Source organism: Sturnira hondurensis, unplaced genomic scaffold, assembly GCF_014824575.4.
Source record: "Sturnira hondurensis isolate 20B ecotype Veracruz unplaced genomic scaffold, ASM1482457v3 Scaffold0020903, whole genome shotgun sequence".
Classification (NCBI taxonomy): Eukaryota; Metazoa; Chordata; class Mammalia; order Chiroptera; family Phyllostomidae; genus Sturnira; species Sturnira hondurensis.
This window is the reverse complement of record NW_028093534.1, coordinates 796,745-907,366: the sequence shown is the minus strand read 5'-3', so window position 1 is coordinate 907,366 and position 110,622 is coordinate 796,745. Positions and strand designations below refer to the sequence as shown.

Here is a 110,622-nt window from a genome sequence, read left to right as displayed (position 1 = left end):
CAGGCACATGTATTTCACCAATTCTAAGATGCATATTTTTTTTCACTTTTTAACATTTCTGAAATCAGGGTGTATCTTTTTTTTAAATATTTTATTTATCTTTAGAGGGGAAGGGAAGGAGAGAAGGAGAGAAACACCAATGCATGGTTGCTTCCCGTGAGTCCCCTGCTGGGAACGGGCCCGCAACCCAGGCATGTGCCCCGACCGGGAATCGAACCGCGATCGTGTGGTTCGCAGGCCCGCACTCAATCCACTGAGCTACACCAGCCAGGGCAGGGTGTATCTTAAAATTGTTAGTATCATAGTTTAATTAGCAGTGTTTTTCCTGTACTGGTATATAAAATAATGATTTATCTTATAATTTATGTTAAATGACTATATATAATCATGAAGTTATATGCATACATATATATGAAATTCCTTCACTCTCTTCCTCCCTTCCCCATATGTTTGTAATTACTATATCTATGTGACAAAAGTGGACTCATATTGAATATACTGTTTTATGACCCAATTTTGTGTTTTGCTTACTATATTATATATTTTTCAGGATGATGAAATAATCTCACATAAGGTCATGAATCACTGCATAGTGGTTTGTTATGTAGATGAACTATATATATATATATATATATATATATATGTATAATCAACTACTCTTCATAGGACATTTAGGTTGTTTGCCTATTCTGTTGTTCTGTGTAGCTTGGCTGTGCCACTAGAGGTTAAGTCCACGTACAGTTTTTCTTTCCCCCTCGGTCCCACCTCAAGTGAGAGATGAGAAAGTCACTTTGATTGGCATTTGTAAGATAAATCATCTTGAGTTCTTGAAGTAACCACACCCCCCCACCCCAAGAAGTAGGGTGTGTGTGTGTGTGTGTGTGTGTGTTAATTACTCTGGGAAGCACTGAGGGGACCACTGGTGGTCGTCAAACAGTCTACAGGAAAGTGAGGTATGTATCAGTCTTTCTGTGTTAGGAGGATAGAAAGGGAGAGATGCTAACTAACTCCTTGGAGGTGAACAAGGAAAGGAAATACAGTTTGGTGGGCTAGGAGGCCCCTGGTCACTGGGAGGTGGCTGTGCTGGTTAATTTTATATGTCAGCTTAACCAGGCTGTGGTGCCCCATGGTTTGGTCAAACACGAGTCTAGAGGCTGCTGCAAAGGTATTTGTCAAAGTCATTAACATGTACAGTCAGTTGACTTTAAAGCAGATTACCCTCCACAGTGTGAGTGGGCTTCATCCAATCAGCAGCAGGCCTTAAGGACAAAGCCTGAGATTGAAGGATGGGGGGATGTGGGGCAGGGATAGGAGAGAGAATCAATTTTGCCTCAAGACTGAAACCTAGAAACTCTCTGAGATTCCAGGCTCCTGGCCTGCCCCACAAATTTCAGACTTGCCAGTGCCCAAAGCCATGTGAGTCAATTCTTTAAACTTCTGTTTGCATATACTTTGTTTTGTTTCTCTAGAGAACCATGACTAAGTCGATGACCATGCATGACACAGAACTGTGGACATTGGGTGAGGATTCTTAGCGGAGATTCCACTTGAAAATACAGCTTGTGGCAAGTTGCAGAGAATGCTGGCATCTTCGTCCTTGGTGAAACCTGGTATGACACAGCCCACAGGGAACGACATCCCTTGTCCAGGAAGCACTAGAAAGGGAGACTATGAGTTTCCCTATTTTTCTTCTCTGATGCTCTTTTTTTTGTCCTCACTGAAGACATGCTTACTGATTTAGAGGGAAGAGAGTGAAGGGGAGAAGCATCAATGTGAGAAACATCCATCTGTTGCCTCCCGTACGAGCCCCAGCTGGAGACTGACCCCACCACCCAGGTCTGTGCCCTGACCGGGAGACAAACCCGTGATCTTTCTGGTTTATGAAATGACGTTTGAACCAACTGAGCCACACCGGACTGGACAAGTGTCCCTATTTTTCACAAGTGAGAAGTATGAGCACAACAGGTCCCTGTGACCTCGGGGTCTAAACTCTTCGTCACTACTTTCTGCAAGTCCCTCCATTTACTAAAGCTTTTATCCTATCATCTTTGGGAAAGTCCCCTGGTGCTCTCCCTTCCAAATCTGCTGTTCTTGTTGAAATTATGCCTTGGTATTTTATATTTTGGTTGCCATTATAAATATTATCTCTTCCAGAAGACTCTTGGTCCATTTTAAAAAATATAACTGAAGTCTCTCCTTGTATCATACATGACTAATTTTTCCTCTCTGGGGAAATGTGTAGGACTGGCATGTTGTGACAATGGATTCTTTTGTTTAAATAATACAAGATCTTCTCCTTAAAAGCACTCAAGTTGTCTGGGATCTGTGTGTACCTTTCGCAAAGAGAACTTTAATAGTTATGAAGAGTGAAAATATAAATGTTGCAAGGTTTTGTTCTGAGAACTCCTTCTGCCCAAAATTATGATATCTTATTGCTTAATAGCTCTCTTAAAAAAGTAAAAGGGGTATGCACATTGAACCTTCTGAAACAGATGTAACTGGATCTCAACCTAACAATTATTTTGCTCAAAGGGCAGTAATAAAAGGAGTAATAAACTATCCTCCAGAACAAACTACTTACTACCCAGCTAACAGTAAAACTGAGACAGGATCGTAAGAAGCCTGGAAAATTCCTTGGTAAGTGGAACAGAGAAACTGAGGCAGATAACTGAGCACAGCAGCTGAGCAATTTACAGTCAGGAGCAGATGGTCACTAGGGTGGAAGGACCCCAGTGCCCGGCAGGGGGCAAAACTGGGAAAACAAGGACCTCACCCCCAGGGTAACCTCTTTCCCTGGCCTTTCCTCCCTGGAGATGACATCTAGGTCTCAGTTGTATTTCAGCTCCAGGCCCAGAAAAGTAGCAAAACCAGGTGGGACACACCAGAACCAATGGAAATAACTAAAGGCCCCCTCTCACTGACCAATCAGAGGAGGCCATGACCCTGAAAGGGCACATCTGGAGAACTGATGAATATTTCACTGAAACCCTCCCCTGAGATTCTGGCCTTCTAGAAAGAGAAAAAAGCCTCAAGATAAAGGACCTGGTGTGTGCTCTCCCTCTGGACCATTCCCTTCTTTCCTTCTCCTGCCTCCCCACCCCCCCAGGACACTTGTCTGTCCTTCCTTCTCCCCCTCCCACCACAGGCACAGGGTCCTAAACTCTAAGGAAATGGGCAGCTGGCAGCTTGGTCCAGGCTGATGCCCTGAACCTGTCCCAAAGCCCCCTTTTCTCTGACTTCCCGGTGAGCTAAGGCAGCCCCGCCTAGGCTCTCACGTTGCTTCTTCTATGCTAAGCCCCTCCTTGTTCCACTGCCCCAGCTTTAATGAATGCATCCTCATAGTCACCTGGACTCGTGTTATGAAAGTTCTTGACTTTCCCGCACGAAGTCAAGAACCCACACACTACAGCTGGCCCTAGGCAGACCTGCTCGGGGCGAGGCCCCTGCCTAGTAAATTATCTCTTATTTATCCCTAGAAAATAGGAAAGGAAATATCAATCTTCTTAGACATTTGAAAAAAAACAATGAATGCCATTTAAAAGGGTTGAAATCTATCTGATAGCATCTGAATGTTGTTTAACATTGTTTTGGAGAGGCACACGCCTATACGGTCGATTAATATTTGACAAAGAAAGCGAGAACATACAGGGGGATAAATACAAACTAACAAACAAAACAGAAGCAGACTCACAGATACACAGAACAAACTGGTGGTTGCCAGAGAAGAGGGGTTGACAGGCTGGGTGGGAAAGGTGAAGGAATGAGAAGCACAGATTGGTAGTTCCAGACGGTCATGGGATGTGAAGTGCAGCACAGGACGTAGAGTCAGTAATGTTGTGATAACTTCCCACGGTGCCAGGTGGGTCCTGGAACTATCAGGGGAACACTTTGTGAAGTACATGATTGTCTAAACCACTATGCTGTACACTTGAAACCAATACAAAATAACATTGAACGTAAACTGTAATTGAAAAAATAAATAAAATAAAGTAAAAGAGAGGTGATAGAAGAACTCAAAGGCTGTTCTTATGGCCTGATGTCTAATGTCCTCATAACGTCCTGAAATTTTTGCCTTATGACTTACTATTTCCCACGGAATCTTGGTTATTTATTTCCAATAGGTTATGTGTGCATGTAGTGCAAAAACTAAAAGTTCAAAAGTCTAGGAAATGGTAAGTCTTTCTACTCCTGTCCCTGGTCGTCTGGTTTTCCTCCCCAGAGGCAGCCATTGCTGCTGCCCAGAGGCATCATGCTGATTTTAGTAAGAACCTTGAATAGTAACTTTTTCAATGATATTGTCTGAAATGGTTACAGTTATTTTAAAAGCAGTCAACTTAGCTCTCTTTGTGGCTCTGATAGCTTTCCAGTGGATTCTCTTGGGTTTTCTGGGTAGATACGCACCATCAACAGCGTATGGTCTGGGCAAAACGAAGACAGTTTTGGAGTGAGAACTAAGTTGAATCCTGGCTCTTCCAGTTACCTGCTGTCTAACTTGAAATCCGGCCTTCAGGAAATGTTGGCATTCTCCGAAGGCAGCGTGTGGGGACGAAGCAGTCCTTCTCTCCGGTCCTTTCCGCTAGAGTGGGCAGGGGCCACGCAGGGCCCGGTTCTGCCCCTCTGTACTCTTTTAGATTTGTTCCACCTGGAGCGGTGGGTTAACCCAGAGGACTTTGATCTCAGGGATTTCTAACCCAGAGGTTGGGAGGAGAGACCAAAAAGGAAGTCCTAAACGGAAATAACTCTATCTTTCCTAATGAATGGAATGTGGGTAATGTTTGTTCAGAACAGATTTTATTGTTTGAAATTAGGGATTTACAGAAACTCTTTGGAAAGCTACTGATTATCAGTGAGGCCCTGTGACCCCCACCCCCACCATGATGGGAGGGGCTCAGCAGCCAGACACTGTGGATGGGTGCAGGTTTTCTCAGAGCTGGGACCCGCTGCCAGGGCCAGTCGGGGGAGTTTGGTGAGGAGTGGAACTAAGAAAGACCTACTTTTAGTGAGGTAGGACATCACATTTTCACTTGTCCATAGAATTTTATGAATTTGAAGGGATGCCCCAGAACACTTGATCTCTTTAACCATTCCATGAAAAGGTGATTGGGGATGTGGAGCATCTAGTTTGTTTGTGTGGCATTTTTCTCCAGCAGGACCTTAGGAGGAGCGTGAAAGTACTCCTTCAGATCTCATGCTGCCAGGAGAGGACAGACTGACTGGTGCTTTAATGCCCGCCCGTCCCACCAGACCACGGTCCCATGTGACAGGCATGCGTCATCGCAACACAGAATGAGCTCAAACTCTAAAAAGACATTGGCTCTGCTTATTAATTATCAGGAAAAAATATCCTGGGGGTTCAGCTGTTATAAGAGATTTACGGGAAACTATTGCAGGCTCGCCAGACCACCAAGTGACTGAACAGGCACAGAACGAGCATGCCTCAAGAATAGAAGAAGCAGCTCTCCTGTAGAAAGCTGGCGACGGACTTGCAGGACCCTGGTGGGCTATGCAGTGTATTGTCCTGTGCTGGCATTCAATAACCTGGTGAACCCACAGGTGCTAAATTTGAAGGTTATAGTGGTCAGGGTATTTGACCTCCTGGCATTTACTGGCCCCTTGGCCATCAGCCCAAGCTCAACCTGGTGATTATCCTCCTGGCCACGAATGGGCAAAGCAGGATGTCTGTTGGAGGCCTCTGGGAAAGCTTTCATGCTTTGGGGGGAAAAACCCCCAAACCAGACACAAGAATAAGACAGGCCCTCGGGAAGCCAGCCTACTTGAGGACAAAGCCCACACAGTGTTGGAGTGAAGCAGAGAGATGGCAGAACCAGGGCTCCTGTTGACACTTTGAAGCTGGAGCTTGGGCTGCTATTGGGATCCACCTCCACACCCCCCATGTCTGTTATGTGAGATAACTCAGCGGGCTGTTCTGGAGCCAAGGGAGGGACCAAAGGGGAAATAAAGGTACTAGCCCAAAAGGACCCAGACTTCCTCCAAGGGCATTCAGATTTTGCTATGAATGTACCAAAACTAGGATCTTCTACAGATCCTGGAACTGACAGTGGAAACAGTCCTACCTAGGGAGCCAGAGAACCGCATAGCCAGTATGAACCTAATCTTTTAACTCAGAAATCCGAGAAAGCCCTGTCTGCCAGGGAACATAGCTGCTGCCTCGTGAGCGGCCCCTCTGAGACCCTGCAGAGGAGAGAAGTCCTGGTGCCGAGACTTGTGCACGTTTTGCCTTTTGAACTGGAAAGTGGAGCGCAGGGAAGAGTCACTTGTTCTTCACAGGGTTGTCCCATGGCCAGACTCCATGGGGGGGCACGTCTCTGTGTACGGGGCCGGGAAGCCCTGATAGAGCTCCCAAGCAAAGGAGAGACTCGCAGAGTAAAGGCGTGAAGTCCCCTAGTTAGCTGGAAGTTCCGTAATCGTTGGCAAGTTTAACCTCAGTTTTCTCTTTTTAAGCAATGGATATTGATAAGAGTCTATTGTGAAATTTAGATGAGATAATATATGTAAACCACTCAGAACACAATGTTCCTAGTTCAATGGCAACAGCAACACAGGGACCCAAGGCCACTCCTCTCTGCTGATGAGAAGAGCCATTAAACCCTATAACAGGTGCTGGGAACACTTGAGCCTGAAGAGGAGCGTCAGTGGGGCCAGCATGTGCCCACTGGCTTTCTTAGTGTGTGCCTGTAACTCCACCAGAAAGCTTTACTTGTTTTCAGAGCCGGGGCAGGGGCCTCATAGCTCATTGGTGAGCTTGGCTAATCCATTAAAGTTTGGTGTGGGTTTGAAGGTAGGCAAGAATGACCACTGGGATCCTGCTCAAGGTTCTTTCATTTTGGTTTACTCCCAAAGCAACCGAAAGCCGTGCACAGAATGGAACCAGGGTCGGTCAGTGATGGTTGCCGCTCCCCGTGGCTCCTTGTGTCAATGCACAAAGCGGCGGCCCCCAGAGTGTGGTGGTGTTGGCAGCCAGCGGGGAGGAGCGCAGGCCCGGCAGGGAAGAAGCAGAGAGAAACACCCAAGAAAAACTAGGAAACGATGCTTCTGACTCTCTCAACTGCAGAGAAGGAGAGGTGAGTGGTGACTCACAGTGGGGAGGTGGTGCCTTATCGCAGTGTGGATTGGGAAGGCTGGACTATCAGGAAGTGTCAGGTCTACGTCTGAACCCCCGTTAGTGCTGGCTGAGCCTGGGAGATCGCCACTTCTCCATTTCACTACAACCTTAGACTTAGGCCTGTTGCTGTTCCTCGGCCAACCATGTCCCTTGTGTTTGCCTTGAAGGGATTACACCAAACTCCCCAGGGAAGTCTCCTCTGTTACACCTAAATAGTGCTGCTGTAAAGCCCCCTTTTCCTAGGGCGAACTTCTAGAAGTGGGACTTGCGGGGTCAAAGGCTGTGAACATTATTGAGGTTTCTGATTCTTATTCCAGGAGGAAATGTTATCCGCTGCTAAAACAGAGATATAAAAAGTTCCTGCCCTTGTCAACTAGGAGAGGGCTGGTGGCCAAATAACTAATGTAAGAGGTGGCCTGTTTTTCTGAAAAACAGGCATGTCACAATGTCTATAATAAATTAAGTTAAGAGCATAAAATGTGGTCTGGGTGCGGCAGATCACATGGCACTAAACTAATTGGACTGCCTGGAAATTCACGGGACAGAAAGCACCAGAGAGACACAACGAGGTTATCAGATGCTTCCCGAAAAGTAGGAAAGTGTGGTGGTGGCAGCAGCCGAAGTTGCATTTACTGAGGGCAACTTCTGTGTAAACGGGGTTAGGACCAGGGGAGCACAAATAACTGGGCATTTCTCTTTCAGGGAACTCTATGTTGAATAAGGGAGATCACCAGCTACAGATAAAATTATCCCAGGAGAGAGGTTTTGTGCTGTTGCCCGCAGTTGGAAAGGTTAACGGGTGGGAGAGCGCTGTGGGGTGCAGCGCTGGGTGCCGGGGAGTGGAGGTGAAGGACACGGTCTCCACCCGGAAGGAGTTCCCAGTCCCCAGGACCGTTCCTTGGGAGTGTGGTGAGAGCTGTCACGGAGAAACAGGCGTAGGAGGCCCAGGGGTGACACAAAGGAGGGCGTGATCAACTTACTGGGTGGAGGAAGAGGTGACGTGACCTGGTTTGTGAGGAACGAGTAGAAGTTTGCCAGGTGGGTAAGTGCGAGAGACACAAGTATAAGTGAGGGGCACATACTTGTGTGTGACCCCCCAGTTTGGACTTCAAATAACACACCTCCCCTTGTCCCCACAATGCAGTGCTTCAGGCCCCACATGCAGTGACATCAGATCCAGAAGTCCCGTCTGGGGCCCTCTGGGGCTCCACTCACTCCCCAGGACCCTTGGGGTTGCTAGTGTTACAGAACAACAGAGCCAGCTGGGGCCTGGCTGGGTGGGCTCCTTGCAGCAGGGGACTGCAGTTAAGGAGAAGGAGCCAGCCAGGCCAGTGAGTCCTCAGGGTGGAAGCTGGGCAAAGTTAGGAGGCATGTGAAAGCAATGTCTTGCCCCGAGGCTGCGTCTCTCAAGCGTGGGACCCTCCCACTCCTGGCTGGCCTGGTCAGAATTTCCTGTTTCAAACTCTTGGCCAGGTGCTCAGCGGCTGCCCTAGTGGTGTGGACAGCACGGATCCTGCATAGATCCTGACTACAGACATCTGAGTCGGTTTCCTAGGGCTGCAGTGGCAAAGTACCACTAATGGGGGGGCTTGCAACAGAAACTTAGCTGCCTCCTGTTCTGGAGAAATCCGCAGGGCCACACTCCATGGAAAACCTCTGGAGGAACCCTTCCTTGCCTATTCCTGGCAATACCTGTCGTTCTTTGGACTGTGGATGCACCACTCCGATCTTCCACCTTCTCGTGGTCTTCGCCTGTGTCTCCACGTGGCTGTCACTTTACAAGGACATCGGTCATATTGGATTGGGGGCCTACTCTACTTATGACCTCATCTTAATTACACCTTCAATGACCCTATTTCCAAATCAAGTCACATTCTGAGGTAGTGGGGGTTAGGACTTCAACATATCTTTTCTTTTTTTCTGGCCAGCGGGGGGCGGGGGAGCCGGGGACGCAATTCTGCCCCAAACAGCACCCCTCAGGTATGTGGCAGAGCTTTGAGATAGCAAGAACTGATGAGGCGGCGCTCTGAAGTGCTGCTCAGGTGTGGCAGGTCCGGAACACGGTGTTCATATCTTGGCTCGGAGGGCCAAGGCTGACAGGATTGCGGCTGCGGCAGGGCTGGGCTACGGGGGAGCGGGAGCTCTGCCACAGGCAGTGAGGTCGGGTGCGAGGGAAGGGGGCGCAGTTGGGTTCCCGTCGGGGGAGCCACTTTGCTGGCCCCTGATCCCCATTCTTCAAGGAAAGGGGCTCCCAGTGTAATTCTTACTCCAAAGCGTTTTCCTTCCAGAGCAGGTGAGAAGGGAGGAAGGGATCTAACTACCCAGCTTTCTTTGTTTCATAGTTTTCTTGGATATTTTTGCTCACCCATTAAAAAAATAAACCCTCTTGGTAATTTTATGGTGATATCCTGAAATTTATAGAAGAATAAAAGGAGAATTAACAGCTTTAATAAAACTGAGTTTTTCCCACCAGACACAGGGTTTGCCATTCCATTTCCTGAGGACTTCCTTTGTACCACTGGGTAGTGTTTCTTGTCTCCTGTACATAGTCATGTTTGAAATGCTAACAGTGAGTTCCAAGTGCGGTTCTTCCGAGAACCGTCGGTGCACAGGGGGCGACTTACTGATTTACCTTCCCGAACGGTTCTATGGAAGCTGTCAGATGTGGCTGGATGGCAGGCGAATCCGGCGTCCAGTGTGCCAGTGGCCTTCTCCACGGACTTCCACAAACTGGAATGTCTTCACCTGGCCGAGCGTGTCTTCCACACTTTGGCCAACAGGGAGATCATTGACGCTCAAACTCTTGATGACTCCACGGGGGTCAATTACGAAGTGACCTCTTAGTGTGAGAACAGGACCTTCTAACAGCACACTGCAGCCTCAGGAAATCTGTTTACTCAGATCTGACAAGAATGCAATGTTCCCATGATCTGGACCACCGTTCTTCCTTCTCGTCTTTATCCAGACAAGACAGCTCACATCATGACATTCATAGGCTTTCTCTCTAAAAGCAATAATATCTGCAGGACACACAAAGGTGAAATTCAAATGATGGAAGAAAAGCACCAAATACTTCCGTTTGAAGTCGTTAAGGCCTCGTTCTTAGAACCCCCTGTCGACGATGGCTGCACTGTTAAAATTGGGCTGGCTCTTGGAGGTGGCAGGAGCGCGGTATGAGGAATCTGTGCTGCAGGCAAATTTCTCTTGACTGGAAGCAAACCACAATGTGTTTGTCAAGCAGGTCTTCAAGAAGCAGCAGGCCCAAGGGCCGCAGAGACAGAGATGCCCCCAGGAATGATGCTCGCAGTGGGCGACCACAGCGGAAGCAACCATTCTGCTGTGGCTGCGGTTGGTCTTCAGAGCAGGTGGGAGCCAGGGTGCGTGCAGGCATTCTCTGCTAGGTTTTGGCTTCACCGGGAATACCTGCACTGCTTTCCTACGAAGAACGATGCTGGTTTTCATCGTCCTGGTTGGAGTCACCTGTAAATACATCTGGGCTTGAATGTATTAATCTTTTTTAGTGGATGTTATTTCTTTGAAACTGTCTTGTCCCTCCTCTCCTATCTATGGTTTGGATTTCCTGCCTTTTCTAACAGTTTTTTGTTTCCCAGAGCATTTGACATTTAGTTGAGTTGTTCAGTTACTTACACAGAAATGAGCAGATTTTCTTTGCATTAATGACGTTATTTATCCTCGTTTCTCATATTTTTGCATTTATAGTTTTTCCCCTTGCCTGCCCTTTCCCCACGCTGTAATTTGGTTACCTGATGGTTTACTTTCCCCCCAAAGAATTTGTTTTGAATATATTTTCCCCAAATTGACTGAGATATAATTGACAGGTAACATCGTGTAAGTTAAGGTGATGACTTGGTACATGTATATTTGCAAAGTGATTGCCACAATAAAGTTAGCTAACACAGCCATCACCTTAGGTAACTTTCAAGTGTGTGTTACAGTATTGTTAACTGTAGTCACACGCTGTGCAGTAGATGCTCAGGTCTTACTGACCTCATGTCTACCTGGAGGCCTGCACCTTCGGCCAACCTCTCCTGGTTTCCCCCACACCTCAGCTCTCGGCAGCAACCGTTCTACACTGTTTCTGTATGTTCTGTTTTTTTAGACTCAATTCATTGGTGCTACTATGCACTATTTGTCTTTCTCTGACTTATTTCACCTAACATAATGCCCTCAAGTTCTAGCCATATTGTTGCCGACGGCAGGATTTTTTCTGTTTTATGGCTAAATAATATTTCTTTGAGTGTGCGTGCACACACACAATATTTGGACATTCATCTGTCCAGGGACCCTTATGTTGTTTCTATATCGTGACTATTGTAAATAATGCTGCAATAAACATGGGAACGCAGATATTACTTCAAGAGAGTGATTTCATTTCCTTTACATAGATTTCCAGAAATGGGGTTGCTAGATCATATGGTGGTTCTATTTTTAGTTTTTTGAGGAATTTCCATACTATCTTCCATATTGGCTGTACCAGTTTACCCATTCCCACCAACAGTGCACAAGGGGTCCTTTTTCTCCCCATCCTCACCAACACTTATCTCTTGTCATTTTGATATTAGCTATTCTAACAGGTGTGAGGGGATACCTCATCATAGTTTTCCTTTGCATTTTCCTGATGATTAGTGATGTTGAACATCTTTTCATATACCTTTTGGCTATTTGTATGTCTTCTTTGGAAAAATACCTATTCATGCCCTGGCTGGTGTACCTCAGTGGATTGAGCGCGGGACTGTGACTCAGACAATCGTGGTTCGATTCTCAGTCAGGGCACATGCCTGGGTTGCAGGCCAGTTCCCTGCAGGCCAACTCCCAGCAGGGGACCCACGAAAGGCAACCATACACTGATGTTTCTCTCCCTCTCTCCTTCCCTTCCCCTCTAAAGATAAATAAATAAAATACTTAAAAAATTAAAAAAAAGAAAAATACCTATTCATGCCCTTTACTCATTTTTAAATTGGATTATAGCCATACCTTGGTACTTGTCGGCATCAGAACTTGTCAAACCCTGCACTCACTGCATTTTGACAGAAAAAAGTGTTTCAGCCTTCCGCATTGGCTAGAACTTGTGAGTCACGATGCTGCCCCACAAAAGAAAAGCTCCACCGTCCAGCATTCATCAGTTTCGGCGTTTGTCATGAGTTCTGGAATGAATTAATGATGAGTACCAAGGTACCACTATATTTTCGTTTTTGATGTTGAGTTGTGTGAATGCCTTATATATTTTGGATATTAACCCTTAGCAGATATATGGTTTGCAAATATTTTTCCCATTCCCATAGGTTCTATTTGTAATATGGGGGGAAAGTTTTCTCCGATAGGTTGCCTTTTCTTTTTATCAATAGTTTCTTTTGCTTTGCAGAGTTTTTAAATTTGATGTAGTCCCATTTGTCTAGTTTTGCTTTGTACCATGTGCTTTTGGTATGCTACCCCCAAATCATTGCCAAGACCCATGTCAGGGAGCTTGTTCCCTCTGCCTCCTTCTAGGAGTTCTATGGTTTCAGGCCTTACATTTAAGTCTTTAACACATTTTGAGCTAATTTTTGTGAGTGGTGTAAGATAAAAGTCCAATTTCATTCTTTTGCGTGTGAATATCTGGTTGTCCAAATCAAATTTATTGAAGACTCTATTTTTTCCCCATTGAGTATCCTTAGCTCCTTTGTTAAATTTTAGTTGACCAAATATACATGGGTTTATTTCTGGACTCTAGGTTCCGTTGTGTTGGTCCAGGTCTATTTTTATGCCAGTATTTTATGCTACTTTTATTACTATAGCTTTGCAATTTAATTTAAAATATTTTTAAAGATTTTATTTATTTATTTATCTTTAGAGGGGAAGGAGAGGGAGAGAAACATCAATGTATGGTTGTCTTTCATGGGTCCCCTGCTGGGAGTTGGCCTGCAGGGAACCTGCCTGTAACCCAGGCATGTGCCCTGACTGGGAATCGAACTGCAAATCGAACCACGATCCTCTGATTCGCAGGCCTGCGCTCATTCCACTGAGCTATGCCAGCCAGGGCCCTAAAATATTTTTTAAAATAAAATTTTTTGATTATGCTACTACGGTTGCCCCATTTTTTCTCCTCACTATACCCCTCCACTCTTTACCCTCCACCCCACATCCCTCCAGTATTCCTCCACTTAAGTTCATGTCCATGGGTCGTACATATAAGTACTTTGGCTTCTCCATTTCCTATACTATTCTTAACCTCCCCCTGTCTGTTTTGTACCAACCAATTGTGCTTCTTATTCCCTGTACCTTTTCCCCCATTCTTGCCCCTTCCCCTCCCCACTGATAGCCCTCCATATGATCTCTATTTCTGTGATTCTGTTCCTGTTCTAGTTGTTTGCTTAGTTTGTTTTCATTTTTTAGGTTCAGTTCTTGATAGCTATGAGTTTGTTGCCATTTTACTGTTCATAGTTTTGATCTTCCTTTTCTTAGATAAGTCCCTTTAACATTTCATATAATACTGGCTTGGTGATGACGAACTCCTCTAGCTTTACCTTGTCTGGGAAGCACTTTATCCACCCGTCCATTCTAAATAATAGCTTTGCTGGATAGAGCAATCTGTGATGTAGGTCCTTGCCTTTCATGACTTTGAGTACTTCTTGTCAGCCCCTTGTTGCCTGTAAGATTTCTTTTGAGAAATCAGCTGTTAGTCTTATGGGAACTCCTTTATAGGCAACTGTCTCCTTTTCTCTTGCTGCTTTTAAGATTCTCCTTCTCTTTAATCTTGGGTAATGTAATTATGATATGTCTTGGTGTGTGTTTCCTTGGGTCCATCTTCTTTGGGACTCTCTGAGCTTCCTGGACTTCCTGGAAGTCTATTTCTTTTGTCAGATTGGGGAAGTTCATTATTTTTTCAAATAAGTTTTCAATTTCTTAGTCTTCATCTTCTCCTTCTGGCACCCCTATGATTTGGATGTTGGAACTTTTTTTAAAAATATATTTTATTGATTATACCATTACAGTTGTTCTATTTCCTCCCCCTTCATTCCCCTCCATCCACACACTCCCTCCCCCACCATTCTCCCCCCCTTAATTTATAACCACGTGTCTCAAGTTCTTTAGATTCTATATTTCCCCTACTATTCTTGCCCTCCCCCTATCTATTTCCTACCTACCCTCTATGCTATTTTCTGTGCCTTCTCCACCCTTCTCCTCCTCCCACTCCCCTGTTGCTAACCCTCCATGTGATCTCCATTTCTATGGTTCCACTCCCGATCTAGCTGTCCTCTTGGTTTGCTTTTGTTTAAGGTGTGGTTGTTAATAAATGTGAATTTGCTGTCCTTTCACTGTTAATATTTTTCATCTTCTTTTTCTTATATAAGTCCCTTTAGCATTTCATATAATAAGGGCCTGGTGATGATGAACTCCTTGAACTTGACCTTATCTGAGAAGCACTTTATCTGTCCTTCCATTCTAAATGAAAGCTTTGCTGGATAAAGCAATCTTGGCTGTAGGTCTTTGAATTTCATGACTTGGAATACTTCTTTCCAGCCCCTTCTTGCCTGTAAGGTCTCTTTTGAGAAATCCGCTGACAGTCTGATGGGTACTCCTTTGTAGGTGACTGTCCCCTTATCCCTTGCTGCTTCTAGGATTCTCTCCTTCATTTTAGTCTTGGCTAATGTAATTATGATGTGCCTTGGTGTGTTCCTTCTTGGGTCCAACTTCTTTGGGACTCTCTGAGCTTCCTGGATTTCCTGGAATTCTATTTCTTTTGCCAGACTGGGGAGGTTCTCCTTTATTATTTGTTCAAATAAGTTTTCCACTCATGGCTGTTTCTTTCCCCCTTCTGGTACCCCTATAATCCGGATGTTGGAACGTTTCAAGATGTCCTGGAGGTTCCTAAGCCTCTCCTCATTTTTTTGAATTCTCATTTCTTCATTCCTTTCTGGTTGGTTGTTTCATTCTTCCTTCTGGTCCATTCCATTGATTTGAGTCCCAGTTTCCTTTTCCATCACTATTGGTTTCCTGGACATCTCCCTTCATTTCAATTAGTTTAGCCTTGATATGTTCCTCTAATTTGTGACTATAATCAACCAGTTCTGTGAGCATCCTGATGACCAGTGTTTTGAATTGTGCTTCTGAGAGGCTGGCAATTTCTCGGTCGCTGAGAGTTATGGGCTCTGGGGCTTTGAGTTCTTCTTGCGCCATCTTTTGGGCTGTTCATGCCTGTTCTGTAGCAGGATCAGAGCCCTAAGGTGTTCACTAGAGCAGGGCAACTCAGTCGCTGAGTTGTGACACTTACTTGGGGGCGGGGTCAAACAGGAGCACTGGTGGTCTCATCTGCGCCTCCGGCCGCTGCCACCGCAGGTGCCACAGCTGCCACCGTCACCGGGGCCTGCGCATTTGGTCCCACTGCACTCAAGTGTGCCACCGCCGTCAGCCCTTGCCCCCTGGGGCCTGTGTGGTCTGTCTCACTGTGCGGGTATGTGCGACCTCGGTCAGTCTGCCCCACACCCCAACTGGTTCCGGGCTGCCTGCGTGTCTAGGTCGGGGGACCTGTCCTGCCCGACCCTGCTTGCTGCTGACTCCGCCCCTCTTACCGTCCCTGTTGAACAGTTAGATGTAGTCGGACTTCCGTATAATTCAATTTTCTGTTTTTTGGCTGTGTCTTTGTCCTCCAAACCTTGTTGTATTCAAACTTGGTTGTGGGAGAAGGCACAGTGTTTCCACCTATGCCTCCATCTTGGCGGAAGTCCTGGATGTTGGAACTTTTTTTTTTTTTAAAGATTTTATTTATTTATATATATTTAGAGGGGAAGGAGAGAGGGAGAGAAACATCAATGTATGGTTGCCTTTTGTGCGTCCCCTGCTGGTAGTTAGCCTGCAAAGAACCGGCCTGCAACCTAGGCATCTGCCCTGGCTGGGAATCGAACCGCGATCGTCTGGTTCGCAGGCCCCCGCTCAATCCACTGAGCTACACCAGCCAGGGCTTGGATGTTGGAACTTTTAAAGCTGTCCTGGAGGTTCCTAAGCGTCTCATTTTTTTTTTTTTTGAATTCTTGTTTCTTCATTCTGTTACGGTTGAATATTTGTTTTTTCTTTCTGTTCCAAATCATTGATCTGAGTCCCAGTTTCCTTTCCATCACTGTTGGTTCTCTGTATATTTTTCTTTATTTTACTCTGGATAGCTTTCACTTTTTCCTTTATTTTGCATCTGTACTCGTGTGAGCATCCTGATTACCAGCGTTTTAACTCTGCATTTGATAGGTTGGCTATCTCCTTATCACTTAATTATTTTTCTAGAGTTTTGATCTGTTCTTTCATTTGGGCCATGTTTCTTTGACTTGGTACACCTGTTACATTGTAAGGGGCGGAGGCTTCGGTCCTTTTAGGGAACAGCAATTTTTAGGGGACAGGGATGAGAAGTTCTAGAGAGACCCAAACTGATCTATAGTTTACAATCAAATCGTGATGGAAACTTCTTCATTTTGTCTACCCCAGCCAAGCTTATCATGTCTATTTCTGCCTTAAGGCTAATCTCTTTTCTCTCTGGTGTTCACTGGCTAATCATTTCCTAGCCCTGGTTGTTCTTAGTAAATCTAGCAAATACTCTTTCTTTTATAAGAAAGGACCATAGACACTCTGCCTTTTTATTTTTTTTTTAAGATTCTATTTATTTATTTATCTTTAGAGTGGAAGGAGAGAGGGAGAGAAACATCAATGTATGGTTGCCTTTTGTGTGTCCCCTCCTGGGAGTTGGCCTGCAGGGAACTGGCCTGCAACCCAGGCATGTGCCCTGAAGGAAAATCGAACTGCGATCCTCTGGTTCGCAGGCCCGCGCTCAATCCACTGAGCTACACCAGCCAGGGCCACTCTGCCTTTTTAAAGAGGAAGCTGGCCTTTTCAGTTTGACAGTAGATATAAAAAAAGATAAATTCGTGAAATATCTTCAAATTCTGTGTTTATTCTTTTTCCCTCCAGCTCAAATATCTGAGTGGGTCTCTTTTCTTTTTTCTTTTAAATTTTATGTAATTATTTTTTAGAGAGAGGGCAAGGGAGGGAGAAAGACAGGGAGAGAACCGCCGTTTGGTTGCTACTCACATACCCCTCACCAGAGAGCTGGCTCGAAACCCAGGCATGCGCCTTGACCGGGAATCAAACGGGCGACACTTGGGTTTGCAGGCCGGTGCCCAATCCACTGAGCCACACCAGCCAGGGCTCTTTTCTTTTCAATTAACTGCAAAGTAAAAGGCCTCAAGGGATGTTCCATAGGGAATAAGAGTAGCTTGGACTGAATTTATATCTTTGTCAGATAATGTACTTCCAGTGATAAGAAGCAGTAATAATTATTTTCAGAGCTTCATGTAAGTTTGTTAGGTAAACTAATGAATGGGTATCACTGACAAGCTTTCCAAAGTGGAAATTATATGAAACTGTCATGTGATAGATAGGAAAGGGTAACAGAAGAGAAACCCTGGTTTTTTGCTTTGGGGAGTTCATGTCAATTCTAAACAAAATTCACATTTTCACTGCTTCATTGAAACCAATTCAATTTTATGCAGGAGGTGGCTGAATGAAATTATATTTCTAGGAAGCTGCTCTACGGAGTGGGAAGCATCAGTAGTTCCTGACCTGGCTCTGCTATTAACTGATCTGGGCAAGTCCCTATTCTAACCACATTTCAGCTTCCTAGTCCGTGAAATGTTCTGTGTGCATTTACAGACCCATTGAAGGGAAATGAGATAAGGTGATAAAGAAATTAAGGGTATATAGAATTATACAAATGTGAGGTATTGAATTTGCTGCTACTTTAAGGACATCCCAGGTCTATTGGCTTAAAGAAAGAACTTCCCTACTCAGTATAACAAGCTCAAAAGGTCTTATCCCCAGAGAAGAGGTGGAGTGAAACCACTGTACACAGACCTGATTTCTGGGCAGGGCTAGGTTGGGTTAGAAACAGATAAGATAACTGTATTTAATGAATATAAATGTGTTCAGATCTGACATCGGGGACCTGGCAAGCAGTCTTCTTTATCTCAAGTTCTTGAACTACTTCTCTGGATCTGGAAGTCCCATGACATCTCACATCCAAGGCCTGCTTTCTGTTTTGTTCTGCTCCTTCTATAGGTCCTTCCTGCCCCCCTGCCCCGTCCCTCTGCAAGAATCTTACTGGTGATCCCAGAGAAGGCAGAAAGTTTGCTATTTTACTTGTATTCAGTCTATCAGAGCCTCAGTGTGGAGCAAGATGCAAATGACTACAGTATAAGGAATTTCTAGGGACAATGGTGATCACGAATGGAGGGGGACTGATTTTCCTTGTCAAGAGCCAGTTTTTGTGGTGCTTCATTGTTCTCTCTGTGATGTGTAGTGTTCCGGGCTGGCAGCATGCTGTGAACAAAGACAGTTGTACTCTGTGGTCTCTTTTCAATGCGCTGTGACTTGGCAAGGGCTGAAGGCAAATCATGCACCTGCGTAACCTTTTTAGCTTGACAAAGAATGGCGTCTCTCTCCCACTCTCCCTCCCTTCACAGGAAATGCTCCCAGACGACAGCGCAAACAAGCCCTAATTAAGTCTTTCCACCAACCTTTTCTTGGGTTTAGCTGTGTGATTAAGTGGGAGAAACTGAAGCAGGTATGAGATGCAGCTGGAAACTGGGAGTACCTAATGGCAAGAAAAGACTAGAACCTCTGCCCTGGTGGTTCTTCGGACAGCGGAAGCAGGGCAAGAGACCTGGTAAACTGTGGGGGAATTCAGATGCTTGTGAGGGAAAAGTTGGTTGCTATTATATGAGTACATTTTCTCAAATCTTTTGAGTTCCTTGTGTTTTTGCCTTTTTGTCTCTAAGAGAATTTCAATGTTTTTCAGCCAATATTTAAAGATAATACATGTAAGGTGCCTGCTGGTTCCCTGGGAAGGCTGTGAATACATCCTTATATGCAAAATTTGGGGCTCTGTGTACTTATCTGAAAGGAGAGTGCCATATATTTTATCATGTCCCTAGGGGTTCAACACTTGCTCTCGTCCCCCTCCCCTGGTATTAGAAAAGAGAAGGATCTAGTCCTGGCTGGTGTGGCTCAGTGGATTGAGTGCTGGTCTGCAGACCAAAGCATTATCAGTTTCAGTCCCTATTAGAGCACATACCTGGGTTGCAGGCCAGCTCCCCAGTAGGGGGCGCACAAGACACAACCACACATTGATGTTTTTTTCTCCTCTCTTTCCCCCTCCTTTCCCCTTCTCTAAAAATAAGTAAATAAAATTTAAGAAAAGAGAAGGATCTAGAGACAGGAACTGGAAGGGCAGCCTCATTTGGAATAAAGAGAGGGTGGAGCCTATAAAAGTTAGAGAAGGATGGGGGCCCGAGGCAGCCTTTTCTTGGGTTTCCAGTGAGAGGCAGTAGGTGGTTAAGCATGTGCACTCTGGAATCAGATACTTCTGATCTCAGAGCTCAGTGTCTCCATTTATTAACTGTGCTGGCCATGTGGTCTGGGCACTTTATATCTCCAAGCCTCAATCTTCAGTTTTCTCACCTATAACATGGAACAATAGACCATGAAATTGTTGCAAGGATTAATTAAGGTTATCCATGTAGCATTCCTCCCTGTCTCCTTGTTGATGTGTGTGCGTATGTGTAGTCTGACTCTACATGTATTTTGCATTTTCATGGCCATTTTTAGCTTCATTCTAGGCCAAACATCCTGTGCAGTTCTCAGAAGGCTCTGAGTTCTGTTCTGCTATTTTTTTTTCTTTTCTGCTGTCTCAGAAAAATAGTGAGTGTGAGGGGGGTGTCCTTGACTGAATATACTACTTCCAGCTCACCCAGCACCAGCTTGCTGGCCAGGCTGAGTGCCACGTATATGCACTTAGCCCTGTAGAGAGTAGTCCATTACTACTCCCAAGCAGCGGAGGGAGCAGTAGAAGCTAGGAACCTGGAGCCCGTAGCCCAGTGAGCCAGCCTCCTTTGGGAAGGGGAGGCTAATCAGCCCTGGGAGGGGAGAGCCTGTATATTACAGCACTGCAGATGGCAGCCACCTCAGGCAGCATCAGAGGCTGCTTCTGTGGCCTAGTCCCTTTTGTAATTTGCACAATAGACCAGAAGATGGGGCTCTTGACCCTGGAGTCAAGGGCCAGAGGTTCTAACTAGATCTACATTTGAACTGAAGGGAAATCAGACCCATCAGAGCTCTCAAGGAATCCTCCGCCTCCTCAGTTCTCTTCCTACTCTGCCAGCTCAAGACCACTTTCATGGCTGGGAGCTGTCCTTCTAAGAAGGGAGGAAATGTGGGTATATCTTTCCTTTGGTCACCATCTTTGGCCCCTCCTGAATTACCAGATTGCTACAGCTAGTCTAATTGACCCCCTGCCTTAGGTTTCTCCCTCTAATTGGCTTGCCCCTAATGTCAGATTTGGGCATTGAAACCAGTTATGTGGGACATGTTGTGCAGTGGTCAAGAACTGTAGAATCAGACAGACTTGTCCTTGAGCCATCTCATCAGGTGAAGCTCTCCTCACTTCCTCAGAGAAGCCCTCCCTGACCACCCCATTTAAAGTAGCGCCTCCCAACCCCCATGTCAGCTACTCTCTATCATATAACCCTGTTACTTACTTCATAGAGGCAATCATAACCTGTAATTATCTTGTTTGTTTACTTGTTCATTGTCTCCCCACTAGACTGTAAGGCTCAAGAGGGCAAGACCCTGTTTGTCCTATTGCTGTTTCCCCAACACCCAGCATGGGGCTGAATACATAGATTCTTAGTAAATATGTTTTTAATTAATAAATGATTGAATCTCGGCTTAATGATTGCCTCACCCAGAGAAAGCTGGTAAACTTCTCTGAGTCTCAGTTTTTCGTCTTCTCTAACAATGTTATTTATTATTAGAAGAGAAGGGAGGAAGAAAGAGGGAAGAGGGAGAGAAACATCAATGTGTGGTTGTCCCTCGAGTGCCCCCCACTGGGGACCTGGCCTGCAACCCAGGCATGTGCCCCGACTGGGAATTGAACCTGCAACTCTTTGCTTCGCAGTCTGGCTTTCAATCCACTGAGCCACAGTGGCCAGGGCCGAGTCTCAGTCTTCTTACCAGTGAAATGGAGAAATAATGGAGATTCTATGAATAGTAAATGACACAATGTACTTACACAATTAAACCTGGGCCCTGGTGCATGGAAGTGTTCTCTAAAACCTTTAGCAGTGTTCTACTTTCTATCATGTGAGAAAATAAAGTCTGAACTAATTAGCCAGCTCCCCATTATATGGCCATAGCTTTTCTTGACCACAATTTTTGCTTCCTACTGCTTTCTACCACTTTCCACTTTGGTTCAAATCATTGTTACCCCAAACAGGCCATGTGCATTCCTATTCTTAAGTCTATGCCCAAGAAGTAAGATGCTGGCCCTTTTTACCTTGGCTCTACTTTTTAGATTTAGCTCAAGTCCATGTCCTCTGTGTCATATTTCTAAAGAGCCCCAATTCATAAGGATCATGTTCTCTTTTGAATTTTTCTAATTTTTGTTTATATTACTCATATGGTTCTTATTCTATGTTCTATTAGCTTGTCTTGTGTTAACATACAGTATATCCTGTTTCCCTCATTAAATTTTAAGCCTCATGGAGATATGTATTATATTTTAGATTTCTCTGCATGTTCAATGCCATGTGGGCCTGTACATAATAGGTATTAAAAACATATATTTGCGCCCTGGCTGGTGTAGATCAGTGGATTGAGCTTGGGCCTGCAAGCCACTTAGTCGTGGTTTGATTCCCAGTCAGGGCACATGCCTGGGTTGCAGGCCAGTTCCCGGCAGGGGACGCACGAGAGGCAACCATACATTGATATTTCTCTCCTTCTCTCCTTCCCTTCCTTTCTAAAGATAAATAAATAAGATCTTTAAAAAAACATATATTTGCTAACTATTTTCTTTGTGCTCAGCATTCTTGGAAGCTCCATGGAGTATTTGGAAGGGCATAAGAAAAATAGCCATTGCCTTCAAATATTTACAATATTAGAGTAAGTTAAAATCAACGTATAATCAAAGTAGTTAAATAACCAGAGCATGGTGACTGCTGTGGTGACTTCTTGGAAGAGGGGGCCTTTGAGATTGACTCTGAGGAAAGGTTAAGGTTTGAATGGAAAAAGATGAGGTGAATGCCAGACTAAAGAGACAAAGAGTCTCTTGAAGTGATGAGATGTGAAGAGATGGATAGAGACTGTGGCAATTAACGGTAAAACTCAGAACGAAACCAGAGGTTTATAAAGGAGATTGGAAATACGGTTCTGCCACAGTTACACTTCACATTTCATAGCCAGTGGGAGGAATGATATGCAGAGTTGAAACTTTAACATGCACTTAACTATAGTCCTCAAGTGTAACCTCTTTGAAAATTGAGAGTGATTTGCAAGAGTTCTTTTTGCTCTAATGTGACTCACCTACAGTCTGATGTGATAGAATTAATACATATGAAGGAAAAGGCCCCTTTCCTCCTCTTGGGGACAGAGGATTGGTTGGATTGTGGTCAGTCTCTCTTTTCTTTAATACCCAAATCAAATTGAATGTGTTATTCACAACTTTCTAAACTTGTCTTGAATCAGTAGTTCTTGTTATTAAATAATAATTTGCCTTACATTATTTTTCAGAAAAGTTGGCAGCATTTTTGTAGAGTTACTTCAACAGTCATCCTTAGTGCAACTCTGTGCTTGTTGCTGCCAATCTGAGACCCAGGGAGGTGATCTAAATCGCAGTGAGTTTGTGGAGTGGGTAAGATCACTGCCTGTCTGCTTATCTTTAATGTTATTTAATCTGGCCGCTAGCTCAGAGATTAACAAGTAATTTTAGAAGGCCGCTTCCTTTCACCCTCAATTACTTCCTTCTGCAATCCAAAAGGCACATTTCCCAGAATTTAAAAATCATTATCCAAGGAATAAAATTAGAATAGACAAAACTAGCACTTCCCCAGTTTTGAAAGTTCAGGGCTAGCTGCAAACAAGAACGAGATTTTGTTTCTAGCTTGCAGTTGCACCGACCCTCTAGCCCAGGGGCCCCTGAAGGGAGGGAGGCGGTTTCCACGGCAACCTGGGCTCCTCCGGCTGCTCCCTCCTCCTCCTGGTAGCCCGGGGTACCGCCGGACAGCGTCCTCTTGTGCTCCGCGCCCTGATTGGCTGCACCGGCAGCGCGCTGATTGGTGGCGGCGGTGCCTCGCGGGCCGGTGGCTATGGAGGCTGTGGTGGTTGATGGTTGACCGTCTGCTTCAGGGCAGGGGTCGCAGTTCGGGCGCTCCTCTCAGACTCGGCCATCGTGCGCTGACACTCGACCTGGAGCCCGCGGGTGAGACCGTGCTAGGCTCCGCCATGCCGGCCGGGAGTAACGAGCCGGACGGTGTCCTCAGCTATCAGGTAGGGCCCGCCTCCCGCCCCTCCCTAGGGCTCACCCTCCTCCATCCTCCGTTCCTATTCCTGCCTCTGCCTCCAAGCTGGACTCTCAGGCCACTCTCTGAGGGCAAGGGGAGGCCATCCCGGGACACCAGGTGGCGCTCCGGGAGGTTGGGGATCGGGCAGGGGCTGCGAGAGGGTGACCTTGGGCCGAACCGGGAGCTGCCTCTCATTGCCGCATCCCTTGCGTGGCTGGCGGTGACCTCTGTTCTCTTCGGGTCCTCTCTGTTGGGAGAGAGGCTGGCTTCTGGGCCTCGCCATGCAGTGCTGGGGCATGGGAGAAAGGGTGGCCAGGAACTATACTCTGGTGGAGCAAGTCTCCTCTTTGTGTTATTTTTGGGGGGTTCAGGAAGAGCTGGAACGACTGGAGGCTGGGACCAAACCCTGTTACTATGTCCAGCTTTATGTCTCCCTTCACTCCATTGCACAAACATCTGATAAGTTCTGGATGGGGAGGCAGGAATGGACTCGGGAAGTTGAGGAGCTAGGAATAGTTTTTAAGAGAATGACAAAACCAGGTTTAAGTAATTGATAACCCAACTGTTGGGGTGGCTAATGTAAGTAAAAGCACTGAACTAGGTGTCAGAGTCTGACACCTAGATTTAGGTTCAAATCTACATCTGCCTCACACAGGCTTTGTGACCTTGAGTAAGTCACTTGCCTCTTTTAATCTCAGTTCTCCACCTAGTAAAATGAGAACAATAGTATATGCTTCCCTTACCTTAACAGGGTTGGTTTGAGGGCAAAATGAGGTGCTATTTGTGAAAACGCTTTGTGAAATAATGTTTAATGTGTGACAACCAGTAAGTGAGTGAGTGGTACCTCACTGAATTCTCTACCCCACCCCCTTTTCCTGTGCAATCGGGTGATATAGTTACTGGTCTGGAAAGGGGGACTGATTGAAGGTGGGGTTCAAGTCTGAAGTGGAGGGCTGTGAAGAGAATGATGGACCTTCTTGGGAAGGACGATGGGTCCTGGAAGCAAGTGCCACAATGACCACAGGGGTGGCTTCTGTAAGGAGGCAGGGAAAACACTCTGAGTTTGTAGCAGAGTGGGTATCAGACTCTGACTCTTCTTCCTGGCAGTAGTTTGCTACCAGAAGATCCACAATTTCTTCTTTGCTTGCTCCATCAAAAAAGGAACCATAGCTAAGATTTTAGAAAATTTATATCTAATATTGTTAAGGCCTGCTAAATGGTGAGAGTGGAGGAAAGAGATCACTGTATATTTGGGATACAGTGATGAGTAAATACAGGCGATGTCCTTGCCCTCTGAAGCTTGTGTGTGTGTGTGGAGTGGGGCGGGGGGGGGGGGGCTGGAGAAATAACGACACAAGTAAATGTATTATCATAAACTGTGATAAATGCTTTGAAAGAAAAATAGACAACATATGGACAAAGATCTAAATTTGTCCACCTGAGGGAAAAGGAACTCAAAGAGCTTTGGAAACAAAGGGGACACCATATGTGAAAGTCCTGTGGTAGAAGGAGGTACATTGGGCTAAGACCTGAGAGAAGTGCAGTGTGTCTAGAGCCAGAGAGTAAATGAGGGAAATGGTGTGAGGTGTACTCTGGTGCTGTAATTAATACAGGGTCACTGCAGTCCATGATGAGGAAGTTGGTATTTTTCTGGGGAGTAAGGGGAAGCCACTGGAAGAAGTACGGAGCAAAAGAAGAGAGAGGTAGAGAGAACAATGAGCCAGAGAGAGGAGAGCCAAGGAGATTGTAATCAGACTTTCCTACTGAAAAGACTTCTCTGGCTGCAGTGCAGGAACAGGCTGGATGAGTGTGAGGCGACTGTGTCTTTAATGTGCAGACTGTGTACAGGTCCTATTGTCAGGGCCATACCAACCCCATGGCTGCTGTTAGTATCCTGTAAAGCTGATAATTCCGGAGTGCTTCCAGGATAGGAGAGAGAATAATGAATTCTTTGATATCTAGTTCATGAAACTTTCATGGATGCTGGATGAGGAGAAGAAAAGGAATAGAGTGGGAAGTAGGACCTCTTGAAGCCTGAGTGAAGTGATGGACAAATGAGGATGTGGATATAGGAGAAAAAGAAAAGAGGGGAGAAAGAGGAAAGAAAATTGGGCTGACTTGTGGGAGACACAGTTAACTGACTGAACATTACCAGTTAAGCCTCCTGTGTGCCAAGTAGGCCGTGTGGAAGGGAGACAGACCTTGCAAAATGAGGGGATTGTATAACTTACGTAGACAGAGATTTCAGACGTCATATCTAAATATCATGAGTCTGTGTTGTTTTCTCTGGTTCGGACTACTGCACCAGCCTTCTAACATTCCCTCTGCCTTCTCTCTTGCATTTCTAAATACTTTACACATGGCAGCCAGAGGGACCTTTTAAAAACACAAATCAGATTATGTCATATCTTATCTTGAAACCCTTTAGTCGGTTCCCAGTGCATTTTAGAATAAAATCCAAACTCTTATCATGGCCTACTGAGTTTTAACATGTTCAAGGCTTTGACCGCTTCATGCACTCCCTGACCGCCTTTCCTCCACTCTCACCATGTGCCCCTCCCCTGGCTTTCTGTTGCTTCAATATGGCGAGTTCCTTCATGCTTCAGGACCTTTGTTCTTACTCTTCACTCTGTCTAGGACATCTTGCTGCCTTGGCCTTCTCATGACTCAAGTGTCACTTCCTCAGAGTGGCTTTCCTAGACCTTTACTATGGGGGGCTCTGCCCGCAAGGTGCGCCCCCCCCAGCTGCCATGGATGAGAATAAGTTTACCAAGACATGTTCTGATGTTCTGCTTGGGGAGGAAAGATGGCCGATCTCTCAAAGGAGAAGGGCCAAGAGCCTTTTCCTCAATGTGAATTTATTAGGTTCGTTTTGCACAGGAATACAGGTAAAGCTCATTAATCATTCTCAGGCAATACGGATCAAACAATAGATAACAAAGAACTCTGAGGGCCTATTCTGAGTCAGGATCTGTTAGCTAAAGAGCTATCAAACTTTGTGGAACAAACTCACTTCTTGCTTGTACCCTTATTAAATTGAGAGCACTCTAAACAAAGCAGGTTTCACAGGATTTTACTTTTTTTTCTTAGGTCTGATCGCCCTAGGGAACCCGCTCTTTCCAGCACAGAGTGGTACCCACCACCAACATTATTTCAGGCTTAAGACATTGTTTCAGGCTTAAGTCAGGTAGAGGTAGTAAGCCAGCTAAGAGATTAGGAGACTTCTTGCAGACAGAATGAGGACTCAGGCTATGTCATAGCCAAGGGGTGGGGGTCCATTACCCCATTTTGCTGTAGTCCTCTAAATCCTTCCTTGGGGCTTCCACTTGATCATGCCTGTCTTAGGTCATCCCCTGCTTGGGGAATCTTACCCATCATTGGCTAACCGATCGAGCATTGGGGGCCAGTTGTGGATGAATTAAAAGGAGCGGAAGCAGTGCCCCTGCCAGGGAGATAAGCCTTGTCTCTTTAGTGGCTTAGGGTCTGAAGGTTACTCACTCAGCCTTAGCCCTGGTGGGGTTACAGCTTCTGAAACCAGGTAGGGCAGTTCCCAACACTTTACCCACAATTACTCCCTTTCTTATGATCTTGTTTTGTTTTCTTAACAGCTCTTGTAATTTATCTGAAGTGTTCTTATTTTGATTTCTTGTTTATTTTCCAATAGAAGCCTCATAAGGGCACGGACCAGCCACAAAGCATTTTCATCTAGCACAGTGCAAGGTGTAATATAGGAGCTCAGTTGCCTGAGGAAATGAATGATTTTCCCATAGCCAAAGCCAAAGTCCTCTCCTCCAGGAGCTCCTGGCCTTGTCAGGATTAGCACAGGACAACAGACAGCCATTGCTCGAAAAGCAGTCTCTTCTGTGCTGTCTTAGGTCAGGTTCAGGTTCTCTGAAAAATCTTTCCCCTCTTTTCCAAATTATTCAGTTTGAACCTTCAAGGTCTGACTTCATATCACCCTCAGAATTCGTCACTGTCTTCTCTGCCCATGACATCCACCAAGTTCTGTTACTTTTCCCACCCCTTACTTATGGAATGTATGTGTCCATCTCTCCTGATAACCTGACAGCTCCTTTTGATGTTGTTATGTGAGCTTTTATTGGTGCCTGCCAACTGCCGGGCACTTTGGTAAGTGCTTTCAATGCATTGTTTCCTTTAAGTCTCCCAGTAACCTTGGGGGTTGCATGCCCTTATCCTTATTTTTCAATGTAGAAACCAAGATAGGAGAGGTAAAGTATCTCTTTCTAATAAGTGGCAGGGCTGCCCACCCCTCCTCCAAGGATGTGCCCTTAACACTCTACGATACTGTAGCTTTTGTGTTTGATTCCTAGACCAGTGCCTGGCTCAGAGTGAGCACTTAGTGTTTGAGAAATATGTGTGGCGAGGTGTGCAAAGGATATATTGGAGTGGGAAGAGACAGGAGTAAGGGGGCCAGCTGGGAGGCTGTAATTCAGGATAAGCCGATGAAGGTCTGACTCGTGGAATTTTGATGAGGTCTTCAGAGGTGATTATTAAAATTTTAGGAGTCAGAGAGCTCATAAACGGGGTGGTAATGAAGAAAGATCAGAAGCTTTAGGGAAAGCCCCTAGTTTGGATTGGAACTGAGGATATCTTCAAAGTTCTTCAAAGTTCTCCTGATGAGCACTTTCAGAACTGACCAGGAAGAAGTGCTGGAGGAGAAGGCTGGAGAGGCCAGCACCATCCCCACTGAGTCAGGTGGTGCTGGGATCCCCAGGGAGGTTCAGGGAGGGGAGGAGTGGAGAGCTAGTGAATTTGGGCAATTACCAAGGCTTTTATGTGAATGAGGCCTGCTCAGAATGGAAAATTTTGCAGAAATCTTCAGAGTTATCACCTCTGGTAAAGGAGTTCCTTTCTCAGGAAGGAATAATATTTACTGAGACAGGAGTTCCTGAAGGAGACCTTCATGTTGGAGTGAATATTATCCAACTGAATGAATGAATGAATGAATGGCTCTGTAGAAAGTCAGTCAGCTTTTCAGAGGTCAGTTTATAGTAAGCACTCAGTAAATATTTGCTGAATGTTCTTTAACAAAAGTGGCAACCGTGGCAGAGTCTCCTCTTACTCCATCGCAGTGTACCGTCCTTACTCTTCCACACTGTCCCAACACACAGTAGACGTTCTTTCCCTAAGCGGGAACTGGGGAAGCTGCCAGCGTTCTCTTCACTGGGCTTCACCAGGTCTACTGGGAAACTTCGTTAGGAGAGGTGCGGGCTGCCCTGCCAAGCAGAGAATTGAGGTCGTCTGGGGAACAATTCAGTCTGCAAATTGACTTACTGAAATATGGGTGGATGATTGTCTTAGCTCATGGTTAGCCTTGGCAGGGTAGACAGGGCTCTCAGTTAAGCCTGCATTAGTAACTAGGACTCAGCAAAGCAACTGTGTTTATTCTAAATCTGCTGCTAGGTAACAGCAACAACTCTTAGGTAATGGAGATGTTGGTTGTCTCTTGTAAGGTAGTAACACATCTACTCTGGTTTTGGTGGTTAGAAAGCCATAATGTGTGTATTCGCTTCTCTTGGTTCCATGACAAATTACCACAAATGTAATGGCTTAAACAGCACAAATGGGTTATCTCACAGTTCTGTAGTTCAGAAGTCCTACAAGTTCTCAATGGGCTAAAATTAAAGTGTTGGTGGAGCTGTGTTTCTTTCTGAAGACTCTGGAAGAGAATCTGTTTCCTTGACTTCTTCAGCTTCTAGACACTGCCTGCATTCCTTGGTTTATAGTCCACTTCCTTCATCTTCAAAGCTAGCAATACAGCGTGTCTCAGGTCTTGCTTTTGGCATCATATCTTTTTCTCTGACTCTATTCTTCTGTCCCCCTTTCCCCTTTTAGGGACCCTATCATTACATGGAGCCCACCGTAGAATCCAGAATAATCTCCTTGTTTTAAATTCAGCTGATTAACAATCTTACTTCCTTAGCAATCTGCATTTCGGAGTCATTACTCTGCCTACTATAATGTATTACTTGGTAATCTATACTGAACAGCAGTGACTCCAAGTGGGGTTCAATAGAAGAATCCCTGAGAAACCAGAACCACTTTGAAATTTTAGGCCCTTAGAAGGCTCCTTCCTGAAGAGTCAGAACAGGGAGTTCCTGGGTATTTAGGAGCTCACGGCCACTGAGAAGAGGCGTGGGAGCAGGAGCCATTATGAAACGGTTGCACAAGTCCTCACGGATCCTTTTGTCTTGCTGTAGAGTGTGGCTGCATTCAGTCAGGAAGTCCAACTGAGGTCATTAGAGAGCTGGGGATGTGGGGGTCCGATTCAGTGCCAAAGTCTACAAGGGGCCAGGATTCACAGACGTTGCTGGAGGAAGAGGAAGATGGAAGTGCATAAGGAGATGGAGAACGGTTGGAAGTCTTGGGGCGGTTTGAGGGACACAGTTCTGGAGCACTGAAGATTTGAGAAGCTAATAATGCGGATCTTGAGCTGCTGTCACTGTGGGCGTTAGTCCGTGATTAGATGACACAGCTCTCTAAACCAGTCAGGTCCTTCGCTTTTCGCAACGTTAGAGTATAATGTTGATATAAGAAACACAGAAATGAGATTGTCCTATCCCACTTAGCTCTTGTGAGGTCTTATTCAGTCTTGATTTAGGACTATTGTGAGGATTAAGTGAGGTTTTATATATATATTATATGTATATATATATATATATACATATAAACTATATATATATATTTGTTATATTGATTGAATTAACTCAGTTGGCCGATTAGAAACCTTGGAGGCCACTTATATTTGTGGATGTTTTAAAATTGTTTATGCAGTGGTCACTGTGGCTCCGTTGGTTGGTGCTTTGACCTGAAGGTTGCAGGTTCAATCCCTGGTCCAGGCGCACGTGAGCTCTGGTCAGGGCGCGGACGGGCGCAGCCAGTTGATGCTTCTCTCTCACACTGATGTTTCTCTTTTTTTTTTTTTTCAATTTTTTTATTTAATTATTTTTCAAGTACAGTTTTCTGTCTATTACTCCCATCCCATCCCACCCCCCACACTGATGTTTCTCTTTCACCCTTCCTCTCTCTCCAAAAAACAATTAAAAAATGCCCTTGAGTAAGGATTTATTTTTTGTTTAATTGGTTGATATATTAGAACTTAATAAATACTTGACTCTTATTGCCTGGGGCAGAGGAGGGAGGAGGGGTAGGAAAATGTTATTTACAATCCCCGAAAACATCAAACCCTTAGGAAAAAAGGTGCAGGAGGTCTTTAGAGCTAAACTCTGTGAGACTTACTGCCAGAGGGAGGTGGGGTTGAGTCTGGCAGGTCTACAGCCCCACAGGTGGGGTGGGACAGCGCACGGTGCATCAAGGAGAGGGCCCCCCCACCCGCCACCCTCTCCCTCCCCTGAAGCCCTGTGGCTGCTGCCCAGAGCAGGGGCCATGACGAAAGACTTAGCTCTGCCCTTGCCTTTTAATTTGTCCATTAACTGTAAGTGGGAATCTGGTCTGCTACTCAGCTATAATTCATTCATTTTTCAAGGCTCATGACAATGCTTTCTCGCTCACTATGTGCCTTGCACTTTCAATGTTTTAATGTGGATTTAACCCACTTTGTTCTTTTTATCTTATCTTGTCCTTGTGATGGGCACCCAGATCAATTCACTGTTACATAGTGGGTCATTGTTGGTGAGTTAGAAGTACAGAAAAGAGAGTTAGAAATAGCGCCTTTTCTCCAGTTCATCTTTCTTTCCCTCCCTCCTTTCGTTTTTCTCCTAAACTTATATAATGTGGCTCCCATGAGTCTAATCTTTGTCTGAGTCATAAACTGCCCTGAGAATCTGATGAAAGTTATGGACACTTTCCCAAGAGAAACGCACACTGACACCTAATTCTCTGAAGCCCATTCATGAGAAATGTAGACATCCATGGTTATGAAATCTTCTCTGCCATAAATAATGATGGTATCAGAGAAAATAATAGCCAGCTGGTGAGGAATCTGCGCTAAGAACAAACCAATGAGTCTTGATATTCCTTTCTTTTCATTTTTACTATTTTAAACCTTTATATATACTTGAACTTTATGGAACATTTCAGACATGCACCGTGGCAGAAAGGCTGGTAAGAATGAACCGTTGCGTCCTAAATGGCCTGGCCTCAACAGCGGACACAGAACATGTATTGACTGAGCTGTGTCTCCGCCCATTCTCCAAATCCCAGACGTCAAATTATTTTCATCAGTAAAAACTTCAGTATGTATCACTAAAGATTAAGGACCTTTTTAAAAATGACATAACCACCATATCACAGTTAAACATTAACACGTTCTTTATATAATCAAGTATCCGTTAAGTTGTTTAAATTTCTGTGAGTGCCTTATAAGTTATTAAAATAGTTGACCTAAAATAGTTGAATCAGGATCCAAACAAGGTCCATGCAGTCAGTTCGAAGCCTGACCTTCCAAATGCTCTGGCTCACAGTGCTCGACAGTGGCTGTTTCCTTGGCAAGTCAAAGAAAGGAGACGGACATTTATTTAGTGAACTTAGGCTGTGATTAACCAATCTAAATTACGGAAACAAACAAGTCGATTTTTCAAATGGAATTTTCCAGACAGTTGACCTTGCTCTTTACATTTTGCTGTCACAGTCTTAGAGTCAAGAATCAATCATCCCTCCCTCTTCCCCTTCATCCAGATTCCTGCTGCGTTCTGTGCTGCGGCAGGTGTCTGTGAACCGTATTAAGCATCCTAATTAACTGGTCCCTGTCTTCTGGAATATTACAAACCTGTGGGGAAGCCAACAGGAAAAAATATTATGATAAAAATATATGATTTAAATAAAGAGTTCAGAAAACTAATATTCATTCATCAAACTTTGTTGGATACTTAACACATATGAGATATTTTACTAGGTGCGAGGTGCACAGTGGTGAAACTAAGTACCCACCCTCCTGGGACTTCCAGGTGTGCCAGCTACTTAAAACGGGAAAATGTGTGGCACCAGCTGTCAGTGAATTCATGATCTTAATCATAAAGTAGGTGAACAAATAAGTCTGAAACAAAGTCAGGTTTTTCACCTAAAAGTTATTCTTCAGACAGGACTTTGTACAAGAGTCTTTACAACTTAGATGGAAGTGAAACTGACATGTTTGGAAAATTGACTCAAAGCACCTGCAGTGATGAGGAGGACATTGATGTTAAAGATGTATGTGAAGATTTTGATTAAGGTTATGCATAAAATGTAGCAAGTAATATTTTTAAATTAATTTATAATTTTACATATCTGTAATCTTTCAGTTCTGTCTTCGTACTATTTCAGTACGTACAACTAAAAGATAAGGATTCTTTTTTAAAAAAGAAATTATTTTTATTTATTGTTAGAGAGAGAGTAAAGGAGGGAGAAAGAGAGAAACATCGATGTGTGAGAGGCAGCCGATTGAAGTTTCTCAAGAAACTTAAATTGGTTGCCTCTCACACATCCCCAACCTGGGGCCTGGCCTGTGACCCAGACATGTGCCCTGACCAGGAATCGAACTGGTGACTTGTAGCTTTGCAGGATGACACCTAACCCACTGAGCCACACCAGTTAGGGCAAAGATAAGGATTCTTAAAAAAATAAGCACAGTATCACCTAAAGAGAAAAATAATAATTTCTTTAATATAATGAGAGATCTAGTCAATATTCAAATTTCCAATGGTCTCAAATGTCATAACTTTTAAAGTTATTTTAAAAATAACTAAAATTTTTATTTCAGTTAATTTGAATCAAGACCCAAAATCCACACATTGTGGTTGGTTCATTGTTTCTTTTAACCTATTGGTTTCACCTTCCTGTCCTCGTCTGTCTCTCCCTTTCTCATCTTGCAATTATTTGTTTTTGAAAAGGGGGTAAGGGAAAATTTGTTCCTTAGAGTTTTCCACAATCTGGATTTTGCTGATTGTATTCCTACGGTGTTTTTCTGTGGAGTTCTGATTCATTGTATTTTCAGTGATTGCTGTTTGAATATAGATATTTGATCAGACCCAGGGACGCTTTGTTCGGCACGATTGCCTCACGGGTGGCGACCAGGCCTCCTGTTGGTGGCACAGGATGTCTGTTATCTCACTCTGTGATGGCAGCGGCTGTTGGAAATCAGCGTAATCCATTCGGACTGCAAAATGACAGTGTTCTCGTTGATATTTGTTCTTTTTTATATTAAGAAACTTCTCTCATCTACTTTTTGGTACAATTTATATAAGAAAACAGATTAATTTTTACTAGTTTTCAAAACAATGAGTTAAATTTATTAGCATTATCTTCCGCTATTGACCAATTATTTAATTTTTAAAGTGACATTGTGAACACATGGATTTTCAATATATTTGATATATTCAATCTGTTGCATTTATTATCCTTATTAATGCTCAGATTGTCTTATTTTTGGCAAGGAACCCCTTTAAGTTGGCTACTGAGTCCTTTTGACACAACCCTAGTTGAGTCTTTTAGTAGAAAATGGTACTTTAAGAGACCACAATCTAGGTGCTAATGATACTCATTGCTACCAGCTGACTGTTTTTTCTAGGGCTTTTTAGTGGACAGGGCTAGGAAATATAAATTTTAAAAAATGCATCATATGTTCTTGTCTGTATTTCCAACTCAAATTCAAGACTGCATTGGTTTTTACTTCTAACTTACACTCACTGCACCTCCTTTCGCCGCTGCTGAGAACCCAGCTCTCAGTCGCGTTGACAGTGACAGGGAAAGTTCGTGTGGTTTTCTACTTGTTTATTCTCACGGTTACACAACCGTCTCAGAACAGTAACAACAACACAACAACCATATGGTAACTAAAAAGCAGTTTAAGATCTTTTTGTAGCCCTGGCTGGTGTAGCTCAGTGGATTGAGCGCGGGCCTGCGAACCACACGATCATGGTTCGATTCCCAGTCAGGGCACATGCCAGGGTTGCAGGCCAGTTCCTGGCAGGGGACTAACGAGAGGCAACCATACATTGATATTTCTCTCCTTCTCTCCCTCTCTAAAAATAGATAAATAAAATATTTTTTTTTAAAAAAGATCTTTTTCAATTCTTTTTGTCCTTGGGGTATATGCCACTAAAGGTATTCAATTTATTATGTTTTAAAGCTACTTTGAATAATTTCTTTTGGAATAGTTATGTGATCAATTTGGCATTGGTTTTCATTTTTTTAATTTCTGGGAATTGCTTTTTAAACTTTAAATTTTGTTCAAAATTATGTAATATATTTGTAAAGTAAGGTATATTCAAAGAAGTTCAGTTTCTATCCTTGTCTGTTTTCCTCTGTACCCTCTCTAGGTAACTGTTTTAGAACATCTTTTATGGCTTATTCTTCCTTTATGTTTTTAAGTATAAGCAGATGCTTATGGTCCAAAACCCTTTCCTAGACAAAAATTATACAGTTTTCCCCACCTTACTTTTTAAACTTAATGCTTTATCTTGGAGATTATTCCATAGTAGTAATAAGATATACTTTTAAACATGTCTATGAAACTGAATAAATACTACAAACCGACATTTGAGTATTTCATCTACTTCCCTAAAAGTTTATTCAAATTCGCCTCTAAAACATTTTTTGAATCTTTATTTTAGAAAAATTGATTGTCTTATATTCAGGGTTGCCTTATTTGGGGGCATAGATGATAACTACAAAACAGTAAAATTAGAACAATAAACTGGAAATGAGCAGAATCTGGAAGTGCTGGTGAGGATGTGGTGTGCTGAAGAGCTGGGGAGGGGCTTGTTAGGTGCTGGACAGTGGGAGGGAAGGCGTGAAGTGGGGGTGTGCACGGTGCCTGTGGGACCAGTAAGCCTGGCAGGAGCTGCAGGTTGGGTCAGAGAGATGGACTAGCAGGGAAATCAGGTAAGCTTTTTTTTTTTGCAATAATTCAGGGTGTAGTGTGTCTTGCTAAGGGAGGTGCCATTATGTTCATCCTTTTAAACAAAGGTTTATTGAGCACTTACTATGTGAAAATTTGGGGAAACAATGGAAACAGGGCTGAGGAAGACAGATAAGGTCCCTCCCTTAAAGGAGCAGAGACATTTCATTACTAAGGAGAAGTACACAATGCTATGAGGGCATAAAATTGGGGGCGGGGCGGCCTAGCTTAGTTTAGAAGAGAAGTAGTCAGGGAAGGCTTCCAAGGAAGTACATTTAGTCCGAGACCTATGAAATGATGGGTAAGTGTTAGTTGCTGGTGGGAGAGGTGGGGGTAGTAGGCAGAGTGTCATAGCTCTAGGCAGAAGGAGCGGCACTCGGGGAAGAAAGTGAGTGTGCTTCCAGAACTGAAAAGAAAGTGTTTAGTGTGACTCAAAGTGTTGGAGAGCATAGGACAGAGTGGATGTGAGATGAGAGTGAATTGGAGGGTAATTGCGAAGGAGGTTTTGGTGAGAAAAGAGAACTCTTCCCCTGAAAGCATGTAATAGGCACTATATACATGGCATGGATGAATAAATACATTTGAAATTTCGAATATGGTCTAAGGAATGATGATGCCAGAGATAGGAGTAAGTGAATGAGCACAGACTGCTACTTTTGGAAGGAAGATTAGTTTGGTTTTAGACACACGGATCTTGAGTTGTGGCATTCCAGTGGCTTCTCAAATACTGAGCCACACCATTTCAGGCTGCTGTTGAAATTGTAATATTTATTTTTTAATATATATTTTATTGATTATACCATTACAGTTGTTCTATTCCCCCCCTTCATTCCCCTCCACCTGCACACTCCCTCCCCCACCCTTCTCCCCCCTTAGTTTATAACCATGTGTCTCAGGTTCTTTAGATTCTTTATTTCCCCTACTATTCTTGCCCTCCCCCCTATCTATTTTCTACCTACTGTCTATGCTATTTTCTGTACCTTCTCCCCCCTTCTCCTCCTCCCACTCCCCTGTTCCTAACCCTCCATGTGTTCTTCATTTCTATGGTTCCACTCCTGATCTAGCTGTCCTCTTGGTTTGCTTTTGTTTTAGGTGTGGTTGTTAATAACTGTGAGTTTGCTGTCCTTTCACTGTTCATATTTTTCATCTTCTTTTTCTTATATAAGTCCCTTTAGCATTTCATATAATAAGGGCTTGGTGATGATGAACTCCTTGAACTTGACCTTATCTGAGAAGCACTTTATCTGTCCTTCCATTCTAAATGAAAGTTTTGCTGGATAAAGCAATCTTGGCTGTAGGTCTTTGGATTTCATGACTTGGAATACTTCTTTCCAGCCCCTTCTTGCCTGTAAGGTCTCTTTTGAGAAATCCGCTGACAGTCTGATGGGTACTCCTTTGTAGGTGACTGTCCCCTTATCCCTTGCTGCTTCTAGGATTCTCTCCTTCATTTTAGTCTTGGCTAATGTAATTATGATGTGCCTTGGTGTGTTCCTTCTTGGGTCCAACTTCTTTGGGACTCTCTGAGCTTCCTGGATTTCCTGGAAGTCTATTTCCTTTGCCAGACTGGGGAAGTTCTCCTTTATTATTTGTTCAAATAAGTTTTCCACTCGTGACTGTTTCTTTCCCCCTTCTGGTACCCCTATAATCCGGATGTTGGAACGTTTCAAGATGTCCTGGAGGTTCCTAAGCCTCTCCTCATTTTTTTGAATTCTCATTCCTCCTTCTTTTCTGGTTGGATGTTTCGTTCTTCCTTCTGGTCCATTCCATTGATTTGAGTCCCAGTTTCCTTTCCATCACTATTGGTTTCCTGTGCATCTCCCTTCATTTCAATTAGTTTAGCCTTGATATGTTCCTTGATAGCCTTGATATGACTATTTGTGGCTATAATCAACCAGTTCTGTGAGCATCCTGATGACCAGTGTTTTGACCTGTGCATCTGAGAGGCTGGCAGTCTCTTGGTCGCTTAGAGTTATTGGCTCTGGGGCTTTGAGTTCTTCTTGTGCCATCTTTTGGCCTGTTCGTGCCTGCTATGTATCAGGATCAGAGCCCTAGGTGTTCACCAGAGCAGGGCAACTTAGTCGCTGGGTTGTGATGCTGTACATGGGGGCAGGGTCAACGAGGAGCAATGGCGGTCCCGTCTGCGCCTCCCGCTGTTGCCACCGCAGGTGCCTTAGCTGCCACCGTCACCGGGGCCTGCGTGGTCCGTCTCACTGTGCGCGAATGTGCGACCCTGGTCAGTCTGCCCCACACCCTGACTGGGTCCGGGCTGCCTGCGCGCCTAGGTCAGGGGGATCTTTCCTGCCCGACTCTGCTCTGCTGCTGGCTCCGCCCCTCTTACCGTCTAGGTTGAACCGTTCATTGTTGTCGGACTTCCATATAATTCAATTTTCTGTTCTTTGGCTGTGTCTTTGTTCTCCAAACCTTTGTTGTATTCAAACTTGGTTGTAGGAGAAGGCACAGTGTTTCCACCTATGCCTCCATCTTGGTGGAAGTCTGAAATTGTAATATTTAAATGAGGGAAACAGAAGTAGACTGCTCCCCCTTGGGAATTATATTTAGAAGAAGGATGAGGCAGAAGCTCTAGTCAGGAAGCAGGCTGGAGTAACACTCAAGGACAAAGTGTTAGTTACAGGCTCGAATGCTGCGGAGGTCAAGGAGACCAGTTTACACCAGATGACACACACAATGTGGTTGACAGCCCTTACAAAATGCCAACATATGACAAGGACCTGTAGATGAGTGTGGAGGCGAAGGGCCTGAACTCTGCAGTCATAAGACTTGGGCTCAGTCCTTTTACCCCGTGGGTGCCCTTGGGCAGGAAGTGTTCGATGTTCTCTGAGTCTCTGGCTGCTCCTTTTCAAAATGTGAGAGAATGGCTGCCATGTTTGCCCGTCAAAGTTATTGTGAGGTTCAAGTTTTAAAAAATGTGTGAACCTTCCTGGTTTTCTTCCAAGGGTTGCACAAAGAGCCTGGCACGTGGTACTTAACTGACTGAATGAATGTGTGGGTATTACTCTGACTACTCATTTATATTTTATTAGAGACCAGATGAAGAAGCTGTGGTGGATCAGGGTGGGACCAGTACTATTCTCAACATCCACTATGAGAAAGAAGAGTTGGAAGGTAAGAGTCGCTGTTCTGCGTAGTGGGGGAGATTAGCGAGAGGCCACCTGGCATGGGAGGAATCGCTGTCATTAGCAGACCTGGATTTGAACCCTAACTCTCACTGCTGTAGGGCCTTGAGGGGAAAGCACTTAATTTCCTTTGGCCTCAATTTCTTTGTCTGTTCCATAAAAGCAAGGGTGATAATGCCTCTCACTATTGTATCTAACAGGCAGTCTGTGAAACAGTGCTCTGAGAATGTCAAGTCCAATGTGAATGTCAGTACATGGCCCATTCCATGGGAGTGTGAAGTGCTCAGGTCAGCTTATTGGTTCTTGACAGCTTCTTAGAAATATAAATTTATAGAAAATTTTCAAAGGGAAAAATACAAGTAATTTTTAAAATTCAGTTTGGCTATAAAACCCTCTTTTTATCCCATTTCTAATGTTTGCTCTTCCCTTCTAACTAGACCCATTTCTGGCTGGTGTTTTCATGTAAACAAGAAAAAAGAAAATACGTATATACCTATAACACATTCTGTAAGAGTTCACAGCACAGAGTTACATAAAGATCCAACTGAGGTGGACAGGAAGAGGCGTTCCTATTGACCTGCTGTTTGGAGTTTACCTTGTTAAGGTTTTTCTCCCTTTCTTTCCTGCCTCACCCCTAGCTCCCCACACGAGCGCTGTGTGGTGTCCTTCTGCTTTCCTTTTTCCCGTGGGGCCTCTTTTCCTGATAAGTGGGGATGCCTGGTTTTATTAGAGAAAGGCTCCTGTCTAGTACGGCTTTAATGAGAGCCCACATTAGGCTCAAAGGCCTTTGTGAACTCCCTGCAGCCTCCCCTACAATGTGGAAGGCTATGATGCAGCAACTTTCCGATGACTCTGGAACAGCATGTGAAAAACTCTCTCTGGACTGCTTGTTCCCACGACGGGTTTTTTTCCCATCAAAGTTGTACAGTCCCTAGAGAAAATTTGTCCTTTGATGAGGAGAGTGAAAGCTGTAGAGGCTGACTCAGCCTCTGGATATGTTACCATGAGAACTTAGGTGGGTGGCTCTATGGAGGTCAATGGAGTTTGGATATATCAAGGTCAAGTTTTCCAAGTTATTGTAACCAGATGGAGGAACCATGGTGGGTTTCAGCAGGTGGGAGAAGGAAAGGGTGTGTGGGGGATGGGAGGCTAACATTTGTTGAATGACCCTTGGCTGTTAGGCATTTCGGTAGGATCTTTGTACAAGTTTTTTTTAATCTTCTCAACAACTAAGGCAGGTAGATTGTATCCCCTTTTTTAGAGGAAGCTGCTCATGGTCATCTAAGACAGTAGTTTTCAATCTTTTCCATCTTATGACATACATAAACTAATTACTAAAATTCTGTGGCACAGCACCCTGGCCAGGTGGGTCAGTTGGTTGAAGTGTTGTCCCATACACCAAAGGGTTGCAGGTTCGATCCCTGGTCAGGGCATGTACCTAGGTGGCAGTTTGATCCCATTTGGTGCACATGTGGGAGGCAACCAGTTGATGTTTCTCCCTCACATTGATTTCTCTCTCTCTCTCTCATCAATTAAAAAAATTAAAGTTCTGCAGCACACCAAAAAGCATATTTTTTTTGCCAGTCTGACAAAAGGTAGGTTTACTTTTGATTCATTCACACCAAACAACTATTGTGTTGGCTGTCACCTTTTTTTTAACTTGACAGTCTGAGGGAAAAGAGGTCAGTGCCCCTGACTAAATAGTCAGGTATCGCATGTTTGCTTTTTTGTCTTTCCTGTATTTTTTCTTTTATGTTTTAAAAATTATTTTATTGTTCAATTACAATTGTCTGCACTTTCCTCCACCACACTCCCCCCACCCCAGCCAAACCTGCCTCCCTCCCTTGCTCCCACCCTTCCCCTTGATTTTGTCCGTGTGTCCTTTATTGTAGTTCCTGAAAACCCTTCTCCCCACTGTCCCCTCCACACTCCCCTCTGGCTATTGTTAGATTGTGCTTAATTTCAATGTCTCTGGTTATATTTTGTTTGCTTTTTTCTTTTGTTGATTATGTTCTGGTTAAAAGTGAGATCATATGTAGTAGACCGCTCTGCCTGGTTTTAGGAATTGTATCTCAACCCCTTGTGGCTAAGGGCGAGGGAGGATCTTTGGAGTGTCAGCTGCAGGAGACAAAGCTTGTCTCTGGTAGCAAATGCTGCCTCAGTTTCCTCTCTCTGCCCCCAAAGTTTGGTTGGAAGTCAATGACGGGTAAGACCCCTCACAGTGGCGGGGCGGGGGTGTTGGGGGGGGCAACCTAAGCCAGACTCAGTCACTTGGGAGGCCTTCATGGAAGGACTGGGGCGGGGGTGGGGAGGGCGGTGGGTGGGTGGGGGCGGGCTGCAATGGACTCTCACCCCCTGGCTTTGACATAGCCAGAGTCCCTATGCTCTCTGGAAGTGCTTCCTGGCTCTAATCTCCTTAAGCCTGAATACCTGTTGGGGAGAGGTGCAGCTCCTTGCCTTGCTAGAGCATGTCCTGGGGGAAAATCTGGCATCACAAAGACTTCCTGATAAACCTGTGAAATTTGCTCTGCTAAAAGTGCTTTCATTCATATGTTAAGGGTTCTAGCAGGAAACCCTAAAACTCCGTTCCTGGCAGACTGACTCATAGTAAGTCCTCAGATTTCTTTGAAATGTTATCTACTGTTTGATCCTTGCTGCCCTGTATTCCTGTATATTAGAATCCAATAAAAACCCTGGAAGAGGGGACTCGAGGCCTTTTTCCCCTGAGAAACTGGCCACCAGCACGCGGCCTTTTCCCAGCAGGGAAAATGGCCACCCCTCCTCCCCAAGCAGATCACATCATATCTCTGTCATATTCACTTTCATCCATGGCAACTGGGGGGACTTGTGAGAAAGTCGCCCCCACAATCATATGGTATTTGTCTTACGCCACCTGGCTTATTTCACTTAGCATAATGCTTTCTAGTTTCATCCATGCTATTGCAAAGGGTAAGAGCTCCTTTCTCTCTGCTGTGTAGTATTCCATTGTGTAAATGTACTATAGTTTTTTAATCCACTCATTTGCTGATGGGCACTTAGGTTGCTTCCAGCACTTGGCTATTATAAATTGCGCTGCTATGAACATTAGGATGCATAGGTTCTTATGGATTGCTGTTTCAGAGCTCTTAGGGTATAATCCCAGCAGTGGGATTGCTGGGTCAAAAGGCAGGTCCATTTTTAGTTTTTTGAAGAAATTCCATAGTGATTTCCACAGTGGCTGCACCAGTCTGCATTTCCACCAACAGTGCACTAGGGTTCCCTTTTCTCTGAATCCCCTCCAGCAGTTGTTTGTTGATTTGTTTATGATGGCCATTCTGACTGGTGTGAAGTGGTATCTCATTGTGGTTTTCATTGCATCTCTCTGATGGCCAGTGATGCTGAGCATCTTTTCATATGTCTCTGGGCCCTCTGGATGTCCTCCTTAGGGAAGTGTCTGTTCAAGTCTTTTGCCTGTTTTTTAATTGGGTTTTTTGTCTTCCTGGAGTGGAGTCATGTGAGTTCTTTATATATTTTGGAGATCGAACCCTTGTCTGAGGTATCATTGGCAAATATGTTTTCCCATATAGTTGGTTCTTTTTTCATTTTAATGCTGTTTTCTTTAGCCATGCAGCAGCTTTTTAATTTGATGAGTTCCCATTTGTTTATTCTTTCCTTTATGTCTATTGCTTTAGGGGACATATCAGTGAAGATATTGTTGTGTGGAATATCTGAGATTTTCCTGCCAGTGTTTTTCTCTAGGACTTTTACGGTGTCACAACTTATATTTAATTCTTTTATCCACCTTGAATTTATTTTTGTGTATGGTGTAAGTTGGGGATCGAGTTTAATTTTTTTGCATGTAACTGTCTGGGTATTGCATGTTTTAAAAATTCTTGCGGCACACCAGTTGAAAAACAGTGATTCAGCCTAATGATGGAGGAGATTCGGATGAAAGTCTGCTTTCTCTACCACACTGCCAGCAAGGAGGACAGTATCCAGCATTAATCGCTCAACCTCAACACCTTGCTCCATTATGTAAACATGTTAATAGATTACCCGCCCTCCTTCTGCTCTGTTGCCTCTACCCTCTTATTGCTCCATGGGGGTAACATTCCTCTCAGTTTAGTTGTTTGGGCTCCTATACCCTTGTTCTCATCAAGGAGGTAACCATTTATGAACACTGTTGTCTACTTGAGAGTAAAGTAGTAAAGTTGGGCAAACTCTCTTGAATCCCAGGGACTGTGTTTCATGCACAGAGATGAGCTGAGGTATTGGCAGTAGGAGCAGCTTCTCCTTGATGACATCATCTATCCTTTATGCATTCTGCATTTTGCCATAAAGGATAGCTATCTATTACGATGTCATTAATAAGTAGTGTGCAGGGAAATGGTTCTTTACACTTAGACCTTTTTGAAAACTAGAATCTTATTTATGTTAGCACTACTTTATTTTATTTTATTATTTTAAAAAATATGTTTTATTGATTATGCCATTGTAGTTGTTCCATTTCCCCCCCTTCATTCTCCTCCACCCTACACACTCTCTCCACCACCATTCCCCCCCCTTTAGTTCATGTCCATGTGTCACAAGTTCTTTAGATTCTATATTTCCCACACTATTCTTGCCCTCCCCCCTGTCTATTTTCTACCTACCGTCTATGCTACTTATTCTCTGTACCTTCTCCTCCTCCCATTCCCCTGTTGCTAACCCTCCATGTGATCTCCATTTCTGTGGTTCCATTCCTGATCTAGCTGTCCTCTTAGTTTGCTTTTGTTTTAGGTATGGTTGTTAATAACTGTGAGTTTGCTGTCCTTTCACTGTTAACATTTTTCATCTTCTTTTTCTTATATAAGTTCCTTTAACATTTCATACTCCTTGAACTCCTTGAATTTGACCTTATCAGAGAAGCACTTTATCTGCCCTTCCATTCTAAATGAAAGCTTTGCTGGATAGAGTAATCTTGGATGTAGGTCTTTGGATTTCATGACTTGGAATACTTCTTTCCAGTCCCTTCTTGCCTGTAAGGTCTCTTTGGAGAAATCCGCTGACAGTCTGATGGGAACTCCTTTGGAGGTGACTGTCTCCTTATCTCTTGCTGCTTCTAGGATTCTCTTCTTCATTTTAATTTTGGCTAATGTAATTATGATGTGCGTTGCTGTATTCCTTCTTGGGTCCAACTTTTTTGGGACTCTCTGAGCTTCCTGGATTTCCTGGAAGTCTATTTCCTTTGCTAGACTGGGGAAGTTCCCCTTTATTATTTGTTCCAATAAGTTTTCCACTTGTTGCTCTTCCTCTGCCCCCTCTGGTACCCCTATAATCCGGATGTTGGAACGTTTCAAGATGTCCTGGAGGTTCCTAAGCTTCTCCTCACTTTTTTGAATTCTTGTTTCTTCCTTCTTTTCTGTTTGGTCATTTTTTTCTTCCTTCTGATCCACTCCCTTGATTTGAGTCCCAGTTTCCTTCCCATTGCTGTTGGTTTCCTGTGCATTTTCCTTCATTTCACTTAGTTTAGCATTCATTTGTTCATCTAATTTGTGACTAAAATCAACCAGTTCTGTGAGCATCCTGATGAGCAGTGTTTTGAACTATGCATCTGATAGGCTGCCTATCTTTTGGTCGCTTAGATGTATTGGCTCTAGGGCTTTGAGCTGTTCTTCTTCTTGAGCCATAATGTATGGTCTGTTTGCACCTGTTATGTATGAGGGGTGGAGCCTTAGGTGTTCACCAGGGCAGGGCGACCCAGGTCTCTGGGTTGGGACGCTATATGTGGGGGCAGGGTCAGAGAGGGGCAATGGCATTCTTTCTGCTCTCTCTCTCGGATTTCGGTCCTCACTGCTGCTTCCCACAAGCAAATTGGGCCCTTCTGGTGCTGGTTCTTGGGTGTGTGGGCTTGTGCACCCTCCAGGACCCTGTGGGTCTTTCCAGTGAACTCTGTGTGAGCCTGGGAGCCTCTCCCGGCACCTTGACTCCGAAAGTTTTTCCAATTGGTGCTTTTAGGCTTTAATTCCTGTCGCTGGGGCCCTAGCCTACGTGGTCTGTCTCATTGCTTGCTCCTTTGCCTGGTTTATCTGCATGCGAATGTGTGACTGCAGTCAGCCATCACCTCTCCCCTTGAGCCCCCACTGGGTCTGCCCATCGCCACCCCACACCTGGGATCTACCAACTGCCGCCTGCATACCTGGGTCAGTCTGGCCACTTTTTCCTGCGTGACCCTCCTCCGCCAGCTGCTAACTCTGCCCCTCTTACCAGTCTGGATGAATGGTTCATTGTTGTTGGACTTCTGTACAGTTCAATTTTCTGTCTGTTTTGGTTCCGTTTTTGTTGCTGAAACTTTGTTGTCTTTAAACTTGGTTGTGCGAGGAGGCAAAGTGTTTTCACCTATACCTCCATCTTGGCCAGAAGTCTCCGTTAGCACTATTTTTAAAAAGCCCTTCAGGCAGATGGAGGACACGTGGTGCCTGCTTCTCAGGCCTCCTGATGTGGTTCTGGAGCAGCTCTGGAGAGAAGAGGGGGTCTGCTGTAGGGCTGACCATGCCGGGGGTCCTGCCCGGACTCACTCTGAGGGCAGTATTAGGACTCCATGAAACTGCATCCAGGGTGGCATCATCTCTTAAAGGTGTGGTATAAAATTACTCTCACTTTGATTGGAGGAAAGTGAATTATATCCTGATTTGATGTGTATGCCATGATTTAAGGTTTTGTGGTTGTAGATAAATACCTGACCTTCCTTCCCCTTTATTTCAAACTGTCTACCCCACATGACAAACCATTTCCTCACCCATTTTCACAACTAGACTTCTGTAAATGTGGGTCTTTTGTATAAGTTGATGTCATCAGTAGGAGATGGCGCATTAAGCCATGACATTGCTTTTTTATTTTTTAACGTACAGGAAGAGTCAAAAGCAAACATTAGAACTGATTTCCAAAGATAAATCCACAAAGAGCGAGCGTGCATGCCGTGCTCCAGTGGGCTCTCCCGGTCCCAGGGGGACACAGGCAGTGGCTTTAGAGTAATGGTTTTTCCCATTTTTTCTGACAGATCATTATTCCTGATTAACTACTAGATATATGAATTCTGCAGTACGTTTAGTGCCTTAGAATACATTTTAAACAAATGTGTAAGAGTCATTTGGTCCTACTTACAAATTTAAAAGAAAAAAGGGCATGCATCTGCTCCACATGTTAGAGTTCCCCCTGTGGTTATTGACTTTGAGTCAACCTGCAGCCCAGGGGAGTGGAGCACCTTTTGTGTGTGCTAATGAGTTCTGTCTGCACTCTCAGGTAACCTGTGAGCACCGAATGGTAAATCCAGTCTCCATCTGCAGAGTGGGTCCCACCTGTGATTTCTGTCCTGCTCCACAATATCCAGTCCCAGTTCACTGATTGTTCTCTGCCTTTGTATACATACTTACTTTTTCAAAATATATCATTGCATATTCCCCATAACTTTTACTAAATGAATACTTGTATTTGAATACAGGTAGCCCCCCAAAGAATAGATTTGGCAATGACTGGAAGAACGGATGGAGAATTAGACGGAAAGCAGGTGGCTTTGAGTAAGGTGATAGGTAGATGAGGGAGATGAAGATGGGTGGGCGGGAGAGCAGTTGGATGCCCAGGAGAGTGGCTGCATGATTAGTTCAGTGAGGTTGCTGTGCTGCCAGAAACCAGTTGGATGGACTGGATTTGATTGGTGCTCTAGTCATTGCCTAGTGTCCATTTGTCATCGTTTCTGCTGGTTTCACTCAGGAAATCCAAGTTTCTGCTTCAGAGTCCCAGCCTGGAAACCTACGCTAAATTTTTTGATAGCTGCTTAATTCTGACCTCTGCTGGCACTTGTTTTTGTCCTTATCTTGCTTATCTCACCAGTGTTTTCAAAGCACAAGCACTGTGGTTGGCTAATATTTGTGAGAACTGATTAAACCAAAAAACTTCTTAGAGAAGGGAGAGTCTTCTTTCTCTAAGACTTAAGCTTTACCTTCCTGCAGAGCTATCAAAGGCATCTCTCTGTAAGATGTTTTCTCCATGTTACAGGTGCTGCAGACCTGCCTAGTGGGAATTAAATACCAAGCAAAAGCATACATTATTTACCCAATAGACATTTACTGAGGCCCTTTTATAATCTCTTTTTGCAGCACTAAGTAAAGATAGAATAATTGAACCATCATAACTTCTTCAAAGAAGGCCTTAGCCCAAGCCTTTAAGGGGTCTTGAACATTAGGACGTGAACTAGCCATCATCTGGACAAGACCTGAGAAAGCATTTAGTCCAGCCTCCTTGTTTTACTTTAATAGTGTCAAAGAAATATAGTTAAAATTAAATGATACTAGCAGTGTGCCAGCCTGAGCCCAGTGGAGGTATTTGGAGTGTGCTGAAGGAGAAGGGAGGCCGTAGCTGGCCAGTAACCTTCCGGGGGATTTGCTGGGAAGGGGAAGCGCGTGGCTGGGATGGCTCTACTAAAGGACTGGCATTACCCTCAGACTGTTCTTCACCTGAGCCCAGCTCTACCTGGACACACCTGATTTGACATCACCCAGGCCACCGTTTAAGGGGGTGGTTGAAGTGATTCTCCAGGATCTGGTTGTGCTTTTCATGGCCCCCATGTTCTTCACGGTCACCCCGTCTGTCTCTGTAACCTTTCCCTCTCCTCTCCTTTCCTCTTTCACCTTGCTCTGGCCACACCGGCTGTCCCTTTGCCTTGGAACCAGCCCCACACATTGCTGTCGTAGAGCCTATGCCTTGATCTTCCCTCTTCCTGGAATTCTCTTCTCCCGGGTCTTCTCATGGCGTCTCCTCCTTATCACTGGGATGTCTCTTCTAATCATCTTAGCTCCAGTCTCTCTTCTCCCTCCTACCCCTACCACAGACTCTCTAGCACTTTACCATATTTTATTCAGAATAATTATCAGTAGTCAAAATAATATGCTTCTGTTTTTAAGATGTCTGCCTTCCCCAACTAGAGTATGTGTCTTGGGACTGGGATTTTGCCCTCTGAACAGTAGAGACAGTTCACTACTGTCTCCCCAGCCCTTTGGACAGGACCTGGCACGATAGGTAACTCCAGCCTGGCCTGATGTCAGTATTGTACCACGGGAACCTCACTGAGTACTATCATCGGACATTGTTAGTTACTAGGTGGTGTTTTATTAAGATGGTATTCAATTTAGTCATTTTTGTACTTTATAGTTTTCACTGATAATGTCAGAGGTCTGAAATCCCACATCTTGGCAAATGCCCTCTTCTGACTCGATAGTTCTGCTTCAGTGAAGTTGTAAGACAACTACATTATGTGTAGAAACCTGCCCATCAAAAATGTCCTGAGATGTGCACAGGCCAACAGGCCTTGCCTGAGACAGGAAGTGGATAAGAGGTGTGATTCTACCACTTATCCTTCTGACTGCTTCTCAGTGCACTGACTATTCTCTGATCATCTTCCTGTCTAATCCTCACTGTTTCCTTTTTATTTTGCTTCATCACTTTGGATATTGAGAGATAGGGGAGGACAAAGAAAATGAGTGAGAAACAAAGAAAGGGGTGTTAAAGTGCTCGCTTCGGCAGCCACACCAGCCCAGCCCAGCAAGGCAAGGACCTGGTCAGGGGGTTTGGATACTCATGAAAGTCATTTAATTGAACCGACAGAGGCCTAAGGTGATAGAGATATGGTGATGGAGGTTAGGTGGTCTTTGGTGTCCCTAAGTTTCAGTGGGGAGTTTCAGTGGGGGGTGGCTACATGCAGAGGCTGTGGGACAAGGAGATGTTGAGGAAAGGGAGGGAGGCTGGCAGACTGTGCTTGAAAGTGGTTTGATGGAGAAGGGAAGAAGGCAAGGCAGAAACTTGGGAAAATAGCCCTGCGTTGGGAAAATTTCTTTTGAAGTTAAGAGAGACTCAAGCACATGTGTAGTCAGGAGAAACCCCTGGAAGGGATGGATGGAAAGGAGAGATGGAGGATAATTATTGGAGCAGGACTCCGGAGGGGTTGGAGGCAATGCTCTTTAGCCTGAAAAAGAGGAGAAGCTGGGGGTGGAAAGTGAGCCAGGCAGAGGTGGAGGAACTTACTGTGCATGAGAGGCCCTGAGTCTTTTTTGTTAAAGCACAAAGCGAGGTCACCTGCTCAGAGGGAGGAAATGTGGGGTGGGCTGTGGATTTGAAGATAGTAACTAACTACTGAAACAGCTTTTGTGATGGAAGACGCTGGGAGTCAGCCTGAGATCTAGAGTGCTGAGCAGCCGTCACTGGGCAGAAACGGGGGGAGACTGCGGCTCTGTGTTGGGGGGGAGCGGGGGGGCGGGCGGGGGAGCCTCCTGGAAGCTGATCCTGGGCTCCAGGCTAGGCAGGAAGGCAGGTGAAGCCAGGTGAAGCCAGGTAGAGGTGAGAGAGGCCTGGAAGTCATGAACGGTGTATGGAACAAAATAAGGTTTATAGAAGGAAGGAGTGAGTGAGNCAGCTTTTGTGATGGAAGACGCTGGGAGTCAGCCTGAGATCTAGAGTGCTGAGCAGCCGTCACTGGGCAGAAACGGGGGGAGACTGCGGCTCTGTGTTGGGGGGGAGCGGGGGGCGGGCGGGGGAGCCTCCTGGAAGCTGATCCTGGGCTCCAGGCTAGGCAGGAAGGCAGGTGAAGCCAGGTGAAGCCAGGTGAAGCCAGGTAGAGGTGAGAGAGGCCTGGAAGTCATGAACGGTGTATGGAACAAAATAAGGTTTATAGAAGGAAGGAGTGAGTGAGGGAAGGAAGAACAGAGAGGAATGCTGTTGGATCATTATTTCATGTTGAACGTTTCATGTTCAAATTTTTGCACAGTATTTCATGTCTCTCCCTATGACCCCAGCCTTATGCTCCCTCTCATTGTAACAGGTCTCGTGCTGTCCTACACTGTGTATTCTACAGTGCAGAAGAAAGGAAATAATGGAAACTGATCCTAGAATATATTGGCTGCCTAAATTTATTCCAGACATTGTGTTAATCATTTTATACAATGTCTGCTCACAAAATCTCTCTGAAATTAAATAATAAACTTTCAGTACTCCTTTTTAAAGACAGTCACAAAGAGATTAGTTACCTCGTTCAAGGTCGCAACGGTGTATCACAAGCGAATGATGAGGTTAAGTTTTGGACCTAGGCAGTTGACCCGAGCACGGAACCACTTTTCTGAGCTGCCTCCCTTAACTTACACAAGCCTTGCTGCCTTTGTCATAGAGACACCCTGTGGCTGTTTCACCACTGATCGGATTGTTGCTGTAATAACAACTAGCATTTGTATTGGCCTTTAATGTTCATACACATTTCCTTTGATCTGAACACTCCTGTGAGGTTTGCACCTGCATGCAAGCCAAACATGGCCTTTGACTCCAAGATCTCTACATCCTGAGCTCTGGTGGTGTTGGAAGTTTTCTCATGACAGGGTTGCGACCAGGCCAAAGAACTGTAATCTTTTTCCCCCTCCCCCCTCCCTTAAATATGCTAGACTCCTTTTACTAAAAGCGTTTTCTCTATAGACCTTCTGCTTCTTTTCAGGTCATAGGACTCTCTATGTGGGGGTTCGGATGCCTCTGGGCCGGCAGAGCCATCGGCACCACCGAACCCATGGCCAGAAGCACCGGCGACGAGGCCGCGGCAAAGGAGCCAGTCAAGGGGAGGAGGGGCCAGAGGCCTTGGCCCACGGTATCACCCCTGGGAGAGAGGGTGGGTGTCCACGGCTGAGGGGCTTGGTGAAGCCGAGGGAATGTGTGAGGGACATTAAAAAGGGGTCTTGATTCTCTAGCCCTTCTGTAGGGTCTTAAGAGCTTGGTTCTAAGAAGAGTGTTTCTAAGATTCAGAAGTATCTTCCCCAAAACTGTACAGTTCACATCCCCCAAATCAATAGGTTACTGGGTGAAATCATTTGTTAAAGAATTAGGCATTCCACCCTGCCGGGTGTGGCTCAGTGGATTGAGTGCCAGCCTGCGAACCAAAGGGTCACTGGTTTGGTTCCCAGTCAGGGCTCATGCCTGTTGCCACAAGAGGCAACCATACATTGATGTTTCTTTCCCTCTCTTTCTCCCTCCCTTTCCCTCTCTAAAATAGAGAAATAAAATCTTTAAAAATAAATAAATAGTGCAAACTTAATCGCTAACTCAGGATGATGTGGCAGAAGTGAAGGGAACCAGGTTTGCTGAAGTAATCGTGGCGATAGAGATGTATTGGCCTCAGAAGCTACTGAGGTGGTCCATCCTATCCTAGGACAATATAAAAAAATAAAAATAAAGTAAATAAATAAATAAAAAAGAATTAGGCATTCCTTTTGATCAAATTCATCAGATTTCCATTGTCTCATGAGTTTTCTTCAAGTAGTCTTAGTTAATGTGTTTTTCCTCCCATGAAACTGCTTTCATGGAAGACATTTATTTATTTACTTATTTATTTATTAAATAATTTTTTTATTTAATTCTTGTTCAAGTACAGCTTTCTGTCTTATATTCCCAATCATGGAAAACATTTTAAAAAATTTCTGGGAATAAAGAAAATTTTTTGATCTACATTTAGGATTATCTCGTATTCCTGAAGTTTTATGTCCCCCCGACCCCCAGGATGTGCTAAGTGTGGCAGAATTCTATTTCTGTTGATGTTGAGGCCAGGGGCAGACCTTTTTCTGGGCTTGATTTTCCAGACACACCCTCTCAGCGTGTTCAGTTCATTCTCGGCACCGAGGACGACGAAGAGCATGTGCCTCACGAGCTGTTCACAGAGCTGGATGAGATCTGTATGAAAGAGGGAGAAGATGCCGAGTGGAAGGAGACAGCCAGGTAGGGCTCTGAAAAACCTGGGTCAGGATACACTTGGGTAGGCCAGTGTTACCTTTCTGCAAGTGACAGGCCTGTCCTGTCTTTTATTTCTTCATGGGAGAGGTGATGACTGATGTGGGAATTGATGTTCCACAGTGTTCTGTGGAAAGTCTTTTTTTTCTAAGTTTGTTTGTTTGTTTATTTATTTTTATCCTCCCCTGAGGACATGCTTAGTGATTTTAGAGAGGGCAAGGGAGGGAGAGACGGAGAGAAACATTGATGTGAGAGAAGTATGCCTCTCACACACACCCTGACTGGGAGCCAAACCTGCCACCCAGGCATGTGCCCTGACCGGTAGTTGAAACCTGACTGGTAGTTGAAACCGTGACCTTTTGGTTTATGGACGATGCTCCAGCCAACTGAGCCACACCAGCCAGGGCTGTGGAGTCTTGATGTTGGCCTCTTTGGGGTGTCTCTGGTCACCCCTATGCCAGTTGGCCTTAAGCCTGGGGTCGAGGCCCTCTTTTATTTGTTCGGGGCCCAGAGTACTTCATGGGCTATCTTGGTGTTACAGGTCTGGTTTAGAGGATGCTTGATCAGACCGCCTTGGCTTGGATGTAGCCCAGAAGACAAAGTGTAGGTACAGACTTTTCCTGCAGTTGAGCTATAGGGTCTTTTGGGTTTTAATTCACTGGAAGTCCCAGAATTTTTGAGACTTTAACTTCCTATGGGACAATCTAACCTCATAGAGACCCTTGAGATTATAGTCATTCTAAGAGCAGGCTTCCTGGGGTAGTTGTGGATGGCCGTGCTTGTCTGAGTCTCAGCCCCAAGAAGGGCCCTTAGATTAACCAGGGCGACCTGTATGTCCCCTCTAGTAACCGACCCACAGCCTTATGGATGATACAAAGCCAGCGAGTCTGAGCCTCGGGTGAGAGGCAATGTGGGTAACTAGCACAGCATCAACAGCTCTTCTTAGATGCCTGCCGTGTCCATGGACGTTTTCTCCAGGCAGAGAGGGTTAAATACGCCAATCAACCTGATAGCAAGTGAAAGGGCAATTAATCTTGTCATTTTGTCTTTGCAAACTGCTAAAGGTCACACGGAGAGGCTCTTGGGTTTTTTGGTTTTGTTTTTTAATGTATTTTATTGATTATGCTATTACAGTTGTCTCAATTTTTCCATTTTTGCTCCACTTCACTCGGTATACCCCCTTCCCTCCAGCAGTCCCCCACTTAGTTCATGTCCATGGGTCGTGCATGTAAGTTCTTTGGCTTCTCCATTTCCTGTACTGTTCTTAACCTCCCCCTGTCTTTTTTGCACCTACCATTTATGCTTCTTATTCCCTGTACCTTTTCCCGCATTCTGCCCTTCCCTCTCCCAGCTGATAACTCTCCCAGTAATCTCCGTATCTATTATTCTGTCCCTGTTCTGGATATTTGCTTAGTTTTTTGTTTTGTTTTGTTTTTAGATTTAGTTGTTGATAGTTGTGAGTTTGTTGTCATTTTACTGTTCATAGTTTTGATCTTTTCCTTTTTCTTAAATAAGTCCCTTTAACATTTCATATAATAATGGATTGGTAATGATGAATTCCTTTAGCTGTACCTTACCTGGGAAGCACTTTATCAGCCCTTCCATTCTAAAGGATAGCTTTGCTGAATAGAGTAACCTAGGTTGTAGGTCCTTGCTTTTCATCACTTTGATATTTCTTGCCAGTCCCTTCTTTCCTGCACAGTTTCTTTTGAGAAATCAGCTGATAGTCTTATGGGGACTCCTTTGTAGGCAACTTTCTGCTTTTGAGATTCTCTCTTTATGTTTAACCTTTGGCATTTTAATTATGATCTGTCTTGGTGTGGTCCTCTTTGGGTCCAACTTGTTTGGGATTCTCTGTACTTCCTGGATTTGTATGTCTCTTTCCTTCACCAAATTAGGGAAGTTTTCTTTCATTATTTTTTCAAGTAAATTTTCATTTTCTTTTCTTTTTTTTTCTACTTTTTTAAAAATATATTTTATTGATTATACCATTACAGTTGTTCTATTCCCCCCTTCATTCCCTTCCACCTGCACACTCCCTCCCCCACTATTCTCCCCCCCTTAGTTTATAACCATGTATCTCAATTTCTTTAGATTCTATATTTCCCCCACTATTCTCGCCCTCCCCCCTATCTATTTTCTACCTACCATCTATGCTATTTTCTGTGCCTTCTCCCCCCTTCTCCTCCTCCCACCCCCCTGTTACTAACCCTCCATGTGTTCTTCATTTCTATGGTTCCACTCCTGATCTAGCTGTCCTCTTGGTTTGCTTTTGTTTTAGGTGTGGTTGTTAATAACTGTGTGTTTGCTGTCCTTTCACTGTTAATATTTTTCATCATCTCTTTCTTATATAAGTCCCTTTAGCATTTCATATAATAAGGGCTTGGTGATGATGAACTCCTTGAACTTGACCTTATCTGAGAAGCACTTTATCTGTCCTTCCATTCTAAATGAAAGTTTTGCTGGATAAAGCAATCTTGGCTGTAGGTCTTTGGATTTCATGACTTGGAATACTTCTTTCCAGCCCCTTCTTGCCTGGAAGGTCTCTTTTGAGAAATCCGCTGACAGTCTGATGGGTACTCCTTTGTAGGTGACTGTCCCCTTATCCCTTGCTGCTTCTAGGATTCTCTCCTTCATTTTGGTCTTGGCTAATGTAATTATGATGTGCCTTGGTGTGTTCCTTCTTGGGTCCAACTTCTTTGGCACTCTCTGAGCTTCCTGGATTTCCTGGAAGTCTATTTCCTTTGCCAGACTGGGGAAGTTCTCCTTTATTATTTGTTCAAATAAGTTTTCCACTCGTGGCTGTTTCTTTCCCCCTCCTGGTACCCCTATAATCCGGATGTTGGAATGTTTCAAGATGTCCTGAAGGTTCCTAAGCCTCTCCTCATTTTTTTGAATTCTCATTTCTTCATTCCTTTCTGGTCGGATGTTTCGTTCTTCCTTCTGGTCCATTCCATTGATTTGAGTCCCAGTTTCCTTTCCATCACTATTGGTTTCCTGTGCATCTCCCTTCATTTCAATTAGTTTAGCCTTGATATGTTCCTCTAATTTGTGACTGTACTCTACCAATTCTGTGAGCATCCTGATAAATAGTGTCTTAAATTGGGCTTCTGAGAGGCTGGCAGTCTGTTGGTCGCTTAGAGTTACTGGCTCTGGGACTTTGAGTTTCTCTTGCACCATCTTTTGGGCTGTTCGTGCCTGTTAAGTATCAGGATCGGAGCCCTAGGTGTTCACCAGAGCAGGGCAACTCAGTCGCTGGGTTGTGACGTTGTATGTGGGGGCGGGGTTAAAGAGGGACAATGGCTTCCCTCCGCCGCCTGCTGCCGCGACCCCCACCAGCACCGCCACCACCACCGTCACCAGGCCCACGCGCCTCACTCCACTGCACACGAGTGTGCCACCGCTGTCAGCCCTCCACCACTGGGTTCGCCCCCTGGGGCCTGCATGGTCCGTCTCACTGTGCGCGAATGTGCGACCTTGGTCAGTCTGCCCCGCACCCCGACTAGGTCCGGGCTGCCTGCGCTCCTAGTTCTGTCCTGCCTGACCCAGCTCCGCTGCTGGCTCCACCTCTCTTACCGTCCTCGTTGAACGGTTTGTAGCTGTCGGACTTCCATATAATTCCGTTTTCTGGTCTCTGGGTGTGTCTTAGTTCTCCAAAACTTTTGTTGTATTGAAACTTGGTTGTGGGAGAAGGCACAGTTTTTCCACCTATGCCTCCATTTTGGCGGACGTCTCCAATTTTCATTTTCTTGCTGTTTCTCTTCTTCTTTTGACATCCCTATGATTTGGTTGTTGGTATGTTTAGAGATGTCCCAGAGGCTCCTTATACTGTCCTCGTTTTTTCTTCTTCTTGCTGTTTTTCTTTTTTCTTCTTGTTGTTCTGGTTGAATGTTTATTTCTCCCTCAAATTTCAAATGGTTGATATGAATCCCAGCTTCCTACCCTCCTCTGTTGGTTCCCTGTAGATTTTTCTTTATTCAGTTGGCATAACCTTCACTTCTTCCTGGGTCTTTTTTTATTTTGTTCCCAATGAATTCTTTGAGTATCCTTATCACCAGTGTTTTGAACTCTGCATTTGATACGTTGGTTATTTCTGTTTCATTTAGTCTTTTTCTGGGGTTTTGTTCTGTTCTTTCATTTGGGCCCTATTTCTTTGTCTTCTCAATTTGGCAGCCTCCCTGTGTTTCTGTGTATTAGGTAGAGCAGCTTTGACTCCCTGTCTTAGTAGCATGGCCTATTGTAGAAAAGGCACCTGTAACTGTAGGGTGGAGCTGTAGGTAATCACCAGGGTGTGGCAACCCGCTTTACCACTATGGGAAAGGGCTCAGAGAGGGGACAGTGCTGCTGCCTGGCTTCTGGTGGTTTGCCTGGCACTCCCCCTATGCAACTGGTGCCCTTCCAGCTGTTGCCCTGGTGCTCAATCCCAGAGGAACTGGGTCTGCTTATGTTTTAAGTCCATGTGGGCCCTTTAAATGGAATCTCCTGAAAATCTGGCCGTTCTTCCACTACCCCAAACCCACTGGTTTTTACAGCCAGAACTTATGAGGATTTATCTTCCTGGTGCTGGAACCCTGGGCTGTGTGGTCTGACCTGGGGCTGGGGTCGCTTACTCTCAAGGTGTCCCTCCACCACACATGAACGTGGGGCCGCTCCTCCTGCCACTGCCACTGCCACATCTCCGCCCGCCTACGTGTCTTTGCTCCTCCTGCCTGTCTGGACGAATGTGGCTTTTTTAAATCCTTGGTTTTCAGGCTTGCACACTGCTCAGTTTTCTGATGGTTTGGAGTGATATTTGTTTTGTGGTCTAGTTGTAATTCTTTCTGTGTTTGCATGAGGAGGCAAAGTGTCTTATACATGTATATGTTTGCACTTTTAAAACTTTCTTTAAATAAAAATGGAATTAAACTGTACTCAATCTTGCACTATTTTGTAGCCTGCTGTTTTCACTTAACCAATGTAATCTGAACATAGAGATGAGATTACAGTGTTCACTGTTTTTATTCAGATATCTTTCTCTGTGACTTACAGTAAAGATTCTCTTTTGAAAAGTCCTCATTTTCTATCTTTGGCATCTAGTTCTTTGTAATGCTTTCAGGTGGTTGAAGTTTGAAGAAGATGTTGAGGACGGGGGAGAACGCTGGAGCAAACCCTACGTGGCAACCCTTTCATTGCACAGTCTCTTTGAGCTAAGAAGCTGCCTTATTAATGGAACGGTCCTTCTGGATATGCGTGCAAATAGCATAGAGGAAATTTCAGGTAAGGCGAAGTGAGGGAACACAGGAATACTTGTGTAAGTTAACAAGTGTGGTATAGAGGGAAGAATAAAGTGGTTGTGTGTCCTTAGGCAAGCCACTTAGCATTCCTGGCCTCAACATTCTCAGCTGTGGGATGGGTATCAACTAGGAAACTACCTACTTCACAGACTGATGGGATTCAAATGACATGGTGTTTAGTCTTCCGTTTGTCTGTTAATTCAGCAACATTTATTTTGTATTTATTTATGCCTGATTATGTACTAGGCACTGGAGCATAAAGGTAAAATGCAGTTCCCACCGTCAAGAAGCTCGTCTTTTAGTGGGGAAAATAGCCATGGAACAATTAATAGCAACAATGGAGATATATTTTGACAATAGAGAAAGGAGCAACTACAAGTTGTGCAGAGAAAAGAGAGTTAAAGAAAGTTTTTAAAAACATGGCAGCTAGGGAAGACATGTAAGAAATTGAGCCGAAGTCCCCCCACTCTTTCAGCAAGATGGGAAGGGGAGATGTCTGACGGAGCTGCTCGGAGCGCTTGAGCATTCCGTCACTGCATTTCGGGAGTGGAGTTTGGGAAACATCTGGGCGCGCTGGTGGAGTTTTCCCCTGGCTTGGCTTGGTTTGGCTGGACAGGTTAAATAAGGATCTCTCCACACTTTTCTCTATTTAAAGTATCCAAGTAGTTCTCTCTCTCTGGGATCACATGGGGACACAAGGGAGGGGACAGCAGGGATGGGATCCTGTGTCCCCTCCGAAGACTCTAGCAGAAAGTTACTCCTTGATGCTTCTCGATCCCAGTGTCCAGTGTCTGTCTTATAAGGATTTGTGTCTCTCTCTTCTGCTGATATTTGTCAATATCATCCAGGATGATCTCACTTGGAGATCCTTAATCACATCTGTGAAGACCCTTTTTACAAATAAGGTCACATTCACAGGTCTGGGGGTAATATACAGACAGATTTTTGCGGGGTCACCATTCAACCCACTGCAAAAGCCAAGAGGGAAGCATTTTTTAATTCATCGGTGTCAAATGCCACAGAGAGGGCAGGTTAGGAAAGAACTAGGAGCATCCATTAGATTTAGCAACTGAAGGTTATTGATGATTTTATCAAAAGGAATTTCTTTGAAGTAGCCCAATTGCAGGGGGCTGAGGGATTTTTGTTTTGAGAACTTTAAGTGATGGGAGAGTGAGAGAGGGAGAGATAGATAGAGAGATAGATAAAGGAGGACTTGGGTAGATATTCTTCTTATTTTTTCAAGAAAAGGGATCCTGAAGCATGTTAATACGGGGGCAAGGAACCAAACAATATAAAGGTTAAATATAGAGAAACATGGATCTTTGGCTTGAATAGTTGAAAATAGATTTTCTTTATTTATTGCTACTAGCACTTGGATAGTCATGGATGAAGTTGGGGTTGGGAACAGGTTGAAGTTAGGGGGAGGCTTGGGAGTAGGTTCGTAGGGTCGAGGTAAAACTGCTGTGACTCTCCACAGTAGGTACCTGATGTGTTCACGTTGGCGGTGAATTGCAGCAGCGTCCAAGACTTGGAAAGGGTCTACAGAAGACCTGTGGCGGATGATAGAACAAAATGTGTAATGTTGTGGGCCTTTGAGTTGGACAGTCTTGGGTTTGAATCCTGGCTCTGTACATCTTATTGGGTGTGAGACCTTGAGGAATTTTGCAATGTTTGGGCCTCAGTTTCCTGATCTGTAAAAATTGTTATACCAGCCACTTTCACAGTTCTTATAAGAATCAGATTAGACAATCTAGTATAGTTCCTGAGTGCCCAGTAGTTTCTATTTCTAATAACAGTGACTTGCTAGATGGATGACGTGTAGCTCGCCACAGCTGCTGTCATCAACCAGCCGTTTCAGGCACTGAGGAGGAATCTCATTGACGCTGGTTGCACTGCCTCCCCTCCTGCTTGACCCTCGCCTCTACCCGATCTGACGTTCGCCTCTGTGGGTCTGTGGACAGTCAGTCAGAGGGTTCAGATAAGCGCCTATTTTCCAGACCTGATCCTGGACCAGCAAGAACTGTTCAGTGACCTGAGTGACAGCATGAGAATTAAAGTACGGGAAGCCCTTCTCAAAAAGCATCACCATCAGAATGAAAAGAAGAGAAATAACCTCATTCCCATTGTTCGCTCCTTTGCTGAGGTTGGCAAGAAGCAGTCCGATCCACATTCGATGGATAAAAATGGTAAGATTATTAGGAGTGACTGTCTCCTCTTTTTATTAATGAGACATTTAGGAACTAGCTGGAGATACTGAGTTACTAGAGGGCGGGGCTGTGTTGACCTACTACGTTTCCATGCTCACTCAGACACAGTGCTTTTGTGATTGGCAGGTGGGTGGCTGGGACTGGTGACCATCTGTTTCTTGTGGCACTAGGGATGCTGCCTCAAGTACACTTCAGTGGGCCCAGGGCGAGAGGTTTGCACCCCAGGTTGGCCTCAGCACTGATGTGGCTTTTGCGATATATCCAGCTTGGGGATAATTTGGGGCCAGAGAATTTGGGGTTACCTGGAGATTTTTAAAGAGGAACCAGATAGGTTAAGGAGGCAAAATACAATAGTGCAGACTCTTGAGCCCAACTTTAGGCTTGAGATTCTGGCTTTACCACTTGCAAAGTGTGTGACCTTGGGCAACCTCCTCATCCTCTTTAAGTCTGCTCTTCTCCTCTGTCAAATAAGGCTAATAATAGGTTCTATGCCATAAGTTTATTGTGAGGCTTCAATAACTTCATGTAAGATCCTTAGCCAGGTGCACTCAGTGAATTTCAGCTACTGACTGGTTTCCTTTTCTGTAGCTGGGCAGGGCCTAATCTACATTGGTTTCCTTGCCCCACATTCCCTGAGTCATGTTTTGTAGGGGATTTACCTGGGAATCTGTATATTTGAAAAGTTCTCCATGGGAGTCTCTGATATCCATTTCTGATTAAGGATTACTGCCTCAACAGAGGAAGAAAAGAGGGTTACACAGATGTTCAGGAAGAAGGCACAGGATTACTAACGCCTCTGTCCCCCTTCACCACCAACTATTAGGCAAGGAGATAAGCATGTGTGGTCCTGGCTTCTTGGCCACCTAAACTACGTCTTTAGGTGGGCTTGGCAGGAGATAGTCATAGCCAATCAGTTGTGAAGGAGGTCTGTCAGATGGGGGAAGGGCAGGCACTCAGAGATTTTCGTTTTGGTTTTCTCCAAATAGGTCAAACTGTGTCTCCTCAGTCTGTTCCAACTACAAATCTTGAAGTAAAAAATGGAGTGAATTGTGAACACAGCCCTGTGGATTTAAGCAAGGTGAGCAGAGACAAAGGAAGTTGGCTTATAGGCCTAAGCATATCTCTAGTGGAACCCAGAGTAAGCTTTGGTGTTTCAACAACCTTTTTCCAAGACCAGCGCCCCTTCTGCAGAAAAGGCAGCCTGCCTGTCTGCTCATCAGTTCTTCCTTCTGCTGCAGCCCGGGTGGGGCTGACTCACCAGTTTGTCCTGCCCGGGCCCACGTGCTGAAACTGAAACTTGCACGGATAATCCTCCCTGACACAGGCCTCCTGGTTTTTCAGATTTGTTTTTTAGCACCTGCTCTCCAGCAGCTCCTTCTTACCTCCAAGGGTTTTGTTGAAGTAGTATTTTTGCTACTGTCTCCTAAAACTACTTCGTGGTTGATACTCTTCCTGGGGACCGTGACTTTGTTGTCTGAGGCCTCACTGCAGGTTCTGGTTCAAGCCATGGTTTCCTGTTGCCAGCCTCTTCTTGTGCTGGGCTGTCCTTGACACTGTCTTGCTAAATGCAGAGAGCGTCAGGCCATGTCTCTGCTCATAAGGCAGGGAGCCTCATGAAACCTTGAAACCTCCGACAAAGCAGTCAAGTATTTTAAAACAGAAAATATTTGACGTAGAATTTTAAAAACATTTTTTGAGGAAGCATGTGTAGTGGAATTCAAGTCAGAGCACCTGGATTTAAATCCTAGAAGCTCTGTCATCCCGAGCAACCCAACTTCACCTCTCTGGGCCTCGGTTGCTTCATTTTTTAAAACAAAAACTGGAGCTAATAAGATCTATCTTACCCACCTTACAGAGTTCTTGTAAGGATCAAATGAAATGGGATGAGAAAACATTTGTTTAACCATGAAGCGACACAGAAATGGAAGGCATGAGGAAGGGACCGATGTTGGAGGTAATGCCTCCCCGGTTCTCACAGGTTATTTGGACTTGCAGGTGGACCTTCATTTCATGAAAAAAATTCCCACTGGGGCAGAGGCCTCCAATGTCCTGGTTGGCGAGGTGGATAGTCTGGACCGCCCCATCGTCGCCTTTGTGAGGCTGTCTCCGGCTGTTCTTCTCTCAGGCCTGACGGAAGTGCCCATCCCCACAAGGTAAAGACAAAGACAGCATGACTCAGGTCTATCCAAAGCACATTTATGTGAGCTCAGGGGGAAGAAACCAGCTAATGCCTGAGCCTAGGATAATTAATTAATTTTGGCAATGCTGCTTAAAATTCAGCAGTGATCTCACTGGGGTATATTTGGTTAATCTCCATGCAGAAGAATTCTAAGACTTCCAAGGCTATGACCACACAGTACCTGTAGCCCTAGAAATGGAGAATTGAAGAGCGTTCAAAGGGCATAGCAAGGACTATCTTACCCTCCCGGTTCTATAGAGCTGTATCCCAGGGAAGTGTCTCTAAGCAAAGGCATTGATGTCCTTTCCACAGTTCTGGCTTGGATTTGTTTGGCTTGTAGATATGTCCACGTTTGCTCAGAGGGCTATTCATGCACTCTGAAGGCAGTGATTCAGGTGACTCAGAGCCCCATTAATTACACAGTATTCAGATGTCCAGAGCACAATTTAGACTCCTCTCCAGGGCTTGATAATTTCAACTTCGTTATTCTTTTCTTGTCTCCATCATTTTTAAAAAAATATTTTATTGATTATGCTATTACAGTTGTCCCATTTTTTTCTCCCCTTTATTCCCCTCTGCCCTGCCCCCACCTCCCACTGTCATTCCCCGCTGCCCCCTTAGTTCATGTCCTTGGGTCATACATATAAGTTCTTTGGCTTCTCCATTTCCTATACTTTTCTTAACCTCCCCCTGTCTTTTTTGTACCTACTATTTATGCTTCTTATTCCCTGTACCTTTTTCCCTCATTCTCTCTCCACCCCCTCCCCACTGATAACCCTCCATGTGATCTCCATTTCTGTGATTCGTTTCCTATTCTAGATTTTTGTTTAATTTGTTTGTTTGTTTGTTTTTTAGGTTCAATTGTTGATGGTTGTGAGTTTTTGTAATTTTACTGTTCATATTTTTTATCATCTTTTTTTCTTAGATACGTCCCTTTAACTTTTCATATAATAAGGGCTTGATGATGATGAACTCCTTTAACTTGACCTTATCTGGGAAGCACTTTTTCTGTTCTCATGTTCTAAATGATAGCTTTGCTGGACAGAGCAATCTTGGATGTAGGTCCTTGCCTTTCATGACTTGGAATACTTCTTTCTAGCCCCTTCTTGCCTGCAAATTTTCTTTTGAGAAATCAGCTGACAGTCTGATGGGAACTCCTTTGTAGGTAACTGTCTCCTTTTCTCTTGCTGCTTTTAAGATGTTCTCCTTATCTTTAATCTTGAGTGATCTGGACTTCCTGGAAGTCTATTTCCTTTAGCAGATTGGGGAAGTTCTCCTTCATTATGGTTTCAAATAAGTTTTCAATTTCTTGGTCTCCTTCTTCTTCTGACACCCCTGTGATTCGGATGTTGTAAGGTTTAAAGTTGTCTCGGACATCCCTAAGCCTCTCCTTACAATGCCTCCTTACAATGGAGCCTCCATTACAATGCCATGTTTTTGAAAAAGTGTCTTTTCTATAGCAAGGAATGGTGTCTATGGAAATCCCAAGAATTACAACCACATTATTGAAGGGAGTCATAGAGATAGCTTCCAATGCCCACAGGGGGGCTGTTAGAGCAAGGCAGCTCATCTTGCTCCATCATCAGTCTGCCTCCTTTTATTGAGGGTACCGTGGTGATTTCTATTTGATAGGAGAGAGAACCATTCTGCTGGTCTTTAGAGAGGAGTAAGATGCCACTTCTTTATTTTACTTACATAATTTCCTCCTTTGTGTGTGTTGCCAGATTTTTGTTTATCCTATTGGGTCCAGTAGGGAAAGGTCAGCAGTACCATGAGATTGGCAGATCCATGGCCACCATCATGACAGATGAGGTATGTGCCACTTCTGTTTTTACTTCATTCATCTCATCAATAATTACTGAGTATTTACTCTGTGCCAGGCACTGTGCTCCTTGTCAGGGATAAAATCATTACAGTTGAAGTGTCTGCTGGGAAGCAGTTCCGGTCACTTCTCTGATTGCTTATTGCTTATCGCTTATCGAATAATCAAAGATGCAGAGAAATCTTTTTCTCGGAAAATTATTATTCCCACATGGGATACTAAGAAAGAAAGATACTAAGGCTGACTTAATTTTCTGGAGAGGACTGTTAATTAAATGCACCCAGCCAGTTTACACAAAGAAATCTCAGTCCTGTTCCACGTAAGGGAGACCAGTTTGTTTAAGAGTCAAGGGTTTCTGCTCGGCACTAATGTGAATGCGCCAAGGCGGCCAGCCACTTCGGGGGCCACAGGGCTGAACCCTGTTACATGCCTCAGTGAGGACTTCGCTGCTCATGGGAGCTGCAAAGCAGGAATGTCGAGGCGTATATGTGTTAGCAGGCAGAGGAGGCGGGGGCGGTTTCATCAGCTCTTTGATTGGGAGGCTGTGTCACCATAGGCCTTCATTAGTAATTCCACCCAGTTTTTCCAACCCTTATGATCAGGAAAACTTTCCTATGCATCTTTTTTATTCCATTCTTTGAGGAAATAACAGAATTATGCAACTGTAGAATTATAGAGTGCCTTATCCAATGTAAAAATTATACAAATGTCCTGTCTCTTCTTACACTAGGAGACATATGTTTAGTTCTTTTTGACTTATTTTTAGGTTCATTTTTAAAAATCATTTTATCCTTGCACTTCTCTAAATGCTAAAGTTTTCTACATTTCAGATCCCCATGACAGAAATAAAAATGAAGAGGCTGTATTCGTTCTTCACCGTGTCCATTGGTGATTGTTTTAGGTAACATCATTTTCAACTTTCCTGAGGGTTTTTTTCTTCTCTGTAGATTTTTCACGATGTGGCATATAAGGCAAAAGAGCGAGACGATCTCCTGGCGGGGATCGATGAGTTCTTGGACCAGGTGACGGTGCTTCCTCCAGGGGAGTGGGACCCCTCCATTAGGATTGAGCCGCCCAAAAACGTCCCTTCCCAGGTAATGTATGCACATTAGCCAATGGTGGTTTGGTGTCACTTACCAAGTGCCCAACCATGGACAAAGCAAAGACCATGTTGGGTGTATGCTAAATAAATCGACACATGGCCCTGTTTGGGGGCACCTAGAATGTCAAAATAAGAAATGAATGTGCAATAACGCAGATTGGCTCTGGTGCGGCAGGGCCAGTCAGGATGGATTTTAAGCCAACTTCTGAAGAACTGATGTGGACTGGCAGAGAGGAGAGTGAAGGGCATTTCTTGGGAGTATGTTAGGAATGACACTGTTTTAAATGAAAAGAGGGAGTTGTATAGAGAGACTTTTTTGACAGGTTGAAGATGGGAAGGATACTCCTGCTACACACTAGATAGTAAACCAGGTGCTTTACATATGCTAATTCAGTCTTCTCAGGAGCATCCCCAAATAGGGATTGCTATCCTCAGTTTACAAATAAGGAATAAAACTATCTTCGAGGTTTTAAGGTAGAGTAAGATTATATAGAGGCAGATATGAAACTGGAGCTTAGGTCATATTGGGTGTCAAAGCCTCCATTTTTCTGCTTCTGGGCAAGGCAGAGTTAGAAGTCAGGTCCTAATGGAGAGGAGGAGAAATTATGGTTCTGTTTTTTCTCAGAAAAGTCAATAAACTGCCCCAAATCAATGAATGCATGTGAAAGCTACAAATGCTTGTGTATTTTTTGGCTGCTTTTGGATTATTTTACCACTTCCCGTTATTAGTAGAAAGTATAGACTAGATGGCTGACTTCATTGATTTTGTGGTCATCTCTGTTAAAAGGAAAAAAGGAAAATGCCTGGAGTTCCCAATGGAAATGTTTGCCACATAGAACCAGAGCCACATGGGGGCCACAGCGGACCAGAGCTTCAGCGCACCGGGCGGTGAGTTCGGGCTATTTCCCAGCTGACTTGCTTGCTGGGCGCCGGTTGTGTAAAGGAGTGAGTCACCCTCTGCACTTTCAGCCTTCTTCTCTGTAGCAGCTTAAATGGTTGGGAAGGACTCTTCAAATGGAACCATTGGCTATCAGTATTATGAACATATCAAAGATTGTATTCATTCAGTACCGTGCTCTGTTTCACCTCCAGTTCTTCCCGCACGTCATACCCTCTGATGTGACCACACATCCCCTTCCACCTCTCCTGGCTAAATGCTGCTTATCCTTGGTCTCGGCTGAGGTGTCACTTCTTTTGGAAAGCCTCTCAGAACTCTCAGTAGGTGAGGTTAGGCGTTCTTGCTATGTGATGTCACAACTTTGAGCTCTGTCCCCCGTCCACCTGCCACCCTCCTCCCAACCCCCTATACAGCTCTTATTATACTTTATTTTTGCTTGGTTCATTGTCTTTCCTGCTAGAATGTTTGCCCCATAACAGCAGGGACCCCATTATATTATTAGCACCCAGCACAGTGCCCTGCACAGAGCAGGTACTCGAATGAATGAATGAATGTATGCTTTTAGAATGATGCCTATTCAGTAACATGGATGGAGTAAGTATGGATAAATATTGAGTGATTATTTTAAGAGAAACTCTCAGGGTAAGAAAATAGGTACCATTTTAGGTATGTGTCTCAGAATAGGTGATCTACTCTTCTAGGCCAAGATTTTGAGGAGCGATGTCCAAGAAGGAGGTTCACTGTGGTAGGTGTGCGAAGCAGGTTCCCAGACTAGGAGGTTTTATCTGCCAGGTGGGAAGGTGGTGAAGCAGATGATGCTTTGGGTTGATCACAAGAGAAGGTTGAGACTGTGGTTCAGGCTCTGTGAGCTGTACTGGTTTCCCAATGATCTGCTGCTGGGCAGAGATTCTCAGGGCAGGACCCAGACGTGGAAAGAAGCTTTTAACATTTTATGCTCTCTTGCTTTCACTTTATTTTATTCTTCCTTGCCCAAGATTTTTTTCTTTTGAATTGTGAAGAGCCATTAATTTTCCCATTTTTGGAAATTTGGGGAGAGGAAATGAGAGGAGAATGAGGAGCAGGAAAGAATGACACTTCACTGTCGTGTCCTGACAGGGCAGTTGTTTCCTGATTGGAGGAATGTATTGAGGATGGCGAAGGGTAAGCAGGTTCTGGGGAGGGATCACTGGAGCAAGGAGGAGCCCTTTGGTGGAAGGGGTCACTGAAAAGAGGGAGCAGCCTCCAAGAGTAGGTTTAACATTTTCTTTTAAGTGGGGAGAAGTCCGAATTTGGTGGGGAGGCCTGGTGTTGAGAGACAGTTCAAGGGAAACATCTGTCCTTAGAATAGGTTCCAGGATTGAGACTGTCTTAGAGGGGCTGGCGTTGATTTTTCTTTGTTTGTTTGTTTTTAGGTGGTGGTGTTTAAGGGGAAGGGCCTTTCGGTATGGATTTGATAGTGTTTCAGAGTTATGATGTATCTTTTGAATATAAAGGGTGTTGACACCCCAGGACTTAGAATTTGAAAGTAGAAGAAATGAGGGCATCAAGGTTTCCTCCAAACAGATCACCCATGCAGTAGTGAGACTTCAGGTTTCTGTTAGTGTCAGAGGGAGGAGAGTAAACTAGGGCCCCAGGCCTTTTGAGGGGGAGGTCACTTATTGATTTCATATGGGGGTTTAGGAGACCATTAGATTGGATTTCAGTAGTTACAGAATCTCAGAAATGATGCCTGACATCCCAAAAGAAATTCCCATATAGCTAAGACCATCAGATGTTTAAACACCAACCCCAAATTACTTTACTCACAAAATCAAATGAGGTTTGAGGAATTCTCCCATGCCATGTTGGAACTTCTGGAATTGGCAGAGTTGAAAGAAGAAGGGCCATCTGGGCTCAGAGCCTGTTGTGCCTGGTGTGGGAGATGCTCTCTCTCCCTGAGCTCCTGCAGCTTTCCCCAGGGCCCTTTGTAAAAGACCTGAAGGCACCTGGCCTTCCTCCCATTATAGCCTTTTCAGCCAGGTGACTTAATGCCTGTATCAGGAACTATAGTTCTATGCCAACTCTCATCCCTTTCCCAATGTCAGTTTATGTAGGGGGTGAATGTGAACCTTCCTCTGAACATGGACATTCTAGAACTTCCTGGACCCTTTTGGATTGACCAGACTAAACACACCTTGGCCTGGGTTTTGTAATTCCTCACACCATTAGTTATGTGTCTTTTAGGTGGTACAGCACCTGGGGCAAAACTTGGGACCCAGGAAGCAGCACCAGAAGGGCCCAATTTGCTTGTGAGAGAAATGGGGAAAGTGACTGAAATCTGGCAGAGAGCAGAGCAAGCACCATTGTTCCCTCTTGGACCCCACCCCCACATACAGCATCACAACCCAGCAACTAGGTTGCCCCGCCCAGGTGAACACCTAAGGCTCCACTCCTATATGTAACAGGCGCAACAAGACAAAAAAAAAATGGCCCAAATGAAAGAACAGATCGAAGCTCCAGAAAAAATACAGCTAAGCGATGAAGAGATAGCCAACCTATCAGATGCACAGTTCAAAACACTGGTAATCAGGATGCTCATGGAATGGGTTGAATTTTGTTGCAAATCAGATGAAAAGATGAAGGCTATGCTAAGTGAAATAAAGGAAAATGTACAGGGAACCAATAGTGATGGGAAGGAAACTGGGACTCAAATCAATGGAGTGGACCAGAAGGAAGAAAGAAACATCCAACTAGAAAAGAATGCAGAAACAAGAATTCAAAAAAATGAGGAGGGGCTTAGGAACCTCCAGGACATCTTGAAACATTCCAATATCTGAATTATAGGCGTACCAAAAAGGGGAGAGGAACAGCAACAAGTGGAAAAGTTATTTGAAGAAATAATGAAGGAGAACTTCCCCAATCTGGCAAATGAAATAGACTCCCAGAAAGTCCAGGAAGCTCAGAGAATCCTAAAGAAGTTGGACCCAAGGAGGAATACACCAAGGCACATCATAATTACAGTAGCCAAGATTAAAGATGAGAGAATCCTAGAGGCAGCAAGAGATAAAGGGACAGTCACCTACAAAGGAGTTCCCATCAGACTGTCAGCTGATTTCTCAAAAGAGAACTTACAGGCAAGAAGGGGCTGGAAAGAAGTATTCCAAGTAATGAAAGGCAAGGACATATATCCAAGATTGCTCTATCCAGCAAAGTTTTCATTTAGAATGGAAGGGTTGATAAAGTGCTTCTCAGATAAGGTCAAGTTGAAGGAGTTCATCACCACCAAGCCATTATTATATGAAATGTTAAAGGGACTTACCTAAGAAAGAGAAGATAAAAAATATGAACAGTGAAAGGACAGCAAACTCACAGTTATTAGCAACCACACCTAGCCCTGGCTGGTGTAGCTCAGTGGATTGAGCGTTGGCCTGCGAACCACACGATTGCAGTTTGATTCCCAGTCAGGGCACATGCCTGGGTTACAGGCCAGTTCCCAGCAGGGGACTCACAAGAGGCAACCATACATTGATGTTTCTTTCCTTCTCTCCTTCCCTTCCTCTCTAAAGATAAATAAATAAAATCTTTTAAAAATTAAAAAAAACTGTACTTAAAAAAAAAAGCAACCACACCTAAAACAAAAGCAAACTAAGAGGACAGCTAGATCAGGAGTGGAACCATAGAAATGGTGATCACATGGAGGGGTAGCAACAGGAGAGTGGGAGGGGGAGAAGGTACAGAGAATGAGTAGCATAGACGGTAGGTAGAAAATAGACGGGGGGAGGGCAAGAATATTATGGGAAATGTAGAAGCTAAAGAATTTACAACACATGGGCATGAACTAAGGGGGGGGAATGTGGGTGGGAGGGGGTGTGCAGGGTGGAGGGGAGTGAAGGGGGGAAATGGGACAATTGTAATAACATAATAAATAAAATATATTTTAAAAAGAAAGGTAAAAGTCTAAAATCTGGGGAAAAAAGTATCCATGTCTGATTAATATCTGTGGTAGGTAGATGTGCAATTATGGTTTGATTTTATGTATGAGTGAGTTATGTGGTTGACTCCACAAACAGTGTTCAGAAGTTATTTGATTAATTTGTAGTTATACCATCAATAAAAGCCTCAGATCTTTTCTCTCCCATTTTAATTACTGATAGGCAGACAGATGTCCTCCCTTTGTATGGCTTCTCAAAAATGCATTTCACATAAATCTTCTGTTTGTTACTCAGAGACACTCCTCCCTAAGGGCCGCTCCTATGTCCAGGAGTTGACCAATCACATCAGCACCTCAGGCTGTGTCAGTGGGGTGAGGCTCATTACTGCTGAAGGCGATTCTTCTCTCAGAATAATACCCTTCAGAGGAAGGTCGTTGGTGATTGAGAGGTGATAGTCACGTGGTACTAAGATGCTGTGGTGGCTGAGGACCCAGAAACACTAGAATCTTGCCCTAGACTAATTGCAGCTGCCTGTAAGTTTCTTAAGGGGCTATTTACCTAGAGAAGAAAGCAAGAAAAAATACTCTACTACAAACTGGAACCTTGGTCCCAAACCCTGAGGTGGATCTCTTTCTTGTGCTCTAGGTGAGACTCTGCAGATAGCTCCTTCCTTAGCCAGCTTTGCCAGGCAGGCTGAAACCGAAGCAGGTCACAAGGCTGGCTCTGCCTCTCTCCCCTAAGCCCAGATCCGGACTGGGATGTTACTACTGTAAGCTGGGGAAGGGTGAATCCCAACTCTGCTCACCCAAGCCAGAGGGAAATAGCAAGTGGGTATTCTCATGCGGCATCTGTCCCGTGTCCACCTGCACACTCATTGTACCTCAACAGAGGAGAGAGAGCTTTTGAATGGAGAAGGCTTGTTGTGCTTTCTCTCCTGGCACACAGGTCCCAGACCTTGTGGTACACCTCCAGGCTCCTAAGAAGAGGNTCCCCTAAGCCCAGATCCGGACTGGGATGTTACTACTGTAAGCTGGGGAAGGGTGAATCCCAACTCTGCTCACCCAAGCCAGAGGGAAATAGCAAGTGGGTATTCTCATGCGGCATCTGTCCCGTGTCCACCTGCACACTCATTGTACCTCAACAGAGGAGAGAGAGCTTTTGAATGGAGAAGGCTTGTTGTGCCTTCTCTCCTGGCACACAGGTCCCAGACCCTGTGGTACACCTCCAGGCTCCTAAGAAGAGAAGGAAGGCAGGGAAGGAGGGAGGGAGAGAGAAAGGGAAGAGAAGGCAGGAAGGAATGAAGGGCTGGCTGAACCTCCTTTCATGAGAGAGATTGTTTTTTAAAACTTTTTATTATAGAAAATTTCAAACATATAAAAAATAAGGAAGGATAGTATAATGAACCCCACCGTGTGCCCATCAACAGTTACCAACATTTTGCTGACTTCGCTTTACCACTTAATTGTTTTATGTTTTCTAGATTATTTTAAACAAATCACCAGTAGCATGCCATTTTACTTGTAACTACTTCAGCATGTATCTTCATTTGGTAAGGACATTTTTAAAAACAACTATTATGCCATTATTAAATCTAACAAAATTAACAATAATTCTTTTTTTCAATACTTTTTAAAATCCTCACTCAAGGATATGTTTATTGATTTTTTTTTTGGAGAGAGAAAAAGGGAGAGAGAGAGAACGAGAGTGAGAAGCACCAATGTGAGAAACATTGATCTGTTGCCTCCCATGTGTACCCTGACTGGGGATGGAACCCACAACCTAGGCATGTGCTCTGACTGGGAATAGAACTTGCCACCTTTTGGTGTACAAGACAATGCTCCAGCCAATTGAGCTACCCAGCCAAGGCGGCAATAATTCTTTAAATTTTATATTGATCAGTCCATATGCAACCTTTTGTGATTGTCTTAATAACATCTTTGTTAAGGTAATTTGTTTGACATAGGATCCAATGAAGGTTTGCATTTGGTTATTATGTTTCCATTCTATCCCAGTGCTCCCTTATTCTATCCCATTGATTTATAGAAAAAACCAGGCAAATTGTCCTGTAGAATGCTGAATGGCTCTTTTTTTTTTATTCACCTAACAACTTTCACCGTGGTCTAGTTACTCCCCTCTTCGAAGTGACTCAGTGTGGGAACGCGGCTAATCCTGGGTGTGGGATATCTTGCACTTGATCTGTCTCTCAGTGCAGAGGAGTCTTCAAGTCCTGCCACCAGGTCCTGTTCATTCTAACTCTTTTTTTTTAATATATTTTTGATTATACCATTACAGCTGTTCTATTCCCCCCCTTCAATCCCCTCCACCCGCACACTCCCTCCCTCACCATTCTCCCCCCCTTAGTTTATAACCATGTGTCTCAGGTTCTTTGGATTCTATATTTCCCCCACTATTCTCGCCCTCCCCCCTATCTATTTTCTACCTACCATCTATGCTATTTTCTGTGCCTTCTCCCCATTCTAAATCTTGATTAGCCCCTGAGTCCATTCACCTCTCCGCACCCCAATCTACCACCTCTGGTCTTGCCCTATGTTCCATTCCTTACACCCATACCTGAGTGATCCTTCCAGAATGCAGGTTTAATTATGTTGAGTCCCTGTGTACAATCCTTCAGTGACTTGACGTGCTGTTAGGATAACGTTCTAATTCCTTAAAACAGTTTCCAAGGTTTTTTGTGCCTCAGCTTTTCTAGATGCCCTGGCCTTGGCTGTTGGTATTTGTCTCCCACACTGTCTTGTCCAGCCGTATCTCTTTCAGCACCTCGAGCCTGCCGTGTGCTCTCGCCTCTAGGTTTGTTTCTTCTGTGCTTGCCCCTCTGCCTCAGCAGGCTAACTCCCCGCCACTCTTCGAGTCCCTGCTGAAGAGCCCCGCCCTGCTCTGTGCTGCCTGTCTCCTGCACTGGACCTTTGGTCCTGGAGAGAAGGGCTGTGTGTGTCTTGCTCACTGCTGCTTCTCCAGGACCTGGCACAGTGCCTGGCACAAAGTCTCTGCCACTGCTTGTCAACTGCATGAGTGAATTATTATGCTCATTTCTCAAGAGTAAGGTGGGTAGTTGTTCCGAGTAGGAAAGTGCATGTGAAGGAGGCATACTTTCTAGAAAGATGTAATGAAACTGACAGTTTTAATACCTCGAGTTGGTTTTGAGCCTTTCCTCCTAACAGTTCAGAGCTTGAAGCTTGAAGTTGATACCTAATTTCACGTTAAGTTTTTGGAACTTTCTATTGAATGGGTAATATGCACACCTAAATGAATTCTTTTTATGCTTTGGCCAATCACTCCAGTTCATGCTCTTGGTTGCAAATAGAATCTTTGCTGACCCCAGGCATATCTCTTGTACTTGGGAGTCAAATTGAAGCCAAAGTATTATCTTAGTACAGAGCACATTTGAAGTGCTTTAATTTTTTTTTAAATATTTTATTTAGCCCTGGCTGGTGTGGCTCAGTAGATTGAGTGCCGGCCTGCAAACCAAAGGGTTGCTGGTTTAATTCCCAGTCAGTGCACATGCCTGGGTTGTGGGCCAGATACCCAGTAGGGGGCGAGCAAGAGGCAACCAATGCTTGAGAAACATCAGTCGGTTGCCTCTCACATGAGCCCCGACTGGGAACAAGGTCCACAACCCAGCATGTGCCCTGACTGGGAGTCAAACTCAATCTTTTGCTTTGTGGGACAATGCTCAACCAACGGAGCCACGCCAGTCAGGGCTTGAACTGCTTTTAAATGTGTGCTGTCGTTATGCTTCTGTGAAAGATGGACTGTGCCAGAGGCCTGTCTGCCATGTGTTCACAGGCTATTTGGGGGCTTGGTGCTGGACATCAAGCGGAAGGCCCCCTGGTACTGGAGCGACTACCGGGATGCACTCAGCTTACAGTGTTTGGCCTCCTTCCTGTTCCTGTACTGTGCCTGCATGTCGCCTGTCATCACCTTTGGGGGATTACTTGGAGAAGCCACAGAAGGACGCATAGTAAGAACTTTTAACCACTCTGCATGTCCCAAAGAAGACTTGGCTGCCGACATTGGGATGGCAGCCAAGTTCCCCGGCGGAGAAGTTCCCTGGGCTGGGACTAAGGAGACCGGGATCTTTCTGTTGGATTGCTGTGGTATTCTGACTACACACCACACAGCAACTCAGTTCTTCTTTTAGAGCAGACTCACTTCTGCTTGAATCTCAATTGCGGTAGCTGATTGTGCAGTTGAATTGCCCATTGCTGAAAGGATGGGAAATGATATATTCATGTCATTTGAGAATAAGATTTAAGGTCGTTCTGTATGACGTCTCTTGGTGTGAATGGTATCAGTGTGCTTTCTATGTATATTTAAATAGTGGCCCAAATCACTGCAGAACGGGACTTCCTTAAGGAACAATGTGTGGATGGACTTGGGCTTCTGAGTTATCAAAGCGATACCATTTACCAGGAGTATTAGACAGTGTGTACACATCCCTCTTGCTGAGATGAAACACAAGCACACAACTTGTCAGGGCGCACCTGAGAGCTAAGGCAGGAATGTACATAAGCTCACACTACTCATTACAGATGGGCTGTGGGCTCAGTGATGTTTCTTTCCTCCCAGAGTGCAATCGAGTCCTTGTTCGGAGCCTCCATGACTGGGATCGCCTATTCCTTGTTTGCGGGACAGGCTCTCACCATCCTGGGAAGCACTGGGCCAGTGCTTGTGTTTGAAAAGATCTTGTTCAAATTTTGCAAGTAAGACATCTGGTTTTCTGAAAACTCTAATGGGCTGTGTTATTGTGCTGTTAGGGTTGAATGCCAGGGTCCCAGCTGAATGTATGCAGGCAAATATCGTTCTGGCTGGTAAAAGCCCGAAGAAAGAACATCGTTTGGTGTGGGGCTCTGCCTCTAGGCAGTACCATACCTAAAACAGCAGATTTCCTTGTTTTAAAGAGCTTTATTGTCCCTGAGCCATGATTGAAATTCTGACTTTTTATCTTTAAGACAACTCTCCTTAGCTAATTCAAACTCCTCCATTTCCATTTCAAGTCAGTTTTTAATTTGGCCTACTTACCCTTTCATATTTTGGTTGCTGGTGGGAGTGCGCAGCAATGCCCTCATCTCTCTACTTTCCCTGGAACTGATTTCTAATAGACTTTTTTCATTTTGTAGTAGAAGTAGAAGCACATAGGACAAGGGCCAGCCAGCTCTTTTTTCTAAACTGCAGGGATGAAATCTTGGTCACGTTGGGCAGTAATGGCAGAAACGGGAGGGGCAGTTCTCCACTATCTGTGTCCTTGTTTTAGCAAACGCCACCTGTGAAACAAATCTTGGTCGCAGCTGTCCCAGGGCAGCTGAAAAGTGAAGGGCAATCAGAATTAGGGAGAACTGGGTTGTAATACTGGTGTAGGTAAAAAGAGATGAAGTCACATTTTTGACCCTCTGTCTCTTACTGCCACCCATCCATGTTTTCTGATGAACCCTGGTCTTGTTTCAGAGACTACGCTCTTTCCTACCTCTCCTTGCGTGCTTGCATTGGACTGTGGACTGCCTTCCTATGTATTGTCCTTGTGGCGACCGATGCCAGTTCCCTTGTCTGCTACATCACCCGCTTCACTGAAGAAGCATTTGCCTCCCTCATTTGCATTATTTTCATCTATGAAGCAATAGAAAAGCTGATTCACCTGGCAGAGACCTACCCCATCCATATGCACAGCCAGCTGGACCACCTTAGCCTGTATTAGTAAGTATGCTTTCTGCTGATCTTTGTTTGTTTGTTTGCTTATATTGAGCAAATGGCTTGAGTTTAATGGTTGATATAGTGTGCCAGGCAGTGCTTAGAGCTTCTGTTAAGGAACTTCGTTGGTCCTCTGGGAAACGGAGCTCAGATAGGGATGTGGAGACTTTGGGGGCTGCCAAAGGAGAACAGTCAAAATTGATGACAGAGTGGATAGACTAAGAGTGAAACTCAGATGGGACTTGAGAAATGCTTCTCAAATGTGTCTTGTGGTTCCAGGCATTGAGACAAAAACAGGTTGCAAATGTAGCAGGGAGAATTCAGATTAGTTGCTGGGAAGAGCTTCATTTTGTAAGGACTTGTGAGACCCTGGGACCATGTTACCAAGATATTTATCTAGAAATCTATTTATTTACCTAGATTTCAACTAAAGAGACTGTTTTCTTCATGTGTTCAACATAGTTTGGATAAGCTAGAAAAAGCACAGTATTTGTCTGTGTTTTCAGCCATCGAGAGTCTGGTCCTATACAGCATGTCTTCTCTGGAATAGGATTCTCCAAATCGTGACTAAAGACCCTCATGCTTTTAGCCCACTACATCAAGTTCTAGCCCATCTCTCTGTGCAGCTCTGATGTGAGGGACTCGGTGTGAGGTGACTGGTTTCAGCCTGAAATAGCCTGAGCAGAAAGAGCACACTGTGTGGAGGTGTCTGCTAGCCCGCCACAGACACACTTCTACAGCCCCCAGTTATCATTGTTTACCAGCACCCCGAGTCAGGATTCATACAGAACTTATCAGGGTTGAAAATTGTGTTATTATAAAATGACAGCCATTAGAGAATATGCTCTCCGAAGTCTGGCAGATTGCCAGTTGGCATTGGAGTAAGGTTCATTCTTTGACCTTTTCTATCATTTATTTCATTTACTTATTTAACAAATATTTGTTGAACATCTACTATATGCCAGCACTGTTTTAGGCCCTGGAAACACAGTGGTGAACATGATAGACGAAGGACCTGTCCTCATGAGGTTTATGTGCAGTGAGAGAATCAGACAAAACTATGCAACCCCAGATTGAGTAGGCTTTGGATCTGAATACTGTGATTCTGTGTTAATAATGCTCAAATGATATTTTTCTTAGTTGCATTCTACTGTCAGTCCATATGGAGCTGATGTGAAGCTACAGCGTTTCAAGTTATTAAATGATTTTATATTCATGTGTGTGGAACTGATTTTTTTAATTAAAAAACTTTATTTATTTACTTTTATTTTTTTAAATATTTTATTTATTTATCTTTAGAGGGGAAGGGAAGGAGAGAGGGAGAGAAACATCAATGTGTGGGTTCCTCTTAGGGGACCTGGCCCTCAACCCAGGCATGTGCCCTGACTGGGCGTTGAAACTGCAGCCCTTTGGTTTGCAGCCTCAGTTGACTGAGCCACACCAGCCAGGGCTGGGACTGATTTTTTAATAGATAATATTTTTAGGGCAGTTTTAGGTTCACAGCGAAATTGTGTGGGAAGTAGAGAGTTCCCATGTACCCCTACCCCCCATGCATACAGCTTCCCCCCGAGAATGGTGCGCTTGTTGTAATGGGGGAACTGCATGGACACGTCATTGTCACCCAAAGTCCAGAGTTTATGTTAGGTTTTGCTCTTGGTGCTGTGCCTTCTGTGGGGTTTGATGAAGGTATAATGACATGTGCATCGTCATAGTGCCCTACAGAGTAGTTTCACAGCCCTGAAAATCCTCCGTGCTTTGCCTGCTTATCCTACCACACCATCCCAACCCCTGGCAAATTCTGATCTTATACCAACTCCATAGTTGTGCCTTTTCTACATCGTATAGTTGGAATCGCAGAATTTAACATTTGGCTCTCAGATTGGCTTTCAGATTAGCATTGTTCATTTAGTAATACGCACTTACTGGTCTTGTATGTGTTCTGGCTTGATGGTTCATTTATTTATTTATTTATATTTTGAAAATTCATTCTTTAAATTACTTTATTGGGACAGCATTTGTTAATAATTATATATTTCTTTTTTTTACAATGCTTCTTAAAATACATCTTTTTATTTCTTTCAGTGTGTATTTTTCTTTAATGTGTTGTGAATTCATCCAATATAACCACTTAGGACTGTTTTTACTACCTCTACTAGTATGAACAGATAATCTGCAGACATTATTTTGAAGGTACTGAGTCTCCTTCAGTTAGCATACTTACACGTCTACGGCTCTGTGACGTGCCACCCGCATGCGGCCTGTGTGCTCACCACCCGGAGTCTAGTCCCCTTCGTCACCATGCTCAGGGTGGAGCAGAAGTAGGTTTGCAGCTGTGAGTACACGAAACACAGTTTATTCTTGTGCTATTGTTTTTAAATTATTGTTTTCCTTAAAGAACAACTATTAACCTGCTTTTGCCCCACCCTTTACTTGACTCCCACCTTTAACCCTCTTCATTCACCCCCACCCCTGTCTTTTCCTGGTGACCACCATACTGTTCTCTGTGTCTGTGAGTTCGTTTGTTCATTTGTTGCTTTCTGTCATATATCCCCCCTGGGAGTGAAACCATATGGTGCTTTCTGTCTGACTTATTTTTCTTAGCATTATACTCTCAAGATCAATCCACGTTGTCAGTATTTCGTCCTTTCTTATGGCTGAGTAATATTCCATTGTGTACACATACCACATCTTTTTTATCCAGTCATCCACTGAAGGACACTTAGGTTTATTCTTCTTAGTGCTGCATGATAGTCCCTCATGTGGATGTACTACAGTACGTCCATTCACTGGCTTCAGGACATCTCTGTTACTTCCAGGTTTAGAATTGATTTTTTAACCTCAATCTAAGATTTTATAGCTTTCCCTATTACTTTTCATTTTGTTGACCTCCTCCTATTTTAGAAACTGTTGAGATCTTTTTGAATTTTAGTTCTGTTCATGCCATATCCTCGGAAGGTATGCCCATTAAATTCACAGGTGAAATTAACTTGGCGGGAATGGTTATGTTGGCCGAGTCTATGGGGAGCCAGTTCAGGCCTGAAGCATGCTGGGACTGGGAGGCAGCATGGCGGCCAGTGGGACAGGTCTGGTCTGGTTTAGATGGGAGAAGAGGCCTGGGAAGGCAGGGGATGGCCAAGGTGGTGGATTATCAGGGATGATGCAGTGTCCGGAAGAGCTTGCATCAGAATTCCAGGAGACTCTGAGTTTTAGAGCAAGAATGTGACAGGGTTATAGGGAGCAAGATGTCCAGGTTTAGAGGAAGCTGCTGGGAGCTTAGTGGAGTGTCTTGTCTTCTTTCCTGTGTAGCTTGAGTTTCAGGAGATAAGCCTAAGAGCTAGAAACTAAGTAAGAGACCACAAAGGCTCATTCTGGATGCATCAGATACTAAGCTTGGTTGTCAGTACGATTTAATCCAAGACCCACACACTGATTTGAGTCCATCTTTATCAATGACTAAAAAATCAGGGTGTGTTCGGGCCCGCAGATGGGCCTCCACCCAGAGGACCGACCTCAGGGATCTGAAGTGGGCATTCGAGAAGCAAGGCAGGCTCCGATGATGGAACCTTTAGCCCTGGGGTCATGGCTAAACGTATGTAAGGGGATAGTTGGCTGCTTGCCTCAGGAATCCTTCTTCCCTCTCAGCTGCAGGTGCACCGTCCCAGAGAACCCAAACAACCACACGCTGCAGTACTGGAAGGACCACAACATCGTGACGGCAGAAGTCCACTGGGCTAACCTGACGGTCACTGTGAGTCTGCGCGCAGCCCGGTGCCTGAGCTCTGGCACTGCAGGGGCGAGGGGTCTTCTCGGTAGAAGTGGGTGGCCCGTTAGTGAGCTCTGCATTTATAGAAATAAAACTTTTCTATTTTTGTTTTTTAACTATTCTTACTGACTTTTTTCCCTTTTGAAATTCCCTTTTGCACAGAGGGAAGAGAGTACCTCCCTTTTCTCCCCCTCAGGCAATAGCAACACCCAACCCAGGGAGCCTGCACTTGGGCTACGTGGGGGTGAAAGTGGGCGGGGCGGGGGGCAGATCCAGGTTTTATGGAGCTTGAAGAACACTCTGATTAGTTATGTCCTCCGTAATGAAAATAATATGGACTGCCAGGGCCCCCCCCCCCCCCGAACCTGGTGTTTACTGGAGACAGTTCTGGTTTCATTTTAAAAGTGCCTTAGTTAGGACCGTAAGTAGTTACCCTACCTGGAACCCTACTCGGAAGGGGGCTGTGCACGCCAGGGCCCTGCAAGTGCATGGGGCCTCGAGCTGTTGGCAGCTTGTGCTCTCTAGCAGCCTGGGTCGGGGGGTGGCAGTGAGTGGTGGGCTCTGAGGCAGCAGCTGGTCACTACCCCCCGCCTGCCGTTCGTAACCCAGAGTGTTTGCTCCCTCAGGAATGCCAGGAGATGCACGGAGAGTTCACAGGGTCCGCGTGCAGCCATCACGGACCCTACACTCCTGATGTGCTCTTCTGGTCCTGCATTCTCTTCTTTACCACCTTCATCCTCTCGAGCACCTTAAAGACATTTAAGACAAGCCGCTATTTCCCAACCAGAGTAGGTAGCACGTTCACACACTCCTTCTTTGTTAGGATTCTAATATAACAGAGCCTGTCCTCAGCTTCCATGCTGCTCTCGGAGTAGAGTGGAGGTGGAGAGCCCTAAATGTCCCAAAGAGCCACACGGTCCCATCTCTTCTGCTGGGGTCCAGCAGACCCTTTCACGGGTGTGTGGTGTGGGATGAGGAGTTGACACATAAATGCTTTTTGATTTAAAAGTGCTAGGTGTGTTTAACGTGGAGTGGTATTCTCTAAAAGTTACTAAGTTTCATTTCTAAAGTGCTGTTCAGTTTTAGTTGCAGAATGGAATAGCTACAGCTGGCTCCTTAATGTAGTTGATTGGGACGATCACTTCAGATATGCAGGGGACCCCAGTCTCCTTCCAGGGATGGCTCTTGTAATAGCTTATGAAATCACCAGTCACATTGACTGTGGGAGTAAAGATGCCCCTGACCTGGTTTGCATGCTCTTTGAAGCCTTGGTAACCTTTTCCTGATGCAGGTGGCACTGGTTGTTGTGACCGGTTATGGTAGGGCAGAGTTATAGGCCAAGCGTGGAGTAGCTGAAGGGGCCATTGCTTTGAAAAGGAGCTCGAATCAGGAGGAAATGGTTTTCAGCCAGGCCCATTTGCAGAGAAGGATGTATGAATGGGTAGCAGGCTCCGTTGATTGGATATTCACTGTACACCCACATGACTAAACCACGTTCTTAGACTTCATTGTGCCTACGCAGCAGTTAAGGGAGGCACATACTAAATAAGCTCCGAGTCATTGTTTCCAGTCTGGCAGATAGTGAACAAGGGGAAGTTGAATACTGATTGCTTGTCCAGGTCTGGGTTAAGTGCTGTGGGGGATGCAAAACAAATTTACAACGTGGTCTCTGCCATTGGATAGGGAGGAGAAGCATGAAACAACCAGGTCCATTGCGACAGTAGGAAGGAGTTGGATGCCAGCCTGGGATGTAAGTGGCATGGGAGTTCCGAGGGGAGAAGAGCCACTGGGCTCCAGGACAGTCAGATGGGCTGCACGGTGGGGACAGCTACGTGTTCAGAGAATTTATGTGATGTTCAGAGAAGTGACAAAACAAGGGAGGGGGAGCTGGGAAGCTCAGCTTTCAAAGGAAAGCAGTCAGGTTCAGGTCTTACTGATGCTAAACACGTCGAAATGCAGTTTGCTCTCTCTGTTGGAAGTTCAGGTTAAAGCCGGCACTGAGCATTTCAAAGGCACTGTATTTTATTAAAGTGACACTAAAGTATATAGTGGGGTAGTCCTCTGAGGAACAAAGTGGTGACAGGTGCTGTGGAGAAAAATGATGCAGGAAAGGAGTATAGGAAATGCTGGGGTGGAGGGTGGCCACTGAGTCATCAGAGAAGATCTTAATGGAGGAGGTATTTGAGCGAGCCTAAAGAGGTAAGGGAGTGACCCAGGAGACTGCTGGAGAAAAACATTCGAGGTGGAGGGATGAGCAAGCATGAAGACCCTAAGGCGGGAGTGAGTCTGGCATGTTCAGGAAACAACAGGGAGGTCTGTGCGCTGGAGCAGAGTGAGCGAGCGGGAGAGCATTAGGAGCTGGGGCCGGAGAGGCGATGAGGCCAGTGTGTGGGGGCCTCATAGACCAGCAAGCCTTTTTGGGTTTTTAAATCCGTGAAATGAGGAACCATGGCAGGGTTTTGGTGGAGGTATCAACTTGGGCATGTTAACATATTCTTTTGTTTAAATATGTTTATATTAATTCAAGTACAAAATTAAAGTATTCTTTGGAGGATTTTTAATACTTTTGCAATATTAAATTTTTTTCTATCCCATGCAACCTACTCAAACACTTTTCTAATCCCTTTGCGTGCCAGGTACGCTCCATGGTGAGTGACTTTGCTGTTTTCCTCACAATCTTCACAATGGTGATTATTGATTTTTTGATTGGAGTCCCATCACCAAAGCTTCAAGTTCCCAGCGTGTTCAAGGTAAGCTGATCTCAGGGTACTTGGCACCCTCATGTAATTTCATAGACTCTGGTCCGGAGTTAATACCCAAGGCCTCTTCCCACGTCCTAGATCGCAAGTTCCGCAGTCCTCCGAATCTGAACCTTACTTTTTGTGACTTACTTTTCAGAAAAGCGAACTCTTCAGGCTTGGCCGTGTTCAAGTTAGAAAGGAGCAAACCTGAGTTCATATAATGAACGAAAAGCATTATTTGTCATCATTAATGCCACTTAACTGGTTTTAATGTTAAGGTTTAAAACAATGGAATATGCACATCTGCATAAAGACATACCAGTTACTGTGGAAATGTGGGTCTCAGGCGTGAGTCTGGTTAACAGCACTTTCACTGAGCACCAGCCGTTTGAGGGAAGGGTGAGAAGGCAGATGTCGGACCGGGCCCCTACCCGAAAGGATCTTGCCAGCTGAGGAGGCGGCCTCGTCTAGAGTCTGGGGCTCCTGCCAGAGTAACCGCAACAGCTCTCCAACCCGATTTCATTGTTTGCATAACTCTCTCTAATCACTAATGTTTTTCCAAAAACCTATGTAAAAAGTAAAATAAATTATCACTGTGTGGTACTTCCAATCTAATTCTGCATGGAGGCCCTAACTGAGTAAACAGAGAAGATGGAAAAGCGGGCTCAGCTGCATAGACCCCACAGGGTGGCAGGGAGAGAAGAGCTGGCTATGCTCAGTGACTGGGGGGTTCGGAAGGTGAGAGGCTGGGAGAGGCGGGGAGGGGAAAAGACAGGAGTAAAGGCAGTCTGGGACTTGCAGGTGGCCTTTGCCTTCCCTTTCTCTCTCTCTCCCTGAAGGAGACCTGAAAAAATTTTTATTTTATTTTGGTAAATTTGCTGACATGCCACCAGTTAGAAACTTATGAGTTGAAAAAACACTCACTTTAAAAATGTAATGCCTCCCAGACCGTGTCATTCCCCTCTTTGTGTGAGTGAGTGCACCCTTAGCTTTCTTCTGATACCAGTTCAGGTCAGCCCTGCAAGGGGAATGGGTTTTGTGTAAAGTAAGTAATTTGGGAGCATTAAGCAGTCCTTGAAGTGGTTCCCTGATGGGTAGGCTTAAGATAGAAGGCACTGAATTTCTGGAACATCTGGGAAGGAGGTGTCTAGGACATGGGAGAAAGATGAGAAAGGAAAGTGGGAGAACGTCAAAGAAACGTTCTCTGGCTGGCCTTGCTCTCAGGGAGCAGAGAAGAATTTTCTTCCTTTGCCCTTTCCTGTTACTCCACATGGCTCCAGTGACCAAGCCCCAACCTGCAGGCCAGTGCCATTGCCAACGGCTTACTGTGGGTCTAATTAGGGTTTAATAAGGTTTTGTGTTGGCCTGACAGTTTACTTACCACTTAGAATATTATTATTAAGGAGAGTCTATAAACTTTCAGAACTTAATCCATTCATAATTTGGGACTTGCTGACATTATTGAAGAGTCTTTGAACCCTAGAGTCATGACCAGCACGGAACCAAATACTTTGGATGTAACAGACTTTGCTTGGTTTGTTGAGTTTGGGTCAATTCTGGACCAATATGTATTCCTGGCCTTTTATCCTCTGTCACTACTTGCAAAACAAGGCGGGCTTCCCTTCCTCAGAGTGCTTTGGAAGGAGAGGCAGAGGTTGAGGATCCAGCAGAGTTTGGGTATGTCACAAACATGCAAACAAGATTTGGGAGCAGTGTGGTCTTCCAGGGGCATTGGGAGGGTCCTGGATCCAACAAGTCCCCAGGGTCCGAAGTCTTAAGTTCCTCTCTCAAGTCCCAAGTGCCTAGGCCTCTGTTTCAGTGATGATGGGAGAAGGACCCTAAACCAATACAAGCTAAGTCCATGAGATTCCTTGTATCTGCCTCTACTTTGCCTTTATTTGCTCTGTAGACATACCTCACATGGCTTCTGGAGAAAGAGGGTCAAAGTTATTTATATTTATCTTCAGAAGTTATTAAATTATATTGGGCAACAAATTTTGTTGTTAATTATATTTTACTTGAGCTAATGTTGAGATTAAGTTGCTTTCTCTGTACATAGGGGTTTGGGGAGTAGGGGAGGAAGTGAAGAATTAATGAATATTTCATAAAAAGTTGATGATTGAGGATCGACTCTGAGCAAGGTCATGGGTTTCCTGACAAGTTGCTGCCCACTGCACTGCTGTAGAGTAAAACAGAATGGTGGGGCAGTTCCCGGAGTGTGCATGAGGAGCAGATGGGAGTTTTCTTTAAATATTAAACAGTATATAGTAATTATGTTTGAGTGGAGTGCCTTGGTAGAAAGGAAATATTAAAGACCCAAGAGTGTGATGAAATGAAAGTTAGACGTTCTTAAGTGAGCATGAGTTCAGGGAATCGGATGCCAACGTTGATAGGCGGCTTTAGATGGAGTCACGCAGAATGCCTGCAGTGTAACTGCGGAAGGTAAGGAAGCACATGTGTGTGCAGGAGAAGATAACTGGGCAAGGGAGATGTGTAAAAGTCTGCCTTTCGAGTGAATAGAGTGCGCACCGAAAAGAAAGAGTTGCTGTGTCCCATGGCTTGCTTTTTTTTTTAGGGATTCTCATTCAGGAATAAAAAGAATTGTGGATATTGTGATTCAGTTTGACCCATTTTGCCTGAATGATTATAGTTAGCTTAAAATACACAAATAAACCTTGTTTTTTCCTGTAGCCAACAAGGGATGATCGCGGGTGGATTATTAGCCCCATCGGCCCCAACCCCTGGTGGACCGTGATAGCCGCGGTCATCCCGGCGCTGCTCTGCACCATCCTGATCTTCATGGACCAGCAGATCACCGCCGTCATCATCAACAGAAAGGAGCACAAGCTCAAGGTACCAAGAAGTTCTGACCTGGAAGGATTGATGGCATCCTGTTACATTTGTAAAAAGCTTAGGGTAAATCCATTTAGACTAGGAACTGTAGACCCCAAATAAAAGGAGTCATGGAAAGAGCCCATAAGAGGTTTCTAGGGTTTTCTAGTCCCTACAGTGGAACACGATGGTATGATACAAACGAAGTTTGGGCTCCATTACTCTCCAGTCAAACCTGTGGGGAAGGGAGCCTGCGGAGTTCCTAGTGGTCCTCGTATAGCCACGTGCTCTGGCTCAGGCTTGTCTTCCTGAGGCTCAGGTTAGGGCTTGGGCCACTGTTTCCCAGAGGCAGGTAGTCTCCCATTGCTGTCCACTACTGGGGCTTCTAGACTAAACCTTGAGTGCACAGATCCTACAGAGGCAGGGCTGGTTCCAGTGCATGTACTATTGAGCGGCTCCATGCCTTCCTCCCTGTTCTTTCCTTACTTGGGGAACATGCAGATTTGGCAAGGATCTAGAAGTGTGTTGTAGGAACCCAGTAGGGACATTTACCATCTAGATGGTCAAGATGTGGCTTGATTGCCGGTTACTCTGTTGAGAAAGGATGAATCTTTGAACGTGGGAGGCTCAGAGTGAGATCTGGGGGCACTTGAATAAAGAATGGATATTGGCATGGTTTGGCCAGGCTAAGGTTTCCCTTTTTCCTCTCTGTTCCCTCCAAACCAGGGGTGGGGGTGGGGCTGAAATACTCTTAGCTCACTGTTCTATGCCTTTCGGATGGTGACGGACACTGTGTTTCCCCACAGAAAGGCTGTGGTTACCACCTGGACCTGCTAATGGTGGCCATCATGCTGGGCGTCTGCTCCATCATGGGCCTGCCCTGGTTTGTGGCTGCAACAGTCCTGTCCATCACACATGTGAACAGCCTCAAACTGGAGTCCGAGTGCTCTGCTCCTGGAGAACAGCCCAAGTTCTTGGGCATCCGAGAACAGAGAGTGACAGGTCTTATGATTTTTGTGCTGATGGGCTGCTCAGTCTTCATGACGGCTGTATTAAAGGTAATCAATCATTTATTCACTCCTTAGGTGATATATTGAGCGTCTGCTTTGAAAATAAGAACTTATTCAAGTGGGGTAAGACAGATAAGATGTATTAAGAAGTTAATTAAGAAAACAAGCATAATAATTATAGAGAATATAACTGATAAAGGAAATATATAGTGGTCCATGGTGCTATAGAGAATTAAGGGGCCACCATCTTAGTTAGTGTGAGTAGAGGAGGCCTCTCTAAAGAGATGGTGTCTGGGATGAGATGGAGCCGGCCATGCCGTGGGTAGCAGGAGATGGCGTGGCGGGAAGGGAGAAAAGCAGCCTAGAGAGGCCCTGAGGTGGGGAGGGTGACACGTGTTCTAGGGAACATCAGGGCCATGTGACTCAAGGATGCTGGGTCAGACAAAACGCAGTGAGGTGGGACTGAAGAGTGAGCCGGGTGCATCCTGCCAGGGCCTTGTTCACGAAGGTGAAGGAAACCTTTGAAGGTTTTTAACTGGAGAGGGATACGATCCACTTAGTATTTTAAAAAGATCACTCTGGCTGAGGATCAGAGACTAGGTTTTAAGGTTGGGTTAAAAATAGAAGCAGAGACCAGTGAGGCTATTTCAGGCAAGAGACAATGGTGGCTTGGCTAGGGGAGTTGGTAGTAGGGATAGATAAAGGCCATGTCTTCTGTGTATTTTGAAGGCAAATCCAAAGGTCTTGGTAGGTATAGATGGGGTGAGGAAAATGGAAAAGTCAGAATGCCTGCTAGGTTTCTCACTTGGCCAGCTGGGTGGAGAGTGATGGCATTCAAGGCAGTGACAGTGCCTGGACCGTGTGCATGGTGCTAGGAGCCTCTTCCATCCTAATCAAGAGGAGTGCTAGCCTCTCCTTTCCTACAACACCGAGAGTGACAGCATCTAAGATGGAGAAGACTGCATGAAGGAGGAAGTGATTTTGTGCAGGGGGAGGGCTGTGGCTAGATTTTGAGTAAGATATTCGGGAAGCATCTGAGTGAAGAGGTTAGAGGAGGGTTGTGGACTGAAAATGTAAATGCGGGAGCCAACAGCACACAGGTGGTATTGAAAACCAAGGGCGTTGATTAGATCACCCAGGAACCGAATGGGAGGAGCTCCACATTTAGAAGTTGGATAGAGGAGGAGACGGCAACAGGGGCTCTGAAGGAGCTGCCAGAGTGGGGGAAACCAGGAGGGTGTGGTGTCAGGGAAGCCACGCAAGTGGCGAGTTTCAGGTCGGAGGGACTGGGCAGAAACTGTCTGGAGGATGAAGACTAAACAGCAGCCATTGGATTGGCCACATGGAGGCCTAACATGACTTGACAAGAGAAGATGCAGTAGAAAAATAGGGCAGAAGCTGAATTACAGGGGGCTGAAGAGTGAATAGCAGGTGAGGAAGTTAGGAGTGTGAGCAGACAGCTCTTTCAAGAGATTTATATGTGAAGTAGAATAGAAAAATGGGCAGCGGCTGGTGTGAGATTTGGGGTTAAAGGGGATTTTTGGAAAGTTGGAAGATAAACACAAGAAAAAATTTGTGTGTGGGGGTGGAAGGCCTGCATCTGAGATAAGGAAGGCCCTATGGCCATGTCCCCCAGCCCCGGCCATCTGGACCACTTATCTCCCTTGCCTCCAGTCCCCCTCTTTGGTGAGTCTTGGAACACCCCAGCCTGCACTGCAAACACTATTTAAGGGTGAGAACTGAGAAGTATGGAAGAGGATTCTGCACTGTATTCCTGTCCCCTTCCTTTCCACTCAGTCTTGCCACCGCTCCTCGTTCCCCTCACCCACTTCCACTCTATCCCCAGCCCTGCCCTCTCCCTCACCTGGTCTAGGTGCCCCCTGGGAGAGCCAGAGACTGCTGCTCCTCCAGGACTGGAACCACAAAGTTGTGGTGATGGGCCTGGCCTGGCCCTCCTATAACCCTCTCGAAGGGTTCTTTAGAAACCCTTCAGTAGTTCTACAAAGCGAGTTAGCACCAAATCGAGGTGTCTACTCACTCTAGAGCTGGAACAGCATAAGATCCAGGGGGGGATTTTCTGCTTCTGAGAGGAATTATGTTTGGGAACGTTCTTTACCTCCAGAATTGAAGCAAGTTGAGTTTAGTCTTTTTTAAAAAATATTTTTATTTACCGATTTTTGAGAGGGGGAGAAAGAGAGAGATTGATTGATTGATTTGTTGTTCCAGTTATTTATGCGCTCATTGGTTGATTCTTGTATGTGCCCTGACTTGGATAGAACCCACAACCTTGGTTTATCATAACAACATGCTAACCAATTCAGCTACCTGGCCAGGGCTAGTTTAGTCTTCAGCTGTAAGACTTCCCTTGTCTTGGTTCTATACGTCTCATTTCCCTAACTTATAGAGATGGTCTAAAAATTACCTGGATTAATAAATGTGATGTGATAGGTGTGTATGTGTATACTTAAGTGCAATATAATAATGTTGATGTTTCTCTCCAAACCATTCCCTCTATGGTAAGATACCATACCTCTTCACTCTTGCCCTCAAGTCTTGTTAGCAAAAAAGGAAATTTTGGAAGTCCATGTCAAAATGCATCAAATCCCTGAGGAGATGATTGTGTGATCATAAAAAGTTTAAAAGTTGCCTATTTTAACTCAGTTAAAAAGTGGGCATAAGATCTGTATAGACACCTCTCCAAAGAGGACGTACAGATGGCCCATCGACAATATTAAAAATGCTCAACATCATTAATCATCAGAGAAATGCAAATCAATGCCACAATGAAATACCACCTTCCACCTGTCAGAAAAGCTATCATAATTAAATCAACAAACAACAAGTGCTGGCGAGAGTGTGGACGAAAGGAACCCTCATGCACTATTAGTGGGAATGCAGACTGGTGCAGCCTCTGTGGAAAACAGTGTAGGAGTTCCTGAAAACATTAAAAATGGAACTGCCTTATGATCCAGGGATTCCATTTCTGGGCATATATCTGAAGAAAGCCAAAACCCTAATTGGAAAGATTATATGCACCCCATGCTTATTGCAGCATCACTTACAATATAGAAGCCAAGACATAGAAGCAACCCGAGTGCCCATTGATAGACAAGTGGATAAAGCAGCTGTGGTGCCTGTATGCAGTGGGACGCCACCAGCCATGGAAATGAATGCGATCTTACCGTTTGCAAAAGTGTGGATAGACTTGGAGAATGTTATGCTAAGTGAAATAAGCCAGACAGAGACAAATACCATATGATCTCACTTATATGTGGACAAAAGAACAAAATACGTGAACAAACAAAACAAAAACAGACTTATACATAAATCAACAAACTGATGGGGGCCAGCAGGGAGGGGTGTTGGGGAACAGGGTAAAACAGGTGTTGGGATTGAGAAGCACTAATTGGTAGTTACAAAATAGGGATGAGGATGTAAGATGAAGTATAGGGAACATCATTAATAATATTGTAGTAACTATCTATGGTGCCAGGTGTGCGCTTGAATTATCAGAGGGAACACTTTGTAACCTGTATGAGTGTCTATCTGCTGTCTTATACACCTGAAACTAATACAAAGTGTTGCATGCAAACTGTAATCAAAAAAATAAAATGAGGTCTCAGTTTTGTAAAAGAGGGGCGTGTGTGTCCAGTAATGAACTATCAGAAAGAGACATTGAGAGAACAACCCCAGTGCCCATCATTAGATGAGTGGATAAAAGTGGTGGTACAATGGAATGTTACTCGGCCATAAAAGCAAATGAAATCTTCCTATTTGCGACAACATGGATGGACCAAGAGGATATTATGCTAAGCAAAATAAGTCAGAAAAGGACTAAACAATATGATTTCACTTATGTATAAAATCTAAAGAACAAAATAAGCAAGCAAACAAAACAGAAGTAGACTCACAGATACAGAGAACAAACTGAGGTTTGCCAGATGGGAGGGGGTTTGAGAGGCTGGGAGAAGAACGTATAGGGATTAGGGGTGTCTGACCTTTTGGTGTCTCTGGGCCACACTGGAAGAAGAAGAGTTATTTTGGGTCACACATTAAATACACAAACACTAATGAAAACTGATGAGCAAAAATACCCCTTTTAAGTAAGTTTATGATTTTGTGTTGGACTGCATTCATAGCCATGCTGTCCTGTGTGCAGCCCATGGGCCACAGGTTGGACACCCCTGGGAGATGTTCTAAATGGTACTTACAAAACAGTCACAAGGATGTGCAGTACAGCACAGGGGATGTAGTCAATAATGTTGTAATGACTATGTACGGTGCTGGGTGGGTAGTAGACTTGTTGGGGGATCACCTCATAAATCACGTACTTATCTAACCACTATGCTGTGCACCTGAGACCAGTGTAAAATAATGTTGAGGCCTTGGTGTTGGTTTAGCTCAATGGATTGAGCATGGGCTTGTGAACCAAAGGGTCTCTGGTTCCGTTTCCAGTCAGGACACATGCCTGGACTGTGGGCCAGGTCCCCAGTAGGGGGCGTGCAAGAGGCAACCAACTGATGTTTCTTGGTCTTTCTCCTTTCCTTCCCCTCTCTCTAAAACTAACTAAATAAAATCTTTTTAAAATAATAAAATAAAATAATATTGACACCAGCTATAATTGAAAAATAACATTTAAAAAATGAAAAAAATACACCTTTCTTCTCTTGCTAGTTAAAAAAGGGTGTGGATATCTGTGTGTGTGTGTGTCCATTTGCACAGAGGGGAAGAGCCAGATGGGGGTAAAACATGGGGCTTGTGGTTTAACCAGGACTGGATCACACTTACGTAGAATCATTTCATTTTAGAGCAAAATGATTTTTATCATAGTCTGTTTTTCTTCTACGTCTGAATCATGAAAAGGCAGCAGAAACTAATACAATGTTTATGCTGTGATTTTGTGACTTCCATCGTTTTTTGATCTTTTTAAAAGATTTTATCTGGCTGGTGTAGCTCAGTGGATTGAGCATGGGCCTACGGAACCAGAGGATTGCAGTTCAATTCCCAGTCAGGGCACATGCCTGGGCTGCAGGCCAGTTCCCAGCAGGGGGCGCACAAGAGACAACCATACATTGCTATTTCTCTGCCTCTCTCCTTCCCTTCCCCTCTAAAGATAAATAAATAAAATCTTTTTAAAAAAGATTTAATTTATTTTTAGAGAGAGGAGAAGGATGAGAGAGAAACTTTAATGTGCAAGAGAAATATCGATTGGCTGCCTCTCGCACATCCCCAAAGGGGGCCTTGGCCTGCAACCCAGGCATGGGCCCTGAGCAGAAATCAAACCTATGACCTTCTGCTTTGTGGGACAAAGCTCAACCCATTGAGCCATTCCAGTCAGGGGGTGTGACTCCCTTCTTGGAGATGTAGAAGTTGTTAGAGTCTTGAGTATGTTGATGCCAAGTGTAATCTCTGGTCTTTCTGCCCTTTGCCTTCAGTTCATCCCGATGCCAGTCCTCTACGGGGTCTTCCTCTACATGGGAGTCTCTTCACTACAGGGCATTCAGGTACCGTGATGCTCAGCCGGGGCAGTGTCTCCTCCCTGTGAGCTCGCTCATCCAGACCGGAGGGGGACAGCCCTAGCACAAGCTAGTTCTTGAGAAACCTTTTCCTAGTCTTGCTAGTTATGCTATTTTAGATATTTCTCTGGACACTGGGCAAAATGTAGCCATATTGGCATAAGGTTACAGGGACTTACAAGGTAGCCTGGCTCGATGTCATGGTTCCAGTCATTTGTTATTTTTTTTCAACAGTTTCTTAGACACATTAATACTAGGTGCTTCGTCAAATGCTGGTAAACTTAGATGTGAAAGGTTGGTCAAGAACCAAAATGGCTTCCACGCAGGGAGGTGCTAGTTTTAGAGCCAGGCTAGAGTGTGAGCAGGGTGTCACTGGGGTGTATTGGTGACGAGATCGGGGAGCAGTGGGAGCTGCTCCAGGAAGCATGTGGTACTTTCTGGCACACTCTGCCATTTCCCGTCTACCAGCTCAGTACTCTGAATCCTTTGAGCAGAGAAGCTTGGGAGCTTATCACTGATTACTTGGGTCCCCCAGGTGATGTAATGGCTTAGCAGCTTCTGCTGGTGGTGGCTGGTTCCTCTTCATTTCTGTGGAATGTCCGGTGGTCATCCTTACGCACCAAGTTGTTATATGACTCTGGATGGGTTAATCTCTCTAGGCCTGTTTTTCATTTTATGGAATGAAGGTCATATTTTCTGTCTGGAATGTTACGAGGTTTCATGTTATGTTTTTACTATAAATAATAATGATAATCTCAAAACTCCTTTAATAACCAGGAAGAGATTTGGTTTTGATAATAGAAAGATACAATTACCTTATTTTATTTTCAACAATCCCTAAGAAAGCGCTCTCTCAGGAGCCACAGTGTGGGATAGGAAAGAGAAATTTGAACCTAGAATTTAAAAAGATGAACTTCAAAAGCGACTCTGGTCCCCTACCATCCTTCGCTGCATCACCTGTTCTCTCTGAGACTCAGTCTGCATTTCTGTCTTGTGGAAGTGGTGTTGCCTATCTGTTGCCAGAGAAACTTCCTGAAAATAAGTTTCCAGTCCCCTTCTTTCAGTTCTTTGATCGTCTGAAGCTCTTTGGGATGCCTGCGAAGCACCAACCAGATTTCATTTACCTTCGGCACGTGCCGCTACGCAAAGTGCACCTCTTCACCCTCATCCAGCTGACCTGCCTTGTGCTGCTCTGGGTCATCAAGGCGTCTCCAGCTGCCATCGTCTTCCCAATGATGGTGAGTTTTAAAAAATTATTATTTTTTAAATTGCGGCAAAATATGCATAACGTAAAATTTACCACCTTAACCATTTTTTTCAAGATTTTATTTATTTATTTTTAGAGAGGGGAAGGGAGGGAGAGATACATCAGTGTGTGGTTGCTTCTCACATGCCCCCCACTGGGGACCTGGCCGAAATCCAGGCATGTGCCCTGAGGGGGGATCAAACCGTGACCGTCTGGTTCGCAGTCCAGTGCTCAATCCACTGAGCCACATCAGCCAGGCTCCATCTTAACCATTTTTAAATGTAGAGTTCAGTGGTGTTAAGTGCATAAATATTGCCCCCTCCATCTCCAGAACTTTTTTACCTTGCAAACCTGAAACTCCGTACCTGTTAAACAGTAACTCCCCATTCCCTCCTCTCTCCTGCCCCTGGAAGACACCCTTCTACTTTCTGTCTGTGGATTTGACTGCTCTAGGTTCCTCATGTGAGTGGAATCTTGTAGTATTTGTCCTTTTGTGATTTGCTCATTTTACTTAGCAAAACTTCTTCAGGGTTCACCCATGCTGTAATATGTATCTGAATTTCCTTCCTTTCTAAATGATGAATAATATTCCATTGTCTATATAAACCACGGTTCGTTTATTCATTTGTTGATAGGCACTTGAATTCTTACACTTCTTGGCTATTGAGACTAATGCTTTGACTGTGAATAGTGGCAACAGGAAACAAATACCTGTTTGTGTCCCTGCTTTCAGTTCTTTTGGGTGAATACCAAGAAGTGGGATTTCTGGGTCATATGATACTTTGATTTTCAATTTTTGGAGGACCTGTTATACTGGTTTTCGTAGCAGTTGCACTGTTTTTTATTTTTACATTTCTACCGGCAGTGCACAGAATTCCAGCTTCTCCACACCTTTGCCCACACTTATTTTCTGGTGGGTTTGTTTGTTTGTTTGTTTGTTTATAGCCATCCTAATGGGTGTGAAGTGGTGTCTCATTCTGGCTTTGATATCCATATCCCTAATGGTGAATTATGTTGAGCATCTTTTCATGTGCTTATTGACTATTATGGGCTATTTGTACATCTTCTTTGGAGAAATGTCTATTCAAGTTCTTTGCCCATTTTAAAATCGGGTTTGGTTTTTTTTGTTGAGTTTTAGGAGTTCTTTATAAAATCTGGATATTGATCCCTAATTGATAAGGAAGTTTTGTTTTTGGTTGGTATTGTAGGAGTGGCGTTATTTGGGGGACCTTGGGGGGTGGGTACATGTGTATAGCAGTTTGCCACGCTTGTTTTCACGGCCGCCAGTCTGCCTGATCCTTCCTCCTCCCTTGTTCCTCACCCTGACTTCTTTTATTAATCATCTGATGAGGAAAGAGTTCTTCATGATTGCAATAATTTGCATATTACTTCAAAGCATTAGAGTTCCGATTTAGAACATATTGCAATCAGAAGTGCCGAAAATGGCAGAAATGCACTGTTTTGAGCCACTGGGAGGGAGAAAGAGGCCGCTCTAGTACTAAGTGACTGGGACATTCTGACCTCCTTTCTAACTGAAAGGAGACTAGGGACGCTGGCCTGTGTGTGGCGCAACAGGTGACAAGCTGTTTTCTAAATCTGGTGGGTGATGAAATTCTTGCCACCTCACTGTTTCATCGCCTCCTCTGGATGCCTTTCTCTCTCTGCCTCACTCTGTGTCATGAGGAAGCTGAGAATTCAGTGGGCTGTTTGCAAGTTACCCAAAGGGTGGGCCTCCAGGGAGAAAAGGCAGTGAGTGCAACGCTTGGAACTTGTTCAGGTGCTTTAGACTCTGTCTTACAGGGAGAATATTCAAGGCTGAGGAAGCAGGAGTAGGGGCTCCTTTTCCCTCATCTCCTGGATATATACTCTCCAGGCGTGTGTCTCAGTTTTGCCGGAATATCTGTAGGTTTCTGCATTTGGGTGTTATGTTCAGGGGTTGAGTGTTTGGTTAAAAAGTAGCAAATTCTTGACAGCACCTGGAAGTGATGCTACCAATTTCAGGTGGATGGCAAAACAGTAATTGAAATTCAGGGGAAATGTGGTTGAATGTAATAAGCCCGATCGCCTTACTTGTTGCCCCGTCACCAGAGGTAGCTGGTGAACACCAATCAATCCAGGCAGGTCATTGAGTTATTTGTTCTCCTTTGGCTAAAGTGGCACTTTTCGGGGGGGGGGAGGAGCTGCAATGAGACACCCTGAGCTGTTTATATTGAGGTGATTAGCTGTCAGATTTTAGGCAAGTTATTCTCTCTCCTTGGGCCTCACCTTTCCATTTATAAAATGATTATCAGACCAGGCCAGAGGGCAAAGACACAAGCACTACAGACCCACGAAGGGGACGTGGACAGGCAAAGGATCGGCAGGAATCCAGACCAACCTTCCAGGTCCCCTCCCCGCATGGCAAGGCTTGGGGGGGGGGCAGGACCAGCCCATTATACCCATTTCCTGTGGAGGGTGTGCACCCCTGTGCCTCCCTGGAGCCCTTCTTGCGGGCCCCAAGCCTGCAAATGAAGCGCAGTTCTTAGGGCCATCTGCAAATGAAGTGTTTTCTTTTTAATGAAAGAACTAAATCACTTCCTCTCTAAGTGATGGGATTGTCATAAAAGTAAAGTAAAATATTGTGTCTAAAATACCTTAGTATCTGGTAGAAAGAGAGCAGTCCACAAAAGGCAAGTAAGTATAGTGACTGTTATCAGTTTGATTTTGGTTGAAATGTCTTGGTCTGCTGTGAAAATAAGATTTTGCTTTTCACTCCAGAAAATGAGGCCCTTTAATTCACTTCATTTATTTATTTTTCAGGTTTTGGCCTTGGTCTTCGTCAGAAAAGTCATGGATCTCTGTTTCTCTAAGCGAGAGCTGAGCTGGTTGGATGATCTCATGCCCGAGAGCAAGAAGAAGAAGTTGGATGATGCCAAAAAGAAGGCCAAGGAGGAGGAGGTTGTAGCTCTTGCACCGACTGTACACACTGGGGCTGGGGCGGCCTCAGATTACAGAACACAGGGAAGGCCCCAGGAGAAGTCAGCATGTCCAGACTCCCCAGGGTTGTATCTGGGAGCTGGGAAGTTTCTCCAGAGGCGTTCTCAGCGGAGGAAGGAGGAAGGATCCTTGTCCCTGCCTAGCTTTCAGCTTTGGATTTGATAACCAGTTGTTTTTTTCTGTCTACAGTCTACTCACCATTTTCACACTTAGAGTATGAACATAGAATATGCTCTTATTATCTGATCTATTGGTTCACCAAAAGGTCTTATTTGACAAGGATACAAAACCTATTATTTCTGAGCGTTTGTTACGTACCTGATTGCAGGTGATGCTGTGGTTGGCACCGTACGAAGACGGTTTGCCTGGGACTGTCTGTCCTTCCTCATTTCCCTGGCGCTTGGCGCCTGCCATCCACACAGTGAGCCCTCGGTGGGTTGCCTCTGTGCAAAGAACAGACGCGTAGAAAAGAAAATACCAGACCGAGAACTGAATGAGCCAGAAAGTAATTCCGAGTATAGTTAGTGCCGAAATAGTGTCCTTTGCCATGCATTTTAAAGGACATTGTTTTCTGATCTCTTGAGTTTTAAAAATCTTGTATTTTTTCCAGGTTTATTGACATAAAATGGACAAATAGCACTGTATAAGTTTAAGGTGTACTGCATAAAGATTTGATATATTTATTGCAAAACAGTTACTACAATAGGGTTAGTTAACACATTTATCACCTCACGTAATCACACTTATTTTTTGTGGTATGAACTTTTAAGTCTATTCTCTTCACAACTTTCAAAGATACGATATAGTATAGTCACCATGCTGTACATTATATCCTCATGATTTATTCATCTCATAACTGAAAGTTTGTACCCTTTGACTAGCTTTACCCATTTACCCCATCCCTCCCCACCCCTGGTAAAAACCATCTGTTGTTTCTATGACTTCAGTGCTTTCAGATTCCACATATAAGTGCAGTTATACAGTGTTTGTCTTTCTCTGTCTGACTTGCTTCACTTGGCACAATGCCCTCAAAATTCATTGATGTTGTTGCAAATGGCAGGATTTCCCTTTATATGTCTGAGTAATATTCCTCTGTGTGTGTGCGCATGTGTGTGTATGTAATAATGTTCTTGATCCACCCATCTATTGATGGACACTGAGGTTGTGTCCATGTCTTGGCTATTGTAAATGATGTTGCGATAAACATGGGGGTGCAGATATTTCTTCAAGATGGTGATTTCATTTCCTTTGGTTCTATGCTCAGAAGTGGAACTGCTGGATCGTATGGTAGTTCTATTTTTAATTTTTTGAGGAACCTCCATACTATTTTCTGTAGTGGCTGTACCAACTCACATTCCCATCAACAGTATACAAGGGTACCCTATTTTCATATCCTTTTTTAAAGTTGAGTCTTTTTTTTAAGGTTTTATTTTTAGAGAGAGGAGAAGGGAAGGAGACAGAGAGTGATAGAAACATCAATGTGTGGTTGCTTCTCGTGTGCCCCTCAACTGGGGACCTGACTTGTCACCCAGGCATGTGCCCTGACTGGGAATTGAACCAATTAATTCCTTTGATTTGCAGGCCCGCACTGAATCCACTGGGCTGTGCCGACCAGGGTCTTTTTTCACATCCTTGCCAGCACTTGTTATCTCTTGTCTTTTTTAAAAAGATTTTATTTATCTTTAGAGGGAAAGGAAGGAGAGAGGGAGAGAAATATCAGTATATGGTTGCCTCTCGTGTGTCCCCTGCTGGGAACTGGCCTGCAACCCAGGCATGTGCCCTGACTAGGAATCGAACCATGATCCCTCGGTTCTCAGGCCCGCACTCAATCTCTTGTCTTTTTGATAATAGCCCTTCTAACAGGTGTGAGGTGATATTTTATTGTAGTTTTGATTTGCCTTCCTTGATGATTTGGAATGTTGAGCCACTTTTTCATATGCCTGTTGGTCTTTGTGTGTCTTCTTTGGGGAAACGTCTATTCAGGTTCTTTGCCTATTTTTTAATTGGATTATTTGGTTTGTTTTTGTTTTTTGCTATTGACTTTTGTTTTTTGCTATTGTGTGTGTACTTTGTATATTTTTATATAAACTCCTTTTCAGACATATGGTTTGTAAATATTTTCTCCCACTTGTTGCCTTTTCATCTTGTCATTTATTTTGTTGCACAGAAGCTTTTGTTTGATGGAGTTCCACTTGTTTATTTTCACTTTTGTTGCTTGTACTTTTGGGGTCATATCCACGCCTTTGCCAAGAACGGTGTCAAAGAGCTTTTTCTCTATATTTTCTTCCAGGAGTTTTACTGTTTCGGGTTTTACATTTAAGTCTTGAATCCATTTTGAGAACTTTTGTGGATGGTGTAAGGCAGAGGCCAGTTTCCTTCTTTTACATGTGAATGTCCAGTTCCCCCAGTGACGTTTGTTAAAGGGATCATCCTTTCTCCATTGAGTATTCTTGGCTCCCTGGTCAAGTACTAGTTGACCGTATACGTGTGGATTTATTTCTGGCTCCTGATTCTATTCCATTGCTCTATTTTGCATTAGTAAATAAATTTTACCAGTTATAAGCACAAAAACAACGGAAGAAAACTTTAAAGAGAGGACTGATAGAATTCACTACATGAAATGTAAAGTTTTCAGGCATCCAAAAACTTTATAAACAAAAATTTAAAATTATATATATGTATACATATATACGTCTGTGTATATACATTTAGATATAAATACAAACACCTATTTATTTATTTATTTATTTACTTACATAAAATTCTGGGTAGTGATGTCTTTTAAGAAGAAAGCAAAGGGCTGAGGAAGTGACTGTATTCAGGGTGATCAGTGATGGGTCCTCTGAGGAGACATCTCAGCGGAAACCTGAAGTCAAGGGCAAGTTGTGATAACATCTGGTAGTAGGAACATTCCAGGCCAGGGGAAGAGCACATGGGAAGGTCTCAAGACAGGATGAGCTTGGAATGCTGGAAGACCATAAAGCCAGTGAGGCTGGGAGGGGGAGAGAGGTAGCCAGAGACGAGTTAGAAAGCTCGTCTGTGGCAGTAGTTCAGCCAAGAGGTGATGGTGGCTTAGGCTAAAGGAGAGTTGATGAAAATGGCTGGATTTGGGACTTATTTTGAAGATACAGGTTTTGCTAATTATAGCGAGGATGGGTGAGAGAGAAATCGAGAACAACACTGGATTTGGGAATGAACAATGAGATGGGTAGTTGTGGTCTTTATTAGGATGGGGAAGACCTACCAGCAACTTTGAGAGGGAAGTCAAGAGATGTCTTTTGTGTGTTAAGTATAAGATGGTTAGTAAACACTATATTGTGCTACTTTCTGTATTGTACATACTTCTAAGAAAATCCTTTATCAAATTATTTTTAAAACTAAATCAAGTTAAAAAATGAAGATTTCACCCCCCAAATTTTATGTCAGCATTCAACATTTATGGTCATTTCTTTATGTTCTCTCTCTCTTTCTTTTTTTTGTTTGTTTTGTTTTGTTTTATATTTTATTTATTTTTAGAGAGGGGGAAGGGAGGCAAAAAAAGAGGGAGAGAAACCTCGATGTGTGAGAGAAACATTGATCGGTTGCCTCTCACACACCCCCCACCCAGGGACCTGGCCTGCAACCCAGGCATGTGCCCTGACTGGGAATCGAACTGGCAACATTTTGATTTGACAAATGACACCCAACCCACTGAGCCACACCAGTCAGGGCTCTTTAGGTTATCTTTAAATCCTTAACATAGTTTTCACATAGGTGTAATAATTGTATATTTGGGGGGGCACTATATATATTCTGATATTTTCCTCCTTCATTTCATGACGCTTTCATGTTTCTATATGTCTATACAACAAACAGTGATATTTATTCTTATAATGGCTGCATAATATTCTATAATATTATCATAATTAATCTAAATATTCTCCCTTTATTAAAGTTTATAGATGTTTTAGGTTTATTATTAATTATACTAATTTAAGCATCTTTGTAAATATTTTTCTCTATAATTATTTCCTTTGTACCAATGGAATTATTTCTAAGGAAACATTTTATTATGGAACATTTGAAATGAACACAAAAGCAGAAAGAACATTCAGTATTCATATTTCCCCCAATTGCCTTATTTTTATTTTCTAATAATATGGTTGCTCAGGATCCAAATATGATCTACATGTTGCCAATGGTCAATATGTTTCTTAAATCTCTTTAGGAGTTCCCCTTCTGTCTTTTAAAATTTTTGTTGAAAAATCTGGGTCTTTGACCTATAGGGTTTCCCACCGTTTAGATTTTACTAAATGTGTCCCTTGATGTCACTTAACTGTTCGTCTTCCCCCTGTGTTTCCAGTACATTGATAGTTGGGTCTAGATTCAGAATTTAAAAGAAATACCATTGCAGCCCTGGCTGGTGTAGCTCGGTGGACTGAGCGTGGGCCTGTGAACCAGAGGATCGTGGTTCAATTCCCAGTCAGGGCACATGCCTGGGTTGCAGGCCAGTTCCCGGCAGGGGACGCATGAGAGGCAACCATACATTGATATTTCTCTCCCACTCTTTCTCCTTCCCTTTCCCACTCTCTAAAAATAAATACATATTTTTTAGAAAAAGAAATACCATTCCAAAGGTACAAACACTTAGTTGCTTCTCTTTTTGTGATGAGTTAAATATAGGAAAGAACATAATTATACTTTTTTATTAAAAATGTGAGAAAAATTTGATAGAAATTGTGCTGATAGAAAAAAATGGGCTGGTGTTGACTTAGGGTTTTACTTGGTCTGTGATATAATTGCATCTCCTTTTCTTCCAGGAGGTTGAGAAAATGTTAGAAATGGGGGGAGACAAGTTCCCCTTGGAGAGCAGGAAGTTACTAAGCAGCCCTGGAAAGAACAACAGTTTCAGGTAAAATGCGCACAACACCAAGGAGTTGACTGCTTTCGCTATTCCATAGATGCCTGACTCTGTGTGTGTGTTGGGGGGGTGGCGGGTCACGACTGCAGCGACTGGTGTAAAGAGCGAACACTCAGCCTCCCAGTCCCAATGTGTGAACACACCTTCTCCTTGCGCGGTTTAGTGCTGGCCACAGGCAAGGCACTAGACCAGTGCCGGGAGTCATAAGGAGAGGCCACGTGCTGAGTGTCTTCTCTGTGACAGGACTATGCCAGAAGATGTACTCTGTGCTCTCATTTAATCTTTACAACAACTTTCTGATATAAGTCTCACTACCCACATTTGTTCAGTGAGGAAACTGAGGCTTGAATGGTTTTAGGTAATTTGCCCAAAGTCATAATGCTGCTAAGTAGAAAGTTTAAGATTCAAACCCTAGTCTGTGTGTTCCTCAAACCAGGGCTGCTTCTGCCTTTCTCTGCTACCTTCCAAAGATGAATAGGATCCGTGATCCTTGTTTTCAGAGAGTTCTCAGCCTGGCAGCCATGAAACCCCCAAGCTTGGGCCAGCCTCCGGGGGTGGGCAGAGACAGCCCATTCCAGCTTAGCTCATGGCGCCTTCAGCCCCTTTCTCTGTTGAAGCTCTTGCTCACCACAAGTGGCAGGAAGCCTGGTTAGTCCATTTGTGGTATCGTTCCTGGCATTTCGTTTCTGCTTGGTCAGATACACACAAGCAGAGAGAGGCCCAGAGGTCAGGAGAGGGCAGAAAGGGAGCCTAGGTCATCTGAATCCTGGATAATTCATTGCTGAATCATTGAGTTGCTTGTGGTTTATACTGAGGTGGAAGTGGGGAAAGTCTTTTCTTTGAACATTTAAAAAATTTTGATGTATGTATGTATGTATTGTGAAGCGATTACTGATATCGAACTAATAACATATCCATCACCTCCTAGAGTCACCAGTCTTTCTATTTTTTTTATGGTGAGAACACTTGGAATCCACTTTCTTAGCATATTTTGAGTATACAATACTTTATTATTCACCATGCCATTCATAGGTCTTCAGAATCCATTAACTGAAAGTTTGCACCCTCTGATCCCTATCTTCCCTTTCCCCCACTGCCCAGCCCCTGCTAACCACCACACTGCTCTCTGTTACTATGAGTTTGACTTTTTGGTTTTTTAAAAACTTATTTATTTATTTATTTATTTATTTATCTTTAGAGGGGAAGGGAAGGAAATCTCTCCCTTTAGAGGGAGAGAAATATCAATGTATGGTTGCCTCTCGTGCATCCCCAGCTGGGAACTGGCCTGCAACCCAGGCATGTGCCCTGACTGGGAATCGAACTGTGGTCCTTCGGTTCGCAGGCCCACGCTCAATCCACTGAGTTATGCCAGCCAGGGCCTGAGTTGGACTTTTTGTTTTTCACACTGACTCCAGAAGAAATGGAATCTTTGGAGCTTACTAAGCTTTCTAAAGGGTGTACTAGAAGGAGCCACAGGCCTTGAATTCTCTGGCAGCAAATTAGGAGCTGTGTTCCTCCTCTGCTAAGATGCTTGCTGCCTGCCCTCCTGGCCTTTTGGAAGGAGGAAGTCTGGCTTAGAGAAAACTGCAGAGTACTCTGGGGCTCTAGACGACCAAGGACTGGATTCAAGGTCTCGATGTTCCTCTTACTGGTGCTTCTCCTTGGATAGTCACTTAGCCCTGGGAGCTGTGGATTCTGCACCTTCAAATGAGGATGTTAGTCATCTCTGAATCTTTGATAGTTAAGATAATATACTGTAAAAGTCCTTTGTTAACTACAAACATAAAACATTTAGCCATGTAATTGAGGAAATGAATGAAGAATGCTTAGCCCGGTACTTGGCACACAGCGAGCGCTCAGTAAGTGGGAGCTCCTGATGCTACCACTATTGGTATCTCGGCGCCATCCTCGGCATCTCCAGGGTGGCCTCCGGAGGAGTGCAGAACTGTGGGGGCAGGGCCAGCCAACACCTGGCACATCAGCCCAGCCCTTAGCACCCTATGGGTCACCCTGCCTCTCTCCATTCGGACCATCTGGCTCCCAGCACTCCCGAGAGCTGTCAGCTGGGCTCCTTCAGACCTTCTGCCGGGGAGCGGGTGAGGGTTGTTGTAGACGGAGGTCTGGATTTTATTGGTGCATCTGGCATTTACTGTCCGGCGTATTCATTTCAGATGTGACCCCTCTGAGATCAATATATCTGATGAAATGCCTAAAACCACAGTCTGGAAAGCTCTCAGTATGAATTCTGGGACTACAAAGGAAAAGAGGTAAAGAGAACCGTAATGCTTTTTATTTATTTCTGGCTTTTAAAAATAGTAATCATGTTGAAAGTAAAAGATGTTTTTAGCTGTGAAATTGAATTTGTCTAATAAATGTCCCTTCCAGGACTGCTAATAATCTCATGAGAATAACTGTAAGCCTAAGGAAAGTAAAAGTGTTTTCTAACTATTTAAACAGATATGCTGTTTTGAGCTGCCCACTATACAGGTCCAAAGTCAAGATGGAATTATTTGAGGATGTAAATTTATTTTGTCTATGTAGTTCCCTTAGTCTTCTGGCTAGTCCCCATTTCGAAACCTACGGAGCATTTCTGCTTCCTGCAACCACACCGACTGGGAAATTGCTAAAATATTCAGATAGTGTTGATAATATCGACACAATTCCATCATGAGAATTTTTGCCAAGCAAAGATTTCGAAATATTAAATTGCAACTGTTTTTGTATTTTTAAAAATATTTTTTAAAATATATTTTATTGGTTATGCCCTGACAGTTGTCCTATTCCCCCCCTTCATTCCCCTCCACCCTGCACACCCCCTCTCTCACCATTCCCCCCCGCCTTTAGTTTATGTCCATGTTTTACCAGTTCTTTAGATTCTATATTTCCCATACTATTCTTGCCCTCCCCCCTGTCTATTTTCTACCTACTGTCTATGCTGCTTATTCTCTGTAACTTCTTCTCCCCCCTTCTCCTCCTCCCACTCCCCTGTTGCTAACCTTCCATGTGATCTCCATTTCTATGGTTCCACTCCCGATCTAGCTGTCCTCTTAGTTTGCTTTTGTTTTAGGTGTGGTTGTTAATAACTGTGAGTTTGCTGTCCTTTCACTGTTCATATTTTTCATCTTCTTTTTCTTAGATAAGTCCCCTTAACATTTCATATAATAAGGGCTTGGTGATGATGAGCTTCTTGAATTTGACCTTATCTGAGAAGCACTCTATCTGCCCTTCCATTCTAAATGAAAGCTTTTCTGGATAGAGCAGTCTTGGCTGTAGGTCTTTGGATTTCATGACTTGGAATACTTCTTTCCAGCCCCTTCTTGCCTGTAAGGTCTCTTTTGAGAAATCCGCTGACAGTCTGATGGGAACTCCTTTGTAGGTGACTGTCCCCTTGTCTCTTGCTGCTTCTAGGATTCTCTCCTTCATTTTCATCTTGGCTAATGTAATTATGATGTGCCTTGGTGTGTTCCTTCTTGGGTCCAACTTCTTTGGGACTATTTGAGCTTCCTGGATTTCCTGGAAGTCTATTTCCTTTGCCAGACTGGGGAAGTTCTCCTTTATTATTTGTTCAAATAAGTTTTCCACTTGTTGCTCATCCTCTTCCCCTTCTGGTACCCCTATAATTCAGATGTTGGAATGTTTCAAGATGTCCTGGAGGTTCCTAAGCCTCTCCTCAGTTTTTTGAATTCTTGTTTCTTCATACTTTTCTGCTTGGTCATTTTTTTCTTCCTTCTGGTCCACTCCCTTGATTTGAGTCCCAGTTTCCTTTCCATCACTATTGGTTTCTTGTGCATTTCCCTTCATTTCAGTTAGTTTAGTCTTTATTTGTTCCTCTAATTTGTGACTAAAATCAACCAGTTCTGTGAGCATCTTGATGACCAGCATTTTGAACTATGCATCTGATAGGCTGGCTCTCTCTTTGTTGCTTAGATGTATTGGCTCTAGGGCTTTGAGCTGTTCTTGATCCATAATGTTTTGGTCTGTTCGCACCTGTTAGGTATGAGGGGCGGAGCCTTAGGTGTTCACCAGGGCCGGGCAGCCCAGTTGCTGGGTTGTGATGCTGTATGTGGGGGCAGGGTCAGAGAGGGACAATGGTGTTGTTCCACTCTCTCTCGGATTTCGGTCCCTTCTGCTGCTTCCCACAAGCAAACCGGGCCCCCCTGGTGCCGGCTCCCTGGTATGTGGGCCTGTGCACCCTCCAGGACCCTGTGGGTCTCTCCAACAAACTCTCTGTGAGCGTGGGAGCTTCTCCTGGCACCTCGACCCCGAAAGTTTTTCCAGTTGGTGCTTTTAGACTTTAATTCCTGTCACTGGGGCCCTAGCCTGCTGGGTCTGTCTCACTGCACGCTCCTTTGCCTGGTTTATCTGAGTGTGAATGTTGACTGCGCATGCACCCAAATTGAATAATTTTGTACCAATGCCATTTAAATTTAGTTAGGCAGATAACTGAAGGGAAGATCTTAGATTTTATTAAAGGCAACTTCTCTAGTTAACAATAAAAGAAAAGGAGTAGGCTGGAAATGAGGAGACCTGGTTTAGTTATTAATTCCATGAATAATCTGGCAGGCCACTGTGTCTGGCTCTCAGTTTACTTAGCAGGAAAATGGGCATAAAACCAACAGCCTCCATCATAAAGCTGCTCTGAGAAGAAACTGGTTATTTCTTCATCAAATGGGTTAAAATAAATCTGTGCTGAATATGAGTGAAATATAGAATCTTGTTTCCTTCAGAGGAAAATCCAGGCAGCTGTTGAAACGTATAACACACAAGGTTATTTTTAGTTGAGAACTAGTCTACTTGTAAATGAACTTAAAATATAGCCAGATCCAAATGGTGGTGACATCTTCAAAGTATTGTGTTAAAAGCAGGAATGAATCATGTGTTCCCTTTTTGTCTAATTGTAACACTTCTTTCTGTTCAGTCTCTTCAACTAAAAGTCTTTGCTGGGGTGGAAGATTTGGGCCCTGAGGTGCTTCAGGAAGTTCTGGTTACAGAGAAGATGGCGCATCTCTCAGAGAAGGAGCAAGACCCAGTCTGGCCCTGTCCTTGGTCATGTCAGAACCAGGCTGGTGCATCCGGTCATTTATGTGTGCGCTGGAGGGCACCCGGCCACTCCGTTCCAGCGGCCAGATGGGAACGTGGAAGCGGAAGGCCACCTCCCGTGGGTCCTGCTCCTCTTCCTTGTCTTTCTCTTCAGAACTGCCACCATGGAAGACCCAGCTTCCCATTTTCCAGACATTTTCTCAGAAACTCTCTGCTGGCCTGCCAAGCCATGTGGACCATTCTGCCATTGAGGACTCCTTCAGCAAGGCTCCTCCTCCTAAAGGATGAGAAAAGGGAGTGGGAGCAGAGAGCAGAGGGGAGGCTCTCCAGTCCCACGGGCTCTGTAGGCTCCTTGGCAGCCCTGGGCCGTGGTCGAATTGCCTGCTCTGGGGGATGCTGGTCAGACTCAGAGGCTATCAGGAAGGTCAGTGACCTGGGTATTGGCAGTTCCCGTCACCACGGCCAGAAGACACCTCTGACCTGGGTGCATCTTCATTGTTCCCCAGCAGCAGACTGCATGGCTCAGCAAGATCCCTGGATGATGGAAGGGCTGGGAGGGACATCGGAGCTGTTCGGCTCAGACGGGAAAAGGCTCGGGGAAATACCGTGATGATAAGTGAGGATGAGTAGCTTCTCTTGGTTTCACCGAGGATAGAATAAGAGATTGAACTTAAATTGCTACAAATGGAATTAGTTTAAACACTAGGCAGGACTTCATAGGCTGAAAGTTTGTCATGATGTCTGCTTTCTGAGTATTTGGGAAAGGTTTGGTGATAGTTGTGTGTGGGTAGAAAGGAAGACAAAGTGTTTTACTGGCCATGTTGTGGGAACATCCGTGTCTTGCTGCTGTCTCTGGAGGACATGTGTGATTCCCGGAGACGTCCACGTGCTTACGTCATGTCTCCTTAGCTGCCTTAGTAGTGAACCATCATCCTCAGTGGACCAAAGCCACCTTCAGCCACGTGGCTTCTTCAACATCAGGAATTGCTGTTGTCTGACAAATGTCTGGCTCTCAGATATAAAAAGCCACGTTGGGAAAGGAACTGTAAGTGGTGAAATTCATTTTGGTGTTTAGTTTACAACTATATTTATAGTTTTTCTCTTCTCTTTTTCAATGAATGTCAATGGTTTGGGCTCCAGTACCTATAGATCTTCCCTTTCTTTGCACACAGAATGTGACCAGCAAACAAGTCAACACCCAGGGGATCCAATCATATTAGTTTTCCATCCTGGAAAATCTTTGTACAGTGTGATGTTCTCTCAATGTGCCCTCCTCTCATAGGTGAAGAGGTGGCTACATACCTTTATTGAATTTTGCATTCCTTAGACTCTTAAAGTATATTAGTGTATTGTAGGCCTACTCCAAGGACCTGTGATTCTGAAGGAATCCTGCATTTCTTTCATAGTCCCTATTTCTTAGAGCCATAATTATTTTAATACACAGATGATTTTCAAAATATTTAACAACTGGTATAGGATGACACCACCCACTCAGAACGGACGCCTGCTGTAAACAAGCAGCAGTCTGATCTATCGCTGAACTTCAGGCTGCTTTCAAATGTTCAGTGCTGTCCCTTTGCATTGTGGGTATTGTCCTGGTTTTTCTGATCCTCTTACAAGGCCGAATGGGTACAAGGTTTAGGAAGAGCTTCAACTTCTTTTCCTGTGGCACAGACAGGAACAGGAATTCTTTCAACTAAATGGGCATTAAAATCTTTGTGAGCCGAAGCTTCACATTTTGTCATTTTAGGGTAGATGTAATAATTGTACCCATTTACCTACCTAATCTAGAAGAATCAAAAGGCAACCCGTCAGTGGGAACAGCTTTCCTGCCAGCTTTCTCTGCTCCTCTACTGCTGATTCCTTGAGCTTGTGGCCTTTCTTACCTTTGTTTCCTGAGAACGCCCCTGCGCTCTCCCTTCGTCTTGCTCCTCCCATCTTCTCCTGCCACCTCAGTGTAGGGCGGCTGGTCACTGCGTCACCGGTTCCCCTAGCCTCAGTGTGGCTATAAGGAATGTAAGAGGAAAAGGCCTTTTATGCAACAAGACTAGGTGACAGTATCACTCAGAAAAATCTCTCTCCTAGTGCACTGGCGTCTGGCGTCTGACGTCTGCTAGGCTTCTGCAGAGCAGGGAGCCTGCGGTGGGGAACTCTGCGGAGCAGCTACAGAACCACATGTGCACTTGTGAGTCCTTCCAAGTCAAACCCTCCCAGGTTACTGCACCTCAGGAACGTTAGCTAGCTGCTTTAGAAGGGTATGCCAGTGTCTTCAGGCCACTAGATTTTTCTCAGACAATGGCCAGGCTCATTTCTGCTACATGTCAGTGGTGGGAATCAATCCCTAGTCTTACTCTCTCTCATTTCCCAGCTCCCACCCAACACCCGGTCTTAGGCCTGGTGGGTGAGTGTGGTGTCAGGGCCACATGGGCCATGCTTGGGGCAGGAGGCGGTGAGTGGGGGTGGTGCTGCAGTGGTGTGCGTTCGTGTGCGTGCATGTGTGCACATATGCGTGTGTGTTTGTCGACTGAGCTTTCATCGCTGCTATTAAACAGCCTGTGCACCTGAGCTGCGGGGACACCAAACTAATACCATCACCCCCACATTCAGGAGTTCCCCTCTCAGACTTCTCCAACCGAAGAGCTCGAGGACAAGTACAGGCTGATTAGTTTATCGAAAAAGGTGTTTCAGCCAACAATGAGGAGAAACTGACTTAGGGGTAGAAAGCAAGGCAGGTAGTGAGGTGCTTTCCGGTGCCCAGGTTTGGTTGGACCAGAGAAGCAGCCGCCTCTTTCAGGGCCCGGGCACGTTTCGGGAGCAGCTGGGTGTCGGTGGGCCAGTGCCCTGAGGAGCTGGTCTGTGCAGGCCAGGGATCTAAGAAAGCAACGATGAGTGCGATCTTGGTTCAAAGGCCGAAGGAAGGGCATTGCTGAGAGTGTGGCTTGCTTCCTAGCCTGTGACTTAGGGAGGGTTGAGAGAGGTGAAGACCAGCAGAAATATGCTGTGCAATTGCCAGATATATTTGATTGCATAAAATGCAGGCTAGCTCTTTGTGGCTAGATATGATTTCAGACTTCTGATGATGGAATACTCGGGAGGTCTGGTCTTTACCACATACAGTTCCTTTCCCTGTCTCCATATCCATATAAATTTGCCTTTGGGATAGAGGGGTTGTTAGTGAACCAAAAGGCAGTGTGAACATTTGCTATTTCTCTTCATCTGGAATGTCACTGGCTTTTATGTTAATTACAAATGTTTGATAAAAATATGGCATATGCTTTGTCTCAGGCTTGGTTGGTATCTCAGGCTCTGACCACTGTGACTTTCAAGAGGTCTCTGATCCAGGAAGCTGTGGTTTCTGGTCATTTAGCACAGACAGTTCCCAGTTCTGCTTTATTTGCTACCTACTCAACTCCCCAGACTTCCCTCTCTGGGAAAAGCAATTCTCCCTGCATCTTCTCCATTGATTTCCATGTTCCAAGTCTTCACGTTTCCTGGGAGCATAGGAGGATTGGCCCAGGTCTGCTGGCTTTCCTTTTAACTAGCATAAGAAGCACTATCCAGTGTGTTCTCTCTGCTACTTTATCAACTTATCTAAATTTCTTCTTTTGCAAGAGAGTTAGCACCTCTCCTAGCATAACTGAACCAAAAATCAAAAATGGAGGTCCAGCTGCCTGCCACCATAAAACCAAACTAATGAGGCAGATGCTGGTACAAAAGGAAAGAGGTTTTTATTCAGGTGCTGCGTGGTCTGGGAGAATGGCAGTCTCCTGTCTCAAAGCCCATCTCCTCTTTCTGCTATGGAAAAAGTCCAATCATCCTCAGCAAGATCAAGACAAAAGCCATCCGAGCCCTGGCTGGCGTAGCTCAGTGGATTGAGCACAGGCCTGCGAACCACACGATCGCAGTTCGATTCCCAGTCAGGGCACATGCCTGGGTTGCAGGCCAGTTCCCAGCGGGGGACTCACGAGAGGCAACCATACATTGATATTTCTCTCCTTCTCTCCTCCCCTTCCCCTCTAAAGATAAATAAATAAAATCTTTAAAAAAAAGCCATCTGAGATCTACCCCTGTTACTAACCCATCCCGTGCCCGGAGCTCCTGCTCCGTTTTAAAGCGCAGTCCTTTGGAGCCCGCAGGTAGGTGCCTGCTAAGTGGTCTCAGTCTCACCCAGGTAGCTTGGCTTGTTCCTGGCTGCTGTTTATTTCAGGCTCCCTCCTAGACCCTGCATGTGGAGCCCACATGGCCCTGCCAGGGCACATGGTTGCATGCTCCAGGTGAGAGCGTTGCGCCAATGCACACACTAGTGCATCACCAGGCAGGCAAGGGCGAAAGAGACTCCCGCCTGGAGGCCATGGGCTCTGTGACTGTCAAGGCCATGTGGCCCATGGAGAGAATAGGCCAGTGCACAATATGAGTCCAGATCAGGAGCCCAGGAGCCTCTTTGTTCCCCTGGGTTTATATTGGCTTTCGTATGGTGTGGACCAGGTGCTTTCTCCAAATGACCAACCGACTGCCAACACTCTCATGCACTTCGGATGGGCCCATCTCCCAACCACTCCCTTCCTTCCCCAGGCTAGACTCACAGGACTCTCTGGTCCAGCATCTCCCCCGTGCCATTTTGACTTCTATAGTACGCGTGCCTGCCTTCCCCTCGTCCCACCCCCAATCTAGTATGGGGCAGGGGAGGGATTTTTCTCTATTCAATTATCTTGCTGGTTTTTTGGTTTTGGTTTTGGTTTTTTTTTTGTTTTTTTTTTTGCATTTAGGCCCTATCAGTGGATATTTCTAGCTTTCCCCATGCTCAGTGTAAGAACTGCCCCCTATCACCACTTTGGCCAATGAGGGATAGAGACTCTCCAGAGCTCCATACCAACTGTCCACTGGTAACACTGGGATTTTAAACAGTGTTTGCTGGTTTGTGTCTGCAATTCCCTGGGACTTACCACATTTCCAAGTCACATCCTGGCAAGACAGTCAGGAGCCCTCAGCCTTCTCGGCTTGCTTTCGGTTGTAGCTGTCAGGCTTCCCCTAAGGGAGAAGTCCTGCCTGTGGGCCCTCACTGGCCACAGAAGACACCATCCGAGATCTACCCCTGTTACTAATTCGGCCTTTCAAGCTCTTTCCTCTTCTTCCTGCCTTTTTCTCACTCTTTAAATAGAAGTTCCTTGGATAGAAGTTCCTGATCAGAGGTTCTAAAAAACACCAGTTTTGAGGATGGTGAGAGAGGTGAGGAGGTTGAATAGTTCTGGGCTTTCTTGCAAAGGGGACATTATAGTTATTTTTCTTATTTGGAATGAGGGTCTATGGATTCTCAAGCCCTCAGGCTCATCCGTATTTCAGTATAAACAGAGAAAGACATTCTACGACCAAATAGAAGTGATTTTTTTCTACCAAAATCTATTTTTTATGATTCTTGGCACCCTGGTCTCTTACACTGATTATAGAGAATGGGCGGTTGACTCTGTTAACATTTCTTTACCAGAAAGGAGGCTAATTTTCGTAACCAAAAGAGGCGTGAAGTAGCGTGAAGTAGCGGGGTCCATCACTGCTTCAAGCATGAACGGAGGGAAGGACTACTATGCCAGTGGTTTCCACAGAAAACCCTGGGACGTGGGGTGATTCATGCACAGGCATAGCTCTGTTAGGAGACATAGCTGCAGGGGAATGCAATGGTTTCTAATCCTTCGGAAGAGAAAAGGAATGACATTTTTCATCAACCAAGCCCACTTTCGGCACTGACGAACACAGAACCTTCTGGCTGATGGCATTAGTGCTGCCTGAGAGAGAGAGAGGACCCACCCACGGCACGTTCTGGGCCCCGCTGACATCAGCAGAGCTGGGGCCTCTGAGCAGGTTTGCCGTGGGCCCGACGTGCAGGAATGTCGGAAACAGGAGCACCAAACTGAATGTGCAATTACTACTTCTGCAAGAGAGGCCAAAATCCTCCTCCCTGCTCCTTTCTCCCACATTCACTCCTCCAAGATGATAAGCCTCCCTCTTGTTTACCTGCATTTATCTGTCTGGTCGGTTAGATATGGCTGCCGTCCCAAACTAGCGGGTGGCGGAGAGCAGAGCAGCCTTCCCATGGGAGGGGACAACTTGAGGTGCTGGTACATTGCCCTTGTTTTCTAAGTTCTTTCTAGTAGGTTTCATGTAGAGATAGAGATATTTTTGTTTTAGAGATTCCAAAGTATATATTTTTAGTGTAAGAAATGGACCCTCCCCTGACTCCACGGTGTAAACAAACC

General features: G+C 44.6%; 1 protein-coding gene, 1 long non-coding RNA gene, 1 other non-coding gene and 2 pseudogenes across 4 annotated transcripts; 3 read left to right on the top strand and 2 right to left on the bottom strand.

The window, feature by feature from the left end:
- Positions 1–9,743: 9,743 nt before the first annotated feature.
- Positions 9,744–11,136, bottom strand: LOC118976467 (thioredoxin-dependent peroxide reductase, mitochondrial-like; annotated as a pseudogene).
- A 12,148-nt stretch (positions 11,137–23,284) lies between these two features.
- SLC4A8 (solute carrier family 4 member 8) lies at positions 23,285–108,011 on the top strand. 2 transcript variants are annotated; one of them, XM_037030958.1, is made up of 25 exons: positions 23,285–23,482; positions 38,395–38,476; positions 49,976–50,122; positions 51,108–51,243; positions 56,351–56,511; positions 58,526–58,714; positions 59,722–59,813; positions 60,731–60,888; positions 62,639–62,726; positions 63,684–63,830; positions 64,626–64,726; positions 72,452–72,626; positions 73,235–73,368; positions 74,111–74,356; positions 77,993–78,098; positions 78,740–78,901; positions 80,750–80,863; positions 83,546–83,707; positions 84,493–84,744; positions 90,132–90,200; positions 91,277–91,450; positions 94,258–94,395; positions 99,234–99,325; positions 101,506–101,601; positions 104,253–108,011. In XM_037030958.1, the coding sequence occupies exons 1-25, from the start codon at positions 23,321–23,323 to the stop codon at positions 104,263–104,265; spliced, it is 3,396 nt and encodes a 1,131-aa protein (XP_036886853.1). In that variant the 5' UTR covers positions 23,285–23,320; the 3' UTR covers positions 104,266–108,011. The 2 variants fall into 2 exon arrangements, with proteins under 2 accessions (XP_036886853.1, XP_036886852.1); XM_037030957.1 differs by having other exon boundaries at positions 49,976–50,143.
- LOC118976527 (small nucleolar RNA SNORA66) lies at positions 50,555–50,687 on the top strand. The gene has a single exon (XR_005064291.1). It is a non-coding gene; the product is annotated as a small nucleolar RNA SNORA66 (small nucleolar RNA).
- LOC118976535 (uncharacterized) lies at positions 85,516–85,625 on the bottom strand (annotated as a pseudogene).
- Positions 108,012–108,386: 375 nt separating the features above from the next.
- On the top strand, positions 108,387–109,770 carry LOC118976493 (uncharacterized). Its single transcript, XR_005064279.1, has 2 exons — positions 108,387–108,510; positions 108,546–109,770. It is a non-coding gene; the product is annotated as an uncharacterized LOC118976493 (long non-coding RNA).
- The last annotated feature ends 852 nt before the right edge of the window (positions 109,771–110,622 follow it).

Coding starts and splice junctions, on each gene's coding strand:
- SLC4A8 (XM_037030957.1), top strand. CDS start 23,321: ATGGTTGACCGTCTGCTTCAGGGCAGGGGTCGCAGTTCGGGCGCTCCT. Junction 56,512..58,525: donor TAGCATAGAGGAAATTTCAG/GTAAGGCGAAGT, acceptor CCTATTTTCCAG/ACCTGATCCTGGACCAGCAA. Junction 72,627..73,234: donor AAGCCACAGAAGGACGCATA/GTAAGAACTTTT, acceptor CTTTCCTCCCAG/AGTGCAATCGAGTCCTTGTT.